This window comes from Hordeum vulgare, chromosome 2H, assembly GCF_904849725.1.
Source record: "Hordeum vulgare subsp. vulgare chromosome 2H, MorexV3_pseudomolecules_assembly, whole genome shotgun sequence".
Classification (NCBI taxonomy): Eukaryota; Viridiplantae; Streptophyta; class Magnoliopsida; order Poales; family Poaceae; genus Hordeum; species Hordeum vulgare.
In genome coordinates, this window is record NC_058519.1 from 144,923,512 (window position 1) to 145,067,690 (window position 144,179).

Consider the following 144,179-nt stretch of genomic DNA (forward strand, 5'->3'; position numbering starts at 1 on the left):
CACACACTCTGACACTTCTCTCTTCGTGTACCATCAGGGAGCTTCCATCGCATATCTGCTGCTCTACATTGACGACATCATTCTCACGGCATCTACTCCCGAGCTCCTTCTGCGGGTCACTGCTCGTCTCCGTGATGAGTTTGCTCTTAAGGACTTGGGGCCTTTGCACTACTACCTTGGCATGGAGGTGGTTCACCGATAGGATGATTTCTTCTTGCACCAGCAGTGGTATGCTCACGAGCTTCTCAATCATGCCGGCATGCTTAACTACAGGACAACACCTACGCCTATTGACCCGAAGGCTAAGGTATCTTCCACGGAGGGCTCTCTCACTTCCGATGCGGCCCTATACACCTCCATCGTCGATGCTCTACAGTACTTCACCCTTACGTGCCCAGATTTGCAGTACACCGTTCAGCAGGTCTTCCTTCACATGCACTCTCCTCGTTACTCTCATTGGACCTTGGTGAAACGTATACTTCGTTACAAACGTGGAACCATGTCCTTGGGACTCACCCTGAATGGCCTCCGCCTCCACAGATCTCGTTTCGTACTTTGATGCAGACTGGGTGGGCTGCCTGGACACACGGTGTTCTTCGTCAGGCTACTGCGTCTACCTTGGTCCTTCGCTGATCTCTTGGTCATCCAAGCAACAGTCAATAGTTTCCCGCTCGAGTGCAGAGGTTGTGTATTGGGTTGTGGCTAACGCTGTTGTTGAGTGCTCCTGGCATCGACACCTCCTTCAGGAGCTCCTTTGTGGTGTTCACAAGGCTACGCTTGTCTTTTGTGACAATGTCAGTGTCGTCTACCTCTCGGCCAATCGGTGCATTATCGTCCTACCAAACATATTGAGCTCGACATTCACTTCGTCCGAGAATAGGTGTCTCTTGGACGCATTCGATTTCTTCATGTTCCAACGTCACAACAGTTCGCCGATGTGATGACTAAGGGCCTCCCTACTTCTGTCTTTGAGGAGTTCTGGTCCAGTCTGTACGTCTCCGGCGACGCTTCGACTACGGAGGGGTGTTGACTATGTATTTTGTGCACGAATATTTGTATAGGAAAGCCCACCTCCTAACCATGTATAATTGAGGTAGAGGCCCACATTATACTCTATATATATGTGCCATTGCACCCAACCAATGACATTGAGAGTTGCATTGCCAAAACCCTTATCTACAAGAAGCACGACACCCGCTTCGGTCTCGGCTAACACGGCTACTTCGCGGCGGTGCTCGGGCTCAAGGCCCATCACAACCTCACTGCCATCCTCGCCGATGCCAGGATTGTGTCGTTCGACAGCGAGACCTACTTCCTCATTGACATCAATGACACCATCAAGAAAGGGGTCGGGTTCATGACAAAACTGGAGAGCAACCAGGGCATCACTGACGAGGCGCAGCTATACCGGGTGTACCATTGTGTCGACCGCTAAGGGAAGAACCTCATCAACTGCTCGGTGCCAATGCAGGGCAACTGCAAAGACAGGGTCCAGCTGCCGGCCTTCTGATTAATTTGAATTCTAGATCAACATCGTTCATCGGGGTGTGGTGTGGCGGCGGATTGGCTAGACACGCGGCTGGATTATGTGATGGATGTACCATTGTGTTTATGTTTGTTATTGGTTCGAGTTTGTTATTGTGTCGCATGGAGTAACAAGCTTTAGCTGTATTTTAGAAAAACAGTTCTACTATTAGTTCATCGAATGACGACCTATAGTCTTGGGGTGAGTAGCTCCTGTGTGTCACATTTGATGTGAATTGGACAGAAATCGACCTCGTTCATAAGAATAGATCACGTGCGTCGTTTTTAATGACAATAATAGCCCCTATGCGATCTGGTGGGTAAAACGAGGAAAACGGCCATCAACAGGGAGTGCGGTTATTCTAAAGGAGGGGTTAAACTTATCAGTGCAACTAATGATGGGTCCCACTTGGCACTCCATGTTAACGTTTCCTAGTGACTTAACCTGTCTTTCTCCCTTCTCCCCTGCTCCCTTCTTCGTTCTCGACAGCAGCGGTGGAGCTTTCGTTCTGGGCTATGTCGTCAGTGGAGCTTTCTTTCAAAGTCGCGGCGGCGTGTGTGGTGGGTGTATTCGGCACCCTACTTAACCTCCTTTCCAAATTAGATCCGACCAAGTGGGTGGGCTCTATTTTCAACGGGATCCAAATTGTGGTGGGGGCGGTGGCGTTGGACTACCTGAACTAGATGGACTCTCCTAAGACTAGGCAATGTGCACCCTTTCCAACCTATGTGATGTGTGCCTCATCTATTTCCGTTGCCTCACACTGCCCCCCATTGACAAACAGGGGCTATGGTGCTCGAACATTCGAATTCATTATTGATTATTTTTCATCTAAGCCGAAGCTAGTTGATGGTAGTGTGCGGGACATAGAAAGAGATATAATTGAGAAATGGGAGGTTCATTATGTAGAGATTGATCCACAAGAAATGCAGAGCATGGAAGACAGGGTCGTGAAGAATGTGGTCGAGAAAATTGGGGGAGTATTTTTTGGGGCTTAGAGCAAGAGGTAGCATTGTTACATTTTCATAATTGGAAGGGTGCATATGTGAGAATTTAGAATGGTGAAGAGATGGTTGATGAAATCGATTGGCAAGATGGTTGAGTAAGGAAACGGACTACATTTCTTGCGGAGCCCGTTGAGCTGAAATCAGATTCTAAGGTTGGATATGTGCTATCAAAGTTGGCTTCAGAGATGGTAGATGATGATTGGGCTTCACAGAGACACATAACGTCCATATGTATGGGTGAAGTGACAGTAATAGAGGGGGTTAATGCAAATGCACAAGAGGCCTGTGATGGTGCTACAATGGTTATCTCTGTTGATTGCAATTCGGTGGAATTAGAAGACACTACTGATTTGGTCATTGCACCAATGGTTGACATTGAGATGACCAAAAAAATTGTCATCCCAGTAGATGATCAAGATAAAAAAAGAGGGATAAATCGAGTTTGCCTAGTAATGCTAACATAGATGCATGTGAATATATGGATGAACAACTGATGAAAGATGTTGCAGATGATGTAGATGATGCACAAGATGATGAGCTTCTAAATGTCTATGATGAAGAAAATCATGTTATTGTAGTAAGGAAGATGTTCCCAAACATGATTGAGTTTAGAATGTGTTTGAAGACTTATGCAGTCAAACATGAGTTTGATGCTAAGACTGTGTGGACTGATAGGAAGAAGTTTTATACGAAGTGCAGAGGTTTTGATGAAAGCATCAAGCCTTGCAAGCATTACATATAGGTTGACTTCAACCAGATGGAAGTACCATCAGGGTTAATCAAATCCCACATCAACATACTTGTATTACAAGTTCACAAAAAGTATCAACCATGACATCGCAGCTTTGGATTGCAGAAAAGATAACTCATGATTTAGCGAAGAAACCAAACACCAGTGCAAAGAAACTTAAAGTAGACTTGGAAAAGCAGTACCCAATAAAGGTGAAGTATACCACATTGTGGAAGGCAAAACAAAGGGTAATGAAACAATTATACGGTGATTGGCAAATACATTTAGGATGCTTTATAACTTCAAAGCAGAGGTGGACAAGAGATCACGTGGTAGTGTTGTGGACGTAGATACTGTTGGGGAACGTTGCATGGGAAAAAAATTCCTACGCACACGAAGACCTATCATTGTGATGTCCATCTACGAGAGGAGATTTGGATCTATGTACCCTTGTAGATTGCACAACAGGAAGCGTTAAGAAACGCTGTTGCTGTAGTGGATCGTTTTCACGTCCCTCGAACTGCCTCACGAACCATCCCGCGATCCGTCTCACGATCCGTCCCGCGATCCGTCCCACGAACTGTCTCGCGATCCGTCTCATGATCCCTTCCGATCTAGTGCTGAACAGACGGCACCTCCGCGTTCACCACACATACAGATCGATGACGATATCCACCTTCTTGATCCAGCAAGAGGGGCCGGAGAGGTAGAAGAGTTCTCCGGCAGCGTGACGGTGCTCCGTTGGTGGTGATGATCTAATCCTGCAGGGCTCCGCCCGAGCTTCTCAGAAATACGATCTAGAGGAAGAACTATGGTGTCCAGATCAGAGTTGCACGTGGAAAAAAGTTGTGTCAAATCAGCCCTAAATCAGCACTATATATAGGAAGAAGGGAGGGGAAGAGGCAGCCTCAAAACCTCAAGGTTTGGCCGAAACTCTTTCCACCTTGTGTTTTTTCCTTCCCACTTGGAGTAGGATTCCACCTTCCTACTTGGAAACTCTTTCCACCTTGTGTTTTTTCCTTCTCAAACCTTATGGGCCTTAGTGGGAACTTATTCCAGCCCACTAGGGGCTGGTTTATCTCTTCCCATAGCCCATGAGACCCCTTGGGGCGTGACACCCCTCTCTATGGTCCCCGGCACCCCTCCCGGCACTCCCGGAACACTACCGATGAGCCCAAAACTTTTCTGGTGACCAAAACAGGACTTCCTATATATTAATCTTTACCTCCAGACCATTCCGGAGCTCTTCGTGACGTCCTGGATCTCATCCGGGACTCCGAACAACTTTCGGTTACCAACACCTATAACTCAACTATACCGAACCATCATCGAACCTTAAGTGTGGAGACCGTGCGGGTTCGAGAACTATGTAGACATGCCCCGAGGTACTCCTCGGTCAATATCCAATAGCGGGACCTGGATGCCCATATTGGATCCTACATATTCTCCGAAGATCTTATCGTTTGAACCTCAGTGTCAAGGATTCATATAATCTCGTATGTCATTCCCTTTGTCCTTTGGTATGTTACTTGCCCGAGATTTGATCATCGGTATCCGCATACCTATTTCAATCTCATTACCGGCAAGTCTCTATACTCGTTCTGTAATACAAGATCCCGTGACTTACACTTAGTCACATTGCTTGCAAGGCTTGTGTGTGATGTTGTATTACCGAGTGGGCCCCGAGATACCTCTCCGTCACACGGAGTGACAAATCCCAGTCTTGATCCATACTAACTCAACGGACACCTTCGGAGATAGTTGTAGAACACCTTTATAGTCACCCAATTACGTTGTGACATTTGATGCACACAAGGTATTCCTTCGGTGCCAGTGAGTTATATGATCTCATGGTCATAGGAACAAATACTTGACACGCAGAAAACAATATATAGCAATAAAATGCCACGATCAATATGCTACGTATATAATTTGGGTCTTGTCCATCACATGATTCTCCTAATGATGTGATCCCATTATCAAGTGACAACACTTGCCTATGGCCAGGAAACCATGACCATCTTTGATCAATGAACTAGTCAACTAGAGGCTCACTAGGGACAGTGTGTTCTCTTTGTATCCACACATGTATTTGAGTTTCCAATCAATACAATTCTAGCATGGATAATAACGATTGTTATGAACAAGGAAATATAATAATAACTAATTTATTATTGCCTCTAGGGCATATTTCCAACAGTCTCCCACTTGCACTAGAGTCAATAATCTAGTTCACATCACCATGTGATTTTAACGAATCCAACACCCTTATATATAGTTCTGGGGTGTGATCACGTCTTGCTCGTGAGAGATGTTTCAGTCAACGGTTCTGAATCTTTCAGATTCGTGTGTGCTTTACAAATCTTTATGTCATCTTATAGATGTTTCTACTACGTGCTATTCGGAAATACTCCAAATATCTACTCTACTATACGAATCCGTTTTACTACTCATAGCTATTCGGATTAGTGTCAAAGCTTGCATCAACGTAACCCTTTCTCACGAACTCTTTAACCACCTCCATAATCGAGAAAAATTACTTAGTCCATTAGTTACTAAGGATAACTTTGACCGTTGTTCAGTGATTCAATCCTGGATCACTCTCTGTACCTCTTAACAGACTTGTGGCAAGGCACACATCAGGTGCAGTACACATCATAGCATACTGTAGAGTCTAAGGCTAAGGCATAGGGGACGACCTTCGTCCTTTCTCTTTCTTCTGCCGTGGTCGGGATTTTGAGTATTACTCAAATTCACACCTTACAACACAGCCAAGAACTCCTTCTTTGCTGATCTATTTTGAACTCCTTCAAAAACTTGTCAAGGCATGCATTTCATTTGGAAGTTCTATTTAGCATTTTGATCTATCTCCATAGATCTTGATGCGCAATGTTCAAGTAGCTCTATCCAGGTCTTCCTTTGAAAAACCCCTTTCAAACAACCTTTATGCTGTACAGAAATTCTACATTACTTCCGATCAACAATATGTCAACCACATATACTTATCAGAAATTTTATAGTGCTCCTAGTCACTTCTTTGGAAATACAAGTTTCTCATAAACCCAAAAGCTTTGATCATCTCTCACACCCTGCTTTTGCTATCACTTGTCTGTATTGTGAAATTCTGAGCTTGTTATAACTTTTTCAAAAACTAATGTGTGAATGCCATGTTTGACATTATATGCTTGTATGCTTGACCATGTGGAGATAAAACCCTAAATTCTTTTTGTATAACAATGATTTCCAAAAACCATTGCTTATTTCTGATCAAGGTAAAACCCAACCTTAAGTTGCACTACATGCCCTTGAGAGCAAGCAGTGCCTCTACTCATAGTTGGTAATCTGATTTTAACCTATCTCTATATTTCAAAACCACAAAAATAATTATTTTTGTAATTATTTTCCTAATTAAATAACATGTCCATTTTTGAAGCTAGAATTGGTATTCCAACATGGAAAAAATACTTTTCTGCCTTAGAAATTCTGATTAAATTTGGAGATGATCAGAAGGACATATATTTTCCATATATAGGATTTTCAACCCCATTTTTATTATATTTACTAAATAAAATTATGAAAGCTATTTTTGTATGTTTTGGCATTTTGAAATATTTCCAAAGGAAATATTCTCAATAAATTCCTAGAAAATTTCAGCAATATCCCTGAGCTCTAATTGGTGTCCACATAAAGTTTCACCCTGATCAAAGGTGAATAAGGACCCCAAATAACCCAAAAACCCTTCTTGTCCAGAATCAAGTTAGAGCAACTCTACATGGCAAAGTTTGTCTAGTGATGCTAAAATTTTGCAGGAGTGCCTAATACTTCAAATGAGGGTTCCACACCAAAAATGGGATTTGTGGGACTTAGTTTGCCCACACTCCCTTTGGAAGCGACATATGTGGTCATATTGGAGTGTTTTCAAGTTTACAAAGCTAAACTTGTCCTTTGGAGCTCAAATTTGGTGGAACCCCATGGTTTACCACCAAACCCTAACCTGTTAAGTTGCAGCACCAGTGGTGGGGTGCAACCCCCTTAACCCACTGTCGAACACCTTCTGACAGATAGGAAAAAGGCACCTTAGCCGCAGCTAAACCAAACCCCTTTCCTTCAAACTCATAGATTGAGTGGCCAGCATTTGTGTCTAACCCCACTCAACAGGCCCCTCACTGGTTCAAGGTGGAATGGCCAAAAACCCCATTTTAGATTTCAGTTCATGACTGACAACACCAGTATTTCTTGCCTCCCTTGACCAGCCGAAGCTCCCATAAGAACCAAACGGCTAGCTACACCCCCAGCCAGTGGCAGGACATGCTAGACACGTCCGAAGTGCCTCAGAGCGCGCCAACATGCCATGGCATGCCAAAACTGTGCTCTGGGCGCGCTACAGGGAGTCACCGAGGTGGGGGCGACGTGCTCGGCTAGTTCCAGCCTCCCCCGAGATGTCCAACCTCCTCCCCGACTGTCACACCCTGTTTTTGCTATCACTTGTGTGTATTGTGAAATTCTGAGCGTGTTAAAACTTTTTCAAAACTAATGTTGTGAGTGCCATGATTGACATTGTATGCTTGTATGCTTGATCATGTGAGGATTAAAACCCTAAATTCTTTTGGTATTATACTGATTTCCAATGACCCTTGCTTATTTGTGATCATGGTAAAACCTACCTTGAGTTGCACTACATGTCCTTGACAGCAAGCAGTGCTTGTACTCATATTTGGTAATCTGATGTTAACCTATCTTTTTATTTCAAAACCAAAGAAATAATTATTTTTGTGATTATTTTCCTAAGTAAATAACATGTCCATTTCTAAAGCCAGAATTGGTATTCCAACAAGGAAAAATACTTTTCTGCTTTAGAAAAATCTGATTAAATTTAGAGATGATGAGAAGGACATATATTTTCCATACATAGGATATTAAACCCCATTTTATATTATATTTATTGAATAAAACTATGAAAGCTATTTCTGTCTGTTTTGGCATTTTAAAATATTTCTAAAGGAAATATTCTCAATAAATTCCTAGAAAATTCCAGTGATATCCCTAAACCTTGTTTGGTGTCCACATAAAGTTTCTCCTTGAACAAAGGTGAATAAGGACCGCAAATAACCCAAAAACCATGTCTGTCCAAATTCAAGTTAGAGCAACTCTACATAGCAAAGTTTGTCTAATGATGCTAAAACTTTGCAGGAGTGCCTAATACCTCGAATGAGGGTTCCACACCAAAAATGGGATTTGTGGGACTTAGTTTGCCCACACTCCCTTTGGAAGGAACAAATATGGTCATATTGGAGTATTTTCAAGTTTACCACCAAACCCAAACCTGTTAAGTTGCAGCACCAGTGGTGGGGTGCAACCCCCTTAAGCCACTGTCGAACACCTTCTGACAGATAGGAAAAAGCCACCTTAGCCATAGCTAAACCAAACCCCTTTGCTTGAAACTCATAGATTAAGTGGCCAGCACTTGTGTCTAACCCTAGTCAACTGGCCCCTCACTCGTTCAAAGTGGAAAGGCCAAAAACCCCAATTTAGATCTCAGTTCATGACTGACAGCACCAGTATTTCTTGCCTCCCTTGACCAGTCGAAGCTCCCACAAGAACCAAACGGCTAGCCACACCCCCAGCCAGTGCCATGACATGCTAGACACGTCCAAAGTGCCTCAGACCGCACCAACATGTCGTGGCATGCCAAAACTGCGCTCTGGGCGCGCTACAGGGAGTCGCCGAGGTGGGGGCGACGCCCTCGGCCAGTTCCAGCCTCCCCCGAGATGTCCAACCTCTTCCCCGACAACCCTTCTGCATCGAGCAAGCCTCAGGGCCCCTCCTCTCCCACGCTAGAGCTCGCGCGACGCGTGCCTGCGCGCACCAGAAACGGCCAAGGTTGCGTGGCCATGAATGCTCGACTCCTCTCTCTCTCTCTCTCTACTGCAGATGGTTCGGGCAGTCCAAAACCACGTCCTGAGACCGTGGTTTCGACCCGAACGTCTCTCTGCACCCCCATGCGTGCCACGGTGAGTCACCGGCGCTCCCCGAATCTGCTCACCCTCCCCCTTGCACGAGCACCCCTCAAATAGCTTCACCACGATCACTAGTAGCTCCGTAGCCACCCCAGCAAACCAGTAGACCCCCGGTACTTGAGATCGACCGAGGCCCCTCCACCTCGAAGCTCTGGTCGATCTCTGGCTACACGATGGCTCCTGCGCCCCTCGACCCACCAAACTAACCCTCTCAACCCCAGGAAGCTTTCCCCAACTCAGTCGAGCATTTCAGTGCGTCTAGCCACCCCCTCGACCACCTCCCGAAACTCCTCCGCCACGGCCTCCTTGTCGCCGGCGAATCCCTGCCTCCCAGTTGTTGTTTCGACCACCAGCAGGTAGGCGACAGTAAGGCGAACCCATTCCAGTGCTCGTTGGGGCATGAGCACGTCGGCAACCTCGTCGGTGTCTTCCTCCTCCACTCTAGCCAGAGGTAGGAGACGACCCCGACACGTGTGTCCCACCTGTCGGTGGCCCAGCCTCCTCCCCCGTGTTGACCTCGGCCGCTGACCGCAGGGCCCCGCGCGTCAGGTTCAAACCTCACGGCACGCGCGCCTGGGCAGGCTGTCGGCTGGCCATGGGCCAACCCAGCTCTGGGCCGAGCCAGGCCGGGAGTTAGCCGGTTTTTCTTTTATTTTTTAAACCCTGGTTTCTAAGATTTTTATAAAAACATTTAACCAGTGTAAAAATATGATTCTTCCACTGTTATTCTTCCAAAAATGTGTAGTATTTAATAATATGTTTCGAAGAATTTTCCAACAACTATTCTATTTTATATTAATAAAAAGGACTAGATTGAAATAGTTTTGCTTCTGTTTGGTTGATTTCGAAAATATTCCTTCATGGAAAACTAAGGCAAATATTTTTTAAATGATACCTTAGATTTATCAGTAATAAAGAACATTTTTGAAATGACTTTGTGGACTGTTTCTGTGTGAGCTATTTCTTATTTACTGTTTTATCGACGATAGAAAATCCGTATGACGAGGGAATCGGAGCGGAAGACCTCGAAGACCCCGGATACTTAGCTGACCAAGGCAAGCAACCCTTTGACCATGACTGAGCATATGTTACTTTGCATGTTAAGATCGCAAGTATTCCTGTTGCATATGATCAATGTTGTCAGAATCGCGATTCTGAATCGGATCGGAGCTTCGTTGGTGGAATCGTGAGTCATAGAAGCATAACTAACAGGATGGTAGAATCATAGATTCTATGAGAAAAATCGTAGAATCCGAGGGGTAGTTTGGATCGTAAGGTCTTAAGATTTTAAGACTTGAGTGACGATTCTGACAACTTTGCATATGATCATAAATGCCGGTAATCATTTGATATGATTTTACCGAAGGCTCCCACGGAGCACATGCATTGAGCTTGACCCTGCCCCTTGAGGGTCCTGCTAATACCATGTTGACAAGTAAAGAATTTGCTAAAACCCCGTCGGGTGCCACTAATGCCCGAGGGTTATGATGAGATAGGTGGTCACTTTTGGTGAAGTGATGCACCCGGTATTTGTGTGTGTATGGTTTCGGAAATGGGATTAGATTTATGATGTGTCAAACATCCCAACCTTACCAGTATCACCACGTTACCCCTCGTGGGATGGGGCTATGTTAATTACTCTGGTCGGTGCTAGCACAGAGCTACATTACTAGTGGCGGGAGTGATGTGTGGTCACTCTCGTGATGGGGTCGTGCCGGGTAGGACGACTATGCCATTTTTATGAGTTCCAGTCACACCGTTGGTCCCCGCATGGTTGGTACTATCCAGAGTTGGTACTCGTAAGACATACAACATGTGGGCTGGGTACCAATCGAGTGGACCTCTTTGTCTAGTATCGTCAGGGGAAAGGCATTGATCGGGTACTTACCTCGGGTATGTGATATACCGCGAGTCGTGGATGACACAGAAGTTTCCCGGATCTTGGGGGTTCAGCGTACTACCTCTGCAGAGTGTAAACTATTCGAATAGCCGTGTCCATGGTCAAGGACAGTTGGGTAATCCTGCTTAAACTACATCGAGTTGTTTCCGTATAAAACAAGTGTGTGTGTGTGTGTGGTGTTAAGAAAGGTGTTGCTATGATAGCAATTATATGACCAAGTTTGGTGACTTGGCATATAGGGTGAACCCGGACGGTTCAGCCCTCGACAGATATATTGATATCTGTAACCTGTTCTTCAAGAGTAATTCTTTAACTTGATGCATATTCATGATCATTCCACCCAGATGAGTTACACTGGAGATGCATGATATTGCTATCCTTCACTTTCGTTGATTATATCATGGGTTGTTTGCAAGTACATTCAAAGTACTCATTGGCTTGCCACTGATAATGTTATTGACGAGGCATGGAAGGACAGGAGTTTGGAGATGAGTACGTCTTCGGAGACGCCCCTGCAAACTAGGACGCTTCCGAGTCAGAATGTCGGTCGGTGTAGGCTTGATGGCATGGGCATCCGCTTAGCCCTATGTTTTCCGCTACTAGTGTATCCGAGTGATTTGGCCTTAGGCCCTGTCTTGTGAACTTGAACCTTCGGTCATGCATTGTAATAATCAGTACTTGGATGTAAGACTCTTTTAATTGGTATCTGTGTTCGGTGAGCATTGATATCTGAGATCACTGAGCACGGCGATCTCGACTAGTAAGTCGGGGTCCCCACAGAGCTGGTATCACGTGGACGTGATAGTGACCATAAGATGGTCGCCGTACCTATTAGTGCACATAAGATTAGTGCACATAAGATTGACCAGAGAACCGCACCCACTACATATTTCTAACCCTCTCCTCTACACATTGTAGATGGCCGCCGTACCAGAGATGCTTCTGGAAATGGGCTTTCCTCTGCTTTTGAGTGATAGCCTCGAGAAGTGTCAAGTGCATCGCACGCCCATCTTCCTCTACCACGAACACTGGGGCAATGCGGACACCAAGTAGTATCACGTGGACGTGATAGTGAAGGCTAACGACCCCCCAACTAGCTGGTTCTTCGAAGGGCCACAAATGGAGGATCTGATGTTGGCCGTGGAGACTACAACACGAGAGGCACTCGTCCGACTCCGCGACAACCTTCCTGAGATGGCGGACGAGCCAACTACTTGTCACCTACCTTTTGTTAAAGATAAGGTAGACGGGAGTTGGACACTCAACCCCTCATCCGAGGACGGGACGCCATTAAGGTTTCAGACCTACTTCAGTCTCTCCTCACACACCTTGACACATCTTTTGATAAAGGAATCGACTAGGATCCGCCAAGAGCTGCACCAAGTCAAGGACCTACTTCGCATGGGGAAGATGAAGAACCGCAAGGTGAAGAAAGGAGGAGCACCCATAATATCACCTGGCTTTGCTTTCTGAGGAGGAATACCCCCGCTTCAGGTTGTTCCTCTTCAGAGTCGTCGCTTAACCGCAGAAGAGTACACCGTACTCTTCGCTACCTCGCCAATCAAGAGCGTAGGATTTCTGGTATCAAGATTTTATGACCCCGGATGTTGTGTGAACCTATTGGATGCAAGTAACATTCTGCCTTGCAGCTTGTGAGCGACTACATCACCTGTTTTAAATTAATGCAGTAGTTCTTTTCAAAATCATTGTCATAAAAATCTTGCACACTAGCACGACACCAGGCCCCCTCTTTACTAGAATGTCATTCCTTTCGAGTACCACCAGTTCGGCAAAATTGACCTGTCTACTCGCCTGATAGGATGGTGAGTGCAACTCGCAACAGCACCTTCGGCAACCCCGACTCTGCCTCTTCAGGACAGCAGCAGGGAACGGGAGGGGAAGCTCAAGCTCGAGATCACCACGCGCAGCAAGACGATGTTCCACCGCCACCGCCTCCTCCTGAAAGCTTGACCATGGCTCAGTTCCTTCAAGCTCTTCGATACGAGCGTCAAGCCAATAATGCCGCTATCCGGCAGCTGGCTCAGACCCTGGTGAACCACCCGCCGCAGAACGGGAATGGCAACGGTCGCTCAACTCTCTCTAAGTTTATGCGAACTACGCCACCCATATTCACGGAGACGACTGAACCCTTGGATGCTGATGATTGGATCTGCACTATTGAAGACCTTCTCGTGCTGGTCAAGTGCACTGATGACCACGAGAGAGTCCTCTATGCAACTCACTGTCTCGGAGGCACAGCCAGAGCTTGGTGGGATGGATTTCAGATCATGCGAGACGGGCAAGTCATCACTTGGGCCGTGTTCAAGGATGGATTCCGCGTCGCTCACATTCCTCCAGGAATGATGACCATTAAGAAGCGAGAATTCCGAGCCTTAAGGCAAGGCAGTGGATCTGTCAAGGAGTATTTGCAGAAGTTCAACCTCCTACCAAGATACGCACCTGAAGACATCATCACTGAGGCTGCCAAAGTGGAACGCTTTATGGAAGGACTGCAGCAGTCACTCCAGTATCAGCTGTTGTTTGTGAATGCCGGACCTTCAGTGACCTGGTTAATAAGGCTCTTATGTTGGAAGACAAGCGTCGTGCAATGGACGACACCCGTAAGCGCAAGCTAATTGGTAGTGGAGGACCGATTAGCCCGAAACCACGACCATGGCAGTCAGCCCCGGCAAGACCCAACTATCAGCAGCAACAATACAAGCATCCGACATTTCGCCAAAATTACCAACCTCAGCAGCAAGTCAACACCAAGCCAGCAAGCACTCCGCCAAACAACGGTGGGGGCAAGACCAACCTTCCAGCACAAGTTACCTGTTTCGGGTGTGGACAAACAGGACACTATTCCAGTCAGTGCCCCAACAGGAAACCCGATGCTCCGCGCCCCAATGCGCCAAATTCAGGCCAAGGAGCACCAGGCTGGAACCAGGCTCCCCGCAATCAGCAGTATCACAGCAAGGGGCAGATTAATCACATTTCCGCAGAAGAGGCACATGAAGACCCGGACTGCATTCTCGGTACGTTCCTCGTCAGCTCTACCCCAGCAACAGTATTGTTTGATTGTGGTGCTTCGCATTCTTTTGTTACGCAAAAGTTTGCCGAAAAGTGTGGTCTAGAACCTACCTTGCTTCGTGGGCGTATGGCAATCCAAACCTCGGGAGCAGTTTTGAGGACCAAGCTAGGGTGTAGGAAGGTTGGGATAGTTATCAATGGGACGAGCTTTTCAGCGGATCTCATTGTGCTTAAGTCGCAAGGCCTAGAAGTAATTCTCGGCATGGACTGGTTGGCCAAGCATCAAAGCATCTTGGACTATGCAAACAGGGCGATTACCATGACGAGTGACCAAGGGGTCAATGTCAAGTATGTCTTTGAGCTAGTACCCACTCGAGTACCACGAGTCAACAGCCTGTCAGAGGAAGGACTCGACCGAGTGCCAATAGTCTGTGAAGAAGCAACTGAATAACAGGTGAGGAAAGGGTTTATTCATCCGAGTGCATCACCTTGGGGATCACCTGATCTCTTCGTGTCCAAGAAGGATGGGACAATCTAACTTTGCGTCGATTACCGTTCTCTCAATGAGGTCACGATCAAGAACAAGTACCCACTCCACAAGATCGAAGACTTGTTCGACCAGCTAAATGGAGCTAAGGTATTCTCGAAGATCGACCTTCGATCTGGATATTACCAACTAAAGATTCGACCCGAAGACATACCAAAGACGGCATTTGTGACCCGATACGGTTTGTACGAATGCACTATCATGTCCTTTGGATTGACTAATGCCCCAACTTACTTGATGTACTTCGTGAATAATGTCTTCATGGAATACCTGGACAAGTTTGTCGTCGTATTCATTGATGACATATTAATCTTTTCCATGTCTAAAGAAGAGCATGAGCAACACTTGAGGTTAGTATTGGAGAAGCTTCGAGAGCACCAACTGTATGCCAAGTTCGGCAAATGCCAGTTTTTGTTGAACGAAGTTGGATTCCTGGGTCATACTATCACAAAAAGTGCATTGGCAGTTGATCCCTCTAAGATTACCATGGTAACCAACTGGGAATCGCCAATCGACGTGAAGGAAGTCAGGAGCTTCCTCGGACTCGCGGGATATTACCGCAAGTTCGTAGAAGGATTCTCCCGCATCGCGCGACCTATGACTCAGCTCTTGAAGAAAGAAAAAAAGTTTGAATGGACGTCGGAATGTGAAGCAAGCTTCCAAGAGTTGAAGAGGATCTTCCAAGAGTTGTGGCATACTTGTCACGACAACTGTGCCCGCATGAGGAGAACTATGCCACCCATGATCTCGAATTGGCAGCAGTAGTGCATGCTCTGAAGGCATGGTGACATTATCTTCTGGGGAAGCGGTGTGAAATATACACTGACCACAAGAGTCTAAAGTATATCTTCACCCAAAGGCAATTGAATATGAGGCAACGAAGATGGTCAGAGTTAATCAAGGACTATGACCTCGGCATTCAATAATACCCCGGTAAGGCTAACGTAGTGGCTGATGCCTTGAGCCGGAAGACCATCACCTTAAACGTCATGCTTAAGGAAAGGCATCCCGCCTTATATGAAGAATTGGAGAACTTCGGGTTGGAACTAGTGGAATCTGGATTCCTAGATAACCTTGTAGTCAAACCAACGCTAGAAGACGACATCAAGGGAGCCCAAAAGGGTCACAAGAGCATTGAAGGTATCAAGAAGAAGATTCAAGAAGGCAAGGCCCCAGGATTCTTGGAGGATGATCAAGGAGTGGTGTGGTTTGGGAAACGTTTATGCGTACCCAACAATGCTAAACTCAAGGAATTAATCCCAAGGGAAGCACATGATATACCCTACTCCATTCACCCCGGTGGTACCAAGATGTATCACGATCTCTGAGCAAGATTCTGGTGGCACGACATGAAGAGGGAGATTGCAACGTCTGTGGCCAAGTGCGTTGTGTGCCAGCAAGTTAAGGCTGAGCATCAGGAACCCGCAGGGCTCCTACAACCTCTCAAAGTGCCGGAATGGAAGTGGGACAAGGTAGGGATGGATTTTCTTACCGGCTTACCAAGGTCTAGCAGGGGCCATAACTCGATATGGGTAGTTGTCGACCATTTGACAAAAGTGGCCCATTTCATCCCTGTCAACAACACTTATGATGGGAACAAGTTGGCTAGTCTCTATATCGAGCGTATAGTAAGCCTTCATGGAGTTCCCAAGGAGATTGTATGTGATCGAGGCACGCAGTTCACCTCAAGGTTTTGGAGGAAACTACAAGAGGCCCTCGGTACCAAGCTCTTTTTAGCACCGCTTTCCACCCGCAAACGGGAGGACAAACGGAAAGGGTGAATCAGATACTTGAAGATATGCTCCGTGGATGCGTCCTAGCGCATAGAGCCAAATGGGAAGACTGTCTACCGTTCGCTGAGTTTTCATACAACAACAGCTACCACTCTAGTCTCCAGATGGCCCCGTTCGAAGTATTGTACGGACGGAAGTGCGGCACCCCACTCGGACCAGAAGTCTTGCACAAGGCAAAGAGACGGTGCAACTAGTCCGAGAAAATATGAAGGCAGCCAAGTCACGACAAAAGAGCTATGAGGACTCTTGCCGCAGGGATGTGGAGTTCAATCTCGGAGACCTAGTGTACCTCCGTGTCTCACCTCTCAAGGGAGCCAAGCGTTTCCACGTTAAGGGGAAACTCGCTCTAAGATTCATTGGGCCATTTAAGATCAAGGCAAGGTGTGGAGAGGTCGCTTATCAATTGGAGTTACCTCCGGAACTTTCGGGTGTGCACAACGTCTTCCACGTGTCATAACTTCAGAAGTGTCTCCAAGCGCCAAGTCGAGCCGATCATTACAAGAGCAGTGACCACAGGGCATTGACCTTCAGCCTGATCTCACCTACCACAAGATGCCAATCCGCATTCTGGATGAAGCAGAGCAATGCACCAGGAGCCGCACTATCAAGTATTTCAAGGTTCAATGGAGCAACCACACCGAAGCCGAAGCTAGATGGGAGCGTGAAGACTATCTCCGATCTGAGTTTCCACACCTTTTTAGCACCTAGCTTAGGAATCTCGGGGACGATATTCTTGTAAGGGGGATAGGTCTATCACACCCTGTTTTTGCTATCACCTGTCTATATTGTGAAATTCTGATCTTGTTAAAACTTTTTCAAAACTAATGTTGTGAGTGCCATGATTGACATTGTATGCTTGTATGCTTGATAATGTGAGGATTAAAACCCTAAATTCTTTTTTTATTATACTAATTTCCAAAAACCCTTGCTTATTTCTGATCATGGTAAACCTACCTTGAGTTGCACAACATGTCCTTGACAGCAAGCAGTGCTGCTACTCATATTTTGTAATCCGATTTTAACCAATTTTTTTATTTCAAAACCACAGGAATAATTATTTTTGTGATTATTTTCCTAATTAAATAACATGTCCATTTCTAAAGCCAGAATTGGTATACCAACAAGGAAAATTACTTTTCTGCTTTAGAAAAATCTGATTAAATTTAGAGATGATCAGAAGGACATATATTTTCCATAAATAGGATTTTAAACCCCATTTTATATTATATTTATTGAATAAAACTATGAAAGCTATTTTTGTCCATTTTGGCATTTTGAAATATTTCCAAAGGAAATATTCTCAATAAATTGCTAGAAAATTCCAATGATATCCCTAAACCTTGTTTGGTGTCCACATAAAGTTTCATCGTGCTCAAAGGTGAATAAGGACCCCAAATAACCTGAAAACCATGTTTGTACAGAATCATGTTAGAGGAACTCTACATAGCAAAGTTTGTCCAATGATGCTAAGACTTTGCAGGAGTGCCTAATACCTCAAATGAGGGTTCCACACCAAAAATGGGATTTGTGGGACTTAGTTTTCCCACACTCCCCTTGGAAGGAACAGATCTGGTCATATTGGAGTATTTTCAAGTTTGGTGAAAGTCCATGGTTTACCACCAAACCCAAACCTGTTAAGTTGTAGCACCAGTTGTGGGGTGCAACCCCCTTAAGCCATTGTCGAACAACTTCTGACAGATAAGAAAAAGCCACCTTAGACACAGCTAAACCAAACCCCTTTGCTTCAAACTCATAGATTAAGTGGCCAGCACCTTTGTCTAACCCTAGTCAACTGGCCCCTCACTGGTTCAAAGTGGAAAGGCCAAAAACCCCAATTTAGATCTCAGTTCATGACTGACAGCACCTGTATTTCTTGCCTTCCTTGACCAGCCGAAGCTCCCACAAGACCCAAGCGGCTAGCCACACACCCAGCCAATGCCAGGACATGCTAGACACGTCCAAAGTGCCTCCGAGAGCACCAGCATGCCGTGGCATGCCAAAATTGTGCCCTGGGTGCGCTACAGGGAGTCACCGAGGTGGGGGCGACGCCCTCGGCCAGTTCCAGCCTCCCCCGAGATGTCCAACCTCTTCCCCGACAACCCTTCTGGGTCGAGCAAGCCTCAGGGCCCTCCTCTCCTGCGCTAGAGCTCGTGCGATGTGTGCCCGCGCGCAGCAGAACCGGCCAAGGTTACGCGGCCACGAATGCTCGACTCCTCTCTCTCTCTCTCTCTCTCTCTCTCTCTCTCTCTGTTGCAGATGGTTCGGGCAGTCCAAAACCACGTCTTGAGACCGTGGTTTCGACCCCGGCCTCTCTCTGCACCCCATACACGCCATGGTGAGTCACCGGCGCTCCCCAAATCTGCTCACTATCACGGGCCTATAAATAGCCCTCCCCCTCGCACCAGCACCCCTCAGATAGCTTCACCACGATCACTAGTACCTCCCTAGCCACCCCAGCAAACCAGCAGAGTCCCGGTTCTCGAGATCAACCGAGGCCCCTCCGCCTCGGAGCTCCGGTCGATCTCCGGCTGCACGACGGCTGCTACACCCCTTGACCCACCAAACTAACCTTCTCAATCCCACGAAGCTTTCCCCCAACTCCCCCGATCATTTCCGTGCCTCAAGCCACCCCCTCGACCACCGACCGAAACTCCTCCGCCACGGCCTTCTCGTGGTCGGTGAACCCCTGCCTCCCCATCGTTGTTTCGACCACCAGCAGGTAGGCGACAGTAAGGCGAACACATTCTAGTGCTCGTTGGGGCATGAGCACGTCGGCAACCTCGTCAGCCTCCTCCTCCTCCTCTCTGGCCAGAGGTAGGAGACGACCCCGACACGTGTGCCCACCTGTAGGTTGCCCAGCCTCCTCCCCTGCGCTAACCTTGGCCACTGACCGTAGGGCCGTGTGCGTCAGGTTCAAACCTGACGGCGCGCGCGCCTGGGCAGGCTGTCGGCTGGCAATGGGCCAGCCCAGCTCTGGGCCGAGCCAGGCCGACAGTTAGCCGGTTTTTCTTTTATTTTTTAAACCCTGGTTTCTAAGATTTTTATAAAAACATTTAACCAGTGTAAAAATATGATTCTTCCACTGTTATTCTTCTAAAAATATGTAGTATTTAAAAATATGTTTGGAAGAATTTTCAAACAACTATTCTATTTTATATTAATAAAAATGATTAGATTTAAATAGTTTTTCTTCTGTTTGGTTGATTTCAAAAATATTCCTTCATGGAAAACTAAGGCAATTATTTTTAAAATGATACCTTATATTTATTAGTAATAAAGAACATTTCTAAAATGACTTTGTGGACTATTTCTTTGTGAGCTATTTCTTATTTACTGTTTTATCGACGATAGAAAATCCGTGTGACGAGGGAATCAAAGCGGAAGAACTCGAAGACCCCGGATACTTAGCTGACCAAGGCAAGCAGCCCTTTGACCATGACTGAGCATATGTTACTTTGCATGTTAAGATAGCAAGTATTCCCGTTGCATATGATCCTACGTGCCGGTAATCATTTGATATGAATTTATCGAAGGCTCCCCCGGAGCATAGACATAGAGCTTGACCCTACCCCTTGAGGGTCCTGCTAATACCATGTTGACATGTAAAGATAGAAGTAGTATTATCATGAGCATGTTGATGGCATAATGTAAGAGTTTGCTAAAACCCCGTCGGGTGCCACTAATGCCCGAGGGTGATGATGAGATAGGTTGTCACTTTTGGTGAAGTGATGTGATACGTCTCAAACGTATCTATAATTTTTGATGGTTTCATGCTGTTATCTTGTCATCTTTGCATGTTTTATGTACCTTTTTTATCTTTTTTGGGACTAACTTATTAATTAAGTTCCAAGTTCCCGTTCTTGTTTTTTTTGTGTTTTTGGCTCTTTTCAGATCTGATTTTGGAACGGAGTCCAAACGGAATAAAATCCCAGAAATGATTTTTTCCCGAACGGAAGAAGATGAGGGGGCTTGAGGGCCAAGCCAGGAGGGCTACATGGGGCCCACAAGCCCCCTATATGCCACCGGGGGGGGGGGGCAGCAGGCTTGTGGCCTCCCTGGCGCCCCTCTAACCTAGCTCCTTCGCCTATATATTCCCTAAAATACAGAAAAAATCAAGGGATCCACAAAAATACTTTTCCGCTGCCGCAAGCTTCCGTTTCCGTGTGATCTCATCTGGACCTATGGGTCCGTAGTTAGTAGCTAGATGGTTTCTTCTCTCTCTTGGATCTTCAATACAAAGTTCTCCATGATCTTCATGGAGATCTATCCGATGTAATCCTCGTGAGTAGTTCACTTCAGACCTACGGGTCCGTAGTTAGTAGCTAGATGGTTTCTTCTCTCTCTAGGATCTTCGATACAAAGTTCTCCATGATCTTCATGGAGATCTATCCGATGTAATCCTCTTTGGGAGTGTGTTTGTTGAGATCCGATGAATTGTGGATTTGTGATCAGATTATCTATGATATATATTTGAGTCTTTGCTGATTTCTTTTATGCATGATTTGATATCCTTGTAAGTCTCTTCGAGTCTTGGGTTTAGTTTGGCCAACTAGATCTACGATTCTTGCAATGGGAGAAGTGCTTGGTTTTGGGTTCTTATCGTGTGGTGACCTTTCCCAGTGACAGTAGGGGCAACAAGGCACATATCGTGTAGTTTCCATCAAGGGTAACAAGGTGGGATTTGTCGTAGATATGAGATTGTCCATCTACATCATGTCATCTTGCATAAGGTGTTACTCTGTTCTTTTGGACTTAATACACTAGATGCATGCTGGATAGCGATTGACGTGTGGAGTAATAGTAGTAGATGCAGAAAGTATCGGTCTACTTGTTTTGGACGTGATGCCTATAGATATAATCATTGCCATAGATGAAGTCACGACTTTGCGCGGTTCTATCAATTGCTTGACAGTAATTTTTTCACCCACGGTCTACTTGCTTTCATGAGAGAAGCCACTAGTAAACACTACGTCCCCCGAGTCTATTCACATCTATCGTTTCCACTTTTGCTTTTACTTTGCGTTGTTACTTCGTTGCTTTCAGTTCTCACTTGGCAAACAATCTATAAGGGATTGACAACCCCTTCATAATGTTGGGAGCAGGTTCATTGTGCTTGTGCAGGCACTTGTGATACTCCTTCACTGGATCAATACCTTGGTTCTCAAAACTGAGGGAAATACTTACCACCGCTGTGCTACATCACCCTTTCCGCTTCGAGGGAACACCAACGCAAGGCTCCAAGGCCACGGGGAAATCCTTTGCATATTTGCCTAGGAAGTCTATAAAGTCGTAGCCGTAGTAGAAGGATTCCTGGTGCCATTGCTAAGGAGAATCAAGACAAGAACAATCTCCCGTCAGTACGTGTTTCTGGCGCCGTTGGGAGCTCTTTTGTTGCAGTAGCATGATGCACCCGGTATTTGTGTGAGGACGGTTTCAAAAATGGGATTAGATTTATGATGTGTCGACCGTCCCAACCTTACCAGTACGTCCACGTTACCCCTTGTCGGACGGGGCTATGTTAATTACTCTGGTCGGTGCTAGCAAAGAACCACATTACTAGTGGCGGGAGTGATGTGTGGTCACTCTCGTGATGGAGTCGTGCCGGGTAGGACGACTATGTCATTTTTATGAGTTCCAGTCACACCGTTGGTCCCCGCATGGTTGGTACTGTTGCGGCAACAAAAGTACTTCCTTGGTGCTAGGAATTCTTCTTGTTACTTCTCTGGTCTGCGTCGATTTTTCCCTGGAAGAGGAAAGGGTGATGCACCACAGGAGCAGTAAGTATTTTCCTCAGTTTGAGAACCAAGGTATCGATCAAGAAGGAGGGCCTCGTCAAGTCCAGAGTACGTGCGCAAACACAAACAAGCTTGCACCCAACGCTTCAAAGGGGTTGCCAATCCCTTCAAGATTATTTGCAAAGTGAGATCTGAATGCGAAAAGTGCAACGAAGTAAAAAGTGTAAGGCTGAAAATATGGTGTGGAGTAGACCCTGGGGGACATAGTGTTCACTAGAGGCTTCCATCATAGTAGCAAATATCACGGTGGGTGAAAAAATTACTGTCGAGCAATTGATAGAACCGTGCAAAGTCATGACGATATCTAAGGAAATGATCATACATATAGGCATCACGTCCGAGACAAGTAGACCGATACTTTCTGCATCTACTACTATTACTCCACACATCGACCGCTATCCAGCATGTATCTAGTGTATTGAGTTCATGACGAACTGAGTAATGCCTTAAGAAAGATGACATGATGTAGAGGGATAATCTCAAACCAATGATGAAAACCCCATCTTTTTACCCTTGATGGCAACAACATGATGCATGCCTCGCTACCCCTTCTGTCACTTGGTGAGGTCACCGCACGGTATGAACCCAAAACCAAGCACTTCTCCCATTGCTAGAGTCATATATTTAGTTGGCCAGACAAAACCCACAACTCCAAGAGAATTACAAGGATATGAAATCATGCATAAGAGAGATCAGAAGAAACTCGAATAAGATTCATAGATAATCTGATCATAAATCCACAATTCATCGGATCTCGACAAACACACCGCAAAGAAGATTACATCGGATAGATATCCATGAAGATCATGGAGAACTTTGTATTGAAGATCCAAGAGAGAGAAGAAGCCATCTAGCTACTAGCTATGGACCCATAGGTCTATGGTGAACTCCTCACGCATCATCATAGAGGTCATGGTGTTGATGAAGAAGCCCTCCGTGTCCGAATCCCCCCCTCCGACAGGGCACCAGAACGTCCACCAGATGGGATCTTGCGGAGACAGAAGCTTGCGGCGGGGCAAAAGTAATTTCGATGATCTCCTGATTTTTTTGGGATTTTTAGGGAATTTATAGGCGCAACCCCTAGGTTAGGGGGCGCTCAGGGGGGCCACAAGCCTGTGGGCCGCGACCTACCCCCTGGAAGGGGTGGGGGCTTGTGGGGCCCCTGAGGCTCCCCTGCCTTGGCTTTCAAGCTTCTCGATCTTCTTCCGTTCTGGAAAAAATCTTTTTGGGGATTTTCTTCCGTTTGGAATCCCTTTCAAAATCTCCTCTGAAAGGGGTCAAAAACTTGGAAAAAACAGGAACTAGCACTTGCCACTGAGTTAATAAGTTAGTCCCAAAAAATATATAAAAGGCATGCAAAACATCCAAAGTTTGACAGGATAATAGCATGAAACCATCAAAAATTATAGATACGTTGGAGACGTATTAGGAACTGTCCAGAGTTGGTGCTCGTAAGACGTACAACATGTGGTCTGGGTACCAATCGAGTGGACCTCTTTGTCTACTATCGTCAGGGGAAAGGCATTGATCGGGTACTTACCTCGGGCATGTGATATACCGCGAGTCGTGGATGACACCGAAGTTTCCCGGATCTCGTGGGTCCAGCGTACTACCTCTGCAGAGTGTAAACTATTCGAATAGCCGTGTCCACGGTCAAGGATAGTTGGGTAATCCTGGTTAAACTACGTCCAATTCTTTCCGCATAAACCAAGTGTGTGTGTGTGTGTGTGGTGTTAAGAAAGGTGTTGCTATGATAGCAATGATATGACCAAGTTCGGTGACTTGGCATATAGGGTGAACCCGGACGGTTCATCCCTCGACACATATATTGATATCTATAACCTGTTCTTCAAGAGTAATTCTTTAACTTGATGAATATTCATGATCATTCCATCCAGATGAGTTACACTAGAGATGCATGATATTTTTATGCTTCACTTTCGTTGATTATATCATGGGCTGTTTGCGAGTACACTCAAAGTACTCATTGGCTTGCCACTGGTTATGTTATTGACCAGACATGGAAGGATCGGAGTTTGGAGATGAGTACGTCTTCGGAGACGCCCCTGCAAACTAGGACGCTTCCGAGTCAGAATGTCTGTCGGTGTAGGCTTGATGGCATGGGCACCCGCAGAGCCCTCACTACTGAAATTCAGAAATTTCCGTCTGCCAAGGCGGACGGCAAAGGGGGCAACCACGGACGGCAAAGGCTTTGCCGTCTTCCCCCTCATGGCAAAGTAGACAGTAAAAAAAATTCCGGTGAAGAGGCTCTTTGCCGTCTGCTTTCACAAAGCGGACGGCAAAGAATCTTTGCCATGAGGGGGCAGACGGCAAAATAAGTGGGACGGCATATATTGCAACGTCCCCGTTAAGTGTTAACGGCAGGTGTCCTCTCTTTGCCGTCTTCCTCCCCCCCTTTGCCATGTGGGGGCAGACGGCAAAGAGGGGGGAGAGAGGGGGCAGATTCCCTCTTTGCCGTCTTCCTCCCCCCCTTTGCCATGTGGGGGCAGACGGCAAAGAGGGGAGAGAGAGGGGGCAGATTCCCTCTTTGCCGTCTGCCTCCCCCCCTTTGCCATGTGGGGGCAGACGGCAAAGAGGGGAGAGAGAGGGGGCAGATTCCCTCTTTTCCGTCTGCCTCCCCCCCCTTTGCCATGTGGGGGCAGATGGCAAAGAGGGGAGAGAGAGGGGGCAGATTCCCCCTTTGCCGTCTGCCTCCACCCCTTTGCCATGTGTTGGCAGACGACAAAGAGGGGAACCAGCCCCTTTTTTATTTATTTTTTGTTATATCCAGCATTTTTAACAATAATCATGATATATATATATATTTTACATAAATAAATTTCTTTCCGTACTCATAACCATATTAAAATAACTCTCATCCATAGTGCATACATATTATGGAAGTTACATCCGTACCAAACCATATATTACACCAGTTTCATCCACATGCATACAAAGTTTCATATTCATATACTACAATAGTTTCAATACAACCCATGGTACAAGAAATAATCTTCAAGCATTCCATCAACCAAGCTTCCCGTGAAGTGAAGGTAATCTGCAAAATGACAAATAAGAAAGTTAGAAAAATAATATTAGATGAAGTAGTGTATATATAGGTTATTTCGGAGAGAAATTAGCTAAGTATAGACCAATTAGGAGCTAACTAAGCTAATTATGTCATTTAGGTGGAACCCTAGCTAACTATAGGAGAAGAGAAAGAGAAGAAGAAGTAAAAGAAGGAGGAGGAGGAGGAGAAGGAGAAGGAAGAGGAGAAGAAGAAGAAAAAGGAGGAGGAGGAGGAGGAGGAGAAGGAGAAGGAAGAGGAGAAGAAGAAGAAGGAGAAGAAGGAGAAGAAGAAGGAGAAGAAGGAGAAGAAGAAGGAGAAGGAGCGGGAGCTCCTTCTCCTTCTTCTTCTCCTTCTTCTCCTTCTTCTTCTCCTTCTTCTCCTTCTTCTTCTCCTTCTTCTCCTTCTTCTTCTCCTCCTTTTGTCCCCTTCTTCTTCTCCTCCTCCCTCTCCTCCTTCTTCTTCTCCTTTTTCCTCTTCCTTCCTTTCATTTTCCTCTTTTTTTCTTCTTGTCCCCTTCTTCGGGCTAAATTGGCTAAGAATGCCTTTTTGGAGCTAATTATGTCATTTCGAGGATAATTAGCTAAGTATAGGTCATTTTTTATTAAATAGGCCATTTTGGAGCTAACTAAGCTAATTATGTCATTTCGTAGGATAATTAGCCAATTTAGCCTTTCTTGGATCAGTCTAAGCTACGTAGAAGAAGAGATAGAGAAGAAGAAGTAAAATAAGGAGGAGGAGGAGGAGGAGGAGGAGAAGAAGGAAGAGGAGAAGAAGAAGAAAAGAAGAAGGAGAATCAGAAGAAGAAGGAGAAGGAGAAGGAGGAAGAAGGAGGAAGAAGAAGGGGAAGGAGGAGCTCCTTCTCCTTCTCCTCCTTCTTCTCCTTCTTCTTCTCCTCCTCCCTCTCCTCCTTCTTCTTCTCCTTTTTCCTCTTCCTTCCTTTCATTTTCCTATTTTTCTCTTCATGTCCCCTTCTTCGGGCTAAATTGGATAAGAATGCCTTTTTGGAGCTAATTATGTCATTTCGAGGATAATTAGCTAAGTATAGGTCATTTTTTATTAAATAGGACATTTTGGAGCTAACTAAGCTAATTATGTAATTTCGTAGGATAATTAGCCAATTTAGCCTTTCTTGGATCAGTCTAAGCTACGTAGAAGAAGAGATAGAGAAGAAGAAGTAAAATAAGGAGGAGGAGGAGGAGGAGGAGGAGAAGAAGAAGGAAGAGGATAAGAAGAAGAAAAGAAGAAGGAGAAGGAGAAGAACAAGGAGAAGGAGAAGGAGGAAGAAGGAGGAAGAAGAAGGGGAAGGAGGAGCTCCTTCTCCTTCTCCTCCTTCTTCTCCTTCTTCTTCTCCTCCTCCCTCTCCTCCTTCTTCTTCTCCTTTTTCCTCTTCCTTCCTTTCATTTTCCTCTTTTTCTCTTCTTGTCCCCTTCTTCGGGCTAAATTGGCTAAGAATGCCTTTTTGGAGCTAATTATGTCATTTCGAGGATAATTAGCTAAGTATAGGTATTTTTTTATTAAATAGGACATTTTGGAGCTAACTAAGCTAATTATGTCATTTCGTTGGATAATTAGCCAATTTAGCCTTTCTTGGATCAGTCTAAGCTACGTAGAAGAAGAGATAGAGAAGAAGAAGTAAAGTAAGGAGGAGGAGGAGGAGGAGGAGGAGAAGAAGAAGGAAGAGGATAAGAAGAAGAAAAGAAGAAGGAGAAGGAGAAGAAGAAGGAGAAGGAGAAGGAAGAAGGAGGAAGAAGAAGGGGAAGGAGGAGCTCCTTCTCCTTCTCCTCCTTCTTCTCCTTCTTCTTCTCCTCCTCCCTCTCCTCCTTCTTCTTCTCCTTTTTCCTCTTCCTTCCTTTCATTTTCCTCTTATTCTCTTCTTGTCCCCTTCTTCGGGCTAAATTGGCTAAGAATGCCTTTTTGGAGCTAATTATGTCATTTCGAGGATAATTAGCTAAGTATAGGTATTTTTTTATTAAATAGGACATTTTGGAGCTAACTAAGCTAATTATGTCATTTCGTAGGATAATTAGCCAATTTAGCCTTTCTTGGATCAGTCTAAGCTACGTAGAAGAAGAGATAGAGAAGAAGAAGGAAAGTAAGGAGGAGGAGGAGGAGGAGGAGAAGAAGAAGGAAGAGGATAAGAAGAAGAAAAGAAGAAGGAGAAGGAGAAGAAGAAGGAGAAGGAGAAGGAAGAAGGAGGAAGAAGAAGGGGAAGGAGGAGCTCCTTCTCCTTCTCCTCCGTCTTCTCCTTCTTCTTCTCCTCCTCCCTCTCCTCCTTGTTCTTCTCCTTTTTCCTCTTCCTTCCTTTCATTTTCCTCTTTTTCTCTTCTTGTCCCCTTCTTCGGGCTAAATTGGCTAAGAATGCCTTTTTGGAGCTAAGTATGTCATTTCGAGGATAATTAGCTAAGTATAGGTCATTTTTTATTAAATAGGACATTTTGGAGCTAACTAAGCTAATTCTGTCATTTCGTAGGATAATTAGCCAATTTAGCCTTTCTTGGATCAGTCTAAGCTACGTAGAAGAAGAGATAGAGAAGAATAAGTAAAATAAGGAGGAGGAGGAGGAGGAGGAGAAGAATAAGGAAGAGGATAAGAAGAAGAAAAGAAGAAGGAGAAGGAGAAGAAGAAGGAGAAGGAGAAGGAGGAAGAAGGAGGAAGAAGAAGGGGAAGGAGGAGCTCCTTCTCCTTCTCCTCCTTCTTCTCCTTCTTCTCCTCCTCCCTCTCCTCCTTCTTCTTCTCCTTTTTCCTCTTCCTTCCTTTCATTTTCCTCTTTTTCTCTTCATGTCCCCTTCTTCGGGCTAAATTGGCTAAGAATGCCTTTTTGGAGATAATTATGTCATTTCGAGGATAATTAGCTAAGTATAGGTCTTTTTTTATTAAATAGGACATTTTGGATCTAACTAAGCTAATTATGTCATTTCATAGGATAATTAGCCAATTTAGCCTTTCTTGGATCAGTCTAAGCTACGTAGAAGAAGAGATAGAGAAGAAGAAGTAAAGTAAGGAGGAGGAGGAGGAGGAGGAGGAGAAGAAGAAGGAAGAGGATAAGAAGAAGAAAAGAAGGAGAAGGAGAAGAAGAAGGAGAAGGAGAAGGAGGAAGGAGGAAGAAGAAGGGGAAGGAGGAGCTCCTTCTCCTTCTCCTCCTTCTTCTCCTTCTTCTTCTCCTCCTCCCTCTCCTCCTTCTTCTTCTCCTTTTTCCTCTTCCTTCCTTTCATTTTCCTCTTTTTCTCTTCTTGTCCCCTTCTTCGGGCTAAATTGGCTAAGAATGCCTTTTTGGAGCTAATTATGTCATTTCGAGGATAATTAGCTAAGTATAGGTATTTTTTTTATTAAATAGGACATTTTGGAGCTAACTAAGCTAATTATGTCATTTCGTAGGATAATTAGCCAATTTAGCCTTTCTTGGATCAGTCTAAGCTACGTAGAAGAAGAGATAGAGAAGAAGAAGTAAAATAAGGAGGAGGAGGAGGAGGAGGAGAAGAAGAAGGAAGAGGAGAAGAAGAAGAAAAGAAGAAGGAGAAGGAGAAGAAGAAGGAGAAGGAGAAGGAGGAAGAAGGAGGAAGAAGAAGGGTAAGGAGGAGCTCCTTCTCCTCCTTCTTCTCCTTCTTCTTCTCCTCCTCCCTCTCCTCCTTCTTCTTCTCCTTTTTCCTCTTCCTTCCTTTCATTTTCCTCTTTTTCTCTTCTTGTCCCCTTCTTCGGGCTAAATTGGCTAAGAATGCCTTTTTGGAGCTAATTATGTCATTTCGAGGATAATTAGCTAAGTATAGGTCATTTTTTATTAAATAGGACATTTTGGAGCTAACTAAGCTAATTATGTCATTTCGTAGGATAATTAGCCAATTTAGCCTTTCTTGGATCAGTCTAAGCTACGTAGAAGAAGAGATAGAGAAGAAGAAGTAAAATAAGGAGGAGGAGGAGGAGGAGGAGGAGAAGAAGAAGGAAGAGGATAAGAAGAAGAAAAGAAGAAGGAGAAGGAGAACAAGAAGGAGAAGGAGAAGGAGGAAGAAGGAGGAAGAAGAAGGGGAAGGAGGAGCTCCTACTCCTTCTCCTCCTTCTTCTCCTTCTTCTTCTCCTCCTCCCTCTCCTCCTTCTTCTTCTCCTTTTTCCTCTTCCTTCCTTTCATTTTCCTCTTTTTCTCTTCTTGTCCCCTTCTTCGGGCTAAATTGGCTAAGAATGCCTTTTTGGAGCTAATTATGTCATTTCGAGGATAATTAGCTAAGTATAGGTCTTTTTTTATTAAATAGGACATTTTGGAGCTAACTAAGCTAATTATGTCATTTCATAGGATAATTAGCCAATTTAGCCTTTCTTGGATCAGTCTAAGCTACGTAGAAGAAGAGATAGAGAAAAAGAAGTAAAGTAAGGAGGAGGAGGAGGAGGAGGAGGAGGAGAAGAAGGAAGAGGATAAGAAGAAGAAAAGAAGAAGGAGAAGGAGAAGAAGAAGGAGAAGGAGAAGGAGGAAGGAGGAAGAAGAAGGGGAAGGAGGAGCTCCTTCTCCTTCTCCTCCTTCTTCTCCTTCTTCTTCTCCTCCTCCCTCTCCTCCTTCTTCTTCTCCTTTTTCCTCTTCCTTCCTTTCATTTTCCTCTTTTTCTCTTCTTGTCCCCTTCTTCGGGCTAAATTGGCTAAGAATGCCTTTTTGGAGCTAATTATGTCATTTCGAGGATAATTAGCTAAGTATAGGTCTTTTTTTATTAAATAGGACATTTTGGAGCTAACTAAGCTAATTATGTCATTTCGTAGGATAATTAGCCAATTTAGCCTTTCTTGGATCAGTCTAAGCTACGTAGAAGAAGAGATAGAGAAGAAGAAGTAAAATAAGGAGGAGGAGGAGGAGGAGGAGAAGAAGAAGGAAGAGGAGAAGAAGAAGAAAAGAAGAAGGAGAAGGAGAAGAAGAAGGAGAAGGAGAAGGAGGAAGAAGGAGGAAGAAGAAGGGTAAGGAGGAGCTCCTTCTCCTCCTTCTTCTCCTTCTTCTTCTCCTCCTCCCTCTCCTCCTTCTTCTTCTCCTTTTTCCTCTTCCTTCCTTTCATTTTCCTCTTTTTCTCTTCTTGTCCCCTTCTTCGGGCTAAATTGGCTAAGAATGCCTTTTTGGAGCTAATTATGTCATTTCGAGGATAATTAGCTAAGTATAGGTCATTTTTTATTAAATAGGACATTTTGGAGCTAACTAAGCTAATTATGTCATTTCGTAGGATAATTGGCCAATTTAGCCTTTCTTGGATCAGTCTAAGCTACGTAGAAGAAGAGATAGAGAAGAAGAAGTAAAATAAGGAGGAGGAGGAGGAGGAGGAGATGCAAAATACGGGCCCCCCCATTCTTGCCTTGCTCGGGAGATGCAAAATCAAATGTTGCATTGGATTAAAGAAGCCCGGTGGAAAGATCTTTTCTAATTTGCAGACCAACTCCGGCGCCAACTCTTCCATTTCATCTAGCACGCCAGGCAATAGTTCTTTCGCACAAAGAGAACGGAAGAAATAGCTCAGCTCTGCCAGTACTAGCCATTCATCCTCAGGGATAAAGCCACGCAACATCACCGACATTACCCGCTCAATCCATATGTGCCAATCATGACTCTTGAGCCCAAATATTTTCAATTTCTCAAGACTCGCTCCCCTCTTTAGATTCGCAGCATACCCATCGGGGAACATCAACCGCATTTTCACCCACAATAGCATTTCCCTCATAGCTGGCCTTTCAAGATTGAACCATGCCTTTGGCTTCGCTATGCTTTTCTTTCCTTTCCGTTGTCGCAAGTTTTGCAACGGTCTATCACATAGAGCCTCCAGGTCGATTCTAGCCTTAGGATTATCTTTTGACTTCCCCTCTATGCCGAACAATGTACCAAAAATGGCCTCCGCAATATTCTTTTCAGTGTGCATCACGTCAATGTTGTGTGGGCAAAGGAGGTCTTTGAAGTAAGGGAGATCCCATAAGCATGACTTGTGAGTCCAGGCGTGTTCCGTATTACACCCTTTGAAGTATCCTGGACGCAAAGGATCGGGCTCGAGAGCGTTTAACTGATCAAGGGTCTGTTGGCCTGTCAACGCAGCTGGTGCAGTGTTTTTGACAACTCTACCTTTGATGAAATTCTTCTTGTCTTTTCTGAACTTATGGTCAGGATCCAGGAATTGTCTATGCATGTCGAAGCAAGAATACTTGCGACCAGCCTGCAGCCAACGGAACTGAAGAGCTGCCTTGCATGTGGTGCACGGGAACCTTCCATGCGCACACCAGCCAGCGAATAGCGCAAACGCCGGATAATCATGCGTCGAGTACATGTACCACACATGCATTTTGAAATTTGTTTTGGTAGCCGCGTCGTAGGTCTTGATCCCATTATCCCAGGCTTCTTGCAACTCATCCTTAAGCGGCTGCATGTACACATTCATATTCTTCCCCGGATAGTTGGGCCCTGGAATTATCAACGTCAAGAAAATGTTCTTTCTTTTCATAATCTCTCCGGGTGGCAAATTTAGTGGAATGACAAATACAGGCCAACAACTGTATTGTGCTGCCGTCATACCATACACATTGAACCCATCCGTGCTGATGGCAACTCTAGGTTCCCTTGGATCTTCCGATTTATCCTTATGTAATGCATCGAAGTGCCTCCACGCAAAACCATCTGAAGTGTTTACCAGCATCTTGTTCCCATCCGCATCTAGTTCGGTTCTTTTGCCCAATTTGTGCCATGTCATCTGTCTGGCCGTCTCTTCGACCATGAAAAGACGTTGAAGTCTTGGTACGATTGGCAGATATCGAAGAACACTAATGGGGATTTTGGTCTGATTCTTCTCACCCATGCCGTTGTCTACCACAATATACCTGGAAGAATTGCAAATGGGGAAATAGTTCAAGGCCGCATACTCAAGCCTAAATAAGGCACATCCATTCTCACAGGCATGTATCTTCTCATAGGGCATCTTAAGTACACGGAGGATTTTCTCTGACTGGTACAGGTTTGCAGGCAGTACATGGCCTTTGGGTAGAAAGCGTCCAAATATCGTCATCATTGCGTCGTAGCATTCTCTGCCTAGGTTGAATTGAGCCTTCACAGCCATTACTTGCGCGATGGCATCCAGCTGACAAAGCTCAGTCTGCTCGTGGAGAGGACGTTTTGAAGACTCCAGCATTTCATAGAAGGCCTTTGCAGATTCCTCCATCTCATCGTCCGAATCCCGAGCATCATCAAAGTCTTGCACCATGTCTTCAATCCCGGTACCATGCTCGTCGGTGCGACGACGAATCACCTCAGCTCTGGCACGTTGGTCAGACTCACCATGAAAAGTCCACACTGTATAATTAGGCGTAAAACCCCACTTCTGCAAGTGTTTACCCATTTCAAACTCTGTCTGCTTTTTCCAGTTGTCGCAGTTGGGACAGGGGCACCATGTTTTTTGCTGGCCATTTGCAAATGCGGCTCTCACAAACCCCCTGGTTTTTGTTAACCATTCATGGGTCATGTCTTTCTGACTAGGGTGACCAGTGTACATCCAAGCACGATCACTCATGTTGCCTAGCTACCTATGGGGGCACAAGAAATAAATACATAATTCATCATCTATATTCATACGCTAATCAAGTTTGTTAGTTTTATTACGTCCATGCAACCTACACGCTAATAGGTAAAGATAGGTCCTAATCCCACCCGAGTATGTGTAGACTGGGTTCGTTTTCCCATGCTCTGCTCCAGATGCGATGCAGAATTTCGGCAGCACCTCCCCACTGTTCTCCTGATACACGTCTCGGCGATAAGCAGAGAGGATGTGTACTCGGAGAACAACAGGGGAGGCACTGACGAAATTCCGCATCGGATCCGGAGCACAGCATACGAGAAAACAAATCCAATCTACACATACTCGGGCTGTCCATGGATAATGTTGGACAATTCGAAAGGATGGCGGTTATAAATATGCAAAGAAATGCATATTTATAGATGTCGCCCTTTCGAACGGGAGACGCATACTGGTCACACATACTCATGATTGAAGAAACCTATAGCTAGCAAGTTTCATCGGCACGAAGACCGGGACAAAGAAAATTAAGGGGTAGGAGGAGAAGTCATTTGTGCTCACCAACAAACGCAAGGGCGGAGCTCGTCCAACGCACGTGGAGGTCGTCGAACAACTGCACATTGGAATTCACCCGATCAACACAAATACGATGTTTCTATAATTAACATGATCGGAAAATATGTGACCTAACTCATAATTTACAAAACTATGACCCCGTGGGCCTCTGGAAGGCCGAAAAGCACCTTCTCGTTCAAAAGAAGGCAGAAGAGGTGTCGGGGGTCGGGGCTTAGTGGCGTCGGGAGTCAGTGCCGTCGATGGTCGGTGGCATCGGGGGTCGGGGGGCTAGTGGCGTCGGTTGTGGGGGGTCAGTGGCGTCGTGGGTCCAGGGTCAGTGGCGTCGGGGGTCCAGGGTCAGTGACGTCGGGTGTCAGTGGCGTCGGGGGTCGGGGGTTGGTGGCGTCGAGCGTCGGGGGTCGGGAGTCGTGGGCCGAGGGTCTGGGTCGGGGGCAGTGGCGTCGGGGGTCGAGGGTTAGTGGCGTCGGGGGTCAGTGGCGTCGGGGGTCGGGGGTCGGGGGTCAGTGGCATCGGAGGTCGATGGTCGGGGGTCAGTGGCGTCGGGCGTCAGGGGTCGGGGGTCGAGGGTTAGTTTCGGGGTGCCGGGGTTCCCTTTTCCTCTTCTTTCTTCTTCTCCTCTCTCCTATTTTTCTTCTTCTTCTTCTTCTTCTTCTTCTTCTTCTTTCTCCTCCTCTTTCTCCTCCTCCTCCTCTCCTCTTCTTCTTCTTCTTCTTCTTCTTCTTCTTCTTCTTCTTCTTCTTCTTCTTTTTTCTCCTCCTCCTCCTCCTCTTCTTCTTCTTCTTCTTCTTCTTCTTCTCCTGCTTTTTTTCCTTCTGCTTTTTTTCTTCTAACCTAATTAGCCTAATAATCTAACCAAATAAACAAACTAAATTACCCTATATATAATAAAAAAACTAACCTAATAAACTAACTAAAGTAATTATCTTTTTTAAAAAGAAAAACAGGAAAAACTCACCGGCAGGGGGCGGCGGCGGCAGGGGGCGCGCGGCTGGGGGCTCGCCGCAGGGGGCGTCGGCGGCAGGGGGCGGCGACGGCAGGTGGCGGCGGCGGCGACGGCAGGGGGCGACGGCGGCAGGGGGCGCGGGCGCGCGGCAGGGGGCGGCGGCGGCAGGGGGCGGCGGCGGCAGGCGGCGGCGGCAGGGGGCCTGCCGCAGGGGAGGTGCCCTCTCGGGGAGGGGGTCGCCGGGGGGGGTGGGCTCGCCGCGGGGAGGGGGTCGCCGCTGTGGAGAGAGAGAGTGGTCAGGGTGAGAGAGAGAGATACAGTGAGCGAGGGGGGGGGGGTAACGGCCGTTATAGGGCTGCCCCTTTGCCGTCCGCCCCCCGACGGCAAAGGGCCGTATGGCAGACGGCAAAGGGCCGTATGGCAGACGGCAAAGGCCCGCGGACGGCAAAGGCCCCCGGATTTCGGACACGGCAGGCATGGGACCCACGCGTCCCCTTTGCCGTCTGCCCTGGGGCTCTTTGCCGTCTGCTGGCAGACGGCAAAGGACCCACACATGGCAAATAGTATTTTTGCCATGTGTCAGCTCTTTGCCGTCTGTATTGTGTCAACTGATGGCAAAGAGGTTCTTTGCCGTCAGCCAGCAGACGGTAAAGAACTGGCTGACGGCAAATTTCTGGATTCCAGTAGTGCCTATGTTTTCCGCTACTAGTGTATCTGAGTGATTTGGCCTTAGGCCCTGTCTTGTGAACTTGACCCTTCGGTCATGCATTGTAATAATCAGTACTTGGATGTAAGACTCTTTTAATTGGTATCTGTGTTCGGTGAGCATTGATCTCCGGGATCACGGAGCACGGCGATCTCGACTAGTAAGTCGGGGTCCCCACACCGACAACCCTCCTCCGTCGACTAAGCCTTGGGGCCCCTCCTCTCCCGTGCTAGAGCTCGCGCGACGCGTGCCTGCGCGTACCAGAACCGGCCAAGGTTGCGCGGCCACGAATGCTCGACTCCTCTCTCTCTCTTCCTCTGTTGTAGATAGTTCGGGCAGTCCAAAACCACGTCCTGAGACCATGGTTTCGACCCGAGCCTCTCTTTCCACCCCCATGCACGCCACGGTGAGTCACCGGCGCTCTCGAATCTGCTCATCGTCGCGGGCCTATAAATAGCCCTCCCCCTTGCTCTAGCACCCCTCAGATAGCTTCACTACAATCACTAGTACCTCCATAGCCACCCTATCAAACCAGCAGAGCCCCGGTGCTCGAGATCGACCGAGGCCCCTCAGCCTCGGAGCTCCGGTCGATCTCCAGCTACACGATGACTCCTGCACCCCTCGACACACCAAACTAAACCTCTCATCCCCAGGAAGCTTTCCCCCAACTCGCCCGAGCATTTCGGTGCCTCTAGCCCCCCTCGACCACCTCCCGAAATTTCTCTGCCACGGCCTCCTCGTCGTCGGCGAACCCCTGCCTCCCCGTCGTTGTTCCGACCACCAGCAGGTAGGTGACAGTAAGGCGAACCCATTCCAGTCCTCGTTGGGGCAAGAGAGCATCGGCAACCTCGCCGGCGTCCTCCTCCTCCTCTGTGGCCAGAGGTAGGAGACGACCCTGATAGGTGTGCCCCACCTGTCGGTGGCCCAGCCTTCCCCCCTCGTCCTGTCCACAGCCATTGACCGCAGGGCCCCGCACGTCAGGTTCAAACCTGACGGCGCGCGTGCCTGGGTAGGCTGTCGGCTGGCCATGGGCCGGCCCAGCTCTGGGCCAAGCCAGGCCTGGAGTTTTAGCCGGTTTTCTTTTATTTTTAAACTCTGGTTTCTAAGATTTTTATAAAAACATTTAACCAGTGTAAAAATATAATTTTTCCACTCTTATTCTTCTAAAAATATGTAGTATTGAATGATATACTTGGATGAAATTCTTCAACCACTATTCTATTTTTCATTAACAAAAAGGATTAAAATGAAATAGTTTTGCTTGTGTTTGGTTGATTTCAAAAATATTCCTTCAATGAAAATTAAGGCAAATATTTTTTAAATGATATCTTAGATTTATAAGTAATAAAGAACATTTTTTAAAATGACTTTGTGATCTGTTTTTGTGTGAGCTATTTCTTATTTATTGTTTTATCGACGATAGAAAATCCGTGTGACGAGGGAATTGGAGCGGAAGACCTCGAAGACCCCGGATACTTAGCTGACCAAGGCAAGCAACCCTTTGACCATTACTGAGCGTATGTTACCTTGCATGTTAAAATAGCAAGTATTCCCGTTGCATATGATCATAAGTGTCGCTAATCATTTGATATGATTTTACCGAAGGCTCCCCCGGAGGACATGCATTGAGCTTGACCCTACCCCTTGAGGGTCCTGCTAATACCATGTTGGCAAGTAAGGAGAAGTAGTTTTGTCATGAGTATTATGTTGACACAAAGCAAGAGTTTACTAAAACCCCGTCGGGTGCCACTAATGCCCGAGGGTGAAGATTAGTTAGGTGGTCACTTTCGATGAAGTGATGCACCCGGTATTTGTGTGAGTATGGTTTCGGACATGGGATTAGATTTATGATGTGTCGATCGTCCCAACCTTACCAGTACGACCGCGTACCCCTCGTGTGACGGGGCAATGTTAATTACTATGGTCGGTGCTAGCAAAGAGCCACATTACTAGTGGCGGGAGTGATGTGTGGTCACTCTCTGGATGGGGTCGTGCCGGGTAAAACGACTATGCCATTTTTAAGAGTTCTAGTCACACTGTTGGTCCCCGCATGGTTGGTACTGTCGAGAGTTGGTGCTTGTAAGACATACAACATATGGGCTGGGTACCAATTGAGTGGACCTCTTTGTCTAGTATCGTTAGGGGAGAGGCATTGATCGGGTACTTACCTCGGGTATGTGATATACCGCGAGTGGTGGATGACACGGAAGTTTCCCGGATCTCGTGGGTCCAGCGTACTACCTCTGCAGAGTGTAAACTATTCGAATAGTCGTGTCCACGGGCAAGGACAGTTGGGTAATCCTGCTTAAACTACGTCCAGTTATTTCCGCATAAACCAAGCGTGAGTGTGTGTGTGGTGTTGAAAAGGTGTTGCTGTGACAGTAATGGTATGACCAAGTATGGTGACTTGGCATACAGGGTGAACCCGGATGGTTCAGCCCTCGACAGATATATTAATATCTGTAACCTGTTCTTCAAAAGTAATCATTTAACTTGATGCATATTGATGATCATTCGACCTAGATGACTTACACCAAAGATGCATGATATTGTTATCCTTCGCTTTCGTTGATTATATCATGGTCTGTTTGCGAGTACATTTAAAGTACTCATTGGCTTACCACTGGTTATGTTATTGACCAGACATGGGAGGACCGGAGTTTGGAGATGAGTACGTCTTCGGAGACGCCCCTGCGAACTAGGACGCTTCCGAGTCAGAATGCATGTCGGTGTAGGCTTGATGGCATGGGAACCCGCTTAGCCCTATGTTTTCTGCTACTAGTGTATCTGAGTGATTTGGCCTTAGGCCCTGTCTTGTGAACTTGAACCTTCGGTCATGTGTTGTAATAATCGGTACTTGGATGTAAGACTCTCTTATTCGGTATCTGTGTTCGGTGAGCATTGATCTCTCGGATCACTGAGCACGACGAGCCCGACTTGTAAGTCAGGGTCCCCACATCATCTCATCAAAGCGTATATTCCAACTCCGAGATGCTTGCACTAGTCCATAAAAGGATCGATGGTGCTTGCATACTTGTTAGTATCCTTAGGATTGACAAAACCTTCTGATTGTATCACATACAATCTTTCCTCAAGGAAACTGTCGAGGAAACAATGTTTTGACTTCCTATGTGCAATATTTTACAAATAATGCATCAACTACTAACATAAATCCAAAAGACTTTTAGCATTGCTAGGAGTGAGAAAGTCACATCGTAGTCAACTCTTTGATCTTGTCGAAAACATCTTTGTGACAAGTTGAGTTTTTCTTAATAGTGACTTATCACCATAATCGTCTGTCTTCCTTTTAAAGATCCATCTTTACTTAATATTCTTACTACCATCAAGTAGTTCTTCCAAATTCTACACTTTGTTTTATACATGGATCCTCTCTCGGATTTCATGGCCTCGAGTCATTTGTCGGAATCCGGGCCCACCATTGCCTCTCCATAACTCGTAGGTTCATTGTTGTTCAACAACATGACCTCCAAGACAGGGTTGCCGTACCAGTCTGTCATAGTACGCGACCTTTGTCGACTTACGAGGTTTGTAGTAACTTGATCTGATGTTCTAATGATCACCATCACCAGCTTCCACTTCAATTGGTGTAGGCGCCATAGGAACATCTTCCTGCGCCCTGCTACTCACTGGTTGAAGTGACGGTTCACTAACCTCATCAAGTTCCACCACCCTCCCACTCAATTCTTTCGACAAAAAGCTTTCCTCGAGAAAGGACCCGTTTCTAGAAACAAACACTTTGCTTCCGGATCTGAGATAGGAGATGTATCCAATTGTTTTGGATATCCTATGAAGATGCATTTATCCACTTTGGGTTCGAGCTTATCAGACTGAAACTTTTTCACATAAGTGTCGCAGCTACAAACTTTCAAGAAACGACAGCTCAGGTTTCTCCAAACCATAGTCTATATTATGCCATCCCAATGGAAATACACGGTGCCCTATCTAAAGTGAATGCGGTTGTCTCTAATGCATAACCCATAAACGAGAGTGGCCATTCGATAAGAGACAACATAGTATGCAACATATCAATATAGGGCATGGCTATGACGTTCGGACACACCATCACACTATGGTGTTCTAGGTGGCATGTATTGCGAAACAATTTCCACATTGTCTTAACTGTGTACCAAAACTCGCAACTCAGATATTCATCTCTATGATCATATTTCAGATATTCACTCTGAAATAGCTTTGAACTTTTCAATATATCAGACTTGTGATTCATCAAGTAAATACTCTTGTATGTACTCAAATTGTCAGTGAAGTAATAACATAACGATATCCACTGCGTGCCTCAGCACTCATTGGACTGCACACATCAAAAATGTATTACTCCCAACAAGTTACTCTCTTGTTTCATGTGGCATGATTAGCATGTCTCAAGTGATTCAAAATCAAGTGAGTCCAAACGATCCATCTCTATGGAGCTTCTTCATGCATTTATACCAACATGACTCAAGTGGCAGTGCCACAAGTAAGTGGTACTATCATTTGTACTTTGTATCTTTTGGCACCAATATTATAAACATGTGTAGCACTATGATCGAGATTCAATAAACCATTCAAGGGTAATTATTCAAGCAAATAGAACAACTATTATTCTCTTTGAATGAAGAATGATATTGCAATAAACACGATGCAATCATGTTCATGCTCAACGCAAACACCAAATAACAATTATTTAGGTTTTACCCCCAATCCCGATGATAGAGGGAGCGTGCGATGTTTGATCACATCAACCTTGGAAACACTTCCAACACATATGGTCACCTCGCCTTTAGCTAGTCTCCGTTTATACCGTAGCTTTCATTTTGAGTTACTAATCACTTAGCAACCGAACCGGTATCCAATACCCTCATGCTACTAGGAGCACCAGTGAAGTACACATCAATATCATGTATATCAAATATACTTCTGCCGACTTTGCCAGCCTTCTTATCTACCAAGCATCTAGGGTAGCTCCGCCTCAGTGACCGTTCCCCTCATAACAGAAGCACTTAGTCTCGGGTTTGGGCTCAATCCTGGGTTTCTTCATTAGAGCAGCAACTTGTTTGCCGTTTCATGAAGTATCCCTTCTAGCCCTTGCCTTTCTTGAAACTAGTGGTTTTACTAACCATCAACAATTGATGCTCCTTCTTGATTTCTACTCTTGAAGTGTCAAACATTGCGAATTTCTCAAGGATCATCATATCTATCCTTGATATGTTTATAGTTCATCATGAAGCTCTAGCATCTTGGTGGCAGTGAGTTTGGAGAACCATCACTATGTCATCTGGAAGATTAACTCCCACTTGATTCAAGCGATTGTTGTACTCACACAATCTGAGAACATGCTCAATAATTTGAGTTTTTATCCTCTAGTTTTTCGAAAAATAATTTTCTCGGAGGTCTCACACCTCTCAACAAGGGCACGAGCATGAAATCTCAATTTCATCTCCTAGAACATCTCTTATGTTCCCCGACGTTTCAAAATGTCTTCGGCGCCTTGTTTCTAAGCCATTAAGTATCACGCACTGAACTATCACGTAGTCATCAAAACGTGTATCTTAGATGTTCGCAACATCCACACACGACGCTCGAGGTGCAGCACACTGAGTGGTGCATTAAGGTCATAAGCCTTATGCGCAGCAATGAGGAGAATCCTCAGTTTTACGGACTTAGTCCATAAAGTTGCTACTATCAACTTTCAACTAAATTTTCTCTAGGATCATATAAAAACAGTACAGCTATAGCGCAAGCTACATCATAATTTGCAAAGACCTTTTGACTATGTTTCAGTGGTACATAATCCAAATCCCACTCAAAAAGTACATAATCCAAATTTTCTCTAAGAGTTTAACTAATCAAATTACTTAATAAAATCCCACTCAAAAAGTACATCTCTCTAGTCATTTCAGTGGTACATAATCCAAATCCACTAACTCAAGTTCGATCATCACGTGAGTTGAGAATAGTTTCAGTGGTAATCATCTCTATGCTAATCATATCAACTATACGATTCATGCTCGACCTTTTGGTCTCTTGTGTTCCGAGGCCATGTCTGGACATGCTAGGCTCGTCAAGTTTAACCCGAGTGTTCCGCGAGTGCAACTGTTTTCCACCCGTTGTATGTGAACGTTGAGTCTATCACACCCGATCATCACGTGGTGTCTCGAAACGAAGAACTGTCGCAATGGTGCATAGTCGAGGAGAACATAATTTCGTCTTGAAATTTTAGTGAGAGATCACCTCATAATGCTACCGTCGTTCTAAGCAAAATAAGGTGCATAGAAGGATTAACATCACATGCAATTCATAAGTGACATGATATGGCCATCATCTTGTGCTTCTTGATCTCCATCACCAAAGCACCGACACGATCTTCTTGTCACCGACGCCACACCATGATCTCCATCATCATGATCTCCATCAACGTGTCGCCATCGAGGTTGTCGTGCTACTTATGCTAATACTACTAAAGCTAGATCCTAGAAATATACTAAACGCATCTGCAAACACAAACTTTAGTTTAAAGACAACCCTATGGCTCCTGCCGGTTGTCGTACCATCGATGTGCAAGTCGATATTAACTATTACAACATGATCATCTCATGCATCCAATATATCACATCACGGCATTTGCCATGTCATATCACAAGCATACCCTGCAAAAACAAGTTAGACGTCCTCTAATTTGTTGTTGCATATTTTACGTGGCTGTTATGGGTATTTAGTATGATCGCATCTTACTAACGAAAAAACCACAACGGAGATGTGCAAATTGCTATTTAACCTCTCCAAGGACCGCCTCAGTCAAAACCAATTCAACTAAAGTTGAAGAAACCGACACCAGCCAGTCATCTTTATGCAACGAGGTTGCATGTCAATCGTTCAAACCAGTCTTTCATAAGCGTACGAATAATGTCGGTCCGGGCTGCTTCAATCCAACAATATCATGGAATCGAGAAAAGACTAATAGGGCAGCAAATCGAACATCACCGTCCACAAAACCCTTTGTGTTCTACTCGAGTTAACATCTACGCATGAACCTAGCTCATGATGCCACTGTTGGGGAACATTGGATGGGAAACAAAAAATTTCCTACGCACACGAAGACCTATCATTGTGATGTCCATCTACAAGAGGAGATTTGGATCTACGTAACCTTCAAGATCACATAGCGGGAAGCGTTAAGAAACGCGGTTCATGTAGTGGAATGTCTTCACGTCCCTCGAACCGCCCCACGAACCGTCCCGCGATCCATCCCATGATCCGTCCCGCGATCCGTCCCACGAACCGTCTCGCGATCCATCTCATGATCCGTCCCGCGATCTAGTGCCGAACGGACATCACCTCTCTGTTCAGCACACGTACAACTCGATGACGATCTCCACCTTCTTGATTCAGCAAGAGGGGGCGGAGAGGTAGAAGAGTTCTTCGGCAGCATGACGACGCTCCGGTGGTGGTGACGATCTAATCCTGCAGGGCTCCGCCCGAGCTCCACAGAAATACGATCTAGAGGAAGAACTATGGTGTCTAGATCTGAGTTGCATGTGGCAAAAAAATTTCTCAAATCAGCCCTAAATCACCACTATATATAGGAGGGAGGTAGGGGAGGAGGCAGCCTCAAAACCTTAAGGTTTGGCAGAAATTGGAGGTGGATGAGTCCTTCTCCAATCCTACATGGAGTAAGATTCCACCTTCCCACTTGGAAACTCTTTCCACCTTGTGTTTTTTCCTTCTCAAACCTTATGGGTGTAATGCCCCTAGTGCAACATTGCCATATTTGGAAACCTTGTCATGTTTGGATCCATGATGTCAATCTATGGGTTATCATTTCATGTGTTTGTGGTCATGCCTTGTCTTCCCTTTGCATCATGCATCCATATCATTCATGCCATCCTTGTGTGTTGTTGTGTTGATCCTTATGTGTGTGGTGTGATGAGTGCAAGTGGTGTGAATTGACGTGCAAAGATTGGCTTCCAACTTTGCCTATTTATCCAAAAGCTAGGTTTCAACTAAAACCTCTCCTTCTTTATTTTCTTAAGTTCAAATTTTACTTGCTCTACCCCTGTTTGAAAAATGTAGTTCATTTAGAGTATTTTCTGGTGCATGTGGTGCTATGTCTAGGGATTTTAAAACTATGCTTACGAGGGGTATTTATTCACAAACCAGATTATATAATTCTGTTTTGAAAATATTTCTTTGCTCCCAAAATCCTGGTTTCATTTTATTTAAATAGGTCATAATTCCCTTTTGACCAGGGTCATTTTTATTTTATTTTTGGAGCCATAGAATTACCTAGGAGTTTAATGGTTGCTGGCTTTTGTTTTTCAAATGGAAAACCTAGTCGGTTTTCTTTCTTTTATTTGGTGCCAACCGAGTGGGCTTACTCCCCTCGCTGGCCCAGCTACTTTTCCTCGTGCGGTAGCCCATTCCCTCGTTCCTCTCGTGTTGACGCCGTATCCCTCCTTGTGTCCGCTTTCCGTCAGCACAGAGAGAGCGAGAGAGAGGGTCGACGCCGTGGCTTCACGGACATCGAGGCGGCCCCCCTCGACCATTACTTAAGCCCCTCGACGTTTGGGCCTCTAGGGTTCCTCCTAGCCGCCGACACATCCTTCCTATCTTCCTCCTCCCTCTCCCTGGCGTGGTCAGGAGGCGGCCCGAGCTCCTCCTCCGCCATGGCTGACACCTATTGAGGTCGGCGCCGTCGATGTCGTCCCTCTTCTTCCTCTCCAATCGATCCAGGAGCACGCGGAGTACCTGGGGAGTCCGTTCCCATAGCTAGGAGATGCAGATCGCCTCTGCTTCCTTGATGTCGACGACGACCCCTTCTTCCTCCTCTGCTCCGACAACTGCTTCAACAACGTCTTCTTCCTCGTCGACCCCTTCTTCCTCTCCGTCGAGCGCGTCCTCCTCGGCGAGTGGGTGAGCAGCCGATATCCTCCCGTTCCCCTATGAGTAATATCTCACCTAGAGCCACAGATGCGTGCCGTGGTTCCTCACTTTTGCCGGCGCCGCCGTGTACGTGGATAGGTCGCCGCAGTGGCCCTCTCATGGGTCTTAGGTGTGAAATTGATCCGCCGTGAGTCCCTCTTCCTCCTCGCGAGTGGTCGTAGTTCAATTTGTAGCGTAGCGTCGTCGGCGTCCGTCCCCTGTTCCAGCCGCCGTGTGTTGTAGAAGTTGCAGAGAAGCTTACCTAAGAGGATTACCTCCCCTTCTCTAGTAAGCTTCGTACGTCTAGCAGAGTGGTAGGAGGTGTTCTGGCGCAATATTAGGTCGCGGGTTCGATCCCAGTGGCACCCCTCTTTTTAATTGTGGTGTTTTGGATCAGTACATCGACAGGAAACATACCCTGTTTCCTCTCCCATCTCTGTCGAGCCCACGGGCAGTAATGCAGTGGTAGTGTAGGTTTGCTTTGGCTAGCAGGTCTTGGGTTCGATCCCAAGCCCACCCCTTTTATTTTTATTTCTTCTTTTGTTTTTTTATAGTAGTGTATGATGTTGCATTGCTTGGGCAGCAATCCATTTGTGGCTGAGATCACAACCAGTAGTTTTCTCTTTATTTTAGCTTGTGTGCATGTGTAGGCGAGTGTACCATGTGTTGATGTATGAGGAGGAGTATGTTGTGTGAGTGTGTGTGTTTTGTGATGCATGTGTGTGTGTGTCACACACACATGAACAAGGTATCTTGTTGCCCTCTTATGCATGTGAGTAGGGTGTAGGCAAGCTCTTGCATGGGTATGGGTTGATCTAGCTTGTGTAGTTTTGTGTGTAGTTGTGTCTGTGTGTGTGTGCACATGGATGCTTGTGCACCTATGTGAGAGGTGGTAACTCCGTGTACAAGTACAACGTCGAGTTCCACGAGCTAGCCCGATATGCTTTGCAGGACATTCCAGATCAGAAGAGCAAGATCTATCAGTTCAGAGGTGGTTTGAAAGAGGATTTGCAGCTAGCCCTCGCTTTGCACGATCCTGAGGAGTTTGATAAGTTCTACAACTTGGCTCTCCGGGCTGAGGCAGCTTTGCTCAGGGTGGAGAATTCAAAGAACCGTTTCCGATATTCCATCTCGTCTTCCTCTACTCAGGTGGTTTAGAAGCGACAGAAATATTGGGTGTCTCCTCCTCCTCCTCGACACACGCAACAGTTCAAGCAATCAGGTGGCCAGGGTTCTTCCCACCCACCCAACCCAGCTTTCCAGCAGAGGTTTCAGCAGCAGAAGCAAGGGACTCCTCAGACACAGTACCATCAGCCGGCAGATGTTACTTGTCACAAGTGTGGGTAGAAGGGTCACTATGCCAACAAATGTACCTCTCAGCTGCGTCTTCCGCCTCCTCCTCCAAGAAAACCTCCAAGAAATGCCATAGTGAAGTTCAACCCCAGGTCTGCTAGAGTCAATATGGTGAATGCGGCTGAAGCAAAAGACTCGTCATACGTGATTATGGGTAATCTCCTCGTTAATGATATTCCTGCTAAAGTTCTGTTTGATTCTGGTGCTTCTCATTCATTCATGTCTAGAATGTTCTTTTGCCGAGCATGATTTTGATTCTGAGTATTTGAGCAAGGCGTTACGTGTGGTGTCGCCCGATACTCTTATGAGCACCAACAAAGTGCTTCGGGATGTCACTGTCAAGATGGGGGATTATGCTTTTCTGGCTTCTCCTATTGTCCTTGGCAATTCGGATATTGATTGAATCCTTGGTATGGACTTGTTAGCTATGAACAAGGCATCTATTGATTGTGAAGCTAAAGAAGTGAAGCTAACTCACTCTTCGGAGGACATGATTATATTCGCAGCGCGCGATGACACAATTCGTCTATTTTCCTTGAATGAGAAGGGTGAGATTTCTCCAATTTTGCAAGTCCCAGTGCTCCGCGAATATGAAGATGTTTTTCCGCAAGAACTGCCAGGAATGCCCCCGCACCGAGAAGTTGAGTTCGTAATTGAGCTTGAACCGGGTACTGAGCCTGTGTGTAAACTTCCGTACAAATTGGGTCCAGAAGAGCTGAAGGAGATAAAGAGACAACTCGCTGAGTAGGAGCGTCTGGGTCTGATCAGACCAAGTTCATCTCCTTAGGGTTGTGGAGTGCTTTTTGTCAATAAGAAGGATGGCACGGACCTATTGTATGTCGATTACAGTCCATTGAACAAGAAGACAATCAGAAACATGTATCCACTTCCTAACATCAATGAGTTGTTCGAGAAATTGAAAGGGGCTAAGCTCTTCTCGAAGTTAGATCTCAGGATGGGTTATCATCAGATTCGCATTCGCAAAGAGGATATTCCAAAGACTTCTTTTAGGACAAGCTTTGGCTCGTATGAGTATACAGTGATGTCTTTTGGTCTGGCAAATGCTCCACCGACCTTCTGTCGAATGATGAATTATATCTTCTCCCCGTTCAAGAATGAATTCGTCTTGCTGTATCTCGATGATATTCTAGTCTTTTCAGAAACCGAGGAAGATCATGAAGAAGATCTCAGGCTGGTGCTTGATAAGCTGAGAGAGCATAAGTTCTATGCTAAGTTTTCCAAATGTGAGTTCTGGTTGAAAGAAGTTGTCTACCTTGGGCACATCATCTCTGCCGAGGGCATCAAAGTTGATCCATCGAAGGTGCAGGCCATTATTGAGTGGGAGCCTCCGCAAAATGTGAAGCAACTTTGAAGCTTTCTCGGGCTTTCAAGCTATTGTAGAAGATTCGTTGAGAACTTCATCAAGAATGCTAAGCCTCTCTCAAGTCTTCTTTAGAAGGGTGTGAAGTCTGTCTGGTCTCCAGAGTGTCAATTGGCTTTCGACACACTCAAAGAAAAGCTCACTTCTACTCCAGTCTTGGTTCCACCTGATGACTCTAAACCTTACCAAGTGTTCTGCGACGCCTATCTTCAAGGTCTTGGTGCTGTGTTGATGCAAGACAAGAAAGTGGTAGCTTATACCTCGAGGCAGTTGAAGCCAAGTGAGAAGAATTACCCCACTCATGATCTTGAGTTGGCGGCAGTGGTACATGCTCTGATGACTTGGAGACACCTCTTGTTGGAACGAAAGGTTGAAGTGTTCACCGATCACAATAGTCTCAAGTACATCTTCACCCAGCCTAACCTCAATCTTCGGCAAACTCGTTGGGTGGAAATGCTCCAAGATTTTAATACCAGCGTTGAGTACACTCCAGGAAAAGCTAATGTCGTGGCAGATGCTTTCAGCAGGAAAGCTTACTGCAACAGTCTCATTCTGAAGCCTCTCCGGCCTGACCTTTGTGAATCTTTCAGAAAGCTCAACCTTCAGTTAGTACCTCGGGGATTTCTTGCAAATCTTCAGATCTCTCCTACCTTGGAAGACCAGGTCCGAGTAGCGCAACTTCTTGATGCAATGGTGAAGAAAGTTAAGATTGGATTGGCAAAGGGAGTTCCCAAATATAAGTGCTTCAGTGTTGATGCCAGAGATACATTATACTTTGAGGATCGTCTTGTCGTTTCGAAAGGTGATCTCGGAAAGTTTATCATGGAAGAAGCTCATAACTCTCTGCTCTCAATACATCCAGGAAGTTCCAAGATGTATCAGGACTTGAAAAAAAACTTCTGGTGGACTCGCATGTAGCGTGAGATTGCTCGGTTCGTGAATCAATGTGATGTATGTCGAAGGGTGAAAGTAGAGCATCGACGTCCAGCAGGTCTTTTGCATCCATTGCCCATTCTCGAGTGGAAGTTCGACAATATTGAGATGGATTTCCTCACCGGGTTTCTGAAGTCCAAGAAGGGTAATGATGCCATCTTGGTCGTCATCGACGAGTTGAGCAAAGTAGCTCATTTTCTTCCAGTCAAGGAATCCATCTCGGTAGCTCAGCTTGCAGAGCTGTACACTTCGAGGATAGTATGTTTGCACGGCGTGCCTATGTTGATTTCTTCGGATCATGGAAGTATCTTCACTTCCAAGTTCTGGGACTCTTTTCAGTCTGTGATGGGTACGAAGATATGATTCATCACAGCTTTTCATCCTCAGACGAGTGGTCAAGTGGAGAGAGTCAATCAGGTCCTTGAGGATATGCTAAGAGCATGTGTCATTTCTTTTGGCATGAAGTGGGAAGACTGCCTACCTTTCACTGTGTAACATCCCAATTTTCCTAATTGGGAATGTTTACATTGTAGCTAAGCATCTATGCATAAGTGATTGAAATAAATTTAGCTCGTGAATTCTTTCGTCTTTTCGATTTGCATTTTCATTTTTTTTCCTCGCGCGAGAAATGCCCGGAGAAAACTCTCTTGCACGCTAGAGAGAGAGCGGAGGAAAATGACCCTCCGAAGTGCGGGCAAATCTCTGAAATAATTGAGCAAAGAAAACCGAAAATTCTTTTGCAAAAATAATTGCAAAAGAGAAATAGCAAATTTGGGAATTTCTGAAAAAACATTTTTTTCAAGTTTTTATTTTGGCTTTAAAAAAATGTTATTCGGGTAGAGATTCTTTTTCTGATTTTTTTGATATATAATACCATATATAGATATCTTGATTTATTTTCTTTTTTTACCTTTTATTATTTTTCTGTTTTGGAAAGGTTTACAAAAAAAAGAGGAAATCTTTTTATTTTTATTTTTTTTCTAACCCACCGCCGCCCTGGGCGTGCCTTAGCCCTGCCTGAGCCCCCTCTCTTCCCCATGTCCCCTTCCTTCTTTCTTCTCCCTCCTCCTTCCTTCTTTCTCTGCACCGAAACCGAGCCCCTCTCCCACCCAGCGATTTCCTTCCCCCTGCCTCTCTCTCCTTTCCATAGCCCACCCCCTCCTAAGCCTATAAATACCCCCACCCCCGAGCCACCCCTTCCCAACCCTAGCCGCCACCGCCGCCACGTCCCCTCGCCGCCCGAATCCTCGCCACGAGCAGCAGCAGCAGCAGCCCGAGGCTGCCACCCTTGGCCTCGCCCTGGAGAGCTCCCCCCGAGCTCTCTCACCCCGAGCGCCTCCCCCCCCCCCCCCGAGGAGGAGCACCCCGCCGCCGCCTCCCCGAAGCCCCACCGCCCCCGGAACTACCCCCTCCCTCGCCGGCAGCCCTTCCTCGCCGGTGCACCCCTCTGCCAGCAAGGTAGCCTCTCTTCTCTCTATATATTTCATGTCCTCTCTTGATAGCCCTTAGATCCCATGCAACGGCCAGGATTAACACACTAGTACCCCTTCGGTCTAATGAGAAAAACCAGTAGGTTTTTTTTGTCACTTAAGTTTTAACCGGCGACTTCGCTAACCTTCGGCCGTTTGCCCGTAACTTTGAAACAAACAGCCCCGCAGCCAATAATTGCCTGACACGTGTAACTCTGTGTTAGCTCTAGTAGTTTTGTGTTTTTCTGTTTTTTTTTACAAAAACAGAAACTTTCAATTTTGTTTTGGCCACAACTTTTTATCCCGAAGTCCAATGACATTGATTCTTTTTCCAGTAGCTCGCAAATTGCCTCTAGTGTTTAAAAACATATAATTTGTCTATGTTTGAAATTTTTAAATATAAGTTAGAGCAGATTTAGTTTAAACATTGTTTTGCCTATTCCAGGAGTTTGAAAAATGATTTTTAGTTGATTCTTTTTGCTACTGTTTTCTAGTGATAAAATCTTACTGTGGTAGAAGTTTCAGAACTTTTTAAAGTATTTTTACTGGTGTTTTAAACAGAAACAAGTTCTGCCATACCGGCGCGCGATAAACTCTTTTGCTTAGGCTTTCGCAAATCATTACTTGTGATGATATTTTTACTTCTGGCATGATTGAAGTGCTTATGGTGTGCTTTGTGTTTGTATCGGTAGATCATCCGGAGTGCGAAGCTTGTTACTTAGAAGCGCTCGAGCAGGACAACTATCATCAAGGCAAGTCATTTTGATCATGTTATTTTACCTATGTTTTCGATGCATGGTAGATCACCTTCTTTGCCCAATTTGCATGCTGCCTAGGTACTTGGAAACTTTAGCATAAGTTGTAGTATCATGTGGTAGGAACACAACACCCCGATTACTTGGCCCTGGGACGACAATTTCTAAATGCTATGCTTGAGTAGACGGGTTATCGGCTGAGTGTATCCCACGAGTGAAGCGAGATTGATATAAAAATCAAGACCGGACTAAGACAAGATTTTCAAGACCTCGGACACAATGCAACTCCGGGTGAAGGACGGTTGATCGGCTCCCTGGAAAACCCAGTGGCTGCCCGGGATGCTGGAGAGGCCATGTCATCCTGCGGAAAGCTTCACCCAGGCTCAAAGAGATGGACGGAGACTTCAAGACTCAAGGCTTACCTGCACAGCCACAAGTCATTATGGGCTCTGGCTTGGTTGAACAACGCGGCGACTCTGGACAGGCGGTGCTAGCAGATGTAGACGAACGGTAGGAATGGATGGGCACCGACAGGGATTCAGAGGGACCCATTGAAAGACCATGTTTTGATCATCCGGTCTTCAAACACCCTGAAGTGCGAGGACAAACCCGGAGGCGATCAAATCTTGTGGGGAACGTGTGCAAAACTCTGCAGAGTACCCAACCTAATCGATTAGCCGTGTCCACGGTCATGGACAACTTGAGCCGAAGGCATTGAATTTCCCCTGAACTCTCGACACAACTTAATAATGATGTGGGTGTTAACAACTATACGGGTACGAGAACTGGTTGGCGGAACCATCTCGTTAACAACAAACATTGTAGTAAATTTTGCTTTCAACCCCTTTTGTTGTAGGATAAAACTGGCTTTATGCAAAACTTAGCTCCACCGGCCAAATATGCATGTAGACATAGTTGATTATTATTTTACTCCTCCCTTTGATGACTTGCCAGCATATTCAATATGCTGACCTACACGGCTGCAATGTATCATTTTGCAGAGTACTTTTCCGACCAGCAGTGAGGCTACGATCTACGCTCAGCGACATGCCCTTGGAGTCGGATGGACTCGTCTACCTGATGCTTCCGCTTAGTCTTCGTTAGATAATCTCATGAGTTGGCCTTCAGCCACTTTATTGTAATCCTTTATTGTAATAAAGTACTCTTTATGAGATTTCGATTAATAAAGTTGTGTGATTCCACTCTTGAATATATACATTATGTACTGTGTGTGTACCAGCATGATCTTGGGATGGTACAGAAACACAAGAGGCTTGACTCGTCTTGAGTCGGTCGCTACAGAAATGGTATTCAGAGCACACGCTGACCTTAGGACGTAACCTCTTGGAATGGAAAAGCCTTAGGAAGAAAAACTATTTTCTCTTATGTCTATAAATCTTCTATTTCCTCTTCTGATCATTTCTGACTTCTCTCCGATTTTCCAATGTTCAGATGGCCACCTTCATCCCTGTTAAGTTCACGGAGTTTTGCCAGCCCGACACCACTATGCCATTCGGAAAGGAGCTGGTGCAGATCACCAAGGACTTGAGGATTGCTCTGCCGACTATCACAAGGAAGCCAACTTCGTCTTACCCGGAGGATTCACGCTATAGGATCGAGGTGCATTTTCCCAGAAGGACATTCCAGCCGCGCACTGAGCCGATGGATTTCAAGTTCATCGCGCCCAACTGGATTCTCGGAAGGGACATGGCGATCCATTGTGCACTCCGACGTATCAAGGATGAATACAAAGGCTTCCCTATTTCTCCAAACCTATCCGCCGTATCCCAGAGAAACGAAGACGGAGATATCATCTCAAGCAAAACCAAGGACGCTCTCTTGTCTTATGCCCAGACCTTGGAGAAGCACAGCGGGAATCTGGAGTATCACGCGATCAAGGCCGCCAGGATGATCAAGCAACTGTCACTCCATGAGCTTGAACTTGAAGATGCAGCCCGGGAAGCCCACTATGAGCATGAGCTGGAAGTGAAGGACTTTCTAGAGCGGATCGAGAAGCTGAAGACTCGAGTTGCATACCTGGAGGAGGAACTGGACATGGGCGAGAACCTTGATCCCGAAGGAGACGTAGCCTCCGTGATCAGCAACGAAGAGGACTATGAAGAAAGCTCCACCGAAGGACCCGACACCATGCTATTCTGAGGAGGACATTTAGACTAGACCACCAAATTTACTTTATCGTTTTACGTTTTAGGCTGATGTTTAGGATTATCGAATTTTGTATCCCCGTGTGAACCTTTGTGATGATTTGAATGAAATGTGTGGTGTGATACTTGTGTGTTGCATTCATATGGGTAGTGTAATTCCTCTTAGACCATTGTTTTATGCTAATCTCACACCTCCACAAACATGAGATGCCTCCGAGACGCACCCCTGAGTCCAACTTTCCGCCGGAACTCACCCAGTTGATCCAGCAACTAAACACCCTGATGCAGCTGATCATCCAGAACCAGAACAATAACAACAACCGTCCCCCACCCCAGGCCGACAATCTCACCCGTTTCTTGAGGTTGAACCCTCCAACTTTCTCCAGCAGCATTGAGCCCATTGTGGCAGATGATTGGCTCCGCAAGATGGAGCGTGAACTTATCACTCCTGGTTGTTCTGAAGCTGAGAAGGTGCGTTTTTGCCGCGCATCAACTTGAAGGCCCTGCAGCTGCTTGGTGGGAGAACTACACCACCACTTATCGCATTGCTGGAGTCACTTGCGAGCAATTCAAGCAAGCCTTCCGCACCGCACATGTCTCAGCTGGTGCAATGACTCCGAAGAAGCGTTAGTTTCGCAACTTACGCCAGGGGAATCGCTCTGTGGCCTAGTACGTTGATGAATTCAGCATGCTCGCCCGTTATGCACCTGGAGATGTGGCCGATGATGCGGCCAAGCAGGAAAAGTTCTTGGAAGGACTGAATGATGAGCTGAGCATTCAGTTGATGGTAGCCACCTTCAACAACTACCAGGAGCTAGTTGATAAGGCCCTCATCTTGGAGGGGAAACATCAGCAGATGGAGAACCGCAAGCGAAAGTATGGGGTTGGAAAGTTCAACTCCGGCACTCAGCAGAAGCCTCGCTACACCCCTTATTCAGGGAATACCGGGACTGAATCCGGTAAGTTTGGAGGACACGTACAGCATAACCACCGAGTGCACAACCATGGAGGAAATGGGAATTACCGCAACAACAGCAACTTCAAGAATGGCGGTACTCGCACTCAGCAGAATTCAGCTCCAGCTCAGAAGGATCTGACTCACATCACATGCTTCAAGTGTCAGAAGACGGGACACTATGCCACTGATTGTCCCCAGAACAAGCAGGGAAATGGAAATGGCAACGACAACTCTGCAGCAAAGAAGCCCAATCCTTTTCCTCGAGCTCAGGTGAACCACATTGATGTTGAAGAGGTCTATGATCACCCCGATACTGTGGTTGGTAAGTTTTTGCTAAATTCACATCCAGTATTGGTACTTTTTGATTCTGGTGCAACGCATTCATTCATATCAAGGGTAGTTGTGGAAAAGTATAGTTTGCCAACTAGGACCCTCAGCCAGCCTATTAAGGTCAGTTCCCACGAGGCATGATGACAGCCGGGATAGGATGCCATGCTTTGAGTCTCAACATCGGGAACCATATTTTTCCCACCGACCTCATCATATTAGAGTCCCAGGGATTGGATGTAATCCTAGGCATGGATTGGTTGGCCAAGTATGAAGGGAATATTGATTGTGCCCTTAAGTCTATTTTGCTCACCACCCCCCAGCAGAAGCGGATTAAGTACGTGTCACAGCGCCCGACACGGAGTAAGCGAGTAAACTCTCTCACGGGAGTAGTCTAGGAGGAAGTACCGATTGTTCAGGAGTACCCATATGTATTTCCGGAGGAATTACCGGGCATGCCACCCGATAGAGAGATTGAGTTCTTGATTGAGCTATTACACGGAACAGCACCGATATCCAAGAGTCCCTATCGGATGCCCGCAAATGACTTGATAGAAATCAAGAAGCAAATTAAGGAGTTATTGGACAAAGGGTATATTCGCCCAAGTTCTTCACCTTGGGGAGCCCCAGTGCTCTTGGTTGAAAAGAAGGAAAAGTCCTTGAGAATGGTTGTCGATTATCGTGCATTGAACGATGTGACCATCAAGAACAAGTACCCCTTGCCGATGATCAATGATCTGTTTGATTAGTTAGTAGGACCTCGCGTATTCTCAAAGATCGATCTTCGATCCGGGTATCATCAGTTGAAGATTCGTGAACGAGATATACCCAAGACAGCCTTCACCACTCGGTACGGCTTGTATGACTACACGGTCATGTCATTTGGACTGACTAATGCTCCGACATATTTTATGAATCTGATGAACAAGGTATTTATGGAATACTTGGACAAGTTTGTCGTGGTGTTCATCGATGACATACTGATATTCTCCAAGAACGAAGAGGAACACAAGGAACATCTGCGTCTAGTTCTGGAGAAGCTTCGAGAGCATAATCTATATGCAAAGTTTAGCAAATGTGAGTTTTGGTTGAAGGAAGTCGGATTCCTCGGACACGTCATCTCAGGAGAAGGCATAGCAGTGGACCCTGCCAAGGTCGCAGCAGTCACCGAATGGGTAGCACCCACTTCAGTCAAGGAGATCCGCAGTTTCCTCGGACTTGCCGGATATTACCGGAGGTTCATTGAGAATTTCTCAAAGATTGCCAAGCCCATGACAGAGTTATTGAAGAAGGAATCCAAGTATATTTGGACTGAGGAATGTGAAACCAGTTTTCAAGAGCTGAAGAAACGTCTTGTTACAGCCCGAGTGCTGATATTGCCGAACATTCGGAAGGATTTCCAGGTTTACTGTGACGATTCTCGTCCAGGACTTGGAGGAGTTCTCATGCAAGAAGGCAAATTTGTAGCCTATGCATCCCGACAGCTCAGACCTCATGAGTTGAATTATGCCACGCATGACTTGGAACTAGCAGCCGTAGTGCACGCTCTCAAGACCTGGAGACATTTCCTGATCGGAAATAGTTGTGATGTTTACAATGATCACAAGAGACTGAAGTATATCTTCACGCAGAAGGAGTTGAACCTCAGACAGAGGCGATGGCTAGAGTTGATCAAGGACTATGACATGAGATTGCATTATCACCCACGCAAGGCAAATGTTGTAGCCGATGCGTTGAGCCGCAAGAGTTATGTAAACACGCTCACAGCGGGAGGATTACCCCAGGAGTTAGTCGATGATCTCCGAGAGCTCAAATTGGAAATAATTCCAAGAGGATTTGTTGCCACTCTAGAAATTCAGTCCACCTTGACAGAAAAGATCCGCGAGGCACAGAAATTAGACAAGGAGATAGCTGAGATTAAGAAGAAAATGGAAGACGGGAAGGCTAAAGGTTTTCGTGAGGATGAACATGGAACTTTATGGTTTGAGGATCGCATCTATGTGCCCAATGATCCCGAACTCAGGAAGTTGATACTTGAGGAGGCTCATGATTCCCCGTACTCGATACACCACGACAACACCAAGATGTATCTGGATTTGAAAGAAAGTTTCTGGTGGACAGGATTGAAGAAAGACATCGCCGAGTTCGTAGCAATATGCGATGTTTGTCAGCGAGTAAAAGCCAAGCATCAGAAGCCAGCAGGTTTGCTCCAACCTCTGCCAATACCCGAATGGAAATGGGAAAAGCTTGGTATGGACTTCATCACAGGATTACCCAGGACCCGTTCTGGCTATGATTCTATTTGGGTTGTGGTCGATCGTTTGACCAAGGTAGCTCACTTCATTCCGGTGAAGACTACTTACACTAGTGCCAAGCTGGCCAAGATATATATGACGCTGATCGTATGTCTGCATGGAGTACCAAAGAGCATTGTGTCCGATAGAGGGACTCAGTTCACATCAAAATTTTGGCACCAACTGCATGAAACCTTGGGAACAAGATTGGAATTCAGCACAGCATTTCACCCGCAGACAGATGGACAGACCGAGAGAGTCAATCAAATTCTGGAGGACATGTTGAGAGCTTGCGCACTAGACTATGGGTCTAGTTGGGATGACAGTTTACTGTATGCCGAGTTCTCATACAACAACAGGTACCAGACCAGTCTGAAGATGGCCCCTTTCGAAGCTCTATACGGAAGGAGGTGCAGAACACCGTTGATGTGGGAGGGAGTTGGAGACCGACAACTTTTTTGTCCCGACCTTATCCGAGATTCTGAAGAGAAGGTCAAGCTTATCCGTGACCGACTTAAGATAGCTCAGTCCAGGCAGAAGAGTTATGCCGACAGCAAACGCAAGGAAGTAACGTACGAAGTGGGAGACCGAGCATATCTTCGGGTGTCTCCACTTCGAGGGATCAAGAGATTTGGTGTGAAAGGAAAATTAGCACCACGTTTCATTGGCCCCTACGAAATTCTTAAACGTAGAGGCGAAGTTGCATACAAACTGGAACTGTCAGAAGGATTGTCCGGAGTTCATGATGTCTTCCATGTTTCCCAGTTGAAGAAATGCCACGCTGAGATGGCCGATGTTCTGTTGAGAGATACAGTGCCCCTAGAGGCCATACAACTTGACAGTGATCTGACGTATGAGGAGAAACCCGTCAGGATTCTCGAGACTGCCAACAGAGTTACCCGCAGCAAGATCATCAAGTTCTGGAAGGTGTTGTGGAGCCACCACACCGAGGAAGAAGCCACCTGGGAACGAGAAGAGGATCTTCGTCGAGACCACCCGCACCTATTTTCTAGCCAACCCGAATCTCGAGGGCGAGATTCATCTTAAGGTGGGTAGGTTTGTAACATCCCAATTTTCCTAATTGCGAATGTTTACGTTGTGGCTAAGAATCTATGCATAAGTGATTGAAATAAATTTAGCTCGTGAATTCTTTCGTCTTTTCGATTTGCATTTTCATTTTTTTCCTCGCGCGAGAAATGCCCGGAGAAAACTCTCTTGCATGCAAGAGAGAGAGCGGAGGAAAATGACCCTCCGAAGTGCGGGCAAATCTCTGAAATAATTGAGCAAAGAAAACCCAAAATTCTTTTGCAAAAATAATTGCAAAAAGAAATAGCAAATTTGGGAATTTCTGAAAAAACATTTTTTTCAAGTTTTTATTTTGGCTTTAAAAAAATGTTATTCGGGTAGAGATTCTTTTTCTGATTTTTTTGATATATAATACCATATATAGATATTTTGATTTATTTTCTTTTTTTAGCTTTTATTATTTTTCTGTTTCGGAAAGGTTTAAAAAAAAAGAGGAAAGCTTTTTTTTCTAACCCACCGCCGCCCTGGGCGTGCCTTAGCCCTGCCCGAGCCCCCTCTCTTCCCCACGTCCCCTTCCTTCTTTCTCCTCCCTCCTCCTTCCTTCTTTCTCTGCACCGAAACCCAGCCCCTCTCCCTCCCAATGATTTCCTTCCCCCTGCCTCTCTCTCCTTTCCATAGCCCACCCCCTCCTAAGCCTATAAATACCCCCACCCCCGAGCCACACCTTCCCAACCCTAGCCGCCACCGCCGCCACGTCCCCTCACCGCCCAAAGCCTCGCCACGAGCAGCAGCAGCAGCAGCCCGAGGCTGCCACCCTCGGCCTCGCCCTGGAGAGCTCCCCCCGAGCTCGCTCTCCCCGAGCGCCTCCCCCCCCCCCCCCCGAGGAGGAGCACCTCGCCGCCGCCTCCCCGAAGCCCCACCGCCCCCGGAACTACCCCCTCCCTCGCCGGCAGCCCTTCCTCGCCGGTGCACCCCTCTGCCAGCAAGGTAGCCTCTCTTCTCTCTAAATATTTCATGTCCTCTCTTGATAACCCTTAGATCCCATGCAACGGCCAGGATTAACACTAGTACCCCTTCGGTCTAATGAGAAAAACCAGTAGGTTGTTTTTGTCACTTAAGTTTTAACCGGCGACTTCGCTAACCTTCGGCCGTTTGCCCGTAACTTTGAAACAAACAGCCCCGCAGCCAATAATAACCTGACACGTGTAACTCTCTGTTAGCTCTAGTAGTTTTGTGTTTTTCTGTTTGTTTTTACAAAAACAGAAACTTTCAATTTTGTTTTGGCCACAACTTTTTATCCCGAAGTCCAATGACATTGATTCTTTTTCCAGTAGCTCACAAATTTCCTCTAGTTTTTAAAAAACATATGATTTGTCTATGTTTGAAATTTTTAAATATAAGTTAGGGCAGATTTAGTTTAAACACTGTTTTTCCTATTCCAGAAGTTTGAAAAATGATTTTTAGTTGATTCTTTTTGCTACTGTTTTCTAGTGATAAAATGTTACTATGGTAGAAGTTTCAGAATTTTTTAAAGTATCTTTACTGGTGTTTTCAACAGAAACAAGTTTCTGCCATAACGGCGCGCGATAAACTCTTTTGCTTAGGCTTTCGCAAATCATTACTTGTGATGATATTTTTACTTGTGGCATGATTGAAGTGCTTATGGTGTGATTTGCGTTTGTATTGGTAGATCATCCGGAGTGCGAAGCGTGTTACTTAAAAGCGCTCGAGCAGGACAACTATCATCAAGGCAAGTCATTTTGATCATGTTATTTTACCTATGTTTTTGATGCATGGTAGATCACCTTCTTTGCCCAATTTGCATGCTGCCTAGGTACTTGGAAACTTTAGCATAAGTTGTAGTATCATGTGGTAGGAACACAACACCCCGATTACTTGGCCCCGGGACGACAATTTCTAAATGCTATGCTTGAGTAGACGGGTTATCGGTTGAGTGTATCCCACGAGTGATGCGAGATTGATATAAAAATCAAGACCGGACTAAGACAATATTTTCAAGACCTCGGACGCAATGCAACTCTGGGTGAAGGACGGTTGATCGGCTCCCTGGAAAACCCATGGATGCCCGGGATGCTGGAGAGGCCATGTCATCCCGCGGAAAGCTTCACCCAGACTCGAAGAGACGAACGGAGACTTCAAGACTCAAGGCTTACCTGCACAGCCACAAGTCATTATGGGCTCTGGCTTGGTTGGATAACGCGGCGACTCTGGACAGGCGGTGCTAGCAGATGTAGACGAATGGTAGGAATGGATGGGCACCGACAGGGATTCAGAGAGACCCGTTGAAAGACCATGTTTTGATCATCCGGTCTTCAAACACCCTGAAGTGCGAGGACAAACCCGGAGGCGATCAAATCTTGTGGGGAACATGTGCAAAACTCTGCAGAGTACCCAACCAAATCGATTAGCCGTGTCCGCGGTCATGGACAACTTGAGCCGAAGGCATTGAATTTCCCTTGAACTCTCGACACAACTTAATAATGATGTGGGTGTTAACAACTATACGGGTACGAGAACTGGTTGGCGGAACCATCTCGTTAACAACAAACATTGTAGTAAATTTTTCTTTCAACCCCTCTTGTTGTAGGATAAAACTGGCTTTATGCAAAACTTAGCTCCACCGGCCAAATATGCATGTAGAGATAGTTGATTATTATTTTACTCCTCCCTTTGATGACTTGCCAGCATATTCAATATGCTGACCTACACGGCTGCAACGTATCATGTTGCAGAGTACTTTTCCGACCAGGAGTGAGGCTATGATCTACGCTCAGCGACATGCCCTTGGAGTCGGATGGACTCGTCTACCTGATGCTTCCGCTTAGTCTTCGTTAGATAATCTCATGAGTTGGCCTTCAGCCACTTTATTGTAATCATTTATTGTAATAAAGTACTCTTTATGAGATTTCGATTAATAAAGTTGTGTGATTGCACTCTTGAATATATACATTATGTACTGTGTGTGTACCAGCATGATCTTGGGATGGTACAGAAACACCAGAGGCTTGACTGTCTTGAGTCGGGTCGCTACACATTGAGTTCTCGTATAACAACAATTACAAGCTAGTTGAGGCAAAGCTCCGTTTGAGATTCTCTTTGGCAGCAAGTATCGTACCCCGCTCAACTGGTCCGAGACTTGCAAGCGTCGGATTCTTGGGAATGACTTGATCGAAGAAGCAGAAGAAAAGAAGTAGAAGAAATGTGTCGGGTCATTCGGGATAATCTTAAAGCAGCGTAGTCCCGTCAGAAAAGCTACTATGATAGCAAGCATCATGACATGTCTTATGAGCTCGATGACTTCGTCTATCTCAGAGTGTCTCCTATGAAGGGCACACAACGTTTTGGCATCAAAGGCAAGCTTGCTCCTCGTTTCGTTTGTCCTTTCAGAGTTGTTTGCAAGAGAGACGACCTTGTGTATCAACTTGAACTCCCTTCAAACTTCGCAAATGTGCATGACGTGCTCCATGTCTCTCAGCTCCGGAGATGCTTCTAGACTCCCGAGCGCACAGTTGATCTTCAAGATATCAACCTTCAACCTGACCTATCCTATCGTGAGCATCCAGTTGCAGTTCTCGAGATGACTGAGCGCAAGACCCACAACAAGTCAATCAAGTTTCTCAAGGTGAAGTGGTCACATCATTCCGATAAAGAGGCCTCTTCGGAGCGCGAGGATCACCTCCGTTCCGAATTCCCAGAGTTCTTTCAGTCCTAGATCTTGGGACAAGATTTTCTTCTAGTGTGGGAGAGTTTGTAAAGTCCCAAGTGCTACATTGCCAATTTTGGAAACCTTGTCATGTTTGGATCCATGATGTCATCCTATGGGTTATCATTTCATGTCTTATTTCATGTGGTCATTGATACGTCTCCGTCGTATCTACTTTTCTGAACTCTTTTGCCCTTGTTTTGGATACTAATTTGCATGATTTGAATGGAACTAACCCGGACTAACGTTGTTTTCAGGAGAATTGCCATGGTGTTGTTTTTGTGCAGAAATAAAAGTTCTCGGAATGACCTAAAAATTTATGAAGAATTTTTCTGGAATTAATGAAAAATACATGCGCAAAGATCCAGTCGAGGGGGTGAGCCAGTGGGCCACAAGCCCAGACGACACGGCCACCCCCCTGGCTGCGTCATGAGTGCTTGTGGGGCCCACGAGGCTCCACCGCCTCCAATCTTATCTGTATATATTCCGTTTTTCCCGAAACAAATCAGAGAGAAGGATTCATCGTGTTTTACGATACGGAGGCACCACCACCTCTCGTTCTTCATCTGGATGGCAGATCTGGAGTCCGTTCTGGACTCCGGAGAGGGGAAATCGTCGCCATCGTCATCATCAACCTTCCTCCATCGCCAATTCCATGATGCTCTTCACCGTTCGTGAGTAATCTTATTGTAGGCTTGCTGGACGGTGATGAGTTGGATGGGATCTTCATGTAATCGAGTTAGTTTTGACGGGGATTGATCCCTAGTTTCCCATATGTTCTGAGATTGATGTTGCTACTACTTTGCCATGCTTAATGCTTGTCACTAGAGCCCGAGTGCTATGATTTCAGATCTGAACCTACTATGTTGTGGCCAATATATATGTGTTTTAGATCCTATCTTGCAAGTTGTAGTCACCTACTATGCGTTATGACCCGGCAACCCCGGAGTGACAATAGCCGGAACCACTCACGGAGATGAACATAGTATGAGGAGTTCATGTATTCACCAAGTGTTAATGCGTTCGTCCGGTTCTTAATTAAAAGGAGAACCTTAATATCCCATAGTTTCATTAGGACCCCGCTGCCACGGGAGGGATGGACAATAGATGTCATGCAAGTTCTTTTCCCTAAGCACGTATGAGTACATACGGAATACATGCCTAAATTAGATTGACGAACGGGAGCTACTTACATATATCTCCGTGTTATAGCTGTTACATGATGAATCACATCCGGCATAATCATCGATCACCGATCTAATGCCTACGAGTCTTTTACTACTGGTCCTTACTACGTTACTTTGCCACTACTGTTGTTACTTGCTACTGTTGTCATTACTGCTGTTACTTGCTACTGCTATCACTACTGTTGTTACTTGTTACTTTGTTGTTACCTGCTGCAAGACTATTTTCTGGCGCCATTGATACAACAAGTCAGGAATAGCCTGCCGTCAACAGAACTTTTTCTGGCACCGTTGCTATCATACCACTTTTCTACTGATACTTTGCTTGCAGACACTAATATTTCAGGTGTGGTTGAATTTACAACTGAGCTGCTAATACTTGAGAATATTCTTTCGCTTCCCCTTGAGTCAAATCAATAAATTTGGGTTGAATACTCTACCTCGAAAACTGTTGCGATCCCCTATACTTGAGGGTTATCAAGACATTTTTCTGGTGCCGATGCCGGGGAGGCACAGCTATATTCTGTGAGTCACTTGGGATTGACGTCTGCTGGTCACTATGAGGAGTCTGAAAGATCCAAGAACTAAAGTTTTGCCCTCAACTACGAGGACGCGTAAGGAACTGCCATCTAGTTCTGCACTTGATTCACCTTCAGGTATGAGTAAGTTTGCGACATCACCTCCTGCTAGAAATCTTGATATCTCGCCTGTGCTTGATGATGCTACTTCTGCTGCCCATGATGCTTATGATGATGCTATGCTTGATACTACTTTGCCTGATGATGCTATGCTTGATACTGCTTTGCCTGATGATGCCATGCTTGATACTACTTTGCCTGATGATGCTATGCTTGATACTGCTTTGCCTGATGATGCTATGCTTGATACTGCTTTGCCACTAGGTGCATTCCTTGATGCACAAATTGCTAGAGTTGTTCCTAGATGTGATGATACTTCTGAAACTGCTGATACTATTGAAGTAGAACCTGCTACTATGCCTGAATTGCTTGTTATGCCTGAGCGCTATCCTATGGAAGGAGAGATAGCTGAGGACTTTCTTGGGTGTAAGGATAGCTATGGTGTTGAGAAACTACTGCTCAAGTGGAAAGAAAATCTCTCAACGCTAGGATGAAATATGACCCGAAGTTTGCAACTTCGCCTATCTTTGTGACCGATAAGGATTATGAATTCGACCGTGAGTTAATCACTCTGGTCGAATCTAATACTTTTCACGGTTATGAGTCTGAAACGTTTGTAGCCCATCTTACCAAACTGTATGATATAGCCACCCTATTCACTAGTGAGAAAAGATCCACCACTACTATATCCTCCAGTTGTTTCCTTTATAGCTAAAGGATGATGCTAAGACCTGGTTCACTTCCCTTGCTCCTGGTTGTGTGCATAGCCCCGGGATATGGTCTACTACTTCTGTGAAAAATATTTCTCTGCCCATAAGAAGCAAGTTGCCTTGCAAGAAATATACAACTTTGCTCAAGCTGAAGAAGAGAGTCTCCCACAAGCTTGGGGGAGGCTCATCTAGCTACTGAATGCTTTGACTGATCATCCTCTTGAGAAGAATGAAATACTTGATGTCTTCTATAATGGACTTGCCGATGCTTCCAAAGACCACCTGGATAATTGTGTCGGTTGTGTTTTTAAGGAACGAACTGTAGAACAAACTGAGATTCTACTGAATAACATCTTGTGCAATGAGAATGCTTGGACTATTCTCGAACCACCTCCCAAGACAACCCCGAAGAAAAGAGGTATTCTATTCCTCAGTCCTGAAGTTATGCAAGAAGCCAAGAAATCTATGCGAGAGAAAGGCATTAGATCTAAAGATGTCAAAAATCTACCACCTATCGAAGAGATCCATTGTCTTGATAACTCGATACAGGTAGTAGAAGTAAATTCTCTGTGTGGGTTTGATGAGAGTGATATTCCTTTTGATAAACCTACTAGCTTATGCCTGGATGAATTTGATAACTTTGTTGCCAAACAACAGCGTTTCAATGATTATGTTAGCAAACCAATTGGAACAGAATGTCCGTATGCTTAGTCATTTAAGTGCTTGTGTGGACAGAAATGTCAATGATCTTAAGCTTCTGAGTAAGCATGCCTCTATGGTTACTACTCAAGTAGAACAAGTACTTAAAGCTTAGAATGACTAGCTTAATGAGTTGAATGACAATTCCCTTAGAGTCGTTACTAGAGGCTGTAGAATGACCCAGGAACCTTTGTATCCTGAGGGTCATCCGAAGAGAATTGAAAAAGATTCTCAAGGAGTTACCACTGATGCACCTAGTCATACTAGAAAGAAGAAGAAAGGTGATAGGAACCTGCACGCTAGCAACCCTGTTGCTGCTACACCTGAGGGTCCAAACGATGTCTCTGTCTCTGATGCCGAAACACAATCTGATGATGAACATGAGCCTAATGATAATATCAATAGTGATGTTCATGTTGATGGTCAACCTAGCAATGATAAGGATGTGGAGATTGAACCTGTTGATCTTGATAACCCACATCCTAAGGCTAGGAGATATGATAAGATTGACTTCATTGCTAGGAAGCATGGTAAAGAAAGGGAACCATGGGTTCAGAAACCCATGCCCTTTGCTCCAAAACCATCCAAGAAAAAGGATGATGAGTATTTTGAGCGCTTCGTTGAAATGATCATACCTGTCTTTCTGCAAATGCGTTTGACAGATATGCTCAAAATGTCTCCGTATGCTAAGTACATGAAAGATATTGTGACTAATAAGAGGAGGATACCTGAGGTTGAGATTTCCACCATGCTTGCTAATTATACCTTCAAGGGTGGAACACCTAAGAAACTAGGTGATCCTCGTGTGCCCACTATACCTTGCTCCATTAAAGGTAACTATGTTAGAACTGCTTTATGCGACTTTGCAGCCAGTGTTAGTGTTATGCCTCTCTCTCTTTATTGTATACTTGAACTGGATAAGTTGACACCCACTGAAATATCTCTGCAGATGTCCCACAAATCAACTGCTTTCCCTATCGGCATTTGCGAGGATGTGCCTGTTGTGGTTGCCAATGTCACTATCTTAACAGACTTTGTTATCTTGGATATTCCTGAGGACGATGCCATGGTGGTCATCCTCGGAAGACCCTTTTTAAACACTGCAGGTGCTATTATAGATTGCAATAAAGGCAATGTAACTTTCCATGTCAACGGTAATGAGCATACGGTGCACTTTCCAAAGAAACAATATCGAGTACATTGCATCAATGCTATCGAAAAAACTTCATCTATTCTTACAGGGAGCTTTGAATGCCCTATTTGTCGTGTCAAGATGATCTATGATTTTCTTGTTGGGGAGATACACATCCCCATTCAGGTGACCTAGTGACTATTCGAAAATTCTCCGTTCTTTTTTGCGATTCGAAAAGGTTTGTCGAGGAGACTTGATCAATCTCATTGACGGATTTGCTTTCGATGACCAAGAGATGGATGAATCGAGGAGTCACAAACCTCTATCCCAAGCTTTCACTTTAGGTTGCTTAGAAGAAAAATGATAGATTTAGTTTAGTTTTCCCTGTTTTCTGTTTTAGCGTCCGGTAGAAAAGTACCCCGAAAATAAAAGTTCTACGAACGTCCTGAAAATCAAGTATGATTTTTTCTGGAATTTTTGAAAAATACTGAGACAAAGAACTTGTCTGGGGGCTGCACCAGTGGGACCCACAGGCATCCCCTCCACTCATTCTTGCTCTCATCTGGTTCTCCTACCTCCAAAAAAAATCGTTTCGCAGCTCAAACCTATGTTCTTGCTCCTCTTGTTGGGATTTTCGATCTCTTTGTTCAAATCACCATTCTCCGAACTGTTTTGGGGAAATTACTCCTTGGTAAGTGAGTCCTCCATTGGTCCAATTAGTTTTTGCTCTAGTGCCTTATACTCCGCGTATTTTTGCTGCCTTGGTGACCATGTTCTTGAGCTTTGCATGCTGATTTTAGCTAGTCCCAAGTAGTTTTGATGCATAATATGGCCTCTATGCACTTGTGGGAGTAGTTGCTACTTGTTTATATGAGCCTTGTTCACTTTTCCTTTGTGTTGTGGTTTTGTCATGGCAGATGTCCTCGTGAAAGGACTTAGTACTGGAGCCATCGCACCTTGGTGGCGACTCAAAGGGGTTAAACGGGAGAGACACTGTGATTTACCCAGGTTCGGCCTCTCGTGAGGAGGTAAAAGCCTACGTCCTGCTTTGGTTTGTATTGATGTGGATACGATTACAAGGAGGGCATAACTCGCCGAACCTAGCACTCGATGATTTCTAACCTGCCCTCTCCTCCCCTGGGACTCGCCTTTATATACAGGTCGAACCCCTAGGGCTTACAAGGGTACTTTCCTTCCTACAAATCGTGACCCCTGTGGTCTCCAAGTCGCCGTCCTTCAAAACTCGGAGACCTTCCAGAAATCATAACCGTCACGCGACCTTGATTCGGCCAGGCCAAGGCCCAAATAACTGTTTGGGTGAATCGCCTGATTGGTAACCCGGTCCATCTAGGGCGGGTCATTAACAGGTAATATCCCCAACATTAGGCCCCAGATTGACTTGAACTTCTTTCACGCCAATGCTTCCGCTCAGTTGAAGGCGATTCATTCCTTCATCTTTCTCCATGTGTCAGAAATTGTAACCCGCCATCTGGCACCGAAAAATCTTTAAGTCGCCAAACCATTTCTTGTTGGCATCTTCTTATCCCTCGATTCTCGAGAAGACTAACATAATCCCAACGGATCTTAGTGCATCGTTATCCCAAAATCTTTGGAACGCCATTATGGCAAATCTTTTTATTCCCCGGCGGTTCCCGCTCACGGCGCCTCGATTCTAGCGCCCGCCCTGATAAATAGATGGGGGGGACAGGACTGGCGCTTCCCACCTACCAGTCTCGTCAATCTCCTCCCCATTATCACATCGAAGAAATCTCATCACCTCCCGAGGGCTCCGCCGCCAGCCGTACTTTCCACCTTCGTCCGAGAAGCTTCGGCGCCGCCCATAAGTCTTCGCCGTCGTCAAGCCTCACACCGCAGACGATCCGTCCGCCGCCATCGACCACCACATCATCATCGACTATCTCGTTGCTTGCCACAAAATTCACCGCCGTCGAAGATCTCCTCGTTTGATGGGACCTCCGTGCTTCTCCAACGACCTTCGTCGTCGTCGGCCTTCTTTGACCGAGAGCATCAGGTTAGGCCACCGCCCATTTAAGAATAGATCCAATCTTCGTTTGAAGCTCCAGCACTGCCATGTTCTTGATGTTCTTCGCGAGCATGGGTTGCCTTTCCTGAACTGATTAGCACAAATGCCGACGAGATAACCAATGCTTCGAATATCTTCATTTATCCGCTCTTACTTGCGAACCTAGAATAACGTTTCATCAAGCGAAGGGCGTCACCTTGTCCTGGTAATAAATTTGTTGCGTCCAGCCATTTTTCTCGTGTTTTGTCCATCTATCCAGTAGATCCATAATTTACCTACTATTTTGCAAAAAGCTGTTTGTAGTCTTCACACTTTGATGTTTTGAGCAAACGTCTCCATCATCCTTAGAATGTAGCTCCCGGGGATAGCCAGACTTCGTAAGTCGCCATAGCAACCCAACTCGGCTCTTGATATGGCGGGTCAAGTTTCCCTCTCAGTCCGTGAACAAATTACTTGGCGCGTTAGATGAACTTATTTCACCCCTTACAGTAGATGTTCAAGGCGTATAAATTCATACTTTACTTCTTTGTAGCATGAGCGCCGTCTTCAAAAGTGACTGGCTTCCTACCAAGGTCGATGACACCATACTAGCAGACTATGTGAAAACGGGCAACTTGGACCCTCAGAATGTCATCGGCTAGCGTACTGGGTTCGGAGAAGATCTCCCCAACCCCAAAGAAGGGGAAATAGTCGTTTTTGTTGAACACCTGGAGCGAGGTTTTAAGCCGCCCGGATCGAAGTTTCTTAGAGATGCCATGGCTTTCATGAACGTCCGCCTCCAGGATTTGGGACCTAATTCCATAAGTAACTTATGCCAATTCCAAGTGTTCTGTGAGGCTTATCTGCGGATTGAGCCCTCTGTCCCCTTATTCTGGCACTTTTTCCATCTGAATCGCCAAACGGAATTTCACAATGGCCCCAGCCTGGAACTCGGCGGTGTCAATGTCCAGCGCCACAGGGATAGCCCGTTTCCCTCACTCGCCATGCCCAGCCATCCCAAAGGTTGGGGCGAGTCTTGGTTCTACTGTCAAGAGACTTCTCCTGCAGGCGAAAAGAAGCTTCTGGGCTACTGGAAAAATCGCCTTCCAACGAACTTCAAGCTTCTAGACAAGATTACTGAGGAGGAGGAATCAGAATTCATCCCAGTACTGTCCAAGTTAAGATCCTTGAGAAACAACGGCCTTACTGGGGTTGACCTAATCCGCTGCTGGGTCGAATGGCGTATCCTCCCTCTGAGTCGCCGGGACGGTCTGATGTGCGAATTTGATGGCACCCTAGATCATCCTCAATGTTATTTCCATACGGCTTTAACAGAAAAGGACATTTTCACCATTATCAAGAAGCTGACTGGCGATCCTGCGGGAAAATGCGGCCAAATCGGCCTCAAGCCTTTCTGCAAAATTAACTCGGCGCCCAAGGTGAACAAATCTAACCCGCCTTTGGTCTTTACTTCTTATGCTTCATTTGTATTGTGGTTTTTGTAACATATGCTATTTCAGAAAGGCGATAAGTTTTGGACCAGGAAGCTCAAAAGGCCAGCCATGAAAAATGTTAAGCCGCCTTTAAAGAAAACCAAGGCTAAGGGCAAAGCTGCTGCGGCTGAGCCATACGAAGTCGATGAACCTCAAGTCGGCGATGCACTTTCGGAGGTAAAAATTCATCCTCTTTTCACTCGCCATCCACTACTGTTAATCTTTGTATTTATATCTCTGTCTCTCTTGAAATAGAATGAAGACAATGAAAGCCAGGAGGACTCTGTTGAGGTAATTTTTGTTTCCTCCGATTCATCTCCTTCTCCACCTAAGCCGGCCAGGCGAATTTGTGGGAAAGTTCCCTTCTCACACCCAAATGCTTGTTTGGACCCAAATTTCCTACTGAAGAAAGCACAACATACTTCAAATCGGAAGACCCGAAGTCATTCCGGTGATCTGGTGTCCGGCTTACCAGCAACGAACAAAAGGAAACCAAATGTGGTACTTATGAATAACAATTCTCCATGTTTCTTTGGATCACATCTGTAACCCTCCTATATCTTTGACGTATAATTCTTGCAGAACTCTCCTCCTACATCTGGCGACTCAGTGATGTCGACACTTCCGCCAATGATTCGAGTTCCTGGGTAAGTCTTTTGATAATCTTACTTTGAATACCAAGGGTAATAAACTTTTAGTTCCTTAATACGCTTCTCCCTTCTTTTAGGGCACAGGCCAAGAAAAGGAAAACCAACGGATCAACTCCTGTCACAACTTCTAGACTCGCCCAAGGAAGCAATGGATGCCCCTAAGTCGCCAAGTCCATTGATGACAAACGAAGACCCGGATGCTGTAGTTATTACTGGTACCGGCTTCTCTAAGCCGGCGGCAACGGTTTTGTCAAGGCATGTGGCATCCTCCTCTCAAGCCATTCCAGAATCTGGACTCTCCAAGGCTAAGCTTTCTGAATATGAAAATCTGGAGTTCAAGCAACTCTGCTCTGGTTTTTGAAGTCACCTGGAGGCGAGCTATGAGATGGAGAAAAGCCTGTTGCGGATGTTAAAAAACAAACATGAGGTAAGTTTTGTTATATTGTATTACTCCCATTAACCCCCAAGGGTCGGGTCATCAGTAAAAAGATGAGCCGGGTCTTGATAAATTTAGAAAAAATTTGCGACCAGTAACCCCCAAGGGCCGGGTCATCAGTAAAAAGATGAGCCGGGTCTTGATAACTTTAGAAAAAACTTGCGACCAGTAACCCCCAAGGGCCGGGTCATCAGTAAAAAGATGAGCCGGGTCTTGACAACTTTTAGAAAAAACTTGCGACCAGTAACCCCCAAGGCCCGGGTCATCAGTAAAAAGATGAGCCGGGTCTTGATATTGTATAATTTCATATGAAAAGAAAAAATTATACATTAGCCCCCAAGTGTCTGGGATATTGCTTGCAATAGTTCTAAGACTTGCCCCTTTTTTGTACTTTCAACAAGAAACTCTTGCTCAGACTGAATCGGCGCTTGGCGATTTAAAGAAAAACTTATCTGGTCAGCAGGATGCCCGAGCTAAGTCGGAGGAGAAATATCAATTGGCCTTGGCTGAGCTGGAAAAACTCAAGGCCGATTTGAAAAGAGCTCAAGCTGACCAAGATGCCGCCATAAGAAGAGCAGAGAAGGCTGAAGCCAGGCTGGATACTGTGCAAACTCCGGCTTGAAGCGTCATATCTCAAATAGGACGCAAGCCGTCTTTGGTAAACTTACTCAAACTTTTGGTCTTCTCTCCCCCCCCCTTTTATAAATAACTCTTATCGTAAGTCGCTGATTATCATGACCCCTTACTCAGGTCCGAGAGCCGCCAACCTTCAGGAAGATTGCGTGCTGATGCTAAAGGCGATTTACACGCTGACAGAGCAACTGTACACCGGCAGTGTCTTAACTGTTAAAGTTGTGATGGGTTCCAAAGAGCATATAACTTCCATAAATAAGGTACTTGGCTGGCTATCCACACTTCCCCCTCAGATTGGCGAGCTAACTAGGTCAGCCGCCCGAAAGGGTGTTCTGACTGCCTTGAGTCGCTGCTTGGCGTATGCTCTAGAGATCAACCCGGAAGAGGTAGCGGCAGGCTTTCCTCAACTTAAAGACGATTGGCCAGAATTCGTTGAAGAGGACTATCAACGTGTTGTCAAGGACTCCCGGCTGGCAGCAACCCAACTCGCAGCAAGTCTTGACTTATCAAAGTATCAGGCGGCTTATGACAGCAAAAACAAGAAGGTCAAGCCGCCAACCTTTGGGACGACCAGTTTAACTCCTCGGCGACCCAAGAACCCTTTTGACTTGGAAGCAGACCTGGCATCAATCCTGACTGATGAAGATGACTTCGCAGCTCTGGCTAAGTGCAACTGGGTACTAGGCGATTTGCAAATTGAGGTCGGCCAAAGCTCATAGCAAAATGATCCTAAGGCGCCAACAGAACAAACCTCATGGATTTGGCCTGAGAGCCATGTAATAGGTCCTTTTCATAAGTCGATACTGTTTTTGTGATACTCTTCGAAAGAATCTTTATATCGCCCTTAAGGCGATTTGAAATATTAGACCTGCCATTTGAAAATCCTTTATCATGCTTAATCCGCCATGGATGAAGTAATTATGATCATCAACCTGACTTAAGCTTTGAAAACAACATATGTGAAAATAAATGATAACAAATATTTTCAAGAGGAATCAGAAAGAAAGGTTTAAAACCCTCGAGGCTATGCCACGAATAAAAACAACAATTTCGTCGGCTCATAAGGTCGCGACAGGATGGGGCGAGTCAGAAAGCTCGAGCACACACCCTATAATGCAGGTTTCGTCGGCTCATAAGGTCGCGACAGGATGAGGCGAGTCAGAAAGCTCGAGCACACACCCTATAATGCAGGTTTCGTCGGCTCAGAAGGTCACGACAGGATGAGGCGAGTCAGAAAGCTCGAGCACACACCCTATAGTGCAGGTTTCGTCGGCTCATAAGGTCGCGACAGGATGAGGCGAGTCAGAAAGCTCAAGCGCCACCCTAAAATGCTGATGATTTCGTCGGCTCATAAGGTCGCGACAGGATGGGGCGAGTCAGAAAGCTCAAGCACCACCCTAAGATGATGATTCTGTCGGCTCATAAGGTCGCAACAGGATGACAAAATTGTTATTTTAATGAAGAAGCCCCCAAGTTAGGGTGTATATTCAACTTTATTTCTTTATAATGAAACTGAAAAACTTACAAAATGTAGAGCTTAAGAGCTCAAGTGTAATAAGGCCGCAGGTGGGCAATATTCCAGGGGCGAATTGACTCAGCCTCCATGGTTGGCCGGTTAGGCCGGAGATCCACCAAATAATAAGAGCCATTGCGGAGATTTTTGCTGACGACGAACGGTCCTTCCCAAGGTGGTGACAACTTATGCATGCCTGCACGATCTTGTATCAACCGAAGAACCAAGTCGCCTTCCTGAAAGGTCCGACTTTTGACCCGGCGGTTGTGATAACGCCGTAGATCCTGTTGATAGATAGCTGAACGGGCCGCAGCCTGGTCACGTGCCTCCTCTAAGGCGTGCAAAGAGTCTTGACGCGCCAGCTCATTGTCTTGTTCCACATATGCGGCGACTCTAGGTGAATCATGCCTTATATCAGTAGGAAGAACAACCTCTGCTCCGTAGACCAGAAAGAAAGGGGTGAAACCCGTAGACCGGTTCGGGGTGGTCCGAATACTCCACAATATTGAAGGCAATTCTTCAACCCAACACCCTGGGGTTTTTTTCCAGGGGAACCATGAGTCAGGGCTTAATCCCTCGCAAAACCTCCTGATTCGCTCGTTCTGCCTGCCCGTTAGATTGTGGGTGAGCGACTGCAGAAACTTCAAGCCGGATATGTTCTCGACGACAAAACTCCTGCATCGCCCCTTGGGACAAGTTAGTACCATTATCAGTAATGATACTGTGCGGGTATCCAAACCGGAAAATCAACTTTTTCAAGAATTTGACCGCTGTTTCCGCATCGCAAGCTCCAATAGGTTCCGCCTCAACCCACTTGGTGAATTTATCAACCGCCACCAGCAGATGGGTCTTCTTGTTAGAGGACATTTTAAAGGGGCCAACCATGTCCAGCCCCCAGACTGCAAAAGGCCAAGTGATGGCAATCATTCTTAATTCTTGAGCCGGCACATGAGCCTGCCGCCCATAACGCTAGCATCCTTCGCACCAACGAACTATATCTTCCGCATCTGCATGAGTCGTCAGCCAAAAGAAACCATGACCGAAAGCCTTTGATACCAAAGAGCGTGACCCGGCATGATGCCCACAGTCTCCGGAATGAATGTCATTTAAGATTATGCATCCTTCTTCGGAGGAAACACATCGCTGAAAAACTCCAGAGGCGCTCTGCTTATATAACTCGCCATTGATGATGACCATGGATTTGCTGCGCCGAACGATTTGACGAGCCAAAACTTCGTCTGCCGGTAACTCGCCCCGAGCGAGATAAGCCAGATAAGGAAGAACCCAATCCAGCGTGACATGGAGAGCCGCCACAAGCTGAGACTCAGGATCTGGTATTGCTAATTCCTCCTCCGATGGTAGAATCACGGATGGTTTATGCAAGATATCCAGAAAAACATTGGGAGGAACTGGCCTTCTCTGGGAGCCAAGTCGTGAGAGGGCGTCAGCTGCCTCGTTGAGGCGCCGATCAATATGGTCCACCTGATAACCATGAAAATTACCCGCCACATCAGACACAACTCGCCTGTAAGCCGCCATCATGGGGTCCCGAGAATCCCAGGTACCTGAAACTTGTTGTGCCACCAAATCAGAGTCGCCAAAGCATCTGACTCGTGTTAGATTCATCTCCTTGGCGAGTCGCAAGTCGTGAAGCAAAGCTTCGTATTCCGCCGCATTGTTAGTTCATGGAAACATGAGTCGGAGAACGTAACAGAATTTATCTCCTTGAGGGGATACCAACACCACACCAGCCCCCGAGCCTTCCAGCTGCCTAGACCCATCAAAATAAATAGTCCAGTAAGTGAGATTAGGCCGGTCTTCCGGAGCCTGTAACTCCGTCCAGTCGTTGACGAAATCAACTAAGGCCTCGGACTTGATGGCTGTGCGGGGGGGGGTATACTGTATGTGATGGGGCCCAATTTCTATTGCCCACTTGGCGATCCGCCCTGTTGCCTCCCGATTCTGGATGATGTCCCCAAGGGGGGCAGAGCTAACCACTGTGATAGGGCGTTCTTGGAAATAATGCTTAAGTTTTCGACTCGCCATAAACACCCCATATACCAACTTCTGCCAGTGTGGGTACCGCTGCTTGGAAAGAGTTAGCACCTCGCTGATAAAATATACCGGGCGTTGCACTGGGTATTCCTTCCCTTCCTCCTTTCTCTCAACGACCATTGCCACACTTACTGCTTTGGAATTTGCCGCGATATACAAAAGCATGGGATCTTTTTCAGTCGGGGCGGCCAGGACCGGCGGGTTAACCAATTGGCGTTTCAGGGCTTCGAGCGCCTCGTCTGCCTCATTCGTCCAAACAAACCGATCAGATTTCCTCAATAACTGATAAAGAGGGATCACCTTCTCGCCCAGGCGACTCACAAAACGACTTAGGGCCGCAATGCGACCCGCCAGTCATTGAACTTGATTAACGTTCGCCGGCTTTCCAAGGGACGTAACTGCTTCGATCTTGTCCGGGTTAGCTTCAATGCCACGCTCCGATACCAGGAAACCCAGCAATTTCCCTGCAGGCACACCAAAAACACACTTGGTGGGATTTAGCTTCATCTGATATACCCGTAGATTATCGAACGTTTCCTTGAGATCCTCTAGTAGTGTCTCCCCCTGGCGTGTTTTGATCACAATATCATCGACATAGGCATGGACGTTGCGACCGATTGGTTGCGGAGGCAATTCTGGATGCAGCATTGATAAGTCGCCCCCGCACTCTTGAGCCCAAAGGGCATGGACACATAACAAAAAGCCCCGAAGGGGTTTATAAAGGCTGTTTTCTCTTGATCCTACATGGCCATCTTGATTTGGTGATATCCTGAGTAGGCGTCCAAAAAGCACAATCGTTCGCATCCCGCCACCGAGTCAATGATCTGATGGATGCGGGGAAGAGCGAAGGGATCCTTTGGACAAGCTCTGTTGAGGTCTATATAGTCAATGCACATACGAAAAGTACCATTCTTCTTGAGTACGAAAACCGGGTTAGCAAGCCATTTGGGGTGAAAGACTTCCACGATGAATCCGGCGGCCAGGAGACGGGCAACCTCTTCCCCAATCGCCTTGCGTCGCTCTTCGTTAAATCTGCGAAGGTACTCCTGGATGGGTTTGCTCTTTGGGTCAACATTAAGATGGTGCTCAGAGAATTCTCTCGGCACACCAGGCATGTCAGAAGGTTTCCATGCGAAGATGTCCCGATTCTCACGGATGAATTCGATGAGCGCGCTTTCCTATTTGGGGTGCAGACCCGTCCCGATGGTGAACTGCTTGGATGAATCGCCAGGTACGAAATCGATTGTCTTAGTGTCGTCCGTTGGTTCGAACTTGAGGGGCAATTTAGAATCTGTGGTCGGCTTCTTTAGGGGTGACATGTCTGCCGGGTCAACATTGGCCCGATGGTGTTTGAGCTCTTCCGCGGCGCAGGCGATTTCCGCATAAGCCGCGTCCCCTTCCTCACATTCCTTTGCAATCCTTCTATCTCGATCAACTGTGATAGGTCCTTTGGGACCAGGCATTTTGAGCTTGAGGTAAACATAGCACGGGCGAGCCATGAAGCGGGCATAAGCCGGTCGCCCAAACAACGCATGGTAGGGGCTTTTCAACTTGACCACCTCGAAGATCAGTGACTCCGACCTGCAATTTTGCGCAGTTCCAAACGCCACTGTGAGCCTGAACCGGCCTATGGGATAAGCCGACTTGCCCGGGACGATCTCGTGGAAAACCGTGGTTGAAGGCATCAGGTATTTTTCCAATAGGTTCATCCTTTGGAAAGTGTCAAAATATAGGATATTGATGTTGCTGCCTCCATCCATTAGCACTTTGGATAGGGTGTAACCCCCGACTTGGGGCGCCACGACCAACGCTAAATCGCCTGGGTTGTCAACTCTCGGCGGGTGATCCTCCCTGCTCCATGTTATGGTCTGCTCAGACCAATGGAGGTATCTGTGAAGCGCCGGTTCAGATACACTGTACGCCCGGTGACTCACCTTCTTATCTCGCCTGCAAGCATTGGTGGTGAAAACATGATACTGCCCATTAGTTAACTGTTTGGGGTTGCTACAGAAGCCCCCATTATTGTACTAGCCCTGCGGAGGCCCCTGTGGGGGTGGCTGCTGAAAGGCTACTGGCGGGTTATACCGCCGCTGGTGGTGCACTGGGTATTGGCCGCCGCCTGGCTGTGGGCCTCACTGAGCCCCCTGTTCGGGAAAGCCACCAAAAGGGTTCTGTCGGTGGTTGGGTGCGGCGAATTGCTCCTGGCGCTGATCCGGGTCATCGTTTTGACTCTTCTTGATCGCCTCCGCCCGAAACTCCCGCATTACGAAGCAGTTTTCCCAGCAGTGTGTCGCCGGACCGTCTGCCGTGGCATGGTGCGGGAAAGGGCCTTTGTGTAGCACTTCATAGTTACGCGGCCTCTTCCCGCTGAACCCCCGATTTTTCTCCTTGCCGTTGTTGGCGTTGGTATTGGCGACTAAGTCCGAGGGCTCCTCCTGCGGTCTCCGCTTGCCATTGGTCCCTTGATTGTGACGGTTACGTCCCTGGGACCGGGTATGATTTTTGGATGACTCGCCCTTCTTGGGTGAATTAGCCTTACCATCCTCACCAGGATCTTTGGTATCATCGGCCTCAGCGTATCTAGTGAGGGTGTCCATCAGTTCTCCCATGTCTTGGACCTTTCGCTTGAGTCGCCCCAATTTTTGCACCAAGGGTTCGTAATGGCAATTCTGCTCGAGGATCAGCATAGCTTGGGCCGCCGTAATAGCATATGACGAATGGATAATTTCTGCAACCCGCCGTGACCAATGGTGGGCCGACTCATCCGTGCGCTGAACACAGTGTTGTAGATCGACGATCGTCATCGGACGTTTGCAAGTTCCTCGGAAGTTTTTGATGAAACGCTCTTTTAATTCGGCCCAGGTCTGGATGGAATTCGGAGGTAAGTTTTTCAACCAAGTGCGTGCTGACCCCTCGAGCATCATCGTGAAGTATCTGGCGCAAACCGCCTCGTTCACGTCGAGCCTGTCCATGGCGATTTCATAACTCTCGATCCATGACGCCGGCTCAAGGTCCGGGGTGTAAATAGGCACTTTCCTTGGTCCCTTGAAGTCTTTGGGCATCTTTTCGTTACGAAGGGCGGGGGACAAGCATGGTACCCCAACTCGCCCTCCGCCCCCGACGAGGGGGGCCGGGGCGTCTTGGCTGTTCGGGAGATCCCGGCCCGGCGGGTTCTGTTCAGGCGGGTTGTCCTGTGGGACGCGTCGCGGCCCGCTGTTTACGGCGGGCTGGTCTTCTGGTTGGCTCCTAGTGTAACTTGCCTGGGGGGTGGAATGCAACCTCTCGAGGCTATGTGAGAACTGGGCGTTTTGAACCACCGCCGTCTTCAACATCTCGATGGCGGTCCTCGCCTCTATCTCACCAGGGGTATTGCCGTGAATCGGAAGAGATTCCAGATGGCGAGTTGCGGCCAGAACGTTGTCCACCAGGTTGGAAAAATGGCCTTGGGGCGTCCGGAATCGGGGGATGCGATCCTCAGCTGGCTGAGCCGGCGGGTTAGGCGGGCGGCACAATCCTCCCCCGGGGCGGCTCCCGCCCAAGGGTTCGTGGCGTACCGAAAAGGCGGGTTGGGTTGAGATCATGGGGCAGGCGACCCTGGTGTCTCCGTTGATGGACAGCGTCAGATGCGCGCTGCTGTCTTTCGAGGCGCCAGTTGTCAGTGTTTAAACGCATCCTTTCGGCCGTAATTTGAGCTTGCCGAGTCTCGATCCTAGCGGACTCTACGTCGGCATCCCGATGGGCCTTTGCCACTGCCTCTCTGAGTCTCGCCAGCTCCACGTTTATCTCCTCCTAGTTTTCTGGTGTGAGGGGAGTCGCCATCAGCCTCTTGATCTCTGCTGCTAAATCCACCAGGATTGCGGCCGGGCTCCTGGACGTCTCACCGGTTCCATCGCCTCCGGTAGGGTTTTGTGTAGGTTGAGTCGCCCCTACCATGTAGATGGCGATCTGGCGACGGGTTCGGTCAAGGACTTCTGGGTCCATGGCCAATGACAAGCCCACAAGACAATCCCCATGCACAGACCGGATTGAATCTGAGTCGCCGATGGATGATTCGTCATCAGAGTTGTCCGGTGTAGTTTCCTGAGTCGCCGAGCGCTCTGGCTCCTCCGATCCCTGCGTGAACCCCACAAAGACCAGACGAGTCCCATTAGGCATTATTACTGGGCAGACGTACCTGGCCGTCTCGACGATGTCGGTGGAGATGTCCGGCTCAGGCACGGGTGATCCTATCATGCCGATGAAGACGTTGATCTTGCCGAAGGGGACCTTGTAACCAGATTCAATCGAATCCGCTTCAGGTCCCCATTGCTGGTTGTCGATGTAGCTTTTCCCTCGGTGGCTCCGAGTCATGATCCCCATCGCGTAACTCCCAAACCCGGGTAGGGCTCCCTTGGAGAACTCAAGTCCATCGTGCGTAGGCCCCACGGTGGGCGCCAACTGTCGTTGTTTTGTCACGGCAGATGTCCTCGTGAAAGGACTTAGTACTGGAGCCATCGCACCTTGGTGGCGACTCAAAGGGGTTAAACGGGCGAGACACGGCGATTTACCCAGGTTCGGCCCCTCGTGAGGAGGTAAAAGCCTACGTCCTGCTTTGGTTTGTATTGATGTGGATTCGATTACAAGGAGGGCGTAACTCGCCGAACCTAGCACTCGATGATTTCTAACCTGCCCTCTCCTCCCCTGGGACTCGCCTTTATATACAGGTCGAACCCCTAGGGCTTACAAGGGTACTTTCCTTCCTACAAATCGCGACCCCGGTGGTCTCCAAGTCGCCGTCCTTCAAAACTCGGAGACCTTCCAGAAATCATAACCGTCACGCGACCTTGATCCGGCCAGGCCAAGGCCCAAATAACCGTTTGGGTGAATCGCCTGATTGGTAACCCGGCCCATCTAGGGCGGGTCATTAACACGTAATATCCCCAACACTTTGGGTCTCTGAAAATTTTAGAAAAGGAAGATGTTCAGGAGAAACTTTCATGGTGGTTCCTCAAGCAACAGAGGTCCCCATCTTGCGATTCGGGAGCCCGATCCTTACCAACCAAGGGACGCGCCGGTACAACCATGTGAATGGCCTTTTGATGAATTTATGATTGAGGCAGGTTTCAAAGATGAGTTTGATGGACTTGTTCGCAATGTCGGAATCGAAGAATTCATCTCCGATAAATGTGAACAGTATGTTGCTCTCACTGCCCCTTTTGTTCGTAGATTCAAATTTACAGTTGGCCGTGACACATGGTACTGTTTGATCTCTATGACGAATCATATACCATGGATTTAGAGGATTTGAATAGAATTTGCAAAATGCCTATTTGGGGTAGCCTCAATGATCCTCCTAAATCTTCGTTTAGATATTTTTTATCTGGTATTACTGTTGGAGGAACTAGAGACATTACGCAAGCTACCATGGGGAGTGTTCATTTTCCTGCCTTGCATTACTTTGCCCTCTTCCTAGGCACACGCATTAAAATGGAAAGATTGAGCATTGTCACCTCTGCGCACCCGACCTTAGTATCCTTAAGAGCGCAGTGACGGGTGACAAGAGTTTTAATATGGGAGCTATAATAGCAAGGAGGCTGAATAAGAATGCTAATGAAGGGGATTTATTTGGTTGCATAGAAAATTTTCTTGGAGTACCCATCCACGAAGGAGATCCCCCGCTCCATACAGCTTTCATTGACCGCGTCGCTTTGACACGCTACTAGTTCCTTGAGAAGGATGACGAATCCCTCCTATACCGTTTGATATTTAACCGAGAGCGTGTTTTCCATATTACCCTTCCTGCTCCTGCCTTCTTTGACTTTCGGGTAAAATGGAGATATTACATAACCAGAGGAGAGGCGGAGGAGTATGCGAGGGAGGCTAAGGCTGCTCGTCTCCGTGAGGCAGCTATTCAGGCAGTGGCTGCAGCGCTCCCATATAACCCCCATTATGACTTTGGGTGTCGCCAGGACCATCCTTGGGAGTACACCAACTTAGGCCGAAAGCCTAAGCTTGGGGGAGTACGTGTTTCTCACCGACTTTACATTCTTGCTTATGCTTTCACTTTGTTAGCCGGTGTTCACACTTTGCCACTGTATCATCCATGCTAATTTATTTTATTTTTCTCATTTTCTTTTCGTGTGTCTGTCTAGTTTGAAAAAAACCAAAAAGATTTTGTTTTCTTCTTTTGCTTGTTGGGAGCTTTCCCGTGTAATTAGTTTACTTTTTCTTTGGGTCAAGGTAGAAGATATTGGTTACAATGTTTAGTGGCTCTCGCATGCATACCTGTTTAGCTGTTAAAGAGCCATATTACTTTGTCTTCTCCTTTGTGTTTGCCTGCATATTCCAGCTTTAGTCCAATGCACGAGCACTCTTATTATTGTTCACATCGTTTGGTCGTGCAAGTGAAAGGCAATAATGATGATATATGATGAAGTGACAGAGCCTGGAAAAGCTGGTATGAACTCGATCTATTTTGTTTTTGTAAATATGACTAGCTCATCATGCCTGATTGAGCTTTGTTGTGAGAGAAACATGTTTGTAATGACAACTTAGAGATCATAGTTGCTTATGACATGCTTACTTAGCTAGTAGCTTATAATGGTTTGTCGTGGATGCCCACATGAATTTTGAGATGACTATGATATAGTATGATAGGATGGTATCCTCCTTTGAATGATTCAAGTGGCTTGACTTGACGCATGTTCACGCATGTAGTTGAAACAAAATCAACATAGCCTCTATGATATTGATGTTCATGGTGATTTATGTCCTACTCATGCTTGCATTCAATGTTAGTTAATCTCAATGCATTTTGATGAATGTTGTCGCTCTGTAGTTGGTCACTTCCCAGTCTTTTGCTAGCCTTCACTTGTACTAAGCGGGAATACTGCTTGTGCATCCACTTCCATAAACCCAAAGTTGTTCCATATGAGTCCACCCTACCTACCTATGTGCGGTATCTACCTGCCGTTCCAAGTAAATTTGCATGTGCCACTCTCTAAACCCTCAAGAAGTAATCTGTTTTGCATGCCCGAACTGCTCATGTGGTGACAGGGTATCTTCCATGCTAGGCGTGTTATCCTCGATATGTGTTTATTCACTATCATTCATGAGAAAGGGGCCGGTAATTGGAATTCCAGTTCCATACTTAAATCGAAAAGATAATTGCAAACAAAACTCCCCCAGGATTGATGTTGGTATGGACGGTACCCGAGTATTCGGATAGCCGTGGAGTGTGATTGATTGGTGTTGCGGGAGTCAAAACTTTACTTTTCTGTTTGGGAACCGCCTATAGCATGTGTAGCGTGGAAGATGTTGAGAACTCTTAGTCATTGCGTTGACAATGAAAGCATGCCACCCAAAATTATTATCTCTATTTTCAAAGCTTGAGCTCTGGCACCTCTGCAAATCAATGCTTCCCTCTGCGAAGGGCCTGTCTATTTATGTTCCTGTTGAGTCATCCTCCTCTTATAAAAGCACCAATTAGAGAGCACCTCTGTCATTTTTATGCTTTGCTTTGAACTGTGTTGAGTATGACTGTGACTGAATCTTCTTTGCCATGAATTACAATGTTTAGTCACCCTTGGTCTTTGAAGGTGCTCTGCATTTATGTTTTGCGGTCTCAGAAAGAGCTAGCGAGATACCATCTATTCGTACTGCTTCATGATTGTTTTGATTGAAGTGTTGACATTTGAGGCTTATTATTATTTGCTCGCTAGCTGATTATGCCATTGATATGAGTTTACCGTGAGACCTAGATGTCATTTGCTTATGTGGTTCGCTTGTCATCTTGCTGATATTCTGGTTATGACTTAGACATAGTTGCAACAACAAGATCAAATATAGTTCGTCAAAGTTTTCTTTTGTCTCCTTCAGTTTGTCAACTGAATTGCTTGAGGACAAGCAAGGCTTTAAGCTTGGGGGAGTTGATACCTCTCCGTCGTATCTACTTTTCCGAACTCTTTTGCCCTTGTTTTGGACTCTAATTTGCATGATTTGAATGGAACTAACCCGGACTAATGTTGTTTTCAGCATAATTGCCATGGTGTTGTTTTTGTGCAGAAATAAAAAGTTCTCGGAATGACCTGAAAATTTACGAAGAATTTTTCTGGAGTTAATGAAAAATACATGCGCAAAGATCCACCGGAGGGGGTGAGCCAGTGGGCCACAAGCCTAGACAGCACGGCCACCCCCCTGGCCGCGCCATGAGGGCTTGTGGGGCCCACGAGGGTCCACCGCCTCCAATCTCAGCTCTATATATTCCGTTTCGCCCAGAAAAAAATCAGAGAGAAGGATGTTGGGTACCGTAGCATAAATTCAAAAAATTTCCTACGCATATTCAGATCTTCCTATGGAGAGACCAGCAACGAGAGAGGGGTGAGTGCATCTTCATACCTTTGAAGATCGCTAAGCGGAAGCGTTGCTAGAACACGGTTGATGGAATCGTACTCGCGGCGATTCAGATCGCTGTGTGATTCCGATCTAGTGCCGAACCACGACACCTCCGCGTTCAACACACGTGCAGCCCGGTGACGTCTCTCGCACCTTGATCCAGCAAGGAGGAGGGAGAGGTTGGGGAAGATCTCTGGCAGCACGACAGCGTGGTGTCGACGGAGAGACGAGGTCTCCTGGCAGGGCTTCCCCAAGCACCGTGGGAGAGGAGGAAGATGGGGGGCACGGCTGCGCCGAGGGAGAGGAAAAACTGTGTGCAAAACAGCCCCAAAACCCCCACCATATATAGGAGGAGGGGAGGGGGGGTGCCACCCGTAGGGTTCCCACCCTAGGTGGTGCGGCAGACCCCCCAAATGGGAGGTGCGGCGGCCAGGGCAGGGGTATGGGTGGGCGCACCCCTAGGTGGGCCTTAGGCCCACCACCGCCTAGGGTTTCCCCCCTCTCCACCTCCTGCGCCTTGGGCCTCCTTGTGGGAGGAGCACCAGCCCACTTTGGGCTGGTTTCCCTCCCTCTTTTGGCCCATGCTACCGCTTGGGGCTGGTGGCCCCTCCCGGTGGACCCCCGGGACCATTACCAGTGATCCCGGTACATTCCTGGTGACGCCCGAAACATTTCCGGTGTCCAAAACCATCCATCCTGTATATCAATCTTTACCTCTAGACCATTCCGGAGCTCCTCGTGACATCCCCGATATCATCCGGGACTCTAAACCCTAGCGACATCGAACCTTAAGTGTGTAAACCCTACGGGTTCGGGAGACAGGCAGACATGACCAAGACAGCTCTCCGGCCAATGACCATCAGCGGGGTCTGGATACCCATGGTGGCTCCCACTTGCTCCACGATGATCTCATCAGATGAACTACGATGTCAAGGATTCAATCAATCCCGTATACAATTCCCTTTGTCTGTCGGTATAGAACTTGCCCGAGATTCGATCGTCGGTATACCTATACCTTGTTCAATCTCGTTACCGGTAAGTCTCTTTACTCATTCTGTAGCACCTCATCGTGTGACTAACTTCTTAGTCACATTAAGCTCATGCTGATGTTCTACCGAGTGGGCCCAGAGATACCTCTCCGTCATGCGGAGTGACAAATCCCGATCTCGATTCGTACCAACCCAACAGACACTTTCAGAGGTACCCGTAGTGCACCTTTATAGTCACACAGTTACGTTGTGACGTTTGATACACCCAAAGCACTCCTACGGTATCCGGGAGTTGCACAATCTCACGGTCAAAGAAAAAGACACTTGACATTAGAAAAGCTTTAGCATACGAACAATACGATCTAGTGCTATGCTTAGGATTCGGTCTTGTCCATCACATCATTATCCCAATGATGCGATCCCGTTATCAATGACATCTAATGCCTATGATCAGGAAACCATGATCATCTACTGATCAACGAGCTAGTCAACTAGAGGCTTGCTAGGGACACATTGTGATCTATTTATTCACACATGTATTACTGTTTCCTGTTAATACAATTATAGCATGAACAATACACGATTATCATGAACAAGGATATATGATAATAACCATTTTATTATTGCCTCTAGAGCATATTTCCAACAAAGGATTCATCACGTTTTATGATACGGAGGAGCCGCCACCTCCTATTCTTCATCTGGAGGGCATATCTGGAGTCCCTTCTGGGCTCCGGAGAGGGGAAATCGTCGCCATTGTCATCATCAACCTTCCTCCATCGCCAATTCCATGATGCTCTTCACCGTTCGTGAGTAATCTCATCGTAGGCTTGCTGGACGGTCATGAGTTGGATGGGATCTATCATGTAATCGAGTTAGTTTTGACGAGGATTGATGCCTAGTATCCACTATGTTCTGAGATTGATGTTTCTACTACTTTGCCATGCTTAATGCTTGTCACTAGGGCCCGAGTGCCATTATTTCAGATCTGAACCTATTATGTTGTCGCCAATATATGTGTGTTTTAGATCCTATCTTGCAAGTTATAGTCACCTACTATGTGTTATGACCCGGCAACCCCGGAGTGACAATAGCCGGAAGCACTCCCAAAGATGACCATTGTATGAGGAGTTCATGTATTCATGAAGTGTTAATGCGTTGGTTTGGTTCTTTATTAAAAGGAGAACCTTACTATCGTGTAGTTTCCATTAGGACCCCGCCGCAACGGGAGGTATGGACAATAGATGTAATGCAAGTTCTTTTCCCTAAGCACATATGACTACATACGGAATACATACCTACATTAGATTGATGAACGGGAGCTAATTACATATCTCTCCGTGTTATAGCTGTTACATGATGAATCACATCTGGCATAATCTCCATCACCGATCCAATGCCTAGGAGGCTATTACTACTAGTCCTTGCTACGTTACTTTGCCGCTACTGCTGTCATTACTGCTCTTACTTGCTACTGCTGTCACTACTGCTGTTACTTGTTACTTTGCTGTTAACTGCTGCAAGACTATTTTCTGGCACCATTGATACAACAAGCCAGGAATAGCCTGCCGTCAACAGACCTTTTTCTGGCACCGTTGCTATCATACCACTTTGCTACTTATACTTTGCTTGCAGACAGTAATCTTTTAGGTGTGGTCGAATTGACAAGTCAGCTGCTAATACTTGAGAATATTCATTCGCTTTCCCTTGAGTCGAATCAATAAATATGGGTTGAATATTCTACCCTCGAAAACCGTTGTGCTCCCCTATACTTGAGGGTTATCAGTCATGCCTTGTCTTCCCTTTGCATCATGGATCCATATCATTCATGCCATCCTTGTGTGTTGTTGTGTTGATCCTTATGTGTGTGGTGTGATGAGTGCAAGTGGTGTGAAGTGATGTGCAAAGATTGGCTTCCAACTTGGCCTATTTATTAAAAAGCTAGGTGTCAACTAAAACCTCTCCTTCTTTATTTTCTTAAGTTCAAGTTTTACTTGCTCTACCCCAGTTTGAAAAATGTAGTTCATTTAGAGTATTTTCTGGTGCATGTGGTGATATGTCTAGGGATTTTAAAACTATGCTTAAGAGGGGTATTTATTCACAAAACAGATTATGTAATTCTGTTTTGTAAATATTTCTTTGCTCCCAAAATCCTCTTTTCATTTTATTTAAATAGGTCATAATTCTCTTGTGACAAGGGTCATTTTTATTTTATTTTTGGAGCCATAGAATTACCCTGGGTTTTCTTTCTTTTATTTGGCGCCAACCGAGTGGGCTTACTCCCCTCGCTGGCCCAGCTGCTTTTCCTCGTGCGGTAGCCCATTCCCCCGTTCCTCTCCTGTTGACGCCGTCTCCCTCCTCGTGTCTGCTTTCCGTCAGAGTTTCAGAGAGAGCGAGAGAGAGGCTCGACGCCGTGGCTTCACGGACGTCGAGGCGGCCCCCTCGACCCTTAATTAAGCCCCTCAACATTTGGGCCTCTAGGGTTCCTCCTAGCCACCGCCACCTCCTTTCCATCTTCCTCCTCCCTCTCCCTCGCGTCGTCAGGAGGCGGCCCGAGCTCCTCCTCTGCCATGGCCGACCCCTGTTGAGGTCGCCACCATCGATGTCGTCCGTCTTCTTCCTCTCCAATCGATCCACGAGCACGCGGAGTACCAGGGGAGTCTGTTCCCGTAGCTAGGAGACGTCGATCGCCACTACTTCCTCGACATCGACGACGACCCCTTCTTCCTCCTCTGCTCCGACGACTTCTTCCGCAACGTCTTCTTCCTCGTAGACCCCTTCTTCCTCTCCATCAAGCGCGTCCTCCTCGGCGAGTGGGAGAACAGCCGATCTCCTCCCGTTCCCCTGTCAGTAATATCTCGCGTAGAGTCGTAGATGCGCGTCGTGGTCCTCTCTGTCGTCGGCGCCACCGTCTACGTGGATAGGTCACCGCAGTGGCCCTCTCATGGGTCTTAGGTGTGAAATGGATCCGCCGCGAGTCCCTCTTCCTCCCCGCAAGTGGTCGTAGTTCAATTTGTAGCGTAGCGTCGCCGCCGTTCGCCCCCTATTACGGCCGTCGTGTGCTGTAGAAGTAGTAGAGAAGCTTACCTAAGAGGATTACCTCCCCATCTCTTGTAAGATTTGTACGTCTAGTAGAGTGGTAGGAGGTGTTTTGGCGTAGCAGTAGGTCGCGGGTTCGATCCCAGTGGCGCCCCCCTTTTTAATTGTGGTGTTTCGGATCAGTAGCTCGACAGGAAACATATCTTGTTTCCTCTCCCCTCTCTGTCGAGCCCAGGGGCAGTAGTGTAGATGTGGTGTAGATTTGTTGTGGCTAGCAGGTCTTGGGTTTGATCCAAAGCCCACCCCTTTTATTTTTATTTCTTCTTTTGTTGTTTTACAGTAGTGTATGATGTTGCATTGCTTGCACAGCAATCTATTTGTGCCTAAGATCACAACCAGTAGTTTTCTCTTTATTTTAGCTTGTGTGCAGGTGTAGGTGAATGTACCATGTGTTGATGTATGAGGAGGAGTATGTTGTGTGTGTGTGTGTGTGTTCTGTGATGCATGTGTGTGTGTGTGTCACACACACATGAACAAGATATCTTGTTGCCCTCTTGTGCAAGTGAGTAGGGTGTAGGCAAGCTCTTGCATGGGTGTGGGTTGATCTAGCTTGTGTAGTTGTGTGTGTAGTTGTGTGTGTGTGTGTGCACATGGATGCTTGGGCACCTACGTGAGAGGGTGTGTGTGTTCTTGTGGTGGCATTTGAACATGCGCAAGAGGTCACCCCTCTTGTTGCACCTCTTGTATATGTGAGAGTAGTGGTAGTGTTTGTGTGTCTGTAGGTGTGCACGTGCTCATGCATGTGTGTGTGTGTGAGCATGAGTGAAATTGAGCACTTGAGCATGAGGGCTCTCTTCTCATGCTTGCCACCAAGTTGTGTTGGTGGAGTGTGGTCTTGTGTGAGTGCATAGGTAGATATAGGGGTGCCATGTATGTGTTCTTCACATGTGATGATGCTTGTATATGCTTATGTTGATTTCATGTAAATTTACGAGCTAGCTTTGTGACTATTAGTTCCACGCAAGTACCCATGTATTATATATGGATTTGGGGTAGAATCATCCCAGGAATCCACTGGTGGAATCATATTTCACTTTGGAGGAACTTCATAAACTGTCATTTTTCCGTCTTGATGCTATGTTTAGAGCTTGGTGTCATGTGGTGTGTTGAGCCTATGAGGATGATTCCTTGATGTGGCAATAGAGGGTGAACCCCTCTACAGCATGGTAGTTTTTGTTTTATGCTTAGGAGTTTGTATGTGCAAGTTGTGCCTTGTCAAAGTTGACATGTGGCTGAAATTGTCAGCTTGGTGAAAATCTGTGAGTTTCACTATGTCTGAGAAACTCCTGTTATTTTCTTCCCTTGTTGGTGTGGTTCCAAAGCTCATGTGTTGGGAATCAACCCTTGCAATCAACTAGAGAGTTGGAGCTTTTGTGTTTCTCTAGCTCTCTATTAAATTTCATGCAATTTCACTTCATGTAGATATTATTTTGGAGGCTGTCAAAATGCTTCAGAGCATAAGGAGCTGGTGAAAATCTGAGATTTTCACTAAGTCCCTCAAATCTGTTATTTTTGTCCAAGTTAGCACCTGTAGATATTCTTTTGTGTGACTCCTTTGTATTATCTTCTTGCTCAGGCTTGTAGACCTTATGAATAGCTTTTTCCACATATCTTGTTTGGCACATTTGGGTGGCTATTAATACTTTGCATGTTGCTCACAAACTGCTATGATGCTGTTTAGGACAAATTGCATGTTTTAGATGTCTTGAAGCTTGTCTTAGTATTGTCGATGGTGTGGTGAGTTTCTTTGCACCACCCCACAAATATTTGTTTGTTTGATCATTTGGCAACCTCGTAATACCAGAAGAGTGCCATTGGGGTGTGCTTGTGGTGGAATTGATCCGTAGGACTCCATATCTTGTTCTGTAGTTTTCGGTTGATCCGTAGCTCCGTTCTCAACGTTCTTTATATGCTTTTGCATCGTTTTCTTGTGATGCACCTGTTCATGCCATCTTCATGCATGGCAAGATAGCTTAGAGTGAAGTTCTGTCCAGAAGTTTATCTTCTCTTCTCATGCATATGCAAGTGACTAGAATAGAGATGCATGCTTCATTCTCATCTCATGCATCATGTCTTTGTTGCATCATGTTGTGCTGGTATTCATTGGCTGTTATTTTTATCTTGGGTACCACCGGGATCGGAGAGCAAGTACGTGGATTCTGGAGAGTATGTGCAGGACGAACAAGAGCAGTTCCAAGCTGAAGACATCACAGGCAAGATGACCGTGACCTTGATACCATATCTAGCTTTGTTATGCTTAGAATCATGTTTCCTTCGATATATGCTCTCTTCCTACCACTTGATATAATTGCCTCCTGATATTTCCATGAAACCCAAACACCTTCCCCTCCTATTTAATGTTGTTTGGCTAAGTAGGCTTGCTCAGCTTCTAATGATAGCTTTGCTAGTTGCAGGTGCCAGCTGTCTCATGTGGTAACATGAGTATTTTGATATCATTATGTTTAAACTGTTATTTAAATAATGCACCTATATACTTGGTAACTGACGGAAGGCCCTAGACTTTTGCTGGTTGATTTGTTCCGTTATTGCTGCCATAGTTTCGACTACCGGTGTTTGATTCCATAAATGTTCGCTCCTAACACGTTCGGGGTTGTTATGGGGACCCCCTTGATAAATCGTGTAGTGTTAAGACTTGTCCGGCAGGACCCAACATTGGTTTTAAATTGCTAATCACTTAATAATAATTTGCATAGGGAATAGCTACCCCGAGGAATTAATCAACAACCTGGGCAAGTGCTCCTCATTAGTGTTGGTCCAAGCTAGAGCACTGTGCGGGGCCAACTCAGGGCAACTTGAGAGATTTCTATCTGGCCACTATATGCGTCGCTCATCCATCGTGTCCTGAGACTGAGATACGCGGCTCTTATCGGGGTCGTCGACACGACGGGAGGTCCTTCTAGTCTTGTCTTACCTTAGCGATATATCTTGCATATAGGAATCCCGGTGAAACTTTGGGTGACCCCAGAGTTGAGGTTTTCCTCTAAGGAATCCGACGAGATCACGAGATTCATGATAGAGGATTACATTGCGGCCCGTGACCGTTTGCGATGAACTAGTTGGAGCACCCCTGCAGGGTTTAATCTTTCGGAACGCCGTGCCCGCGGTTATGTGGCAACATGGATTATATGTTATCATCCAGTTATAGATAACTTGAACTAAATCTAATAAAATTGCCAACTGTGTGCGTAATCGTGACTGTCTCTTTCGAAGACCTCTCTTCAATCGGGAACACGGTGGTGTTATGCTAGACGTAACTGGTGTTCAGGATCACTTAGTGATAACCTAGACTTTGACCGCTCGCGTAGGCTGTCACATCTGTAACTTTGATCTTCGTAAGTTATCCATCATAAAAGCTTAGGATGCTGCAACCTAAACATTGAACCTTCCTCACCTAATAACTTGACTAGTTTCGATACCAAGGTCATCGATTGCTAAGTCCCCGTGGCGCACAGATTACTTCAACACTCAACAGGTACAGGTACGCCCGTGGCAGGGGATCCAGATGGCACGCAGCTGGCGTGGTAGTACGATGAGGAGAACGACTGCCTATACGTGAACTATCCAGAAGACTAAGGCCGTGGTCATGATCGTGAGCTAGCATGCGGGATATCATAGTCTTTTCCTTTTGTTTTGTAGTCCGTAGCGGAACTACCTTGTCTGAATAAATGTGTGGATGTAACTCTGATATTATCTATGTGAGATGGCAAATGAATGCCCTATTTGTCAATCTTAAATTATGTATGTGTTATGTTTATCACGCTTTTGAAACGCTTAGATGCGCTCCTTTCCCTTTTGGGGCATCGCCCCCTAAATAGGAAAGGACCGCATCTTATTCATTACAATGGGCCTTAGTGGGAACTTATTTCAGCCCACTAGGGGATGGTTTATCTCTTCCCATAGCCCATGAGACCCCTTGGGGCGTGACACCCCTCCCGATGGTCCCGGGCACCCCTCCCGACACACCCGGTACACTACCGATGAGCCCGAAACTTTTCCGGTAACCAAATCAGGACTTCCTATATATCAATCTTTACCATAGGACCATTCCGGAGCTCCTCGTGACTTCCTGGATCTATTCCGGAACTCCTAACAACTTTCGGTTACCAACACCTATAACTCAACTATACCGAAACATCGTCGAACCTTAAGTGTGGAGACCCTGCGGGTTCGAGAATTATGTAGACATGCCCCGAGGTACTCCTCGGTCAATATCCAATAGCGGGACCTGGTTGCCCATATTGGGTCTTGTCCATGATCAATAGGCTACGTATATGATTTGGGTCTTGTCCATCACATGATTCTCATAATGATGTGATCCCATTATCAAGTGACAACACTTGCCTATGGCCAGGAAAGCTTGACCATCTTTGATCAACGAACTAGTCAACTAGAGGTTCACTAGGGACAGTGTGTTGTCTATGTATCCACAAATGTATTTGAGTTTCCAATCAATAAAATTCTAGCATGGATAATAACCGATTATTATGAACAATGAAATATAATAATAAGTAATTTATTATTGCCTCTAGGGGATATTTCCAACAGATACAAAGGTAGGAGAGGATGCTAGAGTCCTTTTCTCCAAGTTCTTTATGTCTTTGAAACCTTGCATCAATGGCTTCAAGGCACAGTGTCCTCCGTATTGGAGCATAGACTCTTATTTTTTGACTAGCAAATTGGCAGCATGCAATGCTTTAGATGGACACAACTAGATGTTCCATGTTGATATTAGTTTGTTTCGGTCAAAGACAGAGGTTTCATGATGTAGTTGAAAAGATGCATAGGACCGGTGTCACCTTTGGCAGTACACACACATGCATACAAAGGACTAGAAAATGCAGTCAAGAATGTTTTTCCACATTGTGAGCGGAGGGAGTGCTTCGGCCATATGTGGGAGAATTTGATCAAAAAATTCAGAGGAGAAGAGTTTGGGAGAATGTTGCCAGCAACAAGATCTTACACCATACAAACATATTCATATCACCTTGATATGATAAGGTGGCATGTAGTGAGTTTGTTCCATGGTTGAACATCTACCATTCTCTATTATGGTACAGGTTAGGATTTAACACTGCCATCAAGTATGATCATATCAACAACAACTTTCCAGAAAGTTTTAACAACAAGATAAAGCAGATGAAGAACTTGTGTGTGCATGACATGATTAACCAAATCAGGATCATGATCATCTACATGTGGGAATTGAGAAGAAGGAATGGTGATAGTCTGCAAGGGGATAAGGTTCCTGCAGTGGTACAACAGGTGGTGAATAGGAGCATAAATCTTACATATTTGTTTGTTGAAAAATCTTCATTGTGGGGTGCTGAAGTTGGAGATACCAAGACTAGAAGGAGGCATGTTGTTAACACTCAGTTGCATGACTGCACTTGCCTCGAGTGGCAACACACCGGAAACCATGTGACCATTCCATATTTTTCTTGGCCTCCCGACCTAAGATAAACATGCACCCATATTTGCATGAATATTACTAAGTAGCAATACTGAGGGCTGCATATGCAACTCCAATTCCAACACTTATAGATCAGTCTCGGTGGCTTGAAATGGAAATTGTATTTTCCATCTGTCCTCCCCTAACAAAAAGAAAGGCTGGGAGGTCTAAAGAGAGTAGATTCAAGTCATGGTTTGAGAAAGGTGGGAGTAGTAAAAAGGGGAAGGGAAAGAAGTATGCAAAGCCGAAAAGGTCCCAAAAATTTAACAAGAATAGATGCAAGTTGTGCGAGGAACTTGGGCACCGAAAAGGATCTCCAAAATGTCGTTACACTCCTGAAAGGCCAAAGTATGTTTATGTTTGTGTTTTTTATTTGGATGTTGTTATTAATTACTAGCCAAATTACAAGCTTTGTTTTCCACGAGGAAGCATGCAGGTCAACCCCTTGTTGAAGATTGCTAGGCAGTCGAAAAGGCAAGAATCAATGTATGTAGAAAAAAGAGAAGTTTTGGTGATGAACCAGGGTTGGATGATGTTGCGGTGCAAAATGATCAAGAGTTGGATGATGTTGTGGTGGAAAATGAGCAAGATTTGGATGATGTTTTCGTACAAAATGAGGTGGTCCTTGAGCTTGTGACGCATCATGAGAAACATTTGGATCATTATGTGGTGGAGAGTGTGGTGCAAACTGAAGCTATTGCGGCTGATATTGTGCAAACGGAGCCTATATTGAAAGTTGTGTTACCAACTGAAGCTACTGTAGTTGATGTTGTGCATACTGAGCCTCATGTAGATGTTTGGTGCCAGCTAGTCCCATGAAGAAAACCGAGAGCTTGAGTGAACTAGGTGTGGTGGGATCAACAAGTGGTAAGAAGAAGAACAAATCGAGTGGTAAGATCTAGAATAACAAACTTGCCTCAATTTGTGGGGTTTCCCCAATTTGTGTATTGCTATTTTTAATTTGATGTGTATTTCTGTAATATGGTATTTGTGGGCTTACCCCAATTTGTGTAATGTTATTCAAATTCTAGACGAATTTCAAATTTGACCCAAAATTCAAGTCTGACACAAAATTCAAATTTGAAATTGTTCAATATGTGGTATTGATGTTATAATGCTTTATCAAATATTAGGCATATGCATGTTAAGAGATCAAACCGAACACTTATTATTGTTGTGAAAAACTAGTCATGAAAAATGCGCTCCAAATGAGCTTCGAAGCTAGGCTAAACACCCCATTCCAAAGGAAAAAATCCGAGTTTTTCTAAATGAGCCAAAAATCAAAACTTCCCATCTAGTGTTAAAATATAGGTTCCATGCCCAATATGAGATCATTTGGATAAACTATGACATGCTTAGCCCTAAACCCTAGCTTAAATCCCATGCAACCTCATTCATGATAGCATTGTTTTGTGAAGAGTTTTTCATGAAAATACCAATAGACAAAGTTTCTTATTTTTCCATCAACTCAGTCACATAAAACAATGATGGGTGCTACTTTCATTGTTTTATGATTTTTTTTGAATTAGTTATGCTCAACCCTAGCCCTCAAAACCTTCTCAAAACTCCTCATAACCCTCTCAAAACCCATCAAACCCCATACAAAACCACTCACCCTTCCACGCCGCTGGATCTCTATTACTAGATGGTCTACATCATGCGCTAGGGATACGTCATTTATCCGCGTGAGGCTCGTTCTGTGCTACGATTGGCTGCGTCCAAGAATGCTGGATAACACCCCTCCTCACCCAATTCCAGACTGTTAGATCACGTGTGTTCAATGGTGTGGGTCGGCATGTAGTGCTAGGTCAGCAATCCACGAGCATGCTCGTTCTGCGCTCTGATTTGCTGGATTTGGAAACGCTGCTTTTTTAGCAGTGTTTCTTCTACGCTCGAATGGGGCTACTAGGCTACAATGCATGTGCACCTTTGGGCTCTGGTAAAATAAGCCCACCCTTTGGACCCTTGGACCAAACGTTGCCACGCCTGCCCCTTGACAGGCCCTAGCGAACAGGGTACATTGCATGCACTTGCGCGAGCAGCCTATGATGCATGCATGCACTCAAACAGGCATGACCCCCCGACCACCGACCAACACCACATACACTTGCAGCGCTAAAACATCGCATTATGGCTATTGATGCCCAATGTGTACACTCCCCCCAATGAAAGTGTTGGTTTCCCACGCGTGTACACACTCCCGATGACACACGCCCACACCCCGCTGCCCGGTTGTCATTACTTCCATGGTGAAACTAGTAAATCCGTGAATCAACACGTCGCATTATGGCTGTTTAAGCCACCTATCATCTTCCTCTTCCTCTTGCACTCATCCTTATCCCATCCTCTCCCATCCGCCCTCCTTCTTCTCCACAAAGCAAACCCACAAGCAGCCAAGAGCAAGCCCCCCGCAGCCAGGTAGTTCACCAAGCCAACCTACCGCATGTCCTCCATCGTGTCGGAGTTGCTCTACCCCGCCGATGTGTACGTTGAGAGAACCCTCCTTGTGTGGGCGATGTCAAGGTGGAGGAGCACAATGAACTTCACTGACTTCTTCCTTGTGTTCGGATACCGCCACCTCCCCCGGGGATCTCCAAGGATGTATCGAGTCTAGGAGGTCACCCACAATGGGGTTGTGGTTGATGTCGGTGTCAAAACCGGCAGAACTCGTGTAGGGGGTCCCGAACTATAGACCTTGGATCGATGGCTTGCAGAAAGAATGGGAATACAATAGTTTACCCAGGTCCGAGGCCTCCTATGGAGGTAATTGTAACGACTAAGATGCGGCCCTTTCCTTATTTGGGGGCGAGGACTCAAAAGGGGAAAGGGGCGTATCTATGCGTTTCGCAAACGGGATAATCATCACAATATAGGATTAAAAGATTAACAAGTAGGGCACACACTTGCCATCTGTTAAGAATATAGCATATAGCTTACAGACACACATTATTCAGAGTTGGCCACGATCCCTCTACGGACTTAAAACAGAAAACAAATAACTAAGACATCCTGCATGCTAGCCCACGATCACGACCACGGCCTCAGTCTTACGGATAGTTCACATACAGACGGCCAGAGTCCTCATCAAACTCCCACTTCAGCTGGTTATCATCAGGATCTCCTGCGTTGGGCGTACCTGTACCTGTTGGGGATTGTAGGAATCTGTGAGCCACGGGGACTCAACAATCTAATGACCTTGGTAACGAATCTAGCCAAGTTATTAGTTGAGGAAGGTTTAGTGTATGGGTTTGCAGCAACCTAAGCATATATGGTGGCTAACTTACGATGATCAGAGTAATCATATGGTGGACTACGCGAGCGATCAAAGAATAGGTTGATCACTAAGTGATCGTGAACACCTACCTACGTCAAACATAACCCCACCGTGTTCTCGATCGGAGAATGATCTCCGAACGAGATAGTCACGGTTACGCACAAAGTTGGCAGTTTTATTAGAGTTACTTCAAGTTGTCTAGAACTGGATGTTAACAAAATATCCACATTTGCCACATAACCGTGGGCACGGCTTTCTGAAAGATATAACCCTGGAGGGGTGCTCCAACTAGTCCATCACAAACTCCCACGGGCCGCAAAGTAATCCTCTATCATGAAACTCGTGATCTCGTCGGATTCATTAGAGGAAAACCTCAACTTTGAGGAGACCCAAAGTTTCACCGGAATCCCAATACGCAAGATATATCACTAAGGTAAGACAAATCTGGCAAGACCTCCCGACGTGTCGACGAACCCGATAGGAGCCGCGTATCTCGTTCTCAGGACACGGTCGGATGAGCACAGCGTACAGTGGCCTGATCGAAATCTCCCGAGTTTCCATGGGTTGGCCCCACACACGACTCTAGTTTGGACCAACACTCATGAGGAGCACTACCTCGGGTTGTTGATTAATTCCTCGGGGTAGCTATTCCCTATGCAAATTATCATTAGGTGATTAGCAGATTAAAAGCAATGTTGGGTCCTACCAGACGAGCCTTAACACTATACGATTTATCAAGGGGGTCCCCATAACAACCCCGAACGTGTTAGGAGCGATTAGTTATGGAATCAAACACGAGTAGGCGAAACTAAGGCGGCAACAACGGAACAAATCACCCGACAAAAGGCTAGGCCTTCCGTTATTTCCCAAGTATATAGGTGCATTAATTAAATAGCAGTTTAAATATAACGATATCAAAATACTCATGTTATCACATGAGACAGCTGGTACCTACAACTAGCAAAGCTACTCATTAGGGGTTGAGCAAGCCTACTTAGCCAAACAACATTTATATATCAGGTGGTAGGCAGCGAGCATGTATCGAAGGAAACGTGATTCTAAGCATAAGAAAGCTAGATACGTTATCAAGGTCACGGTCATCTTGACTGTGATGTCTTCATCTTGGAACTGCCCTTGATCTTCCTGCACGCACTCTCCAGAATCCACGTACTCGCTCTCCGATCCCGATGCTACCCAAGATAAGAAAACAGCCATGAACACCAAGACAACATAATGCAACAAGCAACATGATGCATGTGTGAAGAAGGAAGCATGCATCACTATTCTAGTCACTTTCATATGCATTAGTTGAGTTAATTGAATTCTAGACAGAACCTCATATTAAGTTATCTTGACATGCATGAAGATGGCATGAACATGTGCATCACGATAAAACGATGCAAAACATACAAATAACGTAGAGATCCGAGTCACGGATCAATCGGAAACTACAAAATAAGATATGGAGACCTACGGTTCAAATCAGCCACAAACATACTTGAATGGGCACTCCCTGGTGTTACCAGGTTGCCACATGATCAGGCAACCAAATATAAGTGGGGTAGTGCGTGGGAACAGAACACACCATCAACAATGCCCACAAAAGCTTCAAATTAACAAAAACATGCAATCTGTTTTCAACAGGAACATAGCAGTTTGTCTACAATATTTAAAGTAGGTACAGCCATCTAAAAGAGCCAAACAAGATATGAGGCAGAAGCCATCCAAAATGATTTCGGGACTTCCTCCAAAATGATATCTACATGAAGTGCATAAGCATGAAATTTAACAGGGAGCTAAACAAACATAAAAGCTCACAAACTTTAGTTTGTTGCATGGGCTGATTCCCAACACAGGAGCTAATTCTTCCAAGACAACAGGGGAAGAAAATAACATCAGATTCCCAGACTTACTGAAAATCACAAGGTTTCACAAATCTGTCAGTCTCAGCCAAGTGTCCACTTTGACAGGGCACAATATGTGCATACAAATTCCCAAGAACAAAACAAAGATCCCATTCTGTAGAGGGATTCAACCAATACCACTACATCAAGGATTCATCCTCAAAGGTTCAAGGCACCACCTAATATAAAGCACTAAACATGGCATCATGACAGAAAATAACAGTTTTAGGAAGTTACTCTGAAGTGAAATCTGATTGCACCAATGGATTCGTGGGATGGTTCTACCCCAAAATCATATATAATACATGGGCACTTGCATGTAACATCAAGGCACAAAGCTAGCTCAAAAATGACACATAGAATCCTATTATTGCAATGACTATCATCACATGAAAAACTAGCACATATTGCATCATCTACACATGCACTTCCTAGGACAAGAACAACATATCTAACTAGGCATGGCATGGAAACACTATATGGTCACACACACATATAGATACGGGGTTATCCATACACACACACACATGTGCAACTCATATACACACCACCTACACCTACACATGCACACACACAAGCACTCTCACACAACGCCACACCATATATAGTGGCAAGCATGGGGGGTTAGGCCCTCATGCACTAGTGCATATGCACCCATGCAGAGGCATACACCTACATGAGCACACACACACACACATACATGTGCTCACACACACTCGAGTGCATACACTCACACATACACTACATCAATAGGTGCAACATGAGGGGCTAGGCCCTCTTGCACATGTGCATGCACACTCATGCACACACACACACATGCACATGCACTCATGTGCACACACATACACTCTCATACACATGCATGTGCACTCATGTGCACACACATACACTAGGCCTCAAAAGAAATAAAACATACCAAAACAACACCCTGGTTTTAAAAAGAAACAAAACAAGGCTAAATAGCAAAAGGAAAGAAAGAAAGGAAAATGAAATCAACTAAAAAAACTTAAAAGGGGTGGGAGTGGGAGTCGTTCCCACAACCCCTTCCTGGTGCCACCATGGCACAACCACTGGGCTACTACATCGGCGTTTGATAGAGAGGGGAAAACTAACAGGCTAATCTCTATGCTCTGCTCTACTACTACCGAATACAGGAAAAGACAAAGGGGGCATGCGGGGATCGAACCCGCGACGCGCTGCGCGTGCCCAGGCTCGGCTGCCACTGCGCTATGGGGAATAAACTTAACAGAGAGGGGGCGCGTGCTCTTTTGAGCATTCCCTCTGCTACTAACTGCACCTAATGCGGCGGCCGGAACAGGGGAGGACGACGGCGTCGCTGCAGACTAGAATTGTCGCAGAGGCTACTAGCGTTGGGATGTGGGATCTACTGGGAATCCATTCCCATGCCAAGCGCAGCAGGAGTAGGCCAACGACGGCATCGCATCGGCGCACGTAACTATGGCGACGGCAGCGACAGCAAAAGACTACGGCGATGGCTACACGCACCCGGAGACCCTACGCGACAGGAAGAGGGAGGAGGAGGAGGAGCTGCTCACACTGGGGTGCTCGGAGGAGGGCTTGCTGTCGAGAAGAGAAAGGAGGGGAGGACGCCTGCGACGACCCGAAGCTCCGCTCCGGCGAAGTTGTCCTGGAAGAGGCGCCAGGGAGGGGGAGCAGCCCCGCTAGCGACGGGAATGGAACGGGGAGAGGACCCCCATCCTCATGGACGTCTGCGACGCTGCGGGGGAGGTTGCCGACGACGAGGAGGACGGCGGGATTGAGCGGCGCTCTCTCTGAACTCACTGAATTTCTCTAGAGCTAACCTTCAGAGGGAGAAGGAGAGAGATGGAGAAGGAGCTGGCGGCGGGGAGAGGAACCCTAGACACGCTGGCGACAGGGAAGGCACTAAATAGAGCCGGATGGGACGGCCTCGACGTCCGTGAGATGACAGACGCACGCGGTCTCTCTCTGGACCTGGTGGAAAGTAGGGAGGAGGAAGGGAACGGCGTCAGAGAAGAAGAGAGGGACGCCGAGCGTGCCAAACGCTAGCGAAGAAGGAAAGAAAAGGGACGAGGCCCAAGGGGGAGAGGAGGGAGCCAGCCCACCTGGGCGCCTGATAAGACAGAGAAGAAATAAAAAGGTTTTCCTATTTTTCGATAAACCAAACGAAATAAAAATACCCAGAGCAACACAAGGGTTTTGAAGATAAAATAAAAACACCTAGGGCATGAGGGAATTATGCCCTATTTCAATAAAATACTAGCCTTATTTTTAGGACAACTAAATTATATTCCAAAATAGGGCTTTAATATGCTATTTTATTGAAAACTCCAAATGATTTAAAGCCTAAAAACCACAAGACATTACCCCTTAACCACAAGTTGATTCTCTGCAAATATAACATTTTTAAAACAGATTCACTTAAGGTTTGTCACACAAGTTTAGAAATGTCAAAAAGGGCTTTGCCTTGTTTGAAAAGAATGGTTTGAGAAGCATTGTTTGGAAACCTCCACATCACCACACACCACCACAAGCATAGCTAGTAACACCAACAAGAATGAAATAATACAAAAGAAAAGAATGATACCATGATGCAAAGATGATGACATGAGATGATCCACATGAAATGATGACTCATAACAATAACAACATGGTTCTCCAAAATAGGAAAGGATCCCAAAATGGCAAGGGTTACATCTGGGGCATTATGGTAATACCCTACGTCTTGCTCGATTGTATTGATGAATATGATTACAGAGTAGATCTACCTCGAGATCGTATATGGTAATTCGTAGATGATTCAGCCTCCTCTACACGGATAGGGATCTCTCGATTATATAGACACCAGGGTCCCTAGGGTTTACAAGTTACCGACTATAATCGGGAATAGATGAGCCGACCTATTCTTTCTAAGCTTGAAGTACATGCCAATCTTATGGATATTCCTTCCAGATTATATGTCATCATCAGGCCCGATCTTCTTCAGTGCGGCCCAATGGGCCCACCCAGTATTGCCTCCCTCAGTTTATATCCTTGCCCGCTTCACCAACTCCATCGACGCATTCTACCTCCTCGGTCGCCTGTTCTGGTGTGGTTGTGAGTTCATTGCTTTCACCACCCACAACATCTTCGCGGATTACACCAACATCTTCCCCACTGTGGAGCGCATGCACACTATGTCGTACCCCATTGACAACACCCCAGAGGAGTGAAAGGCGCCCGGAGGAGGAGCGAGGTGGAGCGGGATCAAGGTGGAGTAAGGTGGAGAAGGCAACACCCATGGGGCGGTAGGCATTTAGATCTACCCATCTATTTATCTATCTTTTTTCGCAAAATCTATCTATCTATGTTTGTCTTTTGTTATCTTATATGTTCGTGTTATGGCTTGGATGACCAGAATTATCTATGTAAGTTGTAATGGTGTTGTCTATATTACTATACTGATGTTGTTCTATCTACCCGTCGATTTATGTCGTGCTTGATGTTCTATCTAGTTGATCTATGTGTTGGTAATAAAAGTAAGATTCTGTTATATGTACATGCAACCATGGACATGCAACGATGGATATGCAACCTTGTTCATGCATACAAAGAATCCATCTAGTTCATGCATCAGAAAAACTGGACAGGTTACAATACATACATATGTTCATGGAGCCATGCATGAATGGATCTATCTATCCTCCTTAAAAACATACATATCTTCATGCAGCCGTGCATGAATGTTCATGCAGCCATGCATGAATGTTCATGAAGCCCTAGCCACACATGTCGGCCCACCACAAGAGATGAGGCTCCTTTAGCTAGCGAGTGGGCTCAAAATTATTTTTCGAGCCTCCTTTTTTCTTCCAGTCCTCATCAGCAGATAGCCACACCAAGCAGGTGGGCTTGTTTTATCTTTGGGCCTGCTTTTTCTTTTAGTCATCATCATCCCACGACCCAATAACTTTTTTTGACCGTAAATTCTGCAATGAACTCTTTGTTAACTGAAGAAGGGGCTGCAAGTGTATGCGACAGAGGAGACCAAATTACAATGTCCCATTCGAGTTAGGGTTCAATTGTTGTGAAGAGGATTGTAGTTTTGCTGATGTGTACTGATTGCAATCCCCGGCAACGGTGCCAGAAAAATGCTTGATGTCAACTGTTCTTCCCCTTGCAACGGCACCAGAAGAATGCTGCTAGCACTCTCCGGCAATCGAAACTAGAAGAATGTAGTTGACGGCTCACCAGCGCGTGGGATCGTAGCAGTTTTCGAGGGTAGAGTATTCGACCCAAATTTGTTGATTCACACGACGGGAGGTGAGAGAATACTCTCAAGTATCAGCAGTTGAATGGTCAGATTCAGCCACACCTGAAAGATTAGTATCTGCAAGAAAAATAGTAACAACAAAGTAGCGAGTAACGACAGTGGCAAGGAACAACAGTAGTGACAGCAGTAGCAAGTAGCAACAGTAGCAATCGACAGTAGTAGCAACAGTAGCAGCAGAGCAAGACAAGTACAACAGCAGCAACAATAGTAACAGCAGCAGCACAACAAGACAAGTAACAACAGCAGTATGACAAACTAGTAGGCAATGGGTCGGTGATTTGTTTGGATGATATTCATCATGCAACAGTTATAACACGTAGAGATATGTGGCTAGCTCCCGTTCGTCAATGTGATGTAGGCATGCATTCCGTGTGTCGTCATACGTGCTTAGGGAAAAGAACTTGCATGACATCTATTGTCCATCCCTCCCGTGGCAGCAGGGTCCAAAATGAAACTACGGGATATTAAGGTTCTCCTTTTAATAAAGAACCGGACCAACACATTAGCACTTGGTGAACAGATGAACTCCTCAAACTATGGTCATCACCGGGAGTGGTTCCGGTTATTGTCACTCCAGGGTTGCCGGATCATAACACATAGTAGGTAACTACAACTTGCAAGATCGGATCGAAAACACACATATATTGGTGACAACATAATAATTTGAGATCTGAAATCATGGCACTCTGGCCCTAGTGACAAGCCATAAGCATGGCAAAGTAGTAGCAACATCAATCTCAGAACATAGTGGATACTAGGGATCAATCCCCATCAAAGCTAACTCGATTACATGATAGATGTCATCCTACTCATCACCGCCCAGCGAGCCTACGAATAGATTACTCAAAATGACGAAGAGCTTCATGGAATTCGAGAGGGAAGAAGGTTGATGATGACGATGGCGACGATTTCCCCACTCCGGAGCCCAAGACGGACTCCAGATCTGCTCTCCAGATGAAGAGCAGGTGGTGGCGGTGCCTCCGTATCGTAAACGCGACGAAAACTTCTCTTTTTATATTTTCTGGGACGAAAGTGAACTTATAGACTTGAGGTTGGGGGCGGCAGAGCTATGTGGGCCCCACAAGCCTGCCCACCGCCACCAGGGGGTGGTGGCGGAGAGAGGGATTGTGGCCCACTGGCCCACCCCGTGAGGTGGAACTTGGCGCAGATATTTTTCTTATTTTCCAAAAATGCTCCCCGTAAATTTTCAGGACGTTTGGAGAACTTCGATTTGTACACAAAAATAACACCAAGGCAATTATGCTGAAAACAGCGTCATTCCAGGTTAGTTCTATTCAAATCATGCAAATTAGAGTCCAAAACAAGGGCAAAAGAGTTTGGAAAAGTATATACGATGGAGACGTATCATGTACTCCTCATGCTTGGTCACAATTCAACCTCACATGACCACGTTTTATTATAAGGGGAAGCACATAATCCATGGACAGAGGAGACAGACTTCATGAATTGTTGCATTTTATTCATCACAGGCTAGAATTGTAACTCCAAATACGATCATTACAAGAATTCAGACAAATTCTACTTGATATAACTTCAGCTAGCAAATGCTTCATGGTCTAACTGAAACAACTAGCTAGACACACTAACCTAAATTAGAGACCCCTATAACTAGCTCGACACACTAATTGAAACTCTAACGATTTCTAGCGATTGATGAACATCAAGTAAAATAAACCCATCGCAATGATACAACAATAAAACGCTCCATCCATCATATTTGCTTGCTGCTTCAAATCGATCATCTTCTTTAGTTTCTAGTTTATTTTCTTCAGTTCCCCATTCAGGTCCATCATTAGATCGGCTCTATCAGCCAAATGAGGGGCGGATTCCATAGCAAGCGGACCCCATCAAAATTGAGCTCTTGGGTTGATGCCTCCAATTCTAACCTCTCAACGTACTAATTGAGCCACTGGAAATGCTCACATTTCTTCACAAGTGGAGAAACAGGGGTCGGTCGTGCATGAACCCTAGTTCCACCGTCCAAATTTGACGAAAAAAGAAAGAAATCAGGAGAAATTATACCATATGATTGATGAATACACAGATCTAACCTGCCCCGGTTGTAGCCTGCTCAAGCATTTCATGAGATCGAGCCCACGGTTGCCATTTTCTTCCTTCACACAAGCCAAATGCTTCATAGGCTCCATGCACGGCCAATGGGGCATATGGTTAAGGGAAGTGGACCGTACTGTCGCCATGATGGCCGGGAGGTTGTTGGCTCGGGCATGCTGATGTGTATAAGTTGTGGGTCCCACATGTATCTGAGTAATTTGTGGGTCCCATGTTGATGCGGACAACTGGTGGGTCCTGCGTCATAACTCAAATTGCTGACCCCTTGTGTCCTCCATATTACAGTTAAAGAGGGTCATGTCGCATCGGACATATACTTGCCAACAAAAATGACGCACGGGAGCTATTTTCGTCCACTATGTTGCATACTTTCCAATTCGCATCAAAAAGGTCGCACATGAGCTATTGACCCATAGTCTTGAGTTAGATTGGGCTCAACAAAATCTGAACGAAGTTAAACGGTGAAATGCGGCATGTCACGACACCTCGAGGCTATGTTCGGTTAATATCCTCAACACAGGGATTGAAGGGGATTGGGGAGGTTTGAGGGGGATTTTGACTTGCAAGGGATTTAATCCCTTTCAATCCCTATCAAACCTCTTCAAACTCTGCCTAACTGAAAAAGTCCTAATTGGGATTGGTGTGTGTCTTTGGTGTGGGTAATGTTTTTCGGTTAGAGCGTCTCCACCTTGAAACAAGCTTTAAAGAAATGCAACAATGTAAGCATCCCCATATGTGTTGGTAATAGTAAAGAGAAGAGGTAATATTACACAAAGTCATTAAACTTTCTTCGGATACCTAATTTGAGGTTAGATATTTGAAAATACGTTTTTTGGTCATTCAACTTGTCATTTGGTGCAAATACGGTACTTCACTCGCACTACAAGAAAATATGTCTATAGAGACATCAAATTCCATAGCTAGAGACGTGTTATTTCATCCCTACGATACCCTAAAGTCGATTTAGTAAAACGTCTTTGGAGCGTCTTCCCACGGACCGTCTCAAAATATTTAGACTCGCTAGCTAAGCTTGTGTACATAGCGTGAGACGCTATATTGAGACGTTCAAAAACGTCCATACATATATAGAGGCGTTATGTTAGATGCGCTCATATCACGTCTCTACTTACTTAAGGACGTTTTATTCATCATGGACCCCATGCTTATATACAACATATTGAGATGTTATATTCGTCTCTAAATGTACATAATCTTTTTTGTTAACTATGGAATATCTTGCTTTTGAATATTATATTTGATTCATTCTTATTTTTATTTCAACATTCCAAATTGAATTACTTTATCATGCCAAATGAATGTGTAAAATCATCAAAATATTATATAAATGAACCCACCCGTATCACCAATTGCGTGCACAAGCAAAAAATATCATTATATAAAGATATCCGCCCATATCACCAATTGCATTTAAAAGTTTCCATTCACACAATTAAGATAATTTATTAACAAATTCAGTGCACTAGTTAGTAGGAACAAACACCTTGAGTTCACAACTGAATCAAATCAGACATTCATATGAAAGATGAAAATAATTAAGAAAACATCATGAAACTTAGAACTAAATTTTCCTATGAAGCTAAATTCTATACAATGATCCATAATATATGTTCACTTGAAGACTAGTTCTTCTGTACTTGCTCCTAGCTCTTGCAGTGCACTCCTTTTCCTAAATCTTTGGGTAAGCTGAAAAAGAGAGATAACATAGAAATGTTTAGAACAGAAGCTTTAAGACTAGTGTAAGAAAAAATGTTCTTTCATGACACAGTAAGTGATGTACCATAACAATGTTTTGGGGCTTGTTTTGAGGCTTTGTTGGAGCGGCTGGGATTGACTTTTTTCTCTAAAAATCACAAAGATTCTTCATGAATAATAAAACTTACGCATGGACATTGGAGCATATTCCATGGTTGTATGGAAGTATACTTGCATGTGATAGGGCATGCAATAACATGACCAATAGCATCCCTTACTATTTGAAATTTTTCATATGATCTAACCAGTCTCACTTCTCCAAGATTTATTACCCACTTGTTATAGCAGAAGTTTTGTCACTTTATATTAAGCAATCTTAAAAGTGATATCATATACACTCTGATCTAGGTATTAGGATTTTTGGAGGAACCCTAAATGATCTACTTAGTATTTCGCCAAAATTCCAACATAAACTATGGGTATTTTTTTACGAAAAAAGATAATTCTTAACAATTACTTTAGCTCCACTATGGTTACCATGCTACCTCGCACCATTATAATTACATAAACATGTCAAACTAAGTAACTATACACGTATTCATCATGACAAAATATTAGGAATTGGGCCACTAATTCTTCTTCATAAAATATAGATCCACTCTGAGAAGAAATACCTTAAGTCCTTTCTCACAAGAATCGGTTGTTAGATCGACGACGTTGATGATAGCCCTGCGGCCATTCTGGAGGCATGGATGCAGTTCCTACATTGAGAGAAAAGATCAATCTGACTTCATGTGGGCAAAGGGGTTATTAACATGCATACCAAATTACCAATGCTGAAGTTGCAACTTTGTTCTGTTTGGGAAATTAGATATATCAACATACTTACCAAGAAGAAAAATGGGTGCTGCCTTAGACACCCTGTTCCTTTACAAACAAACTGCTGAACCAATATCGGTAGTATAGATGCTGCCTTAGACTAATTATTTCTTTACAAACACAAACTGCAGAAACAATATCGGTAGTATATGTCCAGACCAGAGACCATACCCCATAATGCGACATCGAAATATTTGACAAGCTCAATTTCTCTGCACAATATCTGCCTTTAAATACTATGAACAGTGTCAACCGTTAACTTCAGGTCAGTTGACTAAAAACTGAATATTTTGCTACCACTACCGTGACATTAACATGATTTACATTTTTTATGGGAGTGGCATTATATATTGAAGTCTGGATCTCCTTCCTTACTAGAGAAGAGCCAATCACCCAAATATCACATGTACATAGTTTATGTACATTATGGATTGCTGATAAAAATTGTGACAGCAAACAGGACTGATACATAAAACAGAATATCTAGAACTCTGCACGGGTACACATATTTTATGACCAATCAGAATTGAAAGAACTGATACATAATTCATAGTACAAACTAGTTCATGTGTGCATGGACATTATTTTAAAAGAAGAGAAGGTGCCATTATGATAATTTAGAATCAAAACAATAACACGAGCAAGTACAAATGACAGAAGGAATGATGATCGATGTTGACAGTGAACGGGACTACCAAACAGCGAACTGTCAATCTACATCAAGAGAGTGTAAACATAGCAATAACACGAGTCCTACCAACAAATATGACACATGCAAAGAAAGTCTCCAAGATATAACAAAGAAGGTGATCCATTACCTACCGTAGGGATCTGGCTGGATCCAAGCCAGGGTGGAAGAACGCATGGTACGAGGGAATGGTATCCATTTTGAAGCGGAGAGCTCGCAATCACCTTATCCTGGTAAATGTCCACGGCTACGATGTTACCCACTTGTTATAGCGGAAGTTTTGTCACTTTATGTTAAACAATCTTAAAAGTGATATCATATACACTCTGACCCAGGTATTAGGATTTTTAGAGGAACCCTAAATGATCTACTTAGTCTTTCGCCAAAATTCAAACATAAACTACGGGTAATTTTTTACGAAAAAAGATCATTCTTAACAATTACTTTAGCTACACTATGGTTACCATACCACCTCGCACCCTTCTAATTACTTAAATATGTCAAACTAAGTAACTATACACGTATTCATCATGACAAAATATTAGGAATTGGGCCACTGATTCTTCTTCGTAAAATATAGATCCACTCTGAGAAGAAATACCTTAAGTCCTTTCTCAGAAGAATCGATTGTTAGATCGACAACACTGATGATAGCCCTGCGGCCATTCTGGAGGCATGGATGTAGTTCCTACATTGAGAGAAAAGATCAATCTGACTTCACGTGGGCAAAGGGGTTATTAACATGCATACCAAATTACCAATGCCGAAGTTGCAACACTGTTCTGTTTGGGCAATTAGATATATTAACATACTTACCAAGAAGAAAAATGGGTGCTGCCTTAGACTGACTGTTCCTTTACAAACAAACTGCAGAACCAATATCGGTAGCATAGATGCTGCCTTAGACTGATTATTTCTTTACAAACAGAAACTGGAGAAACAATATTGGTAGTATATGTCCAGACGAGAGACCATACCCTATAATGCGACATCGAAATATTTGACAAGCTCAATTTCTCTGCACAATATCTGCCTTTAAATACTATGAACAGTGTCAACCGTTAACTTCGGGTCAGTTGACTTAAAACTGAATATTTTGCTACCACTGCCATGACATTAACATGATTTACATTTTTCATGGGAGGGGCATTATATATTGAAGTCCGGATCTCCTTCCTTACTAGAGAAGAGCCAATCAGCCAAATATCACATCTTCATAGTTTATGTACATTATGGATTGGTGATAACAATTGTGACAGCAAATAAGACTGATACATAAAACAAAATATCTAGAACTCTGCATCGGTACACGTATTTTGTGACCAATCAGAATTGAAAGAACTGATACATAATTCATAGTACAAACTAGTTCATGTGTGCATGGACATTATTTTAAAAGAAGAGAATGTGCCATTGTGATAATCTAGAATCAAAATAATAACAGGAGCAAGTACAAATGATAGAAGGAACGATGATCAATGTTGACAGTGAACGGGACTACCAAACAAAGAACTGTCAATCTACATCAAGACAGTGTAAACAGAGCAATAACACGAGTCGTACCAACAAATATGACACATGCAAAGAAAGTCTCCAAGATATAACAAAGAAGGTGATCCATTACCTACCGTAGGGATCTGGCTGGATCCAAGCCAGGGTGGAAGAACGCAGGGTACGAGGGAATGGTATCCGTTTTGAAGCGGAGAGCTCGCAATCACCTTCTCTGGTAAATGTCCACGGCGACGATGTTACCCACTTGTTATAGCAGAAGTTTTGTCACTTTATATTAAACAATCTTAAAAGTGATATCATATACACTCTGACCGAGGTATTAGGATTTTTGGAGGAACCCTAAATGATCTACTTAGTCTTTCGCCAAAATTCCAACATAAACTATGGGTATTTTTTTATGAAAAAAGATCATTCATAACAATTACTTTAGCTGCACTATGGTTACCATGCCACCTCGCACCCTTCTAATTACTTAAACATGTCAAACTAAGTAACTATAAACGTATTCATCATGACGAAATATTAGGAATTGGGCCACTAATTCTTTTTCGTAAAATATAGATCCACTCTTAGAAGAAATACCTTTAAGTCCTTTCTCAGAAGAATTGGTTGATAGATCGATGACGCTGATGATAGCCCTGCGGTCCTTTGACGAAGATGGTGACCTCGCGGTGGTGTACGGTGTGGGGGAAGTCGTCCCCGAGGTTGACCTACCAGACCTTCTTTAGGTTGTGGTCGAAGAACATGATGGCCCAGCCGGAGGTGACGACGACGAGCACCTGCTTGCGGACGTCGGTTTCTTGTAGGAGCGGTCGATGGTGCCGACGGCCATGGTGACGGGGCGGCGGCCGATGGCGACGCGGACGTTGGCTGGGAGCAGGGAGATCTCGGCCATGACGCGCGCCTCGTGGAAGTTGACGAGGGTGTCGGTGGTGGCGAGCCTGGCGTGGGCGGGCAGCTGGAGGACCTGGATCTTGGCTCGTGCGTGGGGAGCAGCACCTCCCGCCGGCCGTCGCCGTTGTGGTCGGCGAAGAGCGGCGGCGGGAGGCGGTCCTCATTGTGCTTGATCGGGTACCCCTCGTCCGATAGGTGCTACCACGCCTCCCGGAACGAGAAGTCGCCCTCGTGCTGCCGGAGGATGACGTGTCAGCTAGGGTTTCGAATCGATTCAATTAAGAGAGGAGGGGGATGGGTCTCCTGGAGTGAGAACAAAACGGAGAAGGCGGCGAGGAGGAGGATGCCGAGGTCGCGCTTGCGCATCTTGACGGCGGGATGAAGAATGCCTGAGGTGGATCCGGCGCTAGGAGCACAGGAGATCGGCAACGACGACCAAAGGAGGGCGGATCTAGGCGTGCCATGGCCGCCGGCTCACCTGCTGGTTCGCGGTCACGGTGGAACTCCCTCTCTCCTCCCTCTTCCTACTGGTTCGTGGTCGCGATAGGAGCAGAGAGATACCTTTTGTTTTTGCAAAACTACTAATGGCGCACAACCTACAAATGCGCCATTAGTAACCCTGGTTACTAATGGTGCACCAGATGATGGTGCGCCATTAGTAGTTTTGCAAAAAACAAAATATAGTAGTGGTGCACTGGGTGAGTGGTGCGCCATTACTAGTTAAATTAGTAATGGCGCACTCTGCCCCGGTGCGCCATTAGTACTTTTGGAAAAATAATAAAAAAAGTTTGTTAGTAGTGGCACACCGTATGTGTGGTGCCCCATTAGTGTCCATCACACTAATGGCGCACCAGCACATGGTGCGCCACTTCTATATAGTAGTGGCGCACCACTTTTCTGGTGCGCCATTAGTGTCTATATTATCTATAACCCTTTTCCTAGTAGTGGCTAGACACGCTGTGGAAAACGCCAGCCAATACGTGGGACGCCGCAGCGAAACAATATTTCCCTATGAGAGCCGCACTGCTCACGATGGTTGATACGTCCATTTTGCATCATGCTTGCATGTTGATATTTATTGCTTTATGGGCTGTTATATTACTTTGTATTACCATATTTATGCCTTTTCTCTCTTATTTTGCAAGGTTTATTTGAAGAGGGAGAATTCAGGCAGCTGGAACTCTGGACTGGAAAAGGAGGAAATCTTGGTCCACTATTCTGCACATCTCCAAATGCCCTGAAAAGCTACGTGGAATTTTTTGGGATTATATGAAAAATACTAGGCTAAAGAAGTACCAAAGGGGGGCTACCAGGGTGCCACAATCCCTGCCACCGCCACCCCCTTGGTGGCGGATGGCAAGCTTGTGGGCTCCCTGACGGCCCACTCGCCCCCCTCTTTTGCTATATGAAGAGTTTCGTTCTAGAAAAAATAAATCGGGAGCTTTTTCGTGGTTTCACCGCCACCACGAGGCGGAACTTGAGCAGATCCAGTCTAGAGCTCTGGCAGGACGATCCTGCTAGGGAAACTTCCCTCCTGGAGGGGGAAATCATCGCCATCGTCATCACCAACACTCCTCTCGTTGGAGCGGAGGCATCTTCATCGACATCTTCATCAGGACTATCTCCTCTCACGACTCCGATTGGTAATTGTAAGGTTACTAGTAGTGTTGATTACTCTTTGTAGTTGATGCTAGTTGGATTACTTGGTGGAAGAATTTATGTTTAGATCCTTGATGCTATTCATTACACCTCTGATCATGATTATGATTATGCTTTGTGAATAGTTACTTTTGTTCCTGAGGACATGGGAAAGTCATGCTAATAATAGTCATGGGATTTGATATTCCTTCGGTATTTTGATATGCTGTATGTTGTCTTTTCCTCTAGTGGTGTTATGTGAACGTCGACTACACAACACTTCACCATATTTGGGCCTCGAGGAAGGCATTGGGGAGTAGTAAGTAGATGATGGGTTGCTGGAGTGACAGAAGCTTAAACCCCAGTCTATGCGTTGCTTCGTAAGGGGCTAATTTGGATCCACTAGTTTAATGCTATGGTTAGACATTGTCTTACTTCTTCTTTCCTAAGTTGCGGATGCTTGCGAGAGGGGTTAATCATAAGTGGGATGCTTGTCCAAGTAAGGTCAGTACCCAAGCGCCGGTCCACCCACATATCAAACTATCAAAGTAACGAACGTGAATCATATGAACATGTTGAAACTAGCATGACAGAAATTCCCGTGTGTCCTCGGGAGCGTTTTTCCTCCTATAAGACTTTGTTCAGGCTTGTCCCTTGCTGCAAAAGGGATTGGGACACTTGCTGCACCATTGCTACTACTTGTTACTTGTTACTTTTCGCTTGCTACGTTTCACCTCGCTACACCATCACTTGTTACCGCTGATTTCAGTGCTTGCAGTTATTGCCTTGCTGAAAACCGCTTATCAGAGCCTTCTGCTCCTCGTTGGGTTCCACACTCTTACTTATCAAAAGGACTACGATTGATCCCCTATACTTGTGGGTCATCAAGACTCTTTTCTCGCGACGTTTCCGGGGAGTGAAGCGCCTTTGGTAAGTGGAATTTGGTAAGGAACCATTTTTATACTGTGTTGAAATTAATTGTCACTTGTCACTATGGGAACTGTTCCTTTGAGGAGTTTGTTCGGGTTATATTCACCACGAACGGAAGCATGAGGAGTTGTTCCTCGACCTGAGGTACCTACTGAAAATATCTTTTATGAAATTCCTTCGGGTATGCTTGAGAAACTGCTGGCAAATCCTTTCACAAAGATGGATCTTCACATCCAGACTTGCATCTGATCTATGTAGATGAAGTTTGTGGTTTATTTAAGCTTGCAGGTTTGCCCGAGGATGAGGTAAAGAAGAAAGTCTTTCCTTTATCTTTGAAGTATAAGGCGTTGACATGGTATAGGCTATGTGATGATACTGGATCATGGGACTACAATCGGTTGAAATTGGAATTTCATCAAAAGTTCTATCCTATGCATCTAGTACATCGTGATCAGAACTTTATTTATATCTTTTGGCCTCGTGACAGGGAAAGCATAGATCAAGCTTGGGGGAGGCTTAAATCAATGCCACATTCATGCCCCAATCATGAGCTCTCGAGAGAAATTATCACTCAAAACTTTTACGCTCGGCTTTCTCATGAAGATCGCACCATGCTTAACACTTCTTGTACCGGTTCTTTTATGAAGAAGGATATTGATCACAAGTGGTATTTATTGGAAAGAATCAAACGTAACTGTGAAGGTTGGGACTTGGAGGAAGGTAAGGAGTCAGGTATGAATTTCCAGTTTGATTGCGTTAAATCTTTTGTTGAGACAAACACTTCTAGAGATTTTAGCGCTAAGTATGGACTTGACTCTGAGATAGTAGCTTCTCTATGTGAATCTTTTGCTGCTCACGTTGATATTCCAAAAGAGAAGTGGTTTAAATATCATCCTCCTGTAGAAAGCAACATAGTCAAAACCAATCTAGTTGAGGAGAAAGTCATTGCTTTTAGTGATCCTGTTGTTCCTTGTGCTTACACTGAGAAACCACCATACCCTGCTAGGATAAAGTATTATTCTAAAGATCCAACTGTGATATGTAGGGGTTACATTAGACCACTTGCACCCCCTGGGGAGATTAGAGTTGAACCTAGTGTTGCTATTATCAAAGATCTCTTAACCAAAGACATAGACGGGGATGTTATCAAATTCTATGAGGACTCCGCTAGAATTGCTAAACCTCACGCGATAGACAAATACAGACCTGTAGTTGGCCTGTCCCTTGTTTCTGTTAAGATAGGAGATCACTGTTAGCATAGTTTATGTGATATGGGAGCTAGTGTTAGTGCAATACCCCGTTCTCTATATGATGAAATCAAAGATGAGATTGCAGCAGCTAAGTTAGAACCCATTGATGTCACTATTACGCTAGCTAATAGAGACACTATCTGCCCTCTGGGAATTGTGAGAGACGTACAAGTCTTGTGTGGTAAGATGAAGTATCCTACTGATTTCCTCGTCCTTGGTACTGCACAAGATAGCTTTTGTCCCATCATATTTGGTAGACCCTTTCTCAACACTGTCAATGCTCACATAGCTTGCATTAAGCAGACTGTCACAGTTAGTTTTGAGGGTGTGTCTCATGAATTTAACTTCTCCAAGTTTGGATGACAACCCCATGAAAAAGAGTCGTCTGGTAGGGATGAAATCGTTCCTGTTTCCTCTATTGCGGTACCTCCTACGGATCCTTTAGAGCAGTATTTGCTTGAGCATGAAAATGATATGCATATGTAGGAAAGAGATGAGATAGATAAAATTGTCTTAGAACAATATCCTATTCTCAAGAATAATCTGCATGTTGAACTGCTTGGGGATCCTCCCCCACCAAAGGGTGATCCTGTGTTCGAGGTTAAACAGTTGCCTGATACTCTTAGGTATGCCTATCTTGATGAGAAGGAGAAATATCCTGTTATTATTAGTGCTCTCCTCTTAGATCACGAAGAGAAGAAGTTACTAAAAACTCTGAGTAAGCACCGTGCTGCTATCGGATATACTCTTGATGATCTTAAGGGTATTAGTCCCACTCTATGTGAGCACAAGATTAAAACCGATCCTGATTCTAAACCAGTAGCTGATCATCATAGGAGATTAAATCCTAAGATGAAAGAGGTCTTTAGAAAAGAAATACTAAAGCTTCTGGAAGCAGGAATCATTTATCCTGTTGCTCATAGTGATTGGGTAAGTCCAGTACATTGCGTACCTAAGAAGGGAGGTATCACCGTCGTTCCTAATGATAAAGATGAACTAATCCCACAAAGGATTATTACTGGCTATAGGATGGTGATAGACTTTCGGAAACTGAACAAGGCAACCAGGAAAGATCATTATCCTTTGTCGTTTATCGACCAAATGCTAGAAAGCCTATCAAAACACACACACTTCTGCTTTCTAGACGGTTACTCAGGTTTCTCGCCAATACCTGTTGCACAATCTGATCAGGAGAAAACCACTTTCACCTACCCCTTCGGTACCTTTGCTTATAGACGTATGCCTTTTGGCTTATGCAATGCACCTGCCACCTTTCAAAGATGTATGATGGCTATATTCTCTGACTTTTGTGAAAAGATTGTCGAGGTTTTCATGCATGACTTCTCCGTTTACGGGTCTTCCTTTGATGATTGCCTGAGCAACCTTGATCGAGTCTTACAGAGATGCGAAGATACCAACCTCGTCTTGAATTGGGAGAAGTGCCACTTTATGGTTAATGAAGGTATCGTCTTAGGACACAAAATTTCTTAAAGAGGCATTGAAGTTGATAAGGCTATGGTTGATGCAATTGAGAAAATGCCTTGCCCCACAGATATCATAGGTATATGAAGTTTCCTAGGTCATGTTGGTTTCTATAGAAGGTTCATTAAAGACTTCTCTAAGATTTCTAGGCCTCTTACAAACCTCTTGCAGAAGGATGCTCCTTTTGTTTTTGATGAGGATTCTGAGGAAGCTTTCGAAATACTTAAGAAGGCTTTGATAACCGCACCTATTGTTCAACCACCTGACTAGAACTTGCCCTTTAAAATCATGTGCGATGCTAGTGATTATGCTGTTGGTGTTGTTCTAGGACAAAGAGTTGACAAGAAGTTGAATGTCATTCACTACGCTAGTAAAACTCTAGACAGTGCCCAAAGAAACTATGCCACTACGGAAAAGGAGTTTTTAGCAGTCGTGTTTGCATGTGAAAAGTTCAGATCTTATATAGTTGACTCTAGAGTCATTATTCACTCTGATCATGCTGCTATTAAGTACCTTATGGAGAAGAAGGACGCTAAGCCTAGACTGATCAGATGGGTTCTCCTGCTACAGGAATTTGATTTGCACGTCGTTGACCGAAAGGGTGCTGATAACCCTATAGCAGATAACTTGTCTAGACTAGAGAATGTCCTTGATGACCCACGACCTATTGATGACAGCTTTCCTAATGAGCAATTAAATGTCATCCGCACTTCACATAGTGCACCGTGGTATGCTGATTACGCAAACTATATCGTAGCCAAATACATACCACCCAGTTTCACCTATCAGCAAAAGAAGAAATTCTTCTTTGATTTGAGACACTACTTTTGGGATGATCCTCACCTTTATAAGGAAGGAGTAGATGGTGTTATTAGACGTTGTCTGTGTGAACTTGAGCAGGGACAGATCTTACAGAAGTGTCATTCCGAAGCCTACGGAGGACACCACAATGGAGATCGAACTGCCCATAAGGTATTGCAATCAGGTTTCTATTGGCCCACTCTCTTCAAGGATGCCCGTAAGTTTGTCTTGTCTTGTGACGAATGCCAAGGAATAGGGAACATCAGTAAGCGTCAGGAAATGCCTATGAACTATTCAGTTGTCATTGAACCGTTCCATATTTGGGGCTTTGATTATATGGGACCCTTCCCGAGTTCCAATGGGTACACTCACATCTTAGTTGTTGTGGATTTCGTCACTAAGTGGGTAGAAGCTATCCCCACTGAAAATGCTGATCACCACACCTCTATTAAGATGCTTAAAGAAGTCATTTTCCCAAGATTTGGAGTCCCTAGATATTTTATGACTGATGGCGGATCACACTTCATTCATGGTGTTTTCCGCAAAATGCTCGCTAAGTATGATACCAACCATAGAGTTTCATCTCCTTCTCATCCTCAGTCTAGTGGTCAAGTGGAGTTGAGTAATAGGGAGATCAAATTGATCCTTCAAAAGACTGTCAATAGATCTCGAAAGAATTGGTCTAGCAAACTTGACGATGCACTATCGGCTTATAGGACTGCCTATAAGAATCCCATGGACATGTCGCCGTATAAAATGGTTTACGGTAAGGCCTGTCATTTACCTCTTGAGCTGGAACACAAAGCTTATTGGGCAATCAAAGAGCTCAACTTTGATTTCAAACTTGCCGGTGAGAAGTGGTTGTTTGATATCAGCTCGCTAGATGAATGGAGGGCCCAGGCATATGAGAATGCCAAGCTGTTCAAGGAAAAGGTTAAGAGATGGCACGACAAACGAATACAGAAACGAGAGTTCAATGTAGGTGATTATGTCCTGCTATACAATTCTCGTTTGAGATTCTTCGCAGGCAAGCTTCTCTCTAAAGGGGAAGGTCCTTATGTTATCGAGGAAGTATATCGTTTCGGTGCCATCAAAATCAATAACACGGAAGGAAATTTTCCTAGAGTGGTAAATGGGCAAAGAATCAAGCATTACATCTCTGGTACTCCCATAAATGTTGAGACCAATATCATCAATGTCATAACTCCAGAGGAGTACATAAGGGATGTTTATCAGCCTGTTTCAGACCCTGAAAATGAAGAGGTATCTATTTCGGTAAGAAATTGGACTCCGATGCTTTTCCAATAGGAAATTTCCTCCGTTTTGGAATTTTTGGAAAATTAGAAAAATAAAAAGGAGTCCAGAGAGCGCATGAGGCGGCCACAAGCTTGGAAGCCGCCACCTAGCCCCTTGGTGGCGGATGGAGGGCTTGTGGGCACCTCGTGTGCCTCCCGGACTCTGTTTTCTTGCGGAGCACTCCTTATGGTCCAGAAAAAATCAATATATATTCGCCCGAAGGTTTTGATCTCCGTATCGCGTAGTTTTCCTCTGTTTTCATTTCGAGCATGTTTCTATGACAGATCTGGATCATTATGACTTCCCCAAGCGCTCCTAAGGACAAGATCTACGAGAAGGTCATCAATCCCTAACTCACGGAAGTGCTGAAAGACCCTCAATCTATCAAGATGAGCGAGGGGATGTTGCACATCCGTGATGTTGAGGGGCCTAAGAAGACCGGAAGTGTGGAGACGAGGCTCGAAGCAATGGATCAACAAGTCTTCAAGTGCCAAGGAATGGTGGAGCGTGGAATCAACGCCAACCACATGATGATCACGGACTTCACCAGCAATCACAAGATGGATGCCATTGACATTGGGAAACACCCCTCCAGGCTCTATGACAGGGTTGATCAACTTTAGGGCCAGATCTATGACTAGCAGAACCAAAACTGTTTGAGTCTTTTGCCTTCTGTCTCCCCCGATGTATTCGAGCTTACGAGCTATATAATAAACAATATCTTAGTCAAGGGCTTTGCTTTGTGCCATGATCAAAAGTGTGAAAAGAACGATAGCATGAAAGATCATGAGACGATCTTATGGAAAGTGATAACTTCACATATGACACGTATGATGATTGAAACTTGTTGAGAATAAATCAACATAGACCTCAGTCATTGTTGCAATTAATAAGAAGTAATAAGGAAAGAGAGGTTCACATATAAATATATCATCTTAGACACTTTTTACAATTGTGAGCACTCACCAAACTATTACATGCTTAGGAGTAGATGTTGGACAGGGAAGACAACATAATGAATTGTGTTTGCTTGGTTCCAAACAATGTTATATGATTAGAGATCCCTTAGCATGTGACGATTGCTTCCACCCCATATTAGCCAAAACTCCCGCACCAAGTAGAGATACTACTTGTGCATCCATAAACCTTCAACCCAGTTGTGCCATGAGAGTCCACCATAGGTACCTATGGATTGAATAAGATCCTTCAAGTAAGTTGTCATCGGTGCAGGCAATAAAAATTGCTCTCTAATATGTATGATCTATTAGTGTGTGGAAAATAAGCTTTGTACGAACCTGTGATGAGGAAGATATAAAAGTGACAGACTGCATAATAAAGTTCTTTATCACAGGAGGCAATATAAAGTGACATTCCTCCGCACTAAGGGGACACACATTCAAACCTCAAAAGCGCATGACAACCTCTGCTTCCCTCTGCGAAGGGCCTATCTTGTACCTTTACTTTTTGCCCTTGTAAGAGTCATGGTGATCTTCACCAATTCCTTATTTTTGCCTTCGTCTTGGCTACCGTCACATGCTTGGGAAAGATCTATATTCATATAGCAACTTGGGGTTGAGAACTTATGCTTTATTGTAGTTGACTTTACCCTTGAGGTAAATAGTTAGGAGGCAAAACTATAAGCCCCTATCTTCCTCTGTGTCCAGCTGAAACTTTGACACCATGAGTACCACGTGAGTTGTAACAATTGTGGAAAACAAAAGAGATGAATGAGTATGTGGATTAGCCTTACAAGCTCTTATTTGACTCTTTCTGCTGTTCAGATAAATTGCAATTGCCTCAATGACTTTGGACTGTTGTTGGTTACGTCTTGGTAAGGTTTTTGGTTCATGCTTTGCTTTGTGAAGGAATTGTTACTTTCCTATAAGAATCTTTATGATGTATTGCTGTTCTATGTGTGATCATGATACCGTCATGTCTGTATTATGTTTCATCGACACCTTCGTCCCTCAGCATGTGGACATGTTTATGGAACTTGGTTTTCACTTGAGGACAAGCAGGTCTAAGCTTGGGGGAGTCGATACATCCATTTTGCATCATCCTTTCATGTTGATATTTATTGCTTTATTGGTTGTTATATTACTTTGTGGTACCATATTTATGCCTTTTCTCTCTTATTTTGCAAGGTTTATTTGAACAGGGAGAATTCAGGCAGCTGGAATTCTGGACTAGAAAAGGAGCAAATCTTAGTCCACTATTCCGCACATCTCCAAATGCCCTGAAATGTTACGTGGAATTTTTTGGGATTATATGAAAAATACTGGGCTAAAGAAGTACCAGAGGGGGTCGACCAGGGCGCCACAAGCCCTGCCACCGCCACCCCCCTGTTGGCGGATGGCAAGCTTTTGCTATATGAAGGGTTTCATTCCAAAAAAAAATCGGGAGCTTTTTCGTGGTTTTGCCGCCGCCACGAGGCGGAACTTGAGCAGATCCAATATAGAGCTCCGGTAGGACGTTCCTGCCAGAGAAACTTTCCTCCCGGAGCGGGAAATCGTCGCCATCGTCATCACCAACACTCCTCTCGTCGGAGGGGAGGAATCTTCATTGACATCTTCATCAGCACCATCTCCTCTCCAATCCCTAGTTCATCTCTTGTAACCATTCTCCGTCTCAAGACTCCGATTGGTACTTGTAAGGTTACTAGTAGTGTTGATTACTCTTTGTAGTTGATGCTAGTTGGATTACTGGGTGGAAGAGTTTATGTTCAGATCCTTGATGCTATTCATTACACCTCTGATCATGATTATGAGTAGTTACTTTTGTTCCTGAGGACATGGGATAAGTCATGCTGATAATAGTCATGTGAATTTGATATTCGTTCGGTATTTTGATATGTTGTATGTTGTCTTTTCCTCTAGTGGTGTTATGTGAACGTCGACTACATAACACTTCACCATATTTGGGCCTATTGGAAGGCATTGGGGAGTAGTAAGTAGATGATGGGTTGCTGGAGTGACAGAAGCTTAAACCCCAGTCTACCGTTGCTTCGTAAGGGGCTGATTTGATCCACTTGTTTAATGCTATGGTTAGACGTTGTCTTAACTCTTCTTTCGTAGTTGCAGATGCTTGCGAGAGGGGTTAATCATAAGTGGGATGCTTGTCCAAGTAAGGGCAGTACCCAAGCGTCGGTCCACCCACATATCAAACTATCAAAGTAACGAACGTGAATCATATGAACATGATGAAACTAACATGACAGAAATTCCAGTGTGTCCTCGGGAGCGTTTTTCCTCCTATCAGCCTTTTTTCAGGCTTGTCCCTTGCTGCAAAAGGGATTGGTCCACTTGCTGCACCATTGCTACTACTTGTTACTTGTTACTTTTCGCTTGCTACGTTTGACCTCACTACACCATCACTTGTTACCGCTGATTTCAGTGCTTGCAGTTATTACCTTGCTGAAAACCTCTTATCAGAGCCTTCTGCTCCTCGTTGGGTTCGACACTCTTAATTATCCAAAGGACTACGATTGATCCCCTATACTTGTGGGTCATCAATGGTGCACGACTATCTCGGTTACGGATATGTCACGAGGCAGGTGGTCCACGGATTTTGTGCATGCGTCAGGTGCATGGATGACACAACGTATCACCAGCTAGATAGAGATCCCAGGTCTTCGAAAACTGTGTTCATGTGATATCGAAGGTGGCTTCGCGACGAAGATGCATGGAAAAAACGCAAGGATTTGTTCGATGGTGAAACCGAACCCCGAAGACCCCCATGTACGAGGAGAGGCGAGGAAATAAACGATCTATTGAAAAATTGGAAAGAGTGCCCACCGCCGGGATAGAAGCGAAAGGCGCTAGAGCCGCTGCTCAAAGTATGGAAAATGAGGTCTGTTTTCTGGGACTTTCCGTACTGGAAGATCCTCCGTGTACCTCACAGCCTTGATGTCATGCATATCACGAAGAACACGTGTGAGAGTCTGCTTGGTACCCTGCTCAGCATGCCATAGAGGACCAAATATGGGCCGAAAGCAAGGGCAGACTTGCAATCAATGGGATTCAACGAGGAGCTTCACACAAAACGCACTAATGATGATGATGATGATGAGGCGAAGGACATGGAAATTCGTCGCAAAGGAAGAAAGGCCAAGAATATCGAATATGACTGCCCTCCTGCGTGCTTCACTCTAAGTCAGAAGGAGATCGAGCAGTTTTTCACCTGCCTCGTAGGAGTAAAACTTCCTTACGGTTACGTGGGGAAGATAAGCAGATACCTAGCCTCAGCAAAGCAGAATTTCAGCGGGATGAAGTCTCACGACTGTCACATGTTGATGACGCAGATACTTCTAGTTGCAATCCATGGGATCATGGACACGCACGTCCGTGAAACGTTATTTGTCCTATGCAACTTTTTCGACGTCATCTCTCCGAAGTCGGTTGGGGTGAGGCGACTCAGAAGGCTACAAGAAGAGATCGTGGTGATACTATGTGAGCTTGAGATGTACTTCCCGCCCGCATTCTTCGATGTTATGGTGCATCTTCTGGTCCATATTGTGGAGGATATCATCCAACTCGGGCCGATGTTCCTGCACAGCATGATGTCGTTCGAAAGGTTGAATGGTGTCATCAAAGGATACGTTCGCAATAGGGAATATCCAGATGGAAGCATAGCCAAGGCTTTCTGACCGAAGAGTGCATCTCCTTCTGCATGAATTATCTAGGCATCGAGAACCCCGTTGGTCTGCCCGTCAATAGGCACCTCGGCAGGATCACTACATGGGGTCACTGTGAGAGTCGCCGCGAAAAGCATATCGACTTCAAGGGTCGACTCGCTGACTTTGAAAGAGCAAACCTAGTCGCACTACAACACATAGACGTGGTCGATCCTTGGGTGGTAGAGCACAAAACCTTTATTGAGAAGACGTACAATGACCGAGGCCAACAGATGACGTACGGAGATATAATCAAAGAGCACAACTCATGTTTCACGCATTGGTTCAAGGACAAGCTTCTGTCGTACCCTTTACATGAGGATTCTTCCCCGGAAGAAAATCTCATATTCACCTTGTCACAGGGCACAGAGCAAAACCTGATAACCTATGAGGTGTACGATATCAACGGCTACACATTCTACCCCGAGGAAAAGGACATGAAGACTGATTATGAGAACTCCGGGGTAACGATGGAATCCTACACTGGTAACAACAAGGAGAGATACTACGGAAGGATCGAGGAGATCTGGGAGCTGAGCTACGCTGGAGAGAAGGTCCCGATGTTCCGTGTCAGATGGGCCAAGAGCATCCTAAAATAAGACCGGTATTTCACCACCATGGTTATACACGAAGACAAATCCAAGACCGCGGGCGCAAACGTCACCACGAAAAATGAGCCGTGGGTACTGGCTTGCCAAGTGGACTAATGCTTCTTCATTACCGACCCTTCAAAGCCCAGTTGTGATGTCGTGAGGAGAGGCAAAAGGAACATCATCGGAATGGATTGAGTCGCCAATGAGCAAGACTTTGACAAGTATAGCGACCCGAAGATGGAAGATGATGACGATGATGAAGTAGCACACACCACAAGAAGAAGCAGGACCACCCTACCTAACGGACGTCCGTTCAAGAGAAGAATTCAAGGGGTTTATTCAACCGTGAGAAAGAAGGGCAAGAAGATCATTGTGAAAAGATAGCTAAGATCAAATCACGACGTGTCGGCCGCGCGTGTGTGTCAGTGGCAAGCTCAATCTTTGATGACTATTATTTCATGTCACTTGATTTCAACCATGTCATCTAATTCTAAATGTTTGCACAATGTGATATCACCTCATAACATGATTTTTTGTAAGTGTCTCTGTCCGTGAGCTTTATGGATGGGTAGGTGTAAGCCGTTGGGCTATTCCATCACTTTTCGGTTATTAAGTCATGTGCATGCAATATGTCTCAGAAAATTTAGATAACTAGACGATACCCCACGCATTGCGGCAGAAACCTTGTAAAAAGTATATGGATAAGTGCTAGAAGACTAAAATTAATGCAAAAACAAGTATAGAAGTTTCTTACATGACTTAATTACCTGAAAAAAGTGGTATAAGAATAAAATTCATGCAAAAACAAATATAAAACTTTCTTACATGACTTAATTCCCTGGGAAAAATAATGCACGAGGTGGTATTTTTGCATGAAGAGATTAATAAAAAAAAGTAACTTATAATTCCATCCATGACTTAATAATGTGGCATTGTTGCATGAAACAAGATTACTGCTTGTGATGACGAGGGCTATTGCATTGATGTAACCAAGGGTTGAAAGGAGGTGATAAAAAAGTTATGAGTAAAAAAAGTGATAACCAAAATTATTACATGCAACTAAAAATCAAAAAAAATAAAAATAAAGTTAGTAATGGCGCACCAGGAGAAGGTGCACCATTGCTATCACGGTATTTATGGCGCACCACTAAAAGGTGCGCCATTGATATACCACTTTTTATGGCGCACCCCTAAATGGTGCGCCATTGCTAACCCTCCACCATAGTATCCCCTTCTTTCCCTCCCCTCACTCGTCTCTCCCCCGCATCTCCTCTCCAACCGCACCCCTCGCTCCCTCCCATATCCCCTCCCTCCACCCAACGCCGGTCAGGGTTTGCTGCCATCGCCCCCGGCCACCGCCGCGCCCCCCTCTTCAGCCACCACCGCAATAGCTCCACCCACGGTCGCCTCCTCTTCTGTCTTCTCTGGTTGCCATGGGAGCCCCTCCACCGGCCAGCTGACCTCCACCAGTGCGGCCCCGCGTCGACCTCTGCCAACGGCCAACTCAGGAGCTTCACCGCCTCCCGGATCCGCCTCGAGCAGCAGGAGCTCCACCTCTACCTGCATCCGCCATCCCCACCCCCACCTCGAGGAGCAGGAGCACGGTTTGAAGCTTATCTTCCCATCTCCCCTGTGACCAACTAGAGGTAAACAAGCAAGCTTACTTTCATATGCTGTTTTTATTTATGTTTTTAATTCTTACGAATATAAATTCCAGCATGAGAAACCTATGTGAACATCCATATGATGCAAACTTGTGTGTGTGTGTGTGTGTGTGTCCTCATCATACATTGTTTCGTGGTTATGTTGGTACACAACAGCTTGTCTGTGTGAAACATCAACTATTACTTCCTGGTCATAGCAGTAGTGAAGAGTGTGACAATTTACCTTTTACATATGCTTGATTGGAATTTATGATGTGAAATGGATGGAAAAGTAAAAAAAGGCAAATTGGGATGCACACAATCTAGGGGGGATGTTTGAACCATAGATATTATGATAAAATTCATAGAGACAAGTTCTTGGCTTGGACAGGGAAACAAATTTCCAAGAATCAACTAAATAACAAATGGCATGCAGTTTGATTGTAATAACATGTTGTTCTTGGTGACAAGTTCTTGAGTTCTTTGATTGTAATAGCATGTTGTTTGATTTGTTCTCAGCTCCCAACTACTTTGATGATACGCATGTAGTCCGAACCAGTGAACATATAAAAGGGAAAACGATGTGGTTTCTGAAACTTAACTTGCATCTAAACAGAGGCCACTCTGCAGTGTTTCTGAATCATATTTCAGTACCATTAAATCGAATGCAGTAACAAATGCACCAAAAGATTAGGCACGGTCACTGCTATAGACTGTAGTGGCATGGAAATTTACACCACATGTCTTGTTGACATTTCAAATGACAATACATCAGGCCTTAGAGATGCATGACAACTTCATGAAAGCTTGAATTTGCATACTACAATAGCTAACAAAAAGGTTTACGCCAACCATAGTCATATAGCGTAGAGTACTATATAACAGCGAAATCATGGACTGAAGAGGCTCGCCAACATAGTCACCTGTTTGAGTGATTCTAGTTTATTGTATGGATCCAGCTGTGCCTCAAAGCACCATTTGGCAGAACTTACTCCCTATATTATTTTATAGGTTTAGGAGGAATTACTGTGGGAGTTGTTTGTCCAAGCATGCCATGTTGGTAAGTAGCATGTCCACAATGGGATACTTTTATGCCCTATAATAGTATGGTTGTCTGGGCAATACCTAATTTTAATCTACATAAGAAGTTTTGCATAATACTTCCTTCATGCTTATTATCGGATCAACCCTGTGATAGTTGAAATTGGATATCAATATGTGAGACAAACAAAATTGTTGTTGGTTGGACTCATCATTATAACTGTTTGCTTAATTGAATCTGTTCCAAACTCATGCAAATAGTGAGATGAGAAAGGTTACCCCTTCCTCCTTAAATGATGATTAATTTCCGTTTCGGTTGAGAATGGGGCACTCCTAGATCAAGAAAATTAGCAAAGGTCATACCCAGTTTTCTTGACCTAGAAGGTGCCCGATTCTCAACTGAAACAAAAGCATAGATAATGCACGTTACCTGGCTACTTGGCAGCACGAATGATTCACCAATTTCGGCTCGAATGTTGTGTTATTTTTGTTTGAATTTGAACTAATTCCCAAAGAAATCCTCTCATGCAAAAAAACTTAATCTATTAGTTGGGCTGATAAGGAATGATCAAACATGAGCATTCTTTTCTCTCCCTTGTTTTCTTTCATTTTACATGGTGCTAACTAGTTGTGGTAGTGGCTTCGAAAAGAGAAAATGAGCTTTGCAACTGCATGTTCTAGGCCCTTAGTGAGATGAGCAAAGGGATTTTCAAACTTTTGACTTCCTGTATGCTAGCCAAGTTTGTGCTTTGAATCTTTTCAACTCATATGCACTGCCTTCACATGGAAACCCCATCTCGTCACACAAGTCAGTAAGTTACCTAAGAATTAACATCAACACACCATATTCATTGAATTTAACAACTATGAGAAACACATATTTTTTAAAATTTATCACAAATAAATTTGAAAAGTTGCTGAACAAACATGCAAAGTATTATTTGTCCCTTTCAATGTCATGAAATCCTAGCTCTTCTGCAAGAAAAACATATTTATTTAATTTGTTGTGTTCAGTGCAAAAGCAGGAGTAGAATTAGTATGCTTGGTTTGTGAATCATTGGTGCAGTCTGTTTACCTCTAAGTGCAAAAGGAGGAGTAGATAATGTGGAGGGAAGGCGGATGGATTGGGTTTTGGTGTCGGCGGTCAGTTTAAATAGCCAGTCCAGGGCAGTATGTGCCCGCCCGGAGGGGCACCATGCGGCGACGAAGGAGATGCCCGTCGGAGTGTTGGGTTTCCAAACAATCCCGTGTGACACCCCGCCGTCAGTCTGTGCCTGGTCATGCGTGATTGAGGTGCCAGGTTGTATATGCAACAGATTTGCCACGTTGGCACAAAAAATAATGTCGCCTAGTTGGCCATTGTGGCCATTGTCAATAGGTCTGAACGGCCATGGTGGATTGCTCCTGGCTACACGTGTTGCAACAAGTAGTGGATGTCAGTATTTACTCACGTCGTTGTACCACAATATACTGCATGCAATGCATCCAACTCGACTGAACTCAGCCACTTAGTTCTTGCATGCACCCATTTTTTCCCATCTCCATTCATACTTTTACATGAATTCTGGAGCGTGAATTTAGTGAATTAACTAGTGAGTTGGGAAGATGCAAGAAGAAAACGTGCATTATCTAGAGCTTTTGTTTCACATTATCTATCTACTTGGCACCACTAGCACATGGCACATGACCCATATCCTTTGGATCATAACTTAGGGTCAAGTACGATGTCGAGGCATGATGGTATTATCAGTTGCCAGTCAAGCAATGTAAGAATATTTTATAAATCAAGAAATAAAGATCAAACTGGGACTCATATTCCGAGGCAGGGCGAGTAATTCTTAAATATGTTGATCTCCGCATCTTCTCTAACCTAAGCTCTGCCCCCAAATCTTCATCTTCATCATATCAATTTGCATGTTTTATTCTCAGTTTTCCTCTTAATCTGGGAAGAATAGATACTACCCTGATATCATCCAATAACTCTAGTAGCCTTTTTTCCTATTTAGAGCGAACATGGCCAACAACGATGAGGCCGGCGGTTCGGGAAAGCCATTATGGGAGTTGTCCTAGGAGATGGAGTAAGAACCTCACCGCTATCAGGACGCCGCGGAAGACACCGATCCCGACTACTCAACCCCTAGTGGCGTCAGGGATGACACCACTGATGGTGCCGTCGGGGATGCCACCACTGATGATGGCAGAGAACGCTCAGATGGCAGCCGACCGAAGAGGCAACGGAAGGACCGGCGCCCGAACGTGCTCGGCACTGTCAAGGAGGAATTTACTGAAGTGTCCTCGAGTGGGCATCCAACGGCGCCCAAATAATTAGTCGGTTGGTACGCGGGACGGGTGCATTCTCTAGAGCATCATCTCGATCAACACCGAGAACCTAAGGCATCATGACCGAGGGAATTTGCGCAACCCCCTCTTCACGAAGCTGCACGAACGATACCGGTTCCCCTGTAATGTCGCAAACACATGCCTCTCAGGGAATAAAGTGAACAGTGCCGCCCTCACGAAGATGAGCACGACCCTGGCTACTTGGAGAACCATGGTGAAGAGAAGGATTCTAAGAGGTGATCAGCGAAGCTAACTACCTGGAGTTCAAGATCAAGTGCGAGAGCAACGCATCCGCGGAATCAAGTCAGTGAGGGAAAGATATGCGGGACTTGAACTTAGGGGTCCACAAACTCGGTCCCGGTGGTTACAGAGTGGCGGAACCTAATGGGACAAGGAGGACGCAGAACGTGCCGAGTGATACGTCTCAAACGTATCTATAATTTTTTATGGTTTCACGTTGTTATCTTGTCCACTTTGGATGTTTTATATACCTTTTATATCTGTTTCGGGACTAACTTATTAATTCAGTGCCAAGTGCCAATTCCTGTTTTTTCTGTGTTTTTTACTCTTTTCAGATCTGATTTTGGAATGGAGTCCAAACGGAATAAAATCCCTGAAATAAATTTTTCTAGAACAATAGAAGATCAGGAGGCTTGAGGGCCAAGCCAAGGGGCCCATAGGGAGCCCACAAGCCCTGTTGCCGCGGCCAGGGGGGCCAAATTCGCACTAGGCATGAATGGTTTAAAAGGGTGTGTTCTAGTGATGTAAGTCACGAAGATCTTAAAGTGCTAGGTGTGACTCCTCTTGAATCTTTGTTTTCGCGTGTCAAACCTAGCTATTGATGAAGGGGCTGGATTTGAATCCACTTTGGTTGAAAAACGCCCCAATGATTCGGAGTCCACCTATCTTGATGATAAAGGTGTGGTGAGTGGAGTAGAAGAAATCAAAATTTTGGGTAGTAATGAAACTCCCACTTTGGATTTCAAGGAATTCAATTATGATAGTTTCTCCTTGTTTGAATGCATTTCCTTGATGCAATCCATTGCAAACTCTCCACATGCTTATAGCCAAAGCAAAGCCTTTACCGTACATATCGTAGATGCTATGATGAAATCTCTTGAAGAGAAGCTCGAATTAGAAATCTCTATACCTAGAAAACTTCATGATGAGTGGGAACCTACTATGAAAATCAAGTTCAAAAACTATAAATGCAATGCTTTGTGTGATCTGGGTGCTAGTGTTTCCGTGATTCCAAAGTATTTATGTGATATTCTTGGTTTTCATGAGATTGAAGAGTGTTCTCTTAATTTGCAACTTGCGGATTCTACTGTCAAGAAACCCATGGGAAGGATCAATGATGTTCCTATTGCAGCAAATAAGAACTATGTACCCGTGGATTTCATTGTACTTGACATAGATTGCAATCCTTCATGTCCCATTATTCTTAGTAGACCTTTCCTAAGGACTATTGGTGATATCATCGATATGAAGGAAGGGAATATTAGATTTCAATTTCCCCTAAACAAGGGCATGGAGCATTTTCCTAGAAATAAAATAAGATTGCCTTATGAATCTATGATGAGGGCTACTTATGGTTTGAGCACCAAAGATGACTCTACGTGATTCCATCACCTTTTGCCTAGCTAAGGGCGTTAAACAATAGCGCTTGTTGGGAGGCAACCCAACGAATCTATGCTTTTTCTTTCTGTTTTGTGTTTTCCACACTTTCATAATTCTGTTATGACTGTGTTTCTTGTGTTTCTTTTGCGTTTGTGCCAAGTAAAACCATTATGATTATGCTTGGGGATGATCGTTTGGTCATGCTGGAAAAGATAGAAACTTTCTTCTCACGAAAAGAATTTTCATTTTGTTTCTGTAAGAGCTTTTGAGTTCATTCTTTTTGCTTCTGATTGCCACGAAAATTCTTCAGACTGTCGTAATGTTTCAGAATTTTTGAAGTAACAGAAGTATACGAAGTATACAGATTGCTACAGACTGGTCTGCTGTTAACAGATTCTGTTTTTGTTGAGTTGGTTGCTTATTTTGATGAAACTATGGATCGTATCAGGGGGTATTAGCCATGGAAGATTGAAAATACAGTAACCCAACATCAACATGAGTAGAATTTAAGTTTGCTACAGTACCTCAGGAAGTGGTGGTTTGCTTTCTTATACTAATGTTATCACGAGTTTCTGTTTAAGTTTTGTGTTGTGAAGTTTTCAAGTTTTGGGTGAAGTTCTTATGGACAAAAAGATGAAGAGTGGCAAGAGCTCAAGCTTGGGGATGCCCAAGGCACCCCAAGTTGATTCAAGGATGCCTTAAAAGCCTAAGCTTGGGGATGCCCCGGGAAGGCATCCCCTCTTTCGTCTTCAATCCATCGGTAACATTTCTTGGGGCTATATTTTTATTCACCACATGTTATGTGTTTTGCTTGGAGCATCTTGTATCGTAGGAGTCTTTTATTTTTCTTGTGTAACAATCATCCTTGCTGCACACCTAGAGAGAGATACATGCACTCATCTGATTTTGTCGAGCTTCACTTATATCCTTTGGTTAGACAATTCCGCTCACATGTGTTTCACTTATATCTTTTGAGCTCGTTGATTTTGCTCTATGTGCTTCACTTATATCTTTTAGGGCACAGTGGTGCGTGGCTTGGTAGTTTATCTATGCTTTGATAGTAGTCTCAAAAGGGGTAGTTATCCAAAGGGATATAAAAACTTCCACTTTCATGTGCATTGAGTAGTTGGAGAAGTTCGATTCATCTCAATTACTTTTGAGTTGTGGTTGTCGTAATATTGAAGTTATATAAGTAAGGTGTTGCGGATCTAGAAATACTTGTGTTGAAGTTAGTGATTCCGTAGCATACACGTATGGTGAACCGCTATGTGATGAACTCTGAGCATGATTAGTCTATTGATTGTCATCCTTTGTGTGGCGGTCGGGATCGCGCGATGGTTTATACCTACCAACCATTCCCCTAGGAGTATGCGTTGAATGCTTTGTTTCGATTACTATTAAAAATTTTGCAACAGGTATATGAGTTCTTCATTACTAATGTTGAGTCCATGGTTTAGATGCTCGTTCACCTTCCACCATCACTATCTTCAAAGCTATTCCGAGATATATTTCCATACGACTACCACCATGACATGTGCCACCACTTCTACATTGCCATTGCATGACCATAATATAGCTAGCATGATGTTTCCATTGATGTCTATGCCATGCTAGATCATTGTCACGGTACACTACCGAAGGCATTCCATATAGAGTCATCATTGCTCTAAGTTTTGAGTTGTAAGTGTGATGATCATCTTTGATGGAGCATTGTCCCATGTGAGGAAATAAAAGAGGCTAGCGAAGCCCATTTACAAAAAGAGGCCAAAGATGCCCACCAAAATAAAATAATAATAATAATAATAAAAAAGAGGCCAAAGAGCCCACAAAAAATGAGAGAAAAATAGAGAAGAGACAATGCTACTATCTTTCCACACTTGTGCATATTAAGAACCATGATCTTCATGATTGAGAGTCTCTCATTTTGTCACCACCATATAGCTAGTGGGAAATTTTTATTATATAACTTGGCTTGTATATTCCAATGATAGGCTTCCTCAAAATTGCCTTAGGTCTTCGTGAGCAAGCAATTTGGATGCACACCCACTAGTTTTCTTTAAGAGCTTTCACATACTCTTAGCTCTAGTGCATCATTTCTATGGCAATCCCTACTCATTCACGTTGATATCTATTGATGAGAATCTCCATAGCTCATTGATATGCCTAGTCAATGTGACCATCTTCTCCTTGTTTGCCTTGCCACCTCCACCACACTCCACACCACTTATAGTGCTAAAACCATGGCTCACGCTCATGTATTGCGTGAGAGTAGAAAAAGTTTGAGAAAGTAAAGGTGTGAAAACAATTACTTGGCCAATACCGGGGTTGTGCATGATTTAAATTCGTTGTGCAAGGATGATAGAGCATAGCGAGACTATATGATTTTGTAGGGATAACTTTCTTTTGGCCTTGTTATTTTGAAAGTTCATGATTACCTTGCTAGTTTGCTTGAATTATTATTGTCTCCAGGTCAGTAGCAAACTATTGTTTTGAATCTAATGGATCTGAACATTCACGTCACATAAGAGGAGTTACAAAGGACATCTATGCTAGGTAGCATGAAAGCATCAAAAATTCATTCTTTATCACTTCCCTACCCGAGGACGAGCAGGAGTTAAGCTTGGGGATGCTTGATACGTCTCAAAAGTATCTATAGTTTTTGATGGTTTCACGTCGTTATCTTGTCAACTTTGGATGTTTTATATACCTTTTATATATTTTTTGGGACAAACCTATTAATTCAGTGCCAAGTGCCAGTTCCTGTTTTTTCTGTGTTTTTGACTCTTTTTAGATCTGATTTTGGAAGGGATTCCAAACGGAATAAAATCCCCAAAATAAAATTTTCTAGAACACAAGAAGATCGGGAGGCTTGAGGGCCAAGGCAGTGGGCCCACAGGGAGCCCACAAGCCCTGTTACCGCGACCAGGGGCCCGCGGCAACCAGGCTTGTGGCCTCCCTGGCGCTCCCCTGCCCTAGCTCTTTGGCCTATAAATTCCCTAAAAATCCTGAAAAAATCAGGGCATCCGCGAAAACACTTTTCCGCCACTGGAAGCTTCCGTTTCCGCGAGATCTCATCTGGAGACCCTTCCCGGTGCTTTGCCGGAGGGGACTCTAGAGTTGGAGGGCTTCTACATCAACATCATCGCCTCTCCAATGACTTGTGAGTAGTCCACTTTAGACCTACGGGTCCGTAGTTAGTAGCTAGATGGCTTCTTCTCTCTCTTGGATCTTCAATACAAAGTTCTCCATGATCTTCATGGAGATCTATCCGATGTAATCCTTTTTGGCGGTGTGTTTGTCGAGATCCGATGAATTGTGGATTTGTGATCAGATTATCTATGAATTATATTTGAGTCTTTCTTGATTTCTTATATGCATGATTTGATATCCTTGTAAGTCTCTCCGAGTCTTGGGTTTTGTTTGGCCAACTAGATCTATGATTCTTGCAATGGGAGAACTGCTTGGTTTTGGGTTCATACCGTGAGGTGACCTTTCCCAGTGACAGAAGGGGCAGCAATGCACGCATCGTGTTGTTGCCATCAAGGGTAACAAGATGGGCTTTCATCATAGATTTGAGATTGTCCATCTACATCATGTCATCTTGCTTAAGGCGTTACTCTGTTCTTTTGGACTTAATACACTAGATGCATGTTGTATAGCGGTGGACGTGTGGACTAATAGTAGTAGATGCAGAAAGTATCGGTCTACTTGTTTTGGACGTGATGCCTATAGATACAATCATCACCTTAGATAACGTCACGACTTTGCGCGGTTCTATCAATTGCTCGACAGTAATTCATTCACTCACCGTCTACTTGCTTTCATGAGAGAAGCCACTAGTGAACACTACGGCCCCCGGGTCTATTCACAACTATCGTCTCCACTTTCACTCTTACTTTGCTTTGTTTACTTTTTTGCTTTCAGTTCTCACTTTGCAACAATCTATAAGGAATTGACAACCCCTTCATAGCATTGGGTGCAAGTTCTTTGTGTTTGTGCAGGTACTTGTGACTTGAACGCTCCTCCTACTGGATTGATACCTTGGTTCTCAAACTGAGGGAAATACTTACCGCCGCTGTGCTACATCACCCTTTCCTCTTCAAGGGAACACCAACGCAAGGCTCCAAGGCCGCGGGGAAATCCTTTGCATATTTGCCAAGGAAGTCCCTATAGGCGTAGCTGTAGCAGCAGGATTGTTGGCGCCGTTGTCAGGGAAGGTCTGTTGGCGCAATAGCACCGAGCAAGGCCTATCACCCCTCTTCGGTAAATACCATGAAAAGCAGACCAGGAACTATGTCAGGGCCCGATACAAGGTGGACCCGGTAACAAAGGAGCTTACCACGGATCCGAAGCTGAAGGAGCTTGAGCATGTTCTGGTAAGGAGGACACCCCCGCGTAATTAGCTCCATATGGTTGCATTCTAATTAATGAAGCCAAATTTCTAAATGGTTCACGTTCCTTCCGTAGGAAACTGAAAGCAGTAGCGCGGGGTCTCAGAGCTCCCCATCTGCCCCTTGGGACACCACTTTAAATAGGGCGTTGAACGTAATGAAACACAAGGATAAGTTTAGTAAGCCGTCGTCAGCTAGTCGTGTGGCCGGCGAAGGCTTGTCCACGAAATGGTTGTAATACTATAAGGCTGGGCGAAAGGAGAGAAAGACCACCTCAGAAAGCCAGGAGCGCGAGGTTAAAGAACTCAAGGCACAAGTGGCGCGGATTCTGGAGATAGTCCAAGAGCAAGTGCAAGACCAACTCGGAGCGGCGATCACCGCCATTATGCCTTTCTTGCTTGAGGGGCTGCGAGGGTGGATTGCGGGCGGCCAACAGGGGCCGCCCCCGATTCCCAGCTTCATGGGCAGCAACTCCCACAATGCGCCGGCATCGGTGTCTCCGGCGGAGGCGGCATTGCAGGTGGCTTCGGCATCGGTGCCTGTATTGGAGCTTAATGCGCCAGTGTGTGGGAAGAATACGCCGGCCGGCACCTCGGCAGCAAGCGGCCCCTCCGTCACTTGCACGCCCGCCATTGGCGGTGCCTCGACATTAGCCGAGCTCGACGCCATCACGGTAACGAAGCCTCGGTCGATGACTTCATCTCCTTGACTTTGACTGGGCATCCCTGACGCCCTGAACGTTTTCGCAGGGCGCCGCCAACGTTCCATGCACTCCCGTGCACTTCGTGCACGGTGAGTTGATCGATGTCGCCAAGGCCAAAATCGTTGAACCGAGCAACCGCGTGTTCCACGGTAATCCGATGCCACCCACCGTGTCTAGGGTTCAACTGGTTCGGGTGCTGCGGGGCTACGGCGACATGTTACCTCCGTATCGACCCCCTCGGGAAGACGAAGATGATGTAATGACCCTCAGTGCCTACTTAAACTGGTCCATGCTTTGGCCGAAGAGCCAGATTCGTTTGGGGGCGGGGGACACCACCCCACAGACAACACCGCCAGTCATGCCGGCGCCAAGCCATGGCAAGACCGCCGCAATGCTAGCGCCATCAGCTGATCCGGACATGCATATTGCATATGATCCGGAAGACGACAACGATACATTTTCCAACATCGATAAGTACATCAACGAACATGGGTATGGTGACGAATTGTTGGAGCCTCCTTCCCAAGAACCCAACCCTGCAAAAGGCGATCGCGATCTAGCTGGTATCGCGGAGAACCTCAATTGCAACAAGTGTCGTCTGTTCAGTTCTCAGGAGATGCCTCCAGCTGTCGCCTTCATCGAGACTCAAATAACCGAGGTGTGATATATTATCAGCCCCAACACACTCAAGAACGTGGTCTCTGAGCAGAACTCGATCCCATTACAGCAGAAGAAGCAGAAGGGACGGAAAAGAAAAAATAACAACGGTGCGAGCCAGCCGGCACCGAGTACGATCCATGCTCAGGACGGGCCACCAATATCTAAGGATATCTCGAGGAGGGTGCATGTGGCGGGTAGGCCGATGCTACCGACTAATCTGCTCAATGTTGCAACCAGTGCTATGCGGAGTGTGCATGACGGTGTTCTTTATATGGAGAAACGATGTCTCTCCGAGAATGATCTATCATACCCGATTTTCGTGGCCAAGGTGCCACAGGGCAATGGCTTTGTCGATAGCACCATCGGGTGTATGATCGTCCTACGGTTTGATGACATCTTTGCTATGTTTAACCTTTATCCGCTGCACTACACTTTCATTCGGCTATTTTCGCTCAGTATGGAGATGCGGATCATTAGAGATAAGACCCCGGACATCGTGATAGTCAACCCATTCTACATGTGTGCCAAGATCTTGGGCGGCGCTGGGGACCGGCAAGTCGCGAGTTCATACCTCAAAGGTGTCATTCTCGCGAACGCAGATAAGGATAACTTCCTCGTGCCTTACTTTTCCGAGTAAGTCATCCCCTCACCGCCCCGTAACATATGATTTCTTAGATTTCGATCATTCTTTTTTTTCTAAAATTTCGTGTTTTGTGCAGTGACACACATTGCACACTCATCCTCTTAAGCCCGAAATATTCCATGGCCACGTATTTCGACTACACAAATATCAAGAAAGTTTTTGATCATGCCCTCCCCGGCTACGCCAAATCTGGAGGCACCTTCAGGAGGCCAATTCGTAGGTACGGCAAGCACGTGTTCACCCACGTAACGACGTTCCCCTGCATCAAGCAGCCGCCTGGCAGTTAGAAGGATGCCTACTACGCCCTCCATCACATGCGGGCGATCATACGGGACCAACATCACCATGTGCTACCAAATGATCTCAAAGAATGGGTTGCACGCTTGTCGGCAAACCAAGACGAGGACATCATACAAGAATTCTTTCGCATCCAGTCGGAGTTTGCGGAAATCATCTATCAAGATGTCCTTCCTACATCGGGGCAGTTCTACCTCAGCTGTCAACCGTCCAAAAGTGAAATAGACACAACGCTACAAAGGCAGGCTGACAACAACCGCACATTCATAACCATCACGAAAGACGGCGGCTTCATCCACACTCCGGTCCCTGAGTTGAGTCGAAAGTATTGATGCTATGTAGTTCTGAAATACCGATTAGCTCATGTTGTAATTAAACTTTAATGAACTTGTATGTCTCTTAGTTTGGACAGTCGTTCAACTTATATGTAATCAATGCTATTTATTAGTAGGACCAAGAATCTTGCTATTAATGTGTTGCTTTTCTCTTCCGATCCTTTTGTTGCATACTTATATATTGCTTATATATTATCTGTGAATAGCTACTAACATTTTGTTTGTCTAGTGCATAGAGATGACGTCGTATGTCATGTACAAGGGTGAGGTTCCCAGAGTCTATGACGACTGGGAGGAGTATCGGAGATAGGTTCACCGTTTTAGCGGTAACAATTACAAAGGGTACACCACTAGGGCGGAGGCGGAAGCTAGATACGCGCTCTATCTAGCGAGAGAGAGGAGGGATCGGAGGAGGAACCGGATGAAGATCAGTTTCATCGGGATGATGCTCATCGTGACCGCAACCCTCTTCTATGTGATGGTAGTTTAGATATTGAGTTGTAATGTGAAGACAAACTCGCTACTCGTGGTCTCGAGAGTTGTATTGTTCTAACTTTGTTCGGTATTTTGAAATCGGAGACTAATATGATGAATTGTATTCGGAGACTAATCTTCTATTGTATTCGATAAATCTGATGTTTATATGTTGTGTTGTTTATATTCTGTGCTGTAATTTATTTTGTAACCTGTGCAAATATCAGAAAAGCAAAAGAAAAATCCTAATATTCATAGTAGTGGTGCACCAAATTGCACTTTAGTGGCGCACATGAATAAACACACGAGTGGCGCATTATCTAAAAGTGCGCCATTAGTGTCTGGGATAGTAATGGCGCACTAGGTGGTGCGCCCCTGTTATGTACAAAGTTGTCAGAATCGTGACTCAAGTCTTAAAATCTTAAGACCTTACGATCCAAACTACCCCTCCGATTCTACGATTTTGCTCATAGAATCTAAGTTTATACGATCCTGTTAGTTATGATTCTATGACTCACGATTCCACCAACAGAGCTGCGATCCGATTCAGAATCGCGATAGTGACAACTTTGGTTATGTAGATTAACAGTGGCGCACTAGGCGTGCGCCATTACTATTTATTAGTAGTGGCGTGATAATAGTGGCGCACCTATATTGCGTCATTAATAGCCAAAATAGGTGCGCCACTAACAACCTTTTTTCTAGTAGTGCATTGAAAAAGAGGTGAGTGGCTAAAAAATGAGCACATTCCTCTCATTATCCAAATGGCCATACGTTGCATGTTATATTGGCAGTTATTAGGTTCGAATTTGAGGCCATAATCTGCTCAATGCTACAACCGGTGCTATGCGGAGTCTGCATGACGGTGTTCTTTATATGGAGAAACAGCGTCTCTCCGAGAATGATCTGTCATACCCGGATTTTGTGGCCAAGGTGCCAGAGGGCAAGGGCTTTGTCGATAGCACCATCGGGCGTATGATCGTCCCACGGTTTGATGACATCTTCGCTATGTTTAACCTTTATCCGCCACACTACACCTTCATTCTGCTATTTTCGCTGAGTATGGAGATGCAGATCATTAGAGACAACAGCTCGGACATCGTGATAGTCGACCCCTTCTACATGCGTGCTAAGATCTTGGGCATCGCTTGTGATAGCCTGGCTTATTAGGGATGACAGACTACTCATATCAATAAGGAATTCCTTCTTTTCCGGGAGCCCATTCGAATAGAACTCCCATGTAAACGTGCTTGGCTTGGAGTAGTTCTAGGACGGGTGACCGACCGGGAAGTTGATCCCGGGTGCGCATGAGTGAGGACAAAGTGCGTAGAAAAGACTAGTATTGATATGTGGGGCCAGTCTAGATCCCGCCATGAGTAACGACCGCCGGCGGGTGTGTCCGGGGCATTACAAGTTTGGTATCAGGGCCGACCCTCGTGGTTACACGGATGTTTGCGGACAGGTGTGCGGTCATGTTGTTCATGACGTTTGTGACCCATCGTGGCACACGGCATGGTACATGTACTTAACTGGATGCACAGACGTTTGTACCAAGAGGGAACGCTCCTGTGGCCCGACGAGGACGTCGGTTCCTCTGAGTGGTGGTGTATGTGATAGCTTGGCTTATTAGGGATGATAGACTACTCATGTCAATAAGGAATTCCTTCTTTTCCGGGAGCCCATTCGAACAGAACTCCCATATTAAGCGTGCTTGGCTTGAAGTAGTTCTAGGATGGGTGACCGACCCGGAAGTTGATCCCGGGTGCGCATGAGTGAGGACAAAGTGCGCTGAAAAGACTAGTATTGATATGTGGGGCCAGTCTAGATCCCGCCAGGAGTAACGACCGCCGGCGGGTGTGTCCGGGGCGTTACATCGGTGGGGACCGGCAAGTCGCGAGTTCATACCTCGAAGGCGTCATTCTGGCGAACGGAGATAAAGATAACTTCCTCGTGCCTTACTTTTCCGAGTAAGTCATCCCCTCACCGCCCCGTAACATATGATTTCTAAGATTTTGATCGTTCTTTTTTTCAAACATTCTGTGTTTTGTGAAGTGACACACATTTCACGCTCATCCTCTTAAGCCCGAAATATTCCATGTCCACGTATTTCGACTCGCAACGTCAGTCGAAGAAAGACTACACAAATATCAAGAAAGTTCTTGATGATACCCTCCCCGGCTAAGCCAAATCTGGAGGCACCTTCAGGTGGCCAATTCGTAGGTACGGCAAGCACTTGTTCACCCACGTAACGATGTTCCCCTGCGTCAAGCAGCCGCCTGGTAGTCAGAAGGATGTCTACTAGGCCCTCCATCACATGCGGGCGATCATACGTGACCAACATCACCATATTCTACCAAATGATCTCAAAGAATGGGCCGCACGCTTCTCGGCAATCCAGGACGAGAACATCAGACAAGATTTCTTTCGCATCCAGTCGGAGTTTCGGAAATCATCTATCAAGATGTCCTTCCTAGATCGGTGCAGTTCTACCTCAACTGTCAACCGTCCAACAGTGAAATAGACACAATGCTACAAATGCAGGCTGACAACGACCGCACATTCATGACCATCACGACAGACGACGGCTTCATCCACGCTCCGTTCTCTGAGTTGAGTCGAAAGTATTGATGCTATGTAGTTCTGAAATATCGATTATCTCATGTTGTAATTAAACTTTAATGAACTTGTATGTCTCTTTAATTTGGACAGTCGTTCAACTTATATATAATCGATGGTATTTATTAGTAGGACCATGAATCATGCTATTAATGTGTTTCTTTTCTCTTCCGATCCTTTTATTGCATACTTATATATTGCTTATATATTATCTGTGAATTTCTACTAACGTTTTGCTTGTCTAGTGCATAGAGATGCCGTCGTATGTCCTGTACAAGGGTGAGGTTCCCGGAGTCTACGAGGACTGGGAGGAGTGTCGGAGACAGGTTCATCGGTTCAGCGGTAACAGTTACAAAGGGTACACCACTAGGACGGAGGCGGAAGCTAGATACGTGCGCTATCTAGTGGGAGAGAGGAGGGAGCGGAGGAGGAACCGGATGATGTTCAGTTTCATCGGGATGATGCTCATCTTGACCGCAACCCTCTTCTATGTGAGGGTAGTTTAGATATCGACTTGTAATGTGAAGACAAACTCCCTACTCGCTGTCTCGAGACTTGTAATGTTCTAACTTTGTTCGGTATTTTGAATTCGGAGACTAATATGATGAATTGTATTCAGAGACTAATCTTCTATTGTATTCGATAAATCTGCTGTTTATATGTTGTGATGTTTCTCTTGTGTGTTGTAATGTATATTGTAACCTGTACAAATATCAGAAAAGCAAAAACAAAATCCTAATATTCATAGTAGTGGCGCACCATATTGCAATTTAGTGGCGCACATGAATAAACACACGAGTGGCGCGTTATCTAAATGTGCGCCATTAGTGTCTCGGATAGTAATGGCGCATCAGGTGGTGCGCCTATGAAGATTTACAGTGGCGCACCAGGTGTGCGCCATTACTATTTATTAGTAGTGGCGTGATAATAGTGGCGGACCTATAGTGCGTCATTAATAGCCAAAATAGGTGCGTCACTAACAACCTTTTTTCTAGTAGTGCAATGAAAAAGAGGTGAATGGCTAAAAAATGAGCACATTCCTCTCTTTATCCAATTGGCCATATGTTGCATGTTATATTCGCAGTTATTAGGTTCGAATCCGACACCATTACATTTTTGGAAGTACTGCAATACAGCTCCATATATAATTTTTCATTGAAAATGCAGTGCAGTTTTGTACTGAATTTAACCATGAAATTATCACGGAAAAATTTGTTGCACACAGATTTATGATTTTACAATAAAATGCAGTATATTTTTTTGTCAAATTTAACAATGAAGTTATCACGAAAAATGCAGATCAGTATTGAATTTCTCAACACAAATGCACTACACATTTGTACTGAATTTATTCATGAACTTGTTACACACAGTGCCCACTATCATCAACCGGGCATATGCATATTGAATATCAACCAATGCACATACTGATTATTGCCAGACCAAGAGATAGGTCCAAACAGGAAATATATAGTTTGCAACAAGGAAATCATCCATAATTAATAGGGAGAGATACAGCTCCAAACTAAAACTTCATTTGTCTTCCAAACCTAAACAGAACAAGGTCTTCTTTTTTCATTTTACCCCAGCAAAAGGAGTAGTTCATTCATGAACTATGACAAAGAAAAGTTCATTCTTGAACTTCATCCCTTGGTCGTCTAAACAACAAAGAGCGGAAATCATGCAGGTTAACACGTCAAGTGCCCAAGAGGTTAACATGTTCTGCACACAAATTCAGTTAAGAGGTCATGCCCCAAAATTTAGTTATCACTGCACGAGATAACAATCCACTTAAGTAATCTATTAAGTTCCAACAGAAATAGAAAATTATAACTTGACAATACATCACATAATGTGCAGATAACATTTGAATTAACAAATTCAGTCACATAATGTGCAGCATGTTCAATTAATTTAATTTACAAACATATTCAGTGTATGGAGTTTCAGAAAAAATTTGTAAACATCTCGACCTGCAACCTTACTGAAAATATAGATCAACCACCATCTTAATGAATCTGTCCCTAAAACGAGTGATCTGTTTTTTTATCTTACTTTTTCACACATAAAGCTTCCTCGTTCCTAACCCCCAGAGAAACCCTAGCTTGAATTGCAAAAGAGGTGAACTAGACCCTACAAATGCAATGCATATGATAGAGATTGTTTACTCACAATGCGACGTGAATGAACTAATCGTGGTCGCCCAACCATATAGGAACCCAACCTCAGCGATACGTGCCACATAAAAGAGAGTGGGTAGCAAACGAGAGAAACGAGACAAAGGGGAGAAGAGACTAATTGTCATGGTTTTGTCACGGCATATGTCCTCGTGCAAGGACTTAGGTGTGAAGCCATTGCAACTATGTGGCGGCTTGACAGGGGTTGGTCGGAATTGAGAGACGCGAGTTTACCCAGGTTATGCCCCTCCGATGGAGGTAAAATCCTACGTCCTACTTGTATGTCATTGATGAAGATGATGATGTCGATTACAAGGGTGCGAAATCGCTACCTCTAATCTCAAGGGTGTCTAATCTGTCTATATCTAATGACTTGAACTTGTGAATTTCTCCCTCTTGGGGCGCCTTACCCCTCCTTATATAGGTGAAAGGGGTAGGTTTACATGTAGAGTCCTACTAGGAGTAGAACTTGGAGTAGTCTCTCTTGAATCCTAATCCGGGTCTTGTTTCCTTTGTGAGGGAGTCTTTCCTCTCCTTGGGCCTTCTTTGTGAGCCGGCCTTCCCATGAGACGCCTTCTGGGCCGTTCGGCCTTTGTCGTTTGTCTGAGTCGCCTACGGGGTCATGTATGAGCCGCATGCTAGGTCGTTAATGAGTCGCCAGTGAGTCTCCCAGTCCCAATCGGGTCATACTTCAAGCCGGGTTACACCACGGGGTATATCCCCGAAACTAACCATACGATGGTGCTGCTTCACCCGGACGTCGATGACGTGGGTCGTCCATGTCCTCCTCTAACAGTCACCATGACGCACGGCCTCCTCCTCAAAATGACCGGGAGACGAAGCGATGGGGAGTAAAAACGAAGGATTCAACTATGCAGCGGCGTCGCATGCTGGTGCTCCCATGCGGCGGCTCGCCTGCACATGCATCACGTAAAGATTCTCTCTAATGCTTTAAACTCAAAAAGTTTTATCTTCAAAACCATTAATTCAATCGATGATCTGTTTTTACCGTTGGCTTTGTCGCGACAAGATCTTCGAAACTAGATCTCATGTCGACATGTTTCGACAAACTTTTTTTCCTTCCATAATTTCCACATTCTTTCACTCACATGCTATATTATTAACCACTTACTTTCCCAATAAAAATAACTTAATTGCTATATTTTTTTATGTTGTTTCATGCAAAGATTGTCGATGCTTATAAATGCAGTCCCCAAAATGTTTTGATGTGTTTGTCATTTTTATTCTACTAAGTTGTCATGTGGTCTCATAAAACTTGTAGGTGCTTATAAAATCACAGTTGTCACATATATTTTTTGTGCTTGTCATTTTAATCCTACCTCGTTATCGTATTGTCACATACAACTTGTCAGTCATGTAAAAAAATAGTTGTCACGGTGTTTGCTGTATTTATCTGTTGAATTCAATCCTCAATTGTTTTGTTGTGTGGTAACGAAAGGACATTTGATTGTTCTGAAACGTAGTTGTGGTAGTGTTTTGTTGTGTCGGTCAGTTAAATTCTACTCAAATGACATGCTTTTATATCATGTATAATGAAATCTGATACAAGGCTTTTGTACGAAACAACATTAAAAAGTGACAATCAAGTTATTTTTTGAGGCAAGTAAATGGTTGATAATATGGCTAGTGAGTCAAAAAATGTGGCAAGTATGAACGGAAATAAAAAGTTGACCAAACATATCGACATGGGATCTAGTTTCGAAGAATTGGTCGCGAGAAAGCCAATGGTGAAAACGGATCATCGATTGAATTAACGATTTTGTAGATAAATTTTTTTGAATTTCAAACATCAAAAGGGAATCGCACGTTGTCCTCCCGCCGCACGGCAACGCAGCCCTGCGCACCCTATCAATTAGAGTTTCCCAAGAATGAATTGCGTGCAATATCGAGGTACCGTTCCATAAATGTACAAGGGCCGCCTCTTCCCTCCGTTACAGGGATTTTTTTGAGCAAATAAAAATGATTCGAGGGGGTTTTGTACAATAGAGCCGCACGTGTGTCGCCTCGAAACAGTGTAGGTCGCTGACAGTGGGCCCGTGCATGCCATGGTAGCCAGGAATACGCACGCGCTCGAACAAAGTGATCATATTTGCACCAAATGACAAGTCAGATGAAAAAGAAACTTACGTTCAAAGATCTAGCATGAAACTGCACATTCGACACAAGTTTAATAACTTCCGGTGATATTACCTCTATAGATAAGAAGTTCACACCCTCTCTTGCAGATATGGATGCAAAACTGAAACTCCAAGGTCTAGTCCTAGTTTCCTAGCTAGTAAGATCATATCCCTTATTTGAATGATTTTGATTGGCTGCTCCTAAAAGTGTACATAACAACTACGATAATAATACCTTACAAAGTTTCTAAGGAAACCATAAAAAGATGCACAACAAAAAAGGCCACATTTAAGTGACATGTACAACATAACAAACAATGGCTTCATGCTTATTATTCTTCGTCCTTTTTCAGAGAGAAACATCTGATCATTCACTGAAGAAGGCATACAGTGCTCATGTCTTGCACGTCAAAAAATTATAAGGCTTGTAAACCTGCCTTATGAGTAATTGGAACAAGGCTTTCCGTGTACAAAAGTAAGTCGAACCAACAAACATTTTCCCATGCATGCCCCATGATGTCGTCAGTAGGTCCAATGAACCTTAAGTCATCGATACCCAATGTCTCTTCTTCTTTTACGCCTTTAGCTTTGAAGTAATAACGGAAGAGACTATTGCATCTTCTTAAAAGAACCCCATCATGGCTTAGTGAGGCTATTGGGTAGCACTGCTCTGGGAAATTGATTATACGATGACACTTCCATTGTGGATCTAGGACGTCGTTTGTCATCCATATCAATACTTGCCTCACGACCTTTGAAAAGAAGGTAGCGCATAATTCCCCATCAAGTTCATGGACCATGATATCTTCATCTTCAACTTGAGTATCCATACTAGGAAGCAATGGAGTGAAACCAAATGTTTCATCCGCAAGGCTGAAACGGAGTAGCACCCGTGTGGCGCATGGATGGCTTTCTCTATCGATGTAATAGAATAGACACCCCTTGCAGTGTATGGCAGTATGAGCACGCAAGATAAGGGCGGGTGGATCAATCAAGGTTTCCCTCCAAGATCCATTTTGGCCATCATTAATGGTGAACACTTCCATTCCCATTGCAATGTGATGGCAATCGCTGGAATGGTAGATGCAATAGTAGAAAGAGCGTACCACCTTGTATCTACCCGTGGAAGGATCAACGCCAAACCCAATTGGAACGACTGAATGTTGCACGATGTTGCGGTGGCTCTTTGGCAGCTCAAGGACATCTCTCATGGCAGGGTTAAAGATGTAGGTGTTGGTGTCGGTGGGTAGTAACACCAAGCCATCGCAGTGTGCCATTTGGGATACCAACTCAAACTCACCAGCCTCGAAGTGCTTCCCGTAAAGGAGTGATGCGCTTGCACTACCACTCATTGTATCATCTTGTTGTTGTTGTTGTTGTAAAGAGCAGTGGTAGAAGCGGATGTTGGTGGAGACAATGTGGGAAGGATCCGGTTCCAGATAGATCTGGGGGATGATAAGGAAGGATAACGAGCTGTGATGTTTCTGTTTGGAGTAATGGAGGTGCGCACGAACAAAAACAGGATCCGAGATGATACTGCGCCAGGCCTTGCTGACCAATTTGAACCTCAAGAGTGATTCCACGGGAAGCCTGATTAAGATCTCCCACA

The 144,179-nt window shown here is 45.1% G+C and overlaps 1 pseudogene; it reads left to right on the forward strand.

Moving 5' to 3' along the window:
- The window catches only part of LOC123429813, a 5,917-nt pseudogene extending 4,407 nt beyond the window's left edge, over nucleotides 1–1,510 (forward strand).
- Nucleotides 1,511–144,179: the final 142,669 nt, after the last annotated feature.